This window comes from Tenrec ecaudatus, chromosome 7, assembly GCF_050624435.1.
Source record: "Tenrec ecaudatus isolate mTenEca1 chromosome 7, mTenEca1.hap1, whole genome shotgun sequence".
NCBI lineage: Eukaryota > Metazoa > Chordata > Mammalia > Afrosoricida > Tenrecidae > Tenrec > Tenrec ecaudatus.
In genome coordinates this window covers 67,735,114-67,879,292 of record NC_134536.1, presented here as the reverse complement: position 1 = coordinate 67,879,292, position 144,179 = coordinate 67,735,114, and the positions used below count along the sequence as shown (strand labels likewise).

General features: G+C 40.2%; 1 protein-coding gene across 4 annotated transcripts; it reads right to left on the bottom strand.

Moving 5' to 3' along the window:
* Window positions 1-28,749: 28,749 nt before the first annotated feature.
* HACE1 (HECT domain and ankyrin repeat containing E3 ubiquitin protein ligase 1) lies at window positions 28,750-141,455 on the bottom strand. Of its 4 annotated transcripts, none has more exons than XM_075554721.1 (24): window positions 141,190-141,455; window positions 133,427-133,481; window positions 132,474-132,563; window positions 131,306-131,410; window positions 124,530-124,605; window positions 115,607-115,738; window positions 103,290-103,372; window positions 91,021-91,117; window positions 90,765-90,866; window positions 89,858-89,964; window positions 83,256-83,502; window positions 75,287-75,624; window positions 74,707-74,775; window positions 74,403-74,490; window positions 67,808-67,919; window positions 67,615-67,712; window positions 67,354-67,441; window positions 63,999-64,148; window positions 63,271-63,467; window positions 47,243-47,374; window positions 38,604-38,702; window positions 38,248-38,318; window positions 30,056-30,169; window positions 28,750-29,574 (listed from the first exon to the last, which is right to left on the bottom strand). In XM_075554721.1, the coding sequence occupies exons 1-24, from the start codon at window positions 141,263-141,265 to the stop codon at window positions 29,472-29,474; spliced, it is 2,829 nt and encodes a 942-aa protein (XP_075410836.1). In that variant the 5' UTR covers window positions 141,266-141,455; the 3' UTR covers window positions 28,750-29,471. The 4 variants fall into 4 exon arrangements, with proteins under 4 accessions (XP_075410836.1, XP_075410838.1, XP_075410839.1 ...); XM_075554722.1 differs by having other exon boundaries at window positions 28,751-29,574; window positions 83,352-83,502; window positions 141,190-141,454; XM_075554723.1 differs by lacking the exon at window positions 115,607-115,738.
* Window positions 141,456-144,179: the final 2,724 nt, after the last annotated feature.

Genomic DNA, 144,179 nt, shown 5'->3' with positions numbered 1-144,179 from the left:
AAATATCAATAGGTCAAAATGATGTGATAGGAGCCAACTTCACTTACTAGAATTAAGTTTCCTTCATCATTCCTGAGAGAAACTTTCCACACGAAGGAAAGAGAGGGGCCAGGACACAAAAGACCCAATCACCTACAGAGAACTCAGAGTACTCTGATAACAAAAATCTGATCTGAGCTCTTCTTTCAAACAGAGAAATCCATTCCTGGGTTCATCCCAAATGAAAGGGAAAGAGATTGGGAGGAATTTTTCTACTTCCATTACATATAAAACATCACCTATGCTGAGTTTTTAAAATTTGAATCACTTCGGTCAGTTTTTAAGTCAAATATGGGAAGTTTTAAGTATGTTGGCAGCGTTTCTATGAGGAATAGAGCTGGATCCTCTGCACACATGTTTCCCGGATCATTCACCTCAAACACCAAATTATTCAGGATGCTTCTTGAAGAAGACATGACTTCCAGAATACCAATCCTTAAAACTTGATCTGAATGCTTGATGTTCACCTACTCAATTACCTGGGCAGGGCCAGGAAACCATTGCAAACATGAAGTGCCTTTGAAGGTCTAGCTTGATGACAGGCTGGTTAATGAAACATAAAATCATAAAGGAAATTCACTGATAAGGACCATTAATGCCCAGTGGGTTCAAAGAGCCAATATTTATATTAAAAGGCAAAAGCTAAATATTTTTCTCTTGCCCATCTCAGACTCTAGAAATTCATTACAAGTTCTTCAGATAAACTCTTCAGCAACCCTCCAGCAACATCTACCTATTCACAGCATGCTGATCAACAAGAGATTTGAATTGGCTGCTATCTAAAATTTGGTGACTCCCTATAAATATCTACAATAGGCTTTTTTTTTTTAATTGGGAGACCCACCAACACTGGACTTCTCATTCTTATCAGGTAACACTTGATTAGTAATGAGTGTCTACTATTCCTTCTCTAGAGGGCAGATGGTCTCCAAAGTCCTTCCAAGAACAAAATTCTGAGTGTCTAAAGAGCACTATAGCAAGTTGGCTAGACATGGAATTTAAACAACATTAGCACAAGAGAACTTGTAAAACTGAAGCTCAGAACATGTCATAGAAGTGAAGTGGCTACTGAAGGATGAGATGGGGCAAAAACCATAAGAAATGCCAGTAGAACCTGGCAGCACTGCACCAGCCGGACCCTTGGGTGTGATTTCCTAGAGGAAGGAAGAAGTTCTCCGTGGAGAGCTACAGGGAAAAGGAGGAGCAAACTGCGGGGGGGGGGGGGGGGATAAAAAGGGGGAAGAAACCATCCTTAAAGGGTCAGTAGAAAGAGAAAGGGGAAGGGCAAAGAATAAAGGGGAGAACATCTTCAGGAACTGAGTTTAATCCTTTCGTTTATGTAAGCTCTAGAGATAGAAGTCCAGTAGTTAAAATTCCTTTGTGACCAAAATGGGCCAAGAAAAAAAAATGGATGAAGATTCCAATTAGCATAATCAGAACAGAAAGGTGAGGAGGCATCACTACTGCTCTGACAGTAAAGCACAATTCAAGGGGATCTATGAACAGCTGCATTTCAGTGAATTAGATAACTTAGATGAGATGGGAATATTCCTAGAAAAATCACCGATTACGAAAATTGACTCAAGAATAATAGAAAATATGAATCGATCTACAGCAACAAAGGAGTTTGGATTTTTCACAAAGCAAAGCACAAGACAAAATGTATTCACTGAATTCTCCTGAACACATACAGAATTAATACGAACTATTCACAGACTTTTAGAAAAAAGAGACGAAAACACTTCCCAAGTCATGCCTGAGGCCAATATTACCCTAAGACCCAAACCAGAAGAAAACAAAACACAAGACCACAAAATCCCTTCGGAATATAATTGCAACACATCTCCGTGCACTGGGTAATGGGTGTGGGGCACGGAGGAGCTGGGAAGGGTACCAGGAGGCAGGCCCATTACGGAGTTTATAGCATTTCAACAGCTGCAGCTCTGCTTCCACTGTGGCCACAGCTCAGCAATGCCTGCAGGGAGACTCTGCTGTGGACACTCCGCTCTGCCCTCAGAGCCTTCCATTCTGAGGAGGCTCCCAGAAAGTACCATGCACCCAGGGGCAGCCAGTTACAGGGAAAAATTTACAAACTCTGCGTTACAGATACACATTTGCTAACAGAGAGCCAGAGCAGACTGCAGAGGGGTTACTGCCAGAGTTTATGTGTATTGAATATGTATAAATACATATACCATATATAATATTGTGTTCTCACAATATCCAAATCACATAATGTCCTATTTCACAGAACATATTGTGGACACTAAGCAATATATATCCGTGTAAGAAAACCAAATCCAGCATCATGTAAAATGGATTATCTTCCATGGACAAATAGAATTCATCCTAAAACAACATTAGCTTCATATATGAAGAGCCATCCATGCACACCATGTTAATAGAATAAAGGACAAAAACCACATGATCTTCTCCATTGGTATTGAAAAGTGCCATCTTTACCTTAAAAACATTCAACAAACTAAGAATAGGAGTGAATTTGAAACAAAAAACGGGCATCTATGAAAAATTCACAGCTAACATCATACACCCTGGTGAAAAATAGAATTATTTTCCTCAAAGATCAGAACAGGCAAAGAAAGTCTATTCTCTGCATTTCAATTCAGTCTTGTACAGGAGGGGTGGGCCAGGACAGCGAGGAGAGAGAGAGAGAGAGAGAAGAGAAAAGGCATCTCAAAGGGAACAAGTCAAGTTCTCTGTTCACAGATGACATCATCCTGTACATCGGAATCCAGTCAAAGTCATCAGAACCAACAAGTTCAGCAAGTTTCCTGGCTTCTACGTGAACAGCCAAGAATCAGTTTCATTTCTATCTAGAAGCCAAGAGCAATCTGAAAGTTAAATTAGGAAGAAAATACACTGAGAATAGCACCATAAAGAATTAGATAATTATGAGTACATTTATCAAGAGAAGTACAAGACTTCTACATTAAAACGTGTAAGTCATTGTTGGAAAAAAATTTAAGAGAATTAGATGGAAAGACATCCCATGTTCATGGATGGAAAGAGTTGGATGGCAATCCTCCTCAAACTCCTCTCCAGGTGCAATACAAGCTCTACCAAATTCCAGCTGAATTTTTGGCAAAATTTGAGATATTTTCCTAAAATTCATAGAGAAATACAAGCAACCCAAGATAGTAATAATAATTCTTTTTTAAAGTACTAAAGTTGTTAGACTTCTATTTTTCTAATTTTGAAACTTTACACAAGATTATAGTAATAAAGACAGTGTCATGTCAGCATAAGAGCAGACATATAGACCAAAGGGGTACAACTGAAATAAACCCATACACTTACGATCAGTCGGTTTTTAACAAGATTGTTAAATTGAATTTTTTCAACAAACGGTTCTGGATCGCTAGTTATGTACACACAGAGAAAGAATTTACAATTCTTCCTTTTTCTAGACCCAAAAATTAGCTCAAAATAAAAAATAGGCATAAATATAAGAGTCCAGTTTATAACATTCATTTAAGAAAACATGATGTCCACAACTTTGGATAAAGCCAGAGTTCTTAGAAATGACACCAAAAGCACAAGAAATAAAAGAAAAAGAGATACATTAAGATTAAGTGCTTGCTCTGCCATCGATACCATCAAAATATGAAAAGACAAAAATTAATAAACTCAATGAAAATCATGTATGTAATTATTAATTTCTATTTAAATCCTTAAAAATCAGTCATAAGAAAATAAACAACCAACTTTTTTAATGGGTAAAGGCTTTGAACAGGCATCTCTTCAATGAAGATATACAAATGGCCAATAGTGGCATGAAAAGAAAGCTCAACATCATGAGCCATCAGAGAAAGTCAAGTCAATACCAGCATAAGGTACCATTCACGCCGACTGAAGCCAAAACGAACCCATGATTTCTGAATAAAGCGAGAGAAAGAAACAACTCACTGCCATCAAGTCAATGCCCACTCACATCAGCCCCATAAGCCAGGGTAGAACTCCCCCTGTGAGTTTCAGAGGCAGCAACTTTATACAGGAGTAGAAAATCCCATCGTTCTCCTGGGGAGCACCTGGTGGTCTCCAACTGTGGATCTTGAGGCTAGCAGTGCAACAGGTAACCACTATACCCCCAGGGTTTGATAGTAATTCATGATGATCTTATAAGATGAAGTAGAACTGCTCCATAGGCAATCAGAAGACATTGCCTCTGGGGTCTTAAAGACTTGAAGGTAAACAAGCAGTCATCTAGCTCAGAAGCAACAAAGCCCACATGGAAGAACCATACCAGCCTGTGTGATTATGAGGTGCCGAATGGATCAGTTATCAGACATCAAAGAACAAAAAATCATACCATTGTGTGCTCACCTCCCCCAATACGATCACTGAAGACAAAGCAGGTGCATAAGCAAATGTGGTGAAGAAAGCTGATGGTGCCCAGCTATCAAAAGATATAGCACCTAGGGTCATAAAGGCTTGAAGGTAAACAAGCAGCCATCTAGCTCAGAAGCAACAAAGCCCACATGGAAGAAGCACACCAGCCTGTGCAATCACGAGGTGTTGATAGGATCAGGTATCAAGCATCAAAGAACAAAAAATCATATCATTGTGAATGAGGGGGAGTGCAGAGTGGGGATCCAAAGCCCGTCTGCAGGCAACTGGACACCCCCTTACTGAAAGGTTGAGGGGAGGAGACGAGTCAGGCTGCAGGGAATCAATGATGAAACATACAACTTTCTTCTATTTCCTAAATACTTTCTCCCCTCTCCCCAACTATCATGATCCCAATTCTGCCTTGCAAGTCTGGCTAGACCAGAGGATTTACACTGGTACAGATAGGAACTGGAAACACAGTGAATCCAGGACAAATGGTCCCTTCAGGATCAATGCTGAGAGTGGCAATACTGGGAGGGTGGAGGAAAGGTGGGGTAGAAAAGGGGAACCGGTTACAAGGATCTACATATAATCTCCTCCCTGGGGGATGGACAACAGAAAAGTGGGTGAAGGGAAACTTTGGAGAGTGTAAGATATGACAGAATAATAATTGATAAATTTTCAAGGGTTCATAAGGGAATGGGAGCAGGGAGGGAGGAGAAAAAATGAGGAGCTGATGCCAAGGGCTTAAGTGGAGAGCAAATGTTTTGAGAATGATGAGGGCAACAAATGTACAAATGTGCTTTATACAATTGATGTATGTATGGATTGTGGTAAGAGTTGTATGAGCCCTCAATAAAATTATTTTTAAAAAGAAAATGTGTTGAAAATGATGATGGCAACATATGTACAAATGTGCTTGATACAATTGATGTATGGACTGTTTTAGGAACTATAAGAGTCCCCAATAAAATGATTCATTAAAAATAAATAAATAATTTTAAAAGGAGTCAAGGCAATTTGCCTTCCAAATGAGGAAGGACATACATAAATAAATAATACAGCGGGCTGGGGGGAGTGTCCAAGGTTATGAATCTCTATGAAAACAGACACGTCCTCTTTCTCCCACGAGCAGAGGACGGGGTTGAACTTTGCTGTCAGCACCAACACTCTCACCCTAACTAGTACAGTGTGATCCAGTCTGTGCTGACCCGTAGCAATCCCATGTACAACAGAACACAATACTGCCCACTTCCAGGCCATCCTCAACGTTGTTAGGTCTGAGGCCGCTGCTGCAGCCACCGTGTCAATACATGTAGTTAAGGGCCTTCATTACTTTACCAAGCAAGGTGTCCTTTTCCAGGGACCAGCCTCTCCTGACATGTCCAAAGCCCCTGAGACAAAATCTGGCCACCCTCGCTTCTAAGAAGCATCCAGACTGTATTTCTTCCAAAACAGATGTGCTTGCACTTCTGGCAGTCCATTGTGCTTTCGTTATTCCCCACCAGCATCTAAATTCAAATGCATCACTTTTCCTTAATCACTGTCCAGGTTTTCCATGCATAGGGGGCCACTATAAGTGCCCTGGCTTGAGGTAGGCCCACCTTAATCCTCAACATTACCTCCTGGCTCATCAACATTTTAAATAAGTCTTGCACGGCAGATTCCTTCAATATAATATTTCATCTGATGTCTTGACCATTCCATCCTGTGGGTCCAACTAAAATGAAATCATTGGCAACTTCATCCTTTCCTCCATATGTGATGATGTCTACTGGTCCAGTTATGAGGCTTAGTTTTTTGGGTTGGTTTTACACTGGATTATAATCTATACCACAAGCTGTAGTCTTTGTTCTTCATCCATAAGAGCTTCAAGTTCCCTCCTGTTCAGCAAGTAAGGTGTGTCATCTGCATATCCCAGGTTATTAATGAGCTTTCCTCTGATCCTGATACCACATTCTTTTTCACATCGCCCAGCTTCTCCGATCTGCTCAGCATACCGATTGAATACACTTGCTGAACGGATACAACCTTGACACAGAGCTTTCCTGATTTTAAGCCATACAGTATTTCTGTTCTGTTCAAACACCTGCGTCTCAGCCCCTGTTCAGGTTTCACATGAGCACAAGAAATTCTGGAATTTCCATTCTTCACAATGTTATTGTGGCAGTTCCTTATCAACGCGCTGCAGCAAATGTTTTTGCATTGGCTTTAGCAAAATTTTACTTGCATGTAATATTAAGATATCATTCAACAATTTCTGCATTGCATTGGATCGCCTTTCACTGGAAGGGACACAGATACGGACTTCTTCCGGTCAATTGATATGAAATACCCTGAATATACATATGTACAGGGACAGAAGGCCGAGTAGTGTTAAGTCTGGGAGTTTGAGCCCTGGCAGTACAATAGTCTAAGAGGCAGACAACTGAACAAAACGCTGTTGACCAGAACCCGCTCAGTAGACCCATAGGAGAAAGACCAGTCATATACTGCACAAAGATTACAATCAAGAAACCTCCATGTGTCCATTCTACTCTGACACATAGGGTTTCCATGAGTCAAAAAAACTAGTCACTCAGTGGCACTCAACAACAAGGCTGAAGGAAGAGACATAAAGAATGATGGGTAATGGGTGCCCAGGTTTCCTTTGGGAATTAATAAAAATGTTTTGAATACAAATTCTCATGAAAGTTACACAATGTTGTGACTCTCCTAGTAGATGGCCTTAGTAACAATGTTCTTTGTTAAAAAGAATACTGCACATCAAATTCACAGTAATTCTAACTGAATGCAACCAGTGCTTTCTGGAGCACTGTAGAGGAATGCTTATTCTCCGAGAGAAGATGGGAGGGAGATCACCAAGTCCATGTTCCTCCCCTCCTTTCCTAAAGCATCCCAGTCAGCCTTCCGATGCAAGGAGCCCAAGGAGCCTAGTATCAAAGGAAGCTCAGACCACAGTGCGTGCCAGCACGGAGCTGGCCTCTTCCTCTCCTCATGTCAAAACTGTGTATTTGCTGATCCGCCCCATAGGGTGGTTGTAAGCTTAATGCCGTGTCATCTTCCATTGTATCTATAACTCAGGTAGGCTGGGAATATCATTTCAGGTGTTAGACTTAGATTTCATATAAGTGATATATTCTACTCTGATTGGTTTTTTGTCTTTGTTTCGATGAGATTTAAACGGTAGCAGACGGTCTCTTTTTTTGTGTGCGTCCTTGATGCTATTGTTTCTTCTGTTAAATGTCTGGGTCCATTCTGAAAAGGAGAAAATGAGAGTCAGATATCTCGACGTGCTTTTCATTTTTCAGCCCATAAGACAAATCTGTGCTAGCCAGTTCTACTTGCGGTCAGTGTTGTATTAATTCAGAACGGAGCAGCACCTCAAACATTGTTATAGTCTTACTAGTACATTGGACACAGATAAAGTTACTATTAAAACAACGTCCTCTTGCCTCCCTCACATATACCTGCGGCTACTTATTTTGGCATTTCTATTCCCTCAAGTTATTGCAAAACCACACCCCAGAGTCCTGCTAACTCCATTTTCTCTTCACTACATTGGATGTGATTTTCACATCAAGGTGTTTCTCTAGACTGGACAGAGTGAGAGTTTGGCTTCTTCGAGGAGCCAAAGTGTATAAATTTGACTAGACAGCAGCAATTGCTTTTTAATCTAAGCAAACTGACCTGTCAAAGACAATCAACTCAGGGAAGTTATTCCAGGAGGATCCTAATATTCCCAACGAATCACACTGTCCTATGTGAAACTCAGCCACTGAACTCTTGACATAGCATGTCACCAAGATTTAGAGAAATACATACATACGGCTGAACTCTGTGCTGACATACGAACTCTAGCCTCCTGTGCATAAGCTAATGATCACTGCATTTGGTCTGGTGCAGGGTCAAGCTGTTCCCGGGTGAGGTCTACTCATGTTTAATGACATTACAGCAGCCAGCTTCATGTTGCATAACTCATCAGTTTCATAAGCATTTGTGAGCAGTGTGCTTGACTCTGCTGGGTGTAAATAAAGTTGTTAGTTTTTTTAATCTTATTTAATCACTTTCCATTTTATAAAGGAACCCTGGTAGCATAATAGGTGATGTATTGGGCTGCTAATCATAAGGTCAGCCGTTCAAATCCACCAGTTGCTTAGGTGGAGAAAACAGGCTTTTGGCTCTCATAAAGATTTAGTCTTAGAAAGGCAAAAGAACAGTTCTACTCTGTCCTACAGGGTTGCAATGAGTTGGAAGGGGTACTCATTGGACTTCTAACCACAAGTTGAAAAGCACCAGCTGCTCCTCTAGAGAAAGACGAGGCTATCTGCTCCGATAAAGATTTACAGCCTTAGAAACTGTGAGAGGTAGGTCTATTATGCCAACCTGGCCAATAAGAACATGTGGGATTGATTAGGTCAGTTTGATTGGAGGGCAAAGAGATATATGGCTCTGCAAGGCCCACCTCCCTCTCTTTTGCTCTCTGGTGATCAGCTGTGCGGGAGCATGTGTGCTACTGCTTTAGCTAGATCTCTGCCTCAACCTGTAAGCTATATTACCCGGGCACCAGGCCAACATGTGGATCATGAGGTTGAGACTTGAGGCTCCTTTGAGACCTGATTTGCCATGCTGCTGGTGCATACTTCACTTGAGATTGAGGCTGGTAGGTCCTGTTGCCCTGCATTGCTAGTGTTCGATATCCCATCAGGGCCTGCTTCGCTAAGCTTCCGAGCTGCTGACTGTTGCTGACCCACCCTGCTGCTGGCTGCCTGTGGGCAGACTCTGCCTGCCTTGCCCCAGGGAGGACTCTGCTGTCTGTGTCCTTGACCTTGGACCCAGCAGCCCACATGAGTTGAAGGACTTCCAGTCTTTTAACTATTCTCTTTCTCTAGAGAAGCCTGCCTAACACAGAAACCCTTTACAACAGTAATATATGAATCAGATTTGATCTGATGGCAGAGATTTGCTGTCTCTTTTTCCCCATTTTTTAGAAGATGTACTTGAGTGGTGAGAAGTATTAATGCACTTGGCTGCTAACTGGGAGTTTGGGGGTTTGAGTACACCCAGGGGTGCCTTAAAATAAAGCCTTGGTGATCTGCTTTCCCAAAATCGACTAGTGAACTCCCATAGAGCACAGTTCTACTCGGACACATCCGGGACCTGCATGCTGCTGAATCGACTGAAGGCCAGTTGGGTTGGTCTGTGCACTTGTTTAGTATATTTTATATAAGAGTTCCTAATTCTAAATAAAACATGCACAAAGCTAGGACTTTACAGTTACCAAGTACTGTCAAATACTTAATCTTGTTTGATTATCAAAATAGCGAGATGTTCAGTCAAGATGTTCCATATATACTTGTGTATAAGTCTAGTTATTACAGCACATTTTTAAAAGCAGTTTTTGTGGTAAAATGAAGTGCCTCATCTGATATTTGGGCGGCTGATACTTGAGTATATATGAGGTAAATATCATTTCTATCACTCATAAGTGACAGAACGGAAACGCAAACTTAGATCTCAGGGTTACAGATTCTGAGGTTTCCCTAGGGCTCTAAACTTTGTTACTAGAGAGCTCTTATTTCCCCGTTAGGATTACGATAGTGGGCAGCGCAGGTGGTCCAAGGTGAGGTCGCGGAGGCAGGATAGCAGTGTGGAGACCCAGTCTCTGAGTGCGGCAGCCCCGCTTGGGATCCCTACAGAGAACTCTGCCAAACTTAGATACGAAAATGATGAGAGCAAGTGGGAAGACAGCCATAATGGGCGAGGTTGTGGGGTGTGGGGCAGGCTGAAAATGCTCCCTACGTGATGGGCTAGGAGTTCTTTGAGAATGAGCTTCCTATTAATAGTTGGAGGCCCGTTTTAAGAGAAATAATGGCCTGCATTCAATTCAAAAAGCTGATTTCATTTAATCTAGCAATGAAAGTAGATTCACTAGAATATGAACTTAAAAGAATAAGAATAGCAGTTTGTGATAGCTAACAAAAATATACCAAATGCTGAGTATCTTCCACTGTCCTAATGTATTATTGAGTGTTTTCAATGTACTGCCCAGTCCTGAGTGGCCTTCGCAACTGCTGCTATAGCTGAGCCCATTGGTGTAGCCTGTGTGTCAATTTCTCTTACCCAGTGTCTGCCACTTTGGGGCTGACCCATTAACAAAAATGAAGCTCTTTCTCCAGAGATTGATCACTTTGTTTTTAAATGAACTTGGATGTCACTGAAGATTCCAATAGACTTGCCACTTCCAATGACTTGTCCAAAGCGAAGTGTCTCGCAGGGGTCCTCAAACTTTTTAAACAGGGGGCCAGTTCACTGTCCCTCAGACCCGTTGGAAGGCCAGACTATAGTTAAAAAAAATATGAACAGATTCCTATGCACACTGCACATATCTTATTTTGAAGTAAAAAACAAAAGGGGCAAAAACACCCGGAGGGACAAATAAGTCTTCAGCGGGCTGCATGTGGTCCGCGGGCCATAGTTTGAGGACCCCAAATCTTGCCATTCTAACTTCTAAGGAGCATTCCGGCTGCAGTATTTCCAAGATGGGTTTGTTTGTTCTCCTGGCAGTCCTTGGTATAGTCAGGATTCTTCATCGACACCATAAATCCGAGGGGCAACGGAAAGTGCCCGTGCTTGCAAAAGGCCCACCTTAGTCCTCAAAATGACATAGCTGTTGTTTTAACACTTTAAAGACACCTGTTGCAGTAGATTTGTCTGGTGCAAAATGTCACTTAGTTCCCTGACGGCTATTTCCATAGGCATTGATTGTGGATCCACATAAAATGAAGCCATTGACAACTTAACTATTGCCTCCATGTATCTGGATGCTGCTTATTGATCCAGTTGTGAAGATTTTGTTTTGAGTTTCAATCCACGCTGAAGGCTGTAATCTGTTCTCCATCAGTACATGCTTCAAGTCCTCTTCATTTTCAGCAAAGTGTGTCCTCAGCATGTCATCGGTTGTTGATGAATCTTCCTCCAATTCTTCTTCACGGACGCTTTTTTGGATTGTTCGCTCAATATACAGATCAATGAAGCCTGGCAAAAAGATAAAAGCCTGACACACACTTTTCCTTATTATAAAACAAAGGATATGTGATGAAACTTGGTTCTATTTAATCAACTCTCACCTGGTCTATGGAGGTCAGCATGAGCACAAGAAGTACTCTGTAATTCCGATTGTTCACACTGTTGTCCATACTTTGCTATGTACATAATCAAATGCCTCAGTAAAACACATGTAAGCAGCTTTCTGGTACTTTCAGCAACTACAACTGTTTTTCTACATCCTCCCCTGACTCCGGCTGGATTTCTAGTTGCTCCCTGTGGATGTGCTCCTACAACCATATTTGAATTGTCTTCAACAAAACATTAGTTGCATAGCATTCATACCATGTATGTATTCATCTATTAAACTCCCTTCACAATTCTATAAAATATATGCTATTCTGACCGATAATTAACTTCCTTATAGTAAACCCTGCTAATAAATAACAGGACCAAGATTCTGTTATTGGAAAACTGACAGTCAAATAAATGCTTTGATTTTGGTATGATGGTCATGACATTTTGGGTAGCTCTTCCTGAATTTTAAATTTTTATTACTTTTCTGGCTTAAAAGCATTAGCAAATTTACCATACCAGCCAATATTAAGGTCCTGCTGTCCTGACTGTCCCTTCCATTGCAAACATCAAGATGGCTAGGTGAATTTAAAAGGAAAAGCATTTTAAGTATGTCAATAAATTGACAAGAAAGCAAGCAACACTGCGATGACAAAAGTTACATGGATGTGTGGATTAAGGCCTAGAGCTGACAGGGGGGGGCTAGGAAATCTCATTGTACAGCAGGATATCAAGTTCAATGTCCACCCCTTGTCGGTCAGTTTTTCCTACTCTGGTGGCTTGTGTGTTTTTGTGATGCTGGAAGCTAAGTCACTGAGATTTCAGCACGAGCACATTGAAGTGTCCCAAATTCCTTCTTTTTTTAGTTTTTAATAAATCATTTTATTGAGGGCTCTTACATACTATAACAATCCACACATCCATTATATCATGCGGACATGTTCAAATGTTGGCACCAACAATTTCAAAACATTAGCTTTCTTCTTGAGCCCTTTGGTCGCATCAGCACTTCTTTATTCCCTCCCTCTCGCCTTGCCACTCCCGTGACCCCTTTATATAGTATGCATTGTTATTACTACTTATACATATCTGATACCACCCATTCTATCCCTTCCCCTGTGGTAGCTGTACATTATGTTTTAAAATCAAAAAGTGTGAGTCTCACTTTGTTCTTCTCTTTCAGCATAGTTTTAACAGATAGGGCCTCTTGCCTTTTTATATAAATTTGAATTTAGGATCTTCTATTTCTGTAAAGGAGGTTGTTGGAAATTTGGTCAGGATAGCATTGACTCTGTAAATTTTGGGGGGTGGCATTAACATCTTAGCAATATTAAGTCTTTAAATCCAAAACATGGAACGTTTTTGTTCCATTCTTCTCAAGGTTATCCATAGTTTGTTATGGTCCACACAGCCCAACGCCTTGTATTCATTGGGCTCGTGCTGACCTGTACGTGGACCAAGAGGCAATTGTGGAACAGAACAAGGGACTACTGCATAGTTTAAAATCAGGAAAGGTATGCATCTGGGTGTGTCCTCTCACATATTTATTCAATCTGTAGGCTGAAAAATCCTCAGAGAATCTGGCTTCTTATATGAAGAAGAATGTGGCACCGGGATTGGAGGAAGGCCTGTTAGCAGCCTGAGAGATGCAGATGACACAACCTTGCTTGTTGAAAGTAAGGAGGACTTGGAGCACTTACTGATGCAGAGCAAGGATTGTAGCCTTTGGTATGGATTACAACTCAATGTAAAAAGACCAAAATCCTCACAACTGGATCAATAACTGGATGAGTAACATCAGGATAAATGGAGAAAAGGTTGAAGTTTTCCAGGATTTTGTATTGCTTAGATCCACAATCAAAGCTCAAAGAAGCAATAGTCAAGAGATGAATAAACATGTTGCACTAATTAAATGTGCTGCACAAGATCTCTCACGAGGATATTAAAAAGGAAGTTGTTACTTTGAGGACTAAGGTGCTCCTGATCCAAGCTGTGGTGTTTTCTATTGCCTCATATGCATGTGAAAGTTGGATATTGAACAAATAAGACTGAAGAAGAATCTATGCATTTGAATTGTGACGGAGAAGAAAATTAAATGCGCCACGGACCACTAAAAGACAAACCGATCTATGTTGGAAGAAGTATGGCCAAAGTGTCCCCGGAGGTAAGGATGGTATGATTTCATCTTACATACTTTGAACATGTTGTAAGGGACAGGCCCTGGAGAGGGAAATTATGTTTGGTAAAGGAGAGGGTCAGCGAAAGAGAAGACTCTCACAGAGATGGGTGACACAGTGACTGCAGCAATGCACTCAAACATAGGATGAGCAGGACCGGGCAGTGATGAGGATTGAGCAGGGCCGGACAGTGTTTCACTCCCTTGTGCATGAGATCACTGTGGGTCCGAATCAACCAGATAGCACCTAACAATAACAACAACAGAAAAGTTTAATGTAACCGAACCTTTCAAAGACTGCTAGTGAGAGTATTAATTGGCATTATTGCTCTGGAAAACAATTGAAATTTTCTATGAAAGTTGAGGGGGATGGAATGAGGAGCTGATACCAAGGGCTTAAGTAGAAAGCAAATGTTTTGAGAATGATGATGGCAACAGATGTAAAAATATGCTTGACACAATGGATGGATGGATGGATGGATTGTGATAAGAGTTGTACGAGCCCCCAATAAAACAATTAAAAATTCAACAAAAAAAGTAAAATTGGAGATGTTAATTCCTTATGACCAAGCAATGACACTGGAGAAACTCTGGTACGTATGAAAACATACAAGAATATTCATCATAATATTTTTTTCCATTTTAAAAAATAAGAAGCAATTCAAATGTCTATCATAAGCAAGTAACAGTGTTTTCCAATGGGCATGTGTCTCAGTGAGTTGGTGCTATAACAAGACATAGCACAAGTAGGTAGCTTTAAAGAACAGAACTTACAACTCAAGAGGCTGGAAGAGCAAATGATGACTGTGACTCGAGAAGGGAGGTTCTTTGCTTCAATTCAAGAGGCTGGAAGAGCAAATGATGACTGTGACTCGAGAAGGGAGGTTCTTTGCTTCAAATTCTAGTAGTCACCAGAAATCCTGGAAATTCCTGGGCTTTTATATGTTCCTGCCCAGGGTGTGTCTTCAGCCTGATTGTGTGTGTCTCTGTCTTCTCTTTTATAAGACACCATTCAGAAATGATTAGGTTTAGAACCCACCCTATTCTGAAAAGACCTCATTTAATCCATAAAAAGAAAAGTCCTATTTCCAAACAGGTCACATCTGTACGAGGATTAGGACTTCAAATAATTTTTGGAGGAACATCTTCAATCCATAGGAAGAGATGTAAACATTTCCCAGCAAATCACAAAGCAGATGAGTAGTTCATAGATACAAGCACATTTCATTTCATTAAACGTCTTCAAATTTCTTTTCCAGAATGGCCACATCAGTTAATACCCTCCCATCAGAGCTTGACATAATGAAAGTTTACTGTGCCAACCTGGCCAATAAACACATGTGGGGTTAACTGAAGGGCAGAGGGATAAATGGCTCCGTGAGCCTTGCCTTTCGAGTTCTCAAGTCACCTGCTTTCTGATGGTCGGACCGGGGTACACCTGCTTTAGTTGGCAAGGTCACTTCCCGCAAGACATCTCTGAGGAGAAGCTGCATGGACCTACCCCGATGTAGCCCTGGGTGCTGGAGCAGCCACGTGAGACCCCTGCCAGTGTTGAGATGCTTACACGTTCACTGATTCGGCTTTCCTCCTGCAGTCAGCTTCATTGTGTCTGTTTTGTGAGATGGAGGAGGACTTTGTGGATTAGCATTGGACATATGGGTTAATGTTGGACTTGTGGGCTTGAGCAACACTGGGTTGGGATGTTTTCTTAATGTGCACTTACCCTTTATATAAAACTCTCTCATACATGAGTTTCTGTGGATTTGTTTCTCTAAGATACCCAGACTCACACAGAGCTCAAGAATTCTCATTGTGCCACATCCTCACTGAAATGTAATAATCACAGACTAATCAGTGATTATTCTGATAAATATAAAGTGGAATGTAACTTTTATTTTAAAATTTCCCTGTTTTGATTGTCATCTCTTCAAGTACTTGTTAGACAGTCAGGCGTCTCCTTCTATAAACTGCCTCATTATTTCCTTTGTGCATTGTCCTATCGATTTGTTCTTATTGACTTACAGGATTCTTTATATTTTCTATGTGTTCATTCCTTGTTGGACTTAATCCTCTTTCCCACTTGGTTGTCACTATGTTAACTTTAGTTCTGGTGCCCTAATTAGCCTGCAATTTCTTTATTAAAAGATATAAACCTAGTGCTCTCCTCTGTTTCCTTTTACTTTCCTCTTGTCCCACTATCATGCTCAGCCTTCATTTGGGTTTCAGTAATTTCTCTTGGTTACATTACTCTTGCTGAATCCCTACCAGGCCTCTCACACCCTCCTTGCCACTCATTTTGCACCACTTGTTGCTCCCTTGTCCCTGGGTAGGTCAACACAACCTCCTTTCCCCCACCTCCTCCTCTCCCATGTCCCTCCGGAACCATCAGTCCCATTGTTTTCTCCTCCAGACTGTTCATCCAGCTTATCTTATCTAGATAGATCTACATAGATAATGATATATACCAAAAAACAAGGCATAGCAAGACAAAGCAACAAAAGAGAACACAACGATGACAACAACAAAAAAAGAAAACCAATGGCCCAGAGAAGAATAAATTAATTTTTAAAAGAGAAAAAAAAATTGTTTAATTTTAGAAAGAAAAACCTGTAAATAGATGAAGGTCTGATTTTTGACCTCTAGGCATGTCCTCCTGTCAAGTCTGATGGGGTGCCACGCTCTGGCCCGAGTCTGTCCTTTGCACTCCCCGGGGAGCTCCCTGCTCTGCCTGCCTGTTGCTCTGCTGCACGCCCTCACTGTTTAGTAATCCAATCTGAGATCCTCTCTTTTGAACAGGCACGTTAACAAATTTACATTTTTCAATTTGTAAACTATAATATCCAAATTTATAATTAGCATAAACAGGCTCGTTATGCCATCTCTGTAACAGTGCACAGAATTTTAAGTCAACTTTGCAAAAATTTCCATTTTCTTACTTTTGTATTTTACTTTATTACTTTTCCATTTTTCTTTGGTCAGGTTTTCTATTAAAGCAATTTTTTGTTGGTTTTCCTGATGGTTAGCTCTAGCTTATTAGATTCAATCATTGTGTTTAATTTCTTAAACATATAAACACATCTCTCTTACCCCTAACACCCAACTCTAAACAGGACAAGAACAGGAAACAGTACATATCCCATTCTCTAACTCACAGTAGTAGGAAATATTTATGACCAAACAGATCATCAGAAAACTGAGTGTTACAGGAATGTTCAAGATCAAATGAGAGCCCCTGAGGAGAGGCAGATGAATCCTATTAGAGGTCAAAAAAAGGATCCGGGAGGATATCATTCAAGCTGAACTAACTAGTTGGAAAACATCAGGGGAAAGTTGGCAAAGTGTGTGTGTGTGTGTGTGTGTGTGTGTGTGTGTGTGTGTGTGTGTGTAGATGAGTGCATGTGAGGATAAGGAGGAAAAGGCATGAAACAAGGCTGGAGAAATAAGGAAAACTGTAAAGAACTTTATATGGCATGCTAACAAATTTTGATCTGTCCTAAAAATGATGAGTAATTCAAGGAATTAAAATAGAAAAATTAATTATCCAAATTTCTAATTTCGAAAATGTCACACAAGTATGTTTGGCGAATGCAGTGAGAGCCAACAAGCCTAGGTATGCCAATTAGGAGACAGTGGCCTCTGCTCATATAATATGGTCTTGAACTCCTCTGCAGACTCGCATTCGAGATGGTATGTGGAAGAGAGCAGATTAAGGATATATGATATAAAGTGACAAAAACCTGGAGATTATTCATGCATGGTTTTAAGAAAAATAGGAGGCAAACTCTCACAAGTGTTCGACATGGGCAGGTGACTGAATGGTGAGATAACCATCGAGAGAATTCAGGAAGAGAAGCCGTGCGGGGATAGGCAATAATCGGCAGGAGACTGCCATGGAGTTTATTGGGATGTGGTAAGTTTGAAGTTAATGCAGGACTCACAGACACTAGCACATAGTGCCTCACCTCACATAGGAGGTGAGGCCACAGCTCAGAGGAGAGGCTTGGGCTGGAGCCATAGCTTGTTGATGACCTCACCAACAAAGAGTGCCTAAGTATGAAAGATGTACCAAGACGGGAGCCCAAAACAATGGGCACTAAAGGACACACCCAAAAAGCATTCTTCACCAAAACACAGTATGATGAATAACTTAAATCACCAACGTGTGTAAGGAAGATAGGATTTTTGTGTTCGAGTATAAAGGAAAATTCAAAGTGCAGCAAATAACCTGGTAGATATCGAGCCTACATTACACCTCTTCTGAGAGAAGTGGAGAGTCATCTTCAGGAGTGGCTGCTATACAGACATATTGCAACATGTTACATGTGTTTAATAAGTCCCCAAACCATGAAAACCACCAAATCAGACTTCTGAAGGAATGACCAGGACCTAGAAGTGAACAATCAATAAATCAATACCAAAATATTTGAGAACTCAATAACGACATTACCCTATTCATTGTATATTTATGGGTTTAAAAATCATTTTATTGGGGCTCATACAACTCTTATTACAATCCATACATACATTAATTGTGTAACGCACATTATACATTTGTTGCCCTCATCATTCTCAAAATTCGCTTTCCGCTTGGGTTCCTGGAATCAGCTCTTCATTTTCCTTTGCCTCCTCTCCCTCCCTAACCGCTCCCCCCCCCGCCCTATGAACCCTTAATAATTTATAAATTATTTTATCTTATCTTACACTGCCAAGCGTCTCTCTTCACCCACTTTCCTGTTGCCCATCCCCCAGAGAGGAGGTTATATGTAGATCCCCCAAATTGGCTTCCCCTTTCTACCCCCACTTCCCTCCTAGTATCGCCACTCTCACCCTTGGTCCTGAAGGGTTCATCTGTCCTAGATTCCCTGTGTTTCCAAATCCCACCTGTACCACTGTGCATCCTCTGGTCTAACCGTTTTCAAGGTAGAATTGGAATCATGATATTGGGGAGAGGAAGCGTTCAAGAACTAGAGGAAGGTTGTGAGTTTCATTGTTGCTACACTGAACCCTGAGTGACTCATCTCCTCCCCACTGCCCCTCTGCAAGGCATGTCCAACTGTCTACAGATGGGCATTGGGTCCCCATCATGCACTCCCCTCATTCACAATAATATGATCTGCCTGTGGTGCTGGAAACCTGGCCCCTTGGCCCTTCATGATCACACATGTTGGTGTGCTGCTCCCATGTGAGCTTTGTTGCTTCTGGACGAGATGGTCGCTTATTTACTTTCAAGCCTTTAAGTCCCCAGATGCTATATCTCTCAATAGCCAGGCACCATCAACCTTCCTCACACTTTCTTATGCACACCTTTGTCTTCAGCATTTACGTGGGGAAGGTAATCACATTAATGGTTTTTGTTCTTTTGTATCTGCTACCTGATCCCTTCAACACCTCGTGTTCACTTGGGTTTGTGTGCTTCTTCTCTGTGGGCTTTGTTGCTTCCGAGCTAGATGGCCGCTTGTTTGTCTTCAAGCCTTTAAGACCCCAGACGCTATATCTTTTGATAGCCGGGCACCATCAGCTTTCTTCACCATGTTTGCTTATGCACATGTCTGTCTTCAGCGATCGTGTCGGGAAGGTGGGTATCATGAAATGACCATTTAGCTGAGCAAGGTACTCATATTGAGGGAATTCGCGCAAGGAGGCCCAGTGTCCACCTGCTACCCTACTACTAAACCTACAAATATATGCACATGGGTCTATTTCCCCATAATCATAAATATACTTACATATGTACATGTCTGTATTTAGGCTTCTCTGTATGCCCTTTGCCTCCTACTCCTTTCCTCTATTTCCTTACGCGTTCTTCCTGTCCCACTACCATGTGCAGCCTTCAATCTGGTTTCAGTAATTCCTCTGTTACCTTGCCTTTGGTCACTCCCTACCAGTCCTCCCATCCTCTTCCTTCCACTGGTTTTTAACCAGTGTTCCCTTGTCTCTGGGTTTTAAATCGTTGTTCCCTTGTTCCTGGGTTGGCCAACACCTCCTCCCTTCCTCTACTTACCACACTCTCATGTCCCTCCGGGACCGTTGGTCCCGTTTTTTTTCTTCTCACATTGTTTATCCAGCCTATCTTATCTAGGTGGACCTGTAGATATAGTAATATGTGCATAAAATTGGGGATGGCTTTGACAGCACCAAAGTGGTACATAAGAACATGGCAACGACGGCAACACCAACAAATGAAAAAGCCACTGACATACAAAATTTACGAGAAAAAAAGAAAAGAGCCTGTTAGTAGTTCAAGGTCTGTTTATTGACCTTTAGGAGCGTTTTCTGGACGAGTCTTATGGGGTGCCACATCCTGGCCCCAAAGTCCATCCTTTATACTCTCTCGGGACATCCTTGCTCTGCTTCCCCCACCACTACATTGCACACCCCAGTGTTTTGCCTCAGTGTGGTGGCTCAGTCACACATCCCACACTGTTGTCTCAGGTGCTGTCCCGTGTAGGGCCATGGGACAGTGCAGGATGTCACATCTCGCCGTGGGGCTGGCTGTATTGACCCTTCGAGCCAGGCTATCGTCCTCTGAGCTTGTTGGGCATAGGTGTGCTCCACTCCGTTCTTCCTCCTTCTTTGCTTCAGCTTCCTTCTGTGTGTGGTGTGTTAGGTCAGTTCCTTTCCCACACCAGATGATCTATTTTCATTTTCTGTGGTACTCCCTACGATGGTGTAGGTCAGGCTAATTCTGGTTAGTGCTGGCATATGGTCCAGTCTCCTTGTGGATTCCTCCGTGCATTACGTTTCCCTCCTAGTTTGGCATGTCATGGTGGGGTACGTATGCATGTTCCAGTTCTGTGGGGACACAACCAATACTCCCCACTGGGTGGGTTAGTGCCCTGCTACCCACGTGCCATCTACTCGGTTTCTTCCCACCCCGCTTCTCCCCCCACCTGCCCCCCTTCCCCTTCTTTATGCTGGACTCTCATGTACCTCCCTAGGTGTGGCCTGCCCTCCATCCAACTATCTATGCTTCCACCTGTTTATTGTTAGATAGGTGTTTATTCTTCTATTTCTGGCGTGCTGATTGTACTTACCTCAGGGGACTCATGTTATATCTGTCCTTTTGAGTTTGGCTTACCTCACTTAACATGATTCCTTCCCACTCTTCCCACGAAATGTGTTTCATGTGATCTTCCACGCTTTTCGGTGCTGCATAGTACTCCATTGTGTGTATGTGCCAGAGTTTACTAATCCACTCATCTATCGATGGAAACTTAGACTGTTTCCAAGTCTTTGCAATTGTGAATTGTGCCACAATAAACATTGGAGCGCAGATGACTGGTCGTGTTTTATTTGTTGCTTCCACCGGGTATATGTCCAGTAGAGGGATGACTGGGTCATAAGGTAGATCAATTTCCATTTTCTGTAAGTATCTGTAGATTGCTTTCTACAGTGGCTGTACAAACCTACACGACCACCAGCAGTGGAGGAGGGTTCCTACTTCACCACAGCCCCTCCAACACTTGTTGCTCTCTGATTTGCTGACTTGGGCTAGCCTCTGGGGTGTTAGGTGGTATCTCATGGTTGTTTTGTATCTCATGGTTGCATTTCTCTTATGACTAATGACCGGGAGCACTTTCTCCTATACTTATTGGCCATATGGGTCTCCTCCCTAGTGAAAGTTCTTTTGCCCACTTCCTTAGGGGGTTAACTGTTTTTGCAGGTCACGATGGTGTTGTAGATTTTAGTAATGAGCCCTTTGTACAATGTGTCATTACTAAAAGTCCTCTCCCAGTCTGTGGGTTGTCTTGTCACCCTCTTGGTGAAGTCTTTCGAGGTGCACAGGTGCTTTATTCTTATTAAATCCCATTTGTCAATTTCCAATAAATCAATACCAAAATATTTGAGAACTCAATAATGACATTATCCTATTCATTGTTTATTTATGGTTTTTTAAATCATTTTTAAGTTATCTGATGGTCAGGAGGCTGCTTAGTTTCTTTGTCTCCAAATCCAGAGGGTACTTTGATAATTCAGCTCGGCCGGGTACTCGAAGCTGTCCTGGGTACTCAAAGTACACCAGGCTCCACCTTTCCTGATGTAGCAGGGCCCGCTGATCTTTACACTCTACCGCATGCAGCACTATTCCGTCTCAAAACCTGTTTCCAATATGCCTTCCATCCGCCCAGCTGAACTTCGTTTCCTTTGGGCATAAGGATTGGCTCCCAGGGCTGAGGACATCGGAGGGGCTAAATGGAATTTGTTGAATTGATTTGAAAAGTTTTCTCCACTGACTGTATATTCAGCACCCACGCAGGACCACTTCTCCACCCTCTCAGTCTCTAGACTCAATTCACTCACACAAATAACACAGGAAGCGTCATTAGACTCTCTCCGTTTATGGTTTTAATGGTTTGCAACATTAGAGGCACAATATATTTCCAAGCACCAAGTATGCTTGAAATTGAACATTTTTATAAAGATAATAAAAGTTAATGACTACCCATGATCTATGATGTGACAATACATCTGTTCTTTTTCATTTTGAGATGATAAAATACTCACCCTAGCTTGTGGTGACACAGTGGGAGAGAACAAATATAGTCCTATTAATCACTCTTAACTATCAGCTTATTAACTTATAGTTTCTCAACAGGCTTGTCCTACAAGACTGTTAAAAGACCTAAGGTGGGGTTTGTTTTTGTTGTTGTTTTAAGAGTCTTTAACGCAGCTATGTCAATAAAGAGACTGATGGTGTAATAGAAAACCTGTCATATTGAGAATCAGAGATCCGAGGGGCTGTAGTTCAAATAACAAGTAGCCCTGAAACCTGCCTCTCTGTTCTCCAATTCTCTCGTGTGAAGTGAAAGCACTGGTTATTAATTAAATAAATGCACGACAATTTGCACCACACTCATACGCAGGGAACAATGACCCCGTACCACGTATTTTACAATGAGCATTCTAACAGAAATCTGTTCTCATTAAGATAGCTTAAATTGAATCTAAATTGGGATGTCATTATTGGTCCCTTTAAAGGTGGATTGCATTGCCCAACACCTGCAAAATGCATAGAAACAGACCTCATGGGTTACGTGGGGAAAAACATATTGATAACACATTGGTATGCCTGAAATTGGGGTAAAATAATGCAAAATTTGATTATTAGCTGAATACCACAATTATAAAGGGTTATGCTCCAAAAGTTTTAAAGTCTGGTTGAGGTTTCTAGGTTAGCTCACAAGAATGTAAATGGCCTTTGATGTAATTCAACTATGCAAACTTAATAGTCAGTGTTTAACTTTGACTGCGTTCTGAGATTTAGACATGTGCTCTATAGAGGAAATAGGGTGAGTTTCCACCCCCATTCTTAGGGAAATGACTGGACGTGGAAATTGTCAAAAATTTTAGACATGATTAGGTAAATTATGATAAAATGTTAAGTACTGTCAAATCAGTTCCAACTCATAGCTGCCCTATGAGCTTTCACGGAACACAGCCCCGCCCTCAGAAAAGTTATGTTTGACCCCATTGCTGCAGCCACCATATCAGTCCATCTCCATGAGGGTCTCCCTCTTTTTCACTGACCTTCTACTTACCCAAGCAAAATGATGTCCTTTTCCAGGTGGTCCAAAGAGTGAGAGATGAAGTCTCATTGCTAAACAGCATGCTGGCTGTACGTATTTTATCATACTACAATTTAATATCTGTCTAGATACTAGATTATTATGCCAGCATTAAAATATGCATATTTACAAGTGAATTTGAATGATAATAGGAAATGATGTTTAGTGCTAAATCGAGATTTAAATGCTATATACTTTATAATCTCAACTACTTTTAAAAATGCATTGAGAAAGACTAGGAGGAAACAAAATACAGTTATTCTGTGGTAAAATTATAATTTTGTTGGGGATTTCCCCCCCCCACCAATTTGTCACTATAATCCATGGTTTCCAGATTTCCCTCATAATAAAAAAGTATCATTTTTTTTAATTTAAAAAAGAATTTAGGAAAAGAAATGTTAATTCAAACGAATTTCTATTTAGTAGAATTCTTTGGACCTAAAAACAGGTAATATAGATAAAATTTGCAACCAATTAATTAATGTTAACTACATTATAAAATCAGATTTTGATTATAAAAATATATCTCATTATAACTGACATCTTATAGATTCAATTATGCCTTTTACTTATATTCATGTTTCCCTGAATTAAGGATATTAAGTATTATATTTAATATGTGTAAGTATATACATGACTTAAATGTGTGTATATACATATATAACAAAGCATATGATTTAGAAAGGCTATACAATAAAAAAGTGTTCACTTTGTGGTAGGCTTACTGTGCCAACTAGGCCTCCATAGGAACATGTGGGTGGAGTTTAATCAGGTTGAAGCTTGATTGGAGGGTGACCAAGATAAATGCTTTCCAAGGCAGGCATCCTGTCTCTGTTTCTCCATGGGGTTCATAACAGAGTGCTACTGCTTGAGCTAGTTCTTTGTTCAACTGTGTGCTGCACTACCTGTTGGGGAAGCCAACCCGTGGATCATGTAGCCTTGCTGTGCAAGAGCTAGATGATTGAGGGTCCTTTAAGACCCGTGTCACCTAGCTGCTGGTGAATCATGCTGCCGTGATTAGAGCTCAAGACACCATCAAAGCCTGCTTCACTATGCTCCTGAGCTACAACTGTTGCTGCCCCACTCTGCTGTCTGCTGCCTGTGCCGACTCTGCCTGTCTTGCCTGAGGGCAGACTCTGTCTGCTTCCTTGACCTTCGTCAGGCAGCCCTCACGAGTTGAAGGACCTTCAGTATATTAACTGTTCCATGAAAGTGAGTTGAACTGAGCCCTCTGTATTGCTGTTATATTCCGTGTGTGTGTGTGTGTGTATGTGTGTGTATTCATAAGGGTTCTGATTTTGTTTCTCTAGAGAACCCTGCCTCAATACAATCTTATTTCAGAACTTTAAGATATTACAATAATGTCTTGTAATTTCCCTTGCACATACCTGCACATATATTAATATACTGTTTTACACACTCATCATTTTTCTATACCACCTCATTATTTCACTTACCATATCAGTATGCATGGGTCCATCTCATTCCTTATAAATACTAATCAGAGGGATCTTCAAAACATTCATGGAAAATTGGAATTAAAAGATAAAATTTAAAATATAAACTTTCTCAACAAATGATCGATCAAGGTCAACATACTCTTGTAAGTACAATCAGCCATTTGGTCCCTCCTTAAAGAACTGAGGGTCCTGGGAATTTATCCACATCAATAGTCTTTTTTATATATTACTAACTGAAGATAAAGAATTATTAAGATTAGGTATCAAAAAGATGTCAGAAATGAGGACGGTAAGGCAAATGTCTCATGTTTACCCAGCTAAACTCTCATGAAATTATCCTTGTTTGATGAAAGCAAAACCACTGGCATGATGGAGAAGTTCTTTTCAGGATGTTTTTCTACTGAAACTTTGACTACCTTTCTCAAAACATTCTCCTAAGAAGCAGATACTATGGTTCTTTTGGAGGAGCCTTCGATGTATTGTTACAAGTTGGACTGCTAACCACAAGGTCGGCAGTTCGAAACCATCAGCTGCTCCACCAGAGAAAGATGAGGTTTTCTACTACCATAAAGAGTTACAGTCTCTTCTGAGACCCACCGGGACAGTTTGACCCTGTCCTTATAGGACCGCTGAGTTTGAAAAGACTCGATGCCAGTGAGTTGTTTATTGAGTTTATTGTTATTTCAGAAGCACAGTCAATGGATTATGCTGCTGGCAGTGTGAATACACCAGCCACTCTGCAGGAGACAGATGAGTCAACTTGCCACAATAAGGGCTTAAAGTCTCAAAATGCTAGGGAGCAGCCCAGCACTGATCTATAGGGTCACAATGAGTTTCAATCGAGTCAGTGGCCGTGGGGTTTATCATACTTTGACCTTCCAGAAAGTCAACCAGCAAAATGCCGTGAGCATCCCATAGAAACAGCATGACCTTGGTTTTGACTGAGACTTCTAACCCTGGGAGCCATTGTTTTGACTACACTTTGTTTGGGGGATCACTAATAAAGCCAAGTTTCATCTCCTGTTACAATTCTTCCAAGAAATGCTTCAAGATCTTGATCTCAGGGGTTTAAAATATCCATTGAAATCCATTTCTTGCCTGAGGCTGCACTGGCTGCAACAGTGTCCCTCCAAGTGGAAGTTTGCACAACTTTAATTTTTAAGTCAGAATTGTGTAAAGCTGAACCAACTGTGATGTCTATTGTTTCTCCTGTTGTCAACCCTCTTAAATTAGGACATGAACATGATAGTTTCCTCACAAGTTCATGTGCATGTCCTGCTCCTGTCCTCTTCTTAAAACAAGTTATCTATTCATAAACTGCTGAATTCTTTGTGGTATTGTCCCCATAATCTTTTCATAATGAATCAATGATTTCACCATTCTTCCACCAAGCCTCACCACAAAGTTGATGTTTGCTCTCACTTCAATTTTAGCAGAATTCGTGTTGCTCTGAAAGAGGCTCTTCTCAAACTGTTTTCTGATCTTTCTTAGTGCTTCAAACTAGGTCCAGTCAGACACGCTATAACAATTGCTTTTTGACTGCCCAAAACCCCCCTTGAAATTCATGCATAACTTGGGTAATATGAATTTTCCATGAACTTTTTGAAGTTTCCTCATATTCTATTTTATGGATGTAGCACAATTTATTTAACTAGTCCTTTGTTAAGAGACAAATTGTTTTGTTTTTCCTCTGTTACAAGGCTTTAATAAACATTCTGGTGCAAATATCTTTATGTTCCTGAACAAGCATTTTTATAAGATAAATTGCAAAAATATGAAAAAAAATTTTAATCTACTACTGCCAAATTACCTTCCAATTAAGTTGTACCAATTTACACTCAAAGAGAACTTTTCTGATCTATATAGATTCTTCAAAACGGGATTTGCAAAGTCTAATCCTCTCTAAAGCCAGGCAAGTAATACAAAATGTATTGTACAATTATAAATATCTATATCTATATATTTATAAATCTCAAAATTATACTCCCTGCCACCGAGTCCATGCTGACTCATAGCGACATAGGACAGGGAAGAACTGCCCTGTGGGTTCCCAAGGTTGGATAACTCATTATAGGAGTAGAAGGCCGTGTCTTTCTCCCTTGGAGGGGCTGGTGGTTTCAAACTGCTGACCTAGCACTTAGCAGCCCAACACACAACTAGTACAGCACCAGGACTCCTTCAAAATGATAGCAATGTAGTATTTAAAGTCAGCAAACTATCTGAAAACACAGAAGGCAATGACCCTCTTATAATTAAACTTTAAATATTATTTTTTATGTTTCATTTTTTGGTAAATAATTTGAACCTTAACTTAGAATTAAAATTCATTAAAAATTTTTAAGAATTCTTCATTTTTTCATAACAAGCACACAAAAAAGGGGAGATCAAAGTAGTATTAGCAATCTTCAAATGTGTCAGCAGTGATTTCTCAGTAAACATGAGCAGTGTGGAATCATATTAAAAAAAAACAACCCAAAAGCCAATTTGGCTGTTGGGTCCTGCTTCCTGAGCCCTACCAGGTGGAGCCTTACCTTGTTTGGCCAGGGAATCCTGTCCAGATGGACCTTATCTGGTCTGGATGGGCAACCTCCCCCAGTAATTGACCTTTACCTGGATTAGCTGGGGCTCACTGCGAATCTACAAAAACCCTAGCACAGAGAAACTGAGGGGTTTCATGAATGGCAAGCTGAGAGAGGAACGTGGCTTTTGGAGAGGAGGGCTCTGCGCTCCCTTCCCAGACTGAGTAAAACTGCACTGGGGTCAGAGACAACACAACGGCACTGATGATACCAGAAGACACAAGATGTGCAGACCTAGAGAACAAGAGTGGAAAAGACAAACCGTGGCCAAGAACTGTTAACTTGCTAGCAGCTGGGACACCCAAGAAGGGACTGACTGTCCACAGAGCAGGGGCTGTGTGGAAGATGTGCTATACCAGGAAGGACTGGGAAGCAGCTGAGAGAAGCTGTAGATAGCTGAGTCTCACCCCTCAACCCCCTCCAAGTGAATCACTGGGCTTCCTGTTTGAAAATTTCCTGATGGGTGAGGAGGAAGATGTCTGCTGGAAGAGTAAGCAGATCTCTTCAATAAGCTGAGGGCCCAAGCTGGAATCTTCCGGAACCTCACTGCGAATATCTTCATTTCTATTAATATTCTGCTCAGCTTCTTCTGTTATATTCGAGTTGTAGATTGGGTATTCTCCTATAACTGTTGCAATGAATTACCTAGCCCAGGGGATGGCAAACATTTTAGATAGAAGAGTCAATCCTGTCCTACACAACATTTAAAAAATTATTCAAGAGTCATAAATACATTTTTACAAATGAAATAACGTGGGGTGGGGATCTCACTACCAGCAAGACCAAGCAGCAGCACATGTCCTTGGACCTCAAAATCCCGGCACAGTGGCCCTCCTTGGTCCAGAGACAGCTGTGACATCGGAGGAGCAGCCACAGAACCAGGAGCCAGAGCCTGGAATAAAAGTGGTGAGTGGCCTTCCACCCCACAGAGTAAGTAAAGATGAGGGCTTTAGGGCAGGAGACCGCCTGTGGAATGGGGTGCCTCTGGGCATTAATTGGGGGAGCTGGGCTTGCTGACCCAAGGAGGTAGAGCTGAGTGCCTTAAGGCTGTGGTTCACCTTAGTGCGGTGCCTCTGGCCACTTAATTTGGGGAGCTGGAGCTACTAACCAGGGAGCTGAACTGAGTATCCTCAGGTTGGGGCTTTCAGAATTGCTGAAAGAACTCCGTAACATGTCCTGATAAACAACTCTATCCTGAGCATTTCTCCCTTGCACCGCAGCCTGTTAACTGTTTTAATAAGTCCCTTAATCGTGAATAATGTTTCCCAGTCCTGAGTGACCACTGCAATAGATTCCAGAGCTCAGCAGCGGGAAAAGCAAAGAGTGTTGTGAAGGGCGGAGCGTGAGTGTTTAACTGTAACCAAATTCATTCTTCAAATGTGTAGACGATCTCACAAGCAAAAAAATACTAATGAAAAAAAGTATGGTAAAATATTTTCTTTTAATTTTACCTTAAATATAAATTAAAATAAGGCATAAGAAACATTTTGTGACCACAATATATACATCTGGAAAACAGTCTATTAAAGGATGCAAACAATTCAGACAATATAGTGTAAGCTTTAATATATAAATTAGATGTCATTTCCTCAGCTGTTAGTCACTCACAGTGGCCTCAACTTTATATATTAAAATATTAAAATGCTAAAAAACATTGCCATATAGATACAATGTGGGAAAATACATCATGTGTGACTTTATTCACACCCTAAATCAATCCATTCTATACAATAGTTTTCCAAAATAGAACTGGTACTTTACATGCACTAGAAGGTGGGATGCTTTCTTACAATAGAACACACAGGAAAGTAAGGAGGAGACATCCTGTTAGCGAAGCAACACCTAGAAGCAGTGGAATGTAGAGTGAGATTTTGCCATAACACAATCTCAAGACAAAAGTATGAAAATATGAAAATGGACCATTTCAACTACTTTCAATAACATCTTTATAAAAATGAAGTCTGTGATTATGTTTTTTCTAATTGTATCACAAAATGAGTAAACATAAAAGGAAAAAGGGAGACAAGAAAAAAAAAAAAGAAACACCCTGATCCTTATGAATTTCAAACACCAGCCCTGCCTATGGGCTGCACTGAGGCCAATTTCCATTGACAGTTCCCTAAATCACTTCTGCCACTCTGAATTGGGCACCGGCAGTGAGAAGAGCCTCCAGGCTTCCTTATGCCATGGTATAGCCATAGCTGCCGCAATGCAGTGCCACAAGAAGTCTGTCCTGGAGTACTTCTTTACTTGGATATTCAGGTAACTTCAGCATGTTGATACTTTAAAAAAAAACACACCATTAAATAGGGAATTTCTGAATTGTCTGATCGTTTTGTGTAGCAATGAAAATAAAAATCAATAATGAACCTAAACCACCGTGTCAAATTTACATTCAAATCAGAGAATTTTGCATCGGGTTAAAAAGAAGAGAACAAAACCTTGGGCGGGCGATGCCGTCTCCTTTATCATGCAAATTTATGCAAATTTAGCCCGAGGGAGTCCACTGCCTAAATAAACAAACAACAAGGTCCTTTGGAAACTTTCCTAATGTTTGACTTATATTCCAATCAATTACATGTATGTAGGGTTTCCCCACAATATCTCCCATATACAATATATAGGAGAAAGAAACAACATAGCTACCTATGAATCAGTGACCCTAAAATCCTACACAAGAGCTGACTTGAAGTTTCCTTTGAATGAAGTAGTACAGAAATCAGGCCACTGACCATGCAAATTCAAAAAAAGAACTGAACTTACCACGTACTGGAAGTTGGCAGAAGATTGGGAGTATATGGCACCGCGGCAATTGTAAAGTTCTGCAAACCACTTCCACCCATGATATTGGCAAACCCACCATGCGGAACCCTGGAACTGATTTCAGATCTGAGTAAGTGGTAATCAGGAAAGTACAATCTTTGTGCTACGTGTTTCAGTTCCATGGATAAAACGCTATTCAACTCTGCAACACTGACAAGGAGTATTTTTTATTTTTAAAACTAATTACCAAAAGTTAGGAAAAGGTGCTTTGTAGTGAGCCAGCAAGCTTCAGGAGAACATGAGTAATACCATGCTTTCACATACAGACCTCTCGCTGCATTTTCTTGTTGTGTTTACAATTCATTGCTTTTATGTAACGCTGCTAAAACAGGACGAACTGCCATTCACCAGGCCCCATGGTCTGCCTCGAAACGGTCACATCCACGGAAACGCTGGGGCTACCATGAGTTGGAGTCACTTGAAAGCAAAGACCATTTGCTTTGTTGTTTTCTGGGGTTTTTGTGAGGGTGTGTATGTGTGTGTTATGTGTAAATCTAACATTTATGTATCTTATGATTAAACAGACTGATCTTCAAAAAAATAACTGCTCTTCAAATGACTGGCTGTGATTTTCTGATAAATCAGGATGACAAAGGAAGCTTTAATATACAAGTAAATAAATACATGCTCAAAGCCAGCACTCTGATTATTAAAAATATCTCCTAAAATTTATGGTTCAAAGTACATTCAGAAAATTTTTAATGTGCTAGTAAATGCAAAAAGGGTTTTGATTGAAACATATATAGATGATATGTATATTAACGGGGGGGATTAACAATCCAATAGAAATAAATTTCTAAAGAGCAGTTTTTCCTTGAGCTGAGAAGTAACTTGATTGCTATATAATGCTTTCGTAAGAAGTTACTAAGTTTACTTTAGTAATCCAAATAAATAATAAGAATATACCTAAATCTGGCTAATAAAACATGAATAATTTCTATTTAGAGCAATTTATATGAAAGAAATACTGGATAGATCTGTTTATAAAGAGAATAAAAATAAACATTAGCTATTCTATGTATAGAAACTTGCACCTAAAAACCTACACATTGTTGCTGGTGCCTTTGAGTCCATCCCGGGCCACAGCAGCAACCCTAGTGCACGGAAAAGCCGCTGCAGGCCTGGGCCGCCCTCAGGACTGTCCCCATGCCAAAGTTCATGGTTGCAGCCATAGCGTTAATCCAGCTCGCTGAGGGCCTTCCTCTTTTTCACCACCCCTCCACTTTACCAAGCATGAGGCCTTTCCCCGGGGACCAGTCTATCCTGGTAACACATCCAAAGTATGTAAGATGAATTCTTATCATCCTAGCCTCTGAGGAGCATTTTGGCCGTACTTCTTCCAAGACAGATCGGTTTGCTGTTTCTGCAGCCTGTGGTACTTTCAACTTTCTTCTCCATCACAATTCAATGCATTGATTCTTATTCAATCTTATTTATTCAATATCCAACTTCCTCACGCAGCTCAGGCAATGGAAACATCACTGCTTGGATCAGGAGCACCGCCGTCCTCAAAGGAACAACTTACTTTTTAATATTAAGAGGTTTTGTGCAGCAGATTTACCTAATGCAATGCATCTTTTGCTCTCTTGACTATTTCCACACGAGTGGATTATGGACTCAAATAAGACAAAATACTGGACAACTTCAATCTTTTCCCCATTTGTAGTGATGTTACCTTGTGAGAATTTTGGTCTTCTTTGCATTGAGTTATAATCAGTACTGAAGGCTGCAATCCTTGATCCGCAGCAGCAAGTGCTCCGTGTCTTCCTTACTTTCAGCAAGCGATCCTGATGCCACGTTCTTCTTTGTTAAAAGCCAGCTTCTCTGAGGATTTGCTCAGCATACAGAGTGAATAAAAATGGTGAGAAATACAACCCTTTCCTGATTTTAAGCTATGCAGTATTCCCTTGTTCGACTGGCACAATTGCCTCTTGATCCATGTACAAGTTCTTAATGAGCATGATTAACATAGGTGACCAAAATAACACACATGTTAACAAAGGTGGCCCCAAAATGATAAAACGCCAAGTTGTTCTCAATTTCCTGCAGGTATAGAACTTAACAAAAATAGCACTTCAGGACCTCGCCTCGCTCTGCTTTCCTGGGCCCATGCTGTGTGCGGACCTGGCTGGTAAGATCACTGCCCTCTACGAGCTGTGAGATTCTGGTTGTAAGAGAATGATATCCTGACCCACTATCACAGTGACTGAGGCATCACCTTTTATAATGTGGAATTCCAAGGTCACAAAGCAGTGCCTCCTCCACGAGACTCCTTGCACCTCTTCAGCTCAAAGGTGTTGGCATGACAAGAGGCAGAACTCCCCTCCAAACTGACTGGCAACGATTCCGACCCAGCAACCCAATGGACAGGGTAGAACTGCCTCTCAAAGGCCAACTTGACTTAAGCTCTCCTGAGTTGACCAAGCAGCCAGACTATGACCTAGAGACCATTGAGAACAAAGCAGAATCCACCCTCACCAAGCTTCCCAATGACTTCTCAGGCCTGCAAGGTTAAGGCCCTGCGCCTGGCCATGCAGGTAGAAGAGCAGGCCAGCAAACAAATCAGCAGCAAGAAATAGCCCCAGTGATGGCTGAAATTAAATTTTAAATAATGGAAGGTCCCCATGCATTCTTGAAGCCCCGGTATATCACACAACTTTTGCCTGTTTAGATCTTGTCAGTAATTACATCCGTTTGCAAGCATGTAGTTCATCCATCACCACTAATCTCCACCACCCACTTTCTCTATACCGACCCTAATAGCCACTAATAAACTTTGATATCTTTTTAAAAAATAGCACTTCATCAGGACAAGATGAGAAAATAAGCTGTGAAAGTGATACTTATACCTAAATTAAAATGCAGTAATTGCAATATCAATCAAAACAATTTCAAGCTTTTCTTAAACTTAAATTTAAAAAAAACTTTATTCAGAAGATCCCTCTGCTTTAAAATCATTTTTTTAATTTTAAAATCTTAATGGAAATTATTCTGTATGCTATTATTCACCAAAAAAATCCATAGTATTTTCAATATTGTGACCTTTTTTGAAATTAGATCACCAAACCTTTTTTATGAGGTACCTGTAAGGGTATGAACTTCCAATTTTTTAGTTTGGAACTGAGTATAGGACTATTTATAATTGTACCTTCTCAGGACTCTGCTGGCATTAATCGAACATCCTTGAAACCTTATTCCTCTTTGAAACTAGGAACTGAGGTGCCGCCTTAAAAATCTGTTACCTTATGCTAACATCATTACATAAATGGCATGAATGAGAAAAATAAGATGGTCTTTGCTTGAATATTATGGTACTTTTAAATTATACAGTGTAAAATTAGCTAATGAAAACTGACATACTAATTTATATACAAAATCATCATTCCTTATTTTCCTTATTAAGGGATACGGAAATAAATGAATTTTCTTATAAAGCAATAAAATATTAATGATACCAGTAGAAAAACCATCAAAAATCACTTTCTGTGATAATTCTGGGTTCAGCAGTTTCAACACATTTGATTTTTCAGTAAGGTTACACTACACGATACTATAAAACATAAAGATGTTTTAGTATCTAAATATAAGTAACTGAATAATAAGACATTTCAAAACACTGCTAATGACTTTAGAAGTGGGGCTTAAAGAGTCTAGAAGCAAACACAAAAGTTCAAAGGAACTTGAGTCTTACTCAGTTTGAAGTGAAACAGGACTATAGCTGGACAAGTATTAAAGATGGATTTTTTGGCCTGCTTCCTTTCAGCTTCTACGCAGAGTTTTCCTTTCAAATGGATTCATGAGTCAGACTTCATGACTACTTACATAATAGATGGGACAGTACTTTTCAGCATGACCAACGTTCTTCTGTACGGATAGGAGCCCTGGTAGCTTAGTGGGTAACAAATTAGGCTGCTAACCTCAAGGTCAGCAGTTCGTGACCACCAGCCACTCACTCTACAGGAGAAAGATGAGGCTTCCTACACTCATAAAGAGTCACCGTCTTAGAAAACCACAGGGGCAGCGCTAGTCTGTCCTCTAAGGTCGCTATGAGTCAGTCACTAGTGAGCGAACATGGCTACACTAGTTGCATGGGTGGGGGAATACTTAGTCATACTCAGGAAGCCAAATGTATTTTCACTCTACAAAAGCAGCAGTGTAACAGGCATTTTTACTATCAAAGATCTTCAATAATTATTTTCTATAGGAGGGTAAATAAAAAAGCATTGCCATAAAATCACAGATACCTTTCTTCAAAAAGTATCACACTGTGGGCTATGTTTCCCAACATCTCTTCTATCTACAGCTATGCATTTTAAAGACCGTCTCTCCATCACTCGAGCCCAGGCCTACAGTCTGCACTCTTCACCTTGGCAAGTCAAAATGGCAGGTTTGAGACCCTCACAGGGCTCAAATACTTTTCCTTCCAAAAGTTCTTTGAATGTGGGAAACAAAAGAAGTCTGAAGCAGGAAGAGTAGGATATAGGGTTGGAGTGAATGAAGGGGGAAGTACAGAGTAGAGACCCAAAGCCCATTTGTGGGCCACTGGACATCCCCTCGCAGAGAGGTCTAGGGGAGGAGATGTGTCAGTCAGGGTGAGATGCAACACCGATGAAGAATACAGCTTTCCTCTACTTCCTAAATGCTTCCTCTCCGCCGCCCCCCACCCTCCCCCACCCCCACCCTGCCGCCTTGCCACTATCATGATCTAAATTCTACCTTATAAGTCTGGATAGAGCAGAGGATGTACACTGGTGTAGATAGGAGCTGGAGGCACAGGGAATCCAGGGGGGAGATATCTTCAGGACCAGGCATGTCAGTGGCGATACTGGGAGGGTAGAGGGAGAGGGTTTGAAAGAGGGAACCGATTACAAGGATCTACATGTGACCTCCTCCCTGAGGGACAGACAACAGAAAAGGGGGTGACGGGAGATGTCGGACAGGGAGAGATATGACAAAATAATAATTTATAATTGTCAAGGGTTCATGAGGGAGGGGGGAGTAGGGAGGGAGGGGGAAAAAAGAGGACCTGGTGCCAGGAACTTAAGTGGAGAGCAAATGTTTTGAGAATGATGAGGGCAATGAATCTACAGATGTGCTTTACACAATTGATGTATGTATGGATTGTGGTAAGAGTTGTATGAGGCCCTAATAAAATGTTTAAACAAAAAAAAAAGGATATAGGGTGGGTGGGGCAAGGCTTCCCCATGAAATTCTCACAGGACAGCCTTGTAGCCCTTAAAGAGTGAACAGAGGTGCACTTCGTGGTAGGAGGAAAATTCCCCAGTGCAACTTCCCTGCCCTTTTGCTCACCAATGCAGTTTGAAATTTTCTTAAAACTTCCTAACAAGCTCCTGGGAACATTCTATGTCCTTTGAGAAAATCTATCAAAACTGTCCCTTATAAGTCCCCCCAAAATAGTCGCCATAGCCGTACGGGCTGACCTCTCTGCTTGACATCTAAATGGCCGAGAAGATCCCTAGGAAACGCTGCTTTAATGGGGCCTTTTTTGTTTTTTGAAGGTGCACTGATGAGACTAAAACAAGTGTAATTCTGAGAGAAGCTGTCTGCAGCCATTCACGGATAGCACCGACATGCTTCTACATTTTTCTTTAGGCAACGTTTGTCACGTATGTATGAACTGGACCCTTAGTAGTAGGGTACTTTTACTTATATGCTAAAGACTCACACTGGCTAAATCATGGGGGCAGGGAGCTCACTATAATAATTCATTAAATGTACGGAGGCATAAACCATTTAAAAGTGTAATAGTGAAAGTTCTAGCTGTCACATAATAAACCAAAATAAAGTCCAGATGGCTTAAAACTTAGAATGTGAAAAGAGAAACTATAAAAAGTTACAGCAAAATAAGATGATAAACATGCACATAAAACCTTGGGAATAGGAAAGGATTTATAGAAACCAAAGGGAAACACTGACAAACTCATCTGGCAAGGTAACAACTTTAACATTTCATGGTCTAATTTAAATTACATGAAAATTTGTATATTTAACTTAAAAGGCAAATGATAAACAGGAAAAATATTGGCAGAGGTAAATGTTAACTCTTTTAAGTTAAAAAATACAGGAATTGGATTTTTAAAAATGAATGCAAAATAATGTGCAATGAGAAAAAGGCAAGTAATTCAGAAACAAAAATTACATGTGTGATAGCAAAACAAGTGAAAAATTAAGTAATTACCTTTTATATTGATAGAATTAAGAGAATGGGCCCCCTCTAAATCCCCGCTGATACTACATATTGCTATCACTCTGGAGTAAATTAACCATGTTACGTCAGGTTGTAAAAATGCTCATTCTCATGTTAAATTTTTTTCATGTTTAGAATCACTGTATATAAATAATGTCAGTGGAAAATTAGGATAGTGTATAAGAATTCCACCTTGGTGTAACACTATTCACAAACAAGAAAACCCACAAGATTAGATCGACTTAGACAAAAAGTCCAAATGCACTGCGACTGCATTGATTCCTACTCAGGGAGACCTCAAGCATAGTTCAGAATACAACTGCAGTCTTTTGAGCTACAATCTCTACAGAAGCTTACGGCCAGTACCACTGGGTGGCTTTGAACTATCAACCTTGCGGCTACAGGTTTCACTAAGATTGTGAAACCTTGGGATTTCTAATTTGGGGATCAGTCAGTTTAGCTATCCTGATAGGTATAAAATAAGCCACCACAGAAAAAGGAATGGGGGAGGGAAGGATCCCACTACCATCAAGAAAAAAAGGCTAGGCCTCAAGCACCTCTTTTAGACCCTGAGATTCCTCCTGCATCAAACTGCCCAGACCCAGGAGCACAGAGCTATGATAGCAAAGAAGAGTCAAACAAAGCAGCACCTTGAACGAGAAGTTGCAGCAGTAAAACCAGGTGCCATAGCAATGGGCTCCCTGGTCCCCAGGGCAATGAAAGCTAAGCATCTTTGGGCAGGAAGCTTGCTTGTGGAGCCTCCAGACCCCTACCTGGGTAAGTGGGCTGTCTCAGGTACATTTTGTTTTCTCGCTGAGGTTTCTGGCATGCTCTTTGGGTATGGCAGCAATGTAAGAGCTTTGTCACAGTGCTTGAACAGGTTGGAGGTCAAAGGCCAGTGGGCGGGCTGCCTGAGAGGCATGGCTGGGCATACGATGTCCTGACTAAAGAACTGGGCCCGAATATTTCTGATCCTGAACTGTAACCTGTTATGCTGAGGGCCTTCCTCTTCTCTTGCTGCCCTTCTACTTTACCAACACATGGTCCTTCTCCAGGGACTGGTGTCTCGTGACAATATGTAAAAAGTATGTGAGGCGAAGTCCTTGCTTCTAAGGAGTACTCTCGCCGCACTTCTAAGGCAGATCTATTGTCCTCTCAGCAATCCCTGGGACTTTCACTATTCTTCTCCAGCACCATACTTCACGTGCATCTCATCTTCTTCAGTCTTCCTTATTCAATGTCCAACCTTCGCATGCATATGAAGTCATGGAAAATACCACGGCTTGGGTCAAGTGCACCTTACTTCTCAAGGTAACACACTTGTCTTCTAGTACTCTAAAGAGGTCTTGTGCAGCATATTTACCCAATGCAACATGTCATTTGATCTCCCGATGGCTCCTTCCATGAGCTTTGATTATGGATCCAAGCAAAATGAAATTCTTTGCAACTTCAACCTTTTCTCCATTTGTTAGGCTGTTACTCTTGGTTCAGTTGTGAGAATTTTGGTCTTTATGAATTATCATCAATACTGAAGACTGGAATCCTTGATCTTCATCAGCAAGTGCTTCAGTTCCCCCTCACTTTTAGCAAACAAGATGAACATCCTTAATAAAGCCTATAATGATGAAAATGGCCTATGAATTCTGTTCCGCTAATGCAATGTGTTATCAACCCAGGTAGGAAGTAGGAGGTGCTGTGGGAGGGACAGTTGGTGTCAGAATTGCTAAGAAGGCTGAAAGGTGAAGACATGCATGATTTTCCTGCCCTCTGGTGAGATCAGAGGAGGTCAGGTCCCACCCTGTGCTGTGCTTAAACAGGAATAAAGACAAGTCATACTAGCAACTCTTCATTTGGGTATTTATCGCTAAGCCATTAAGATAGACTATATTAAATTTTTTCATATCAGCATAAAAATGCTTCTTACCTGCCAGTAACAAACTGCAGGAGAAGAACTCTCTCCTCCTGAGTAATATCTTCCACAACTTCCCAGAACCACTAACCAAAACAAAACAAAAACTCTTAGCTCATATTTCAAAGCAATTGTAGATTCCTTAATACTAGAGAAGTATGCAATATTCATAAAGCATATTTTATTCTATGAAACTCATTTATCAAAAATGATTTTATACCAAGCTTTCATCTGCAGTATTCCCATAAGAAGAATTTAGGGAAAATACTTTACTTGGTTAATTAATGTAGGTTTTCATCCAATAGTGCTGCAAAGCTTACAAAATTAAATAGCAAACCCTAACTTCATTCTAAGCTCTAGAGAGATTTTACCTGAATAACTGGATCTTCTCTTTCATAGCCACTTGTGTATTCTGTATTTTTTATCCAATCACTCACATCAATTTCTGGCATGCCGGAAAGCAGCAACTCCTTTGGGGAAGAAACACATTTCATTAGTCTTTGGGGTGGGGGTGGGGGGGAGAGTTATTACATTTAAATAGTAGATTTGTCTTAATTAGAAACTAATCCCATGTAAAACTGATTTATTTTTGTGACAGTTTCTGCATGTCATCAAGGACAAGCACAACATGGTACAGAATCCTTGATACTAATGATCTCAAGCACTGTGATGTATCTCCATATTGACATAATAAAATTGAAATATAAGAATAAATGGAGTATGTGCAATAACTTACATTTTCATCGAATGTATGAATAATGTTATGCTTGGTTTACTTTGTCCTTAAAACTCTTCTATAAAGTTCACCTAGAACCTCTTACAAAGTAGGCAATAATAATATTTTGTGACCTTGTTTTTTCCAGGAAGATCATCAAACAAGCAAAAAGCTCATTCAAATAATTAGAAATGAAATTAAAATGGCAAAAGTTTCTACCATCATGTTTTCCACAGGAACCGAGTATATGAAAAGAACCTGTTGTCATTTCTGAACTCAGGCTGTATTTCACTGTTGGATGTGCTTCCATGGTCAGGTGAGGCAATTACTGGCCTGCACTTACTAACCCCACTGACACCTGGAAGAATGTGATTTATGACAAGGGTGCAGAAACAATGTGATTCAAACCAATGTCACAGCAGTATCTGCTAGCAATATATGCTGGCTTAGTAGAGTATGCTTTGAACAAGATTCATAAGGCAGTGTCTAAGAACCCCTGAGAGCTTTCACAGTTCTGTTAGGGTCTCCTCTTCCATCTTTATCTGTAGGAAGTTGGATTTTCTTCATACACTCCATCCAAAACAACAGAGCAAGAAACAAAAAACCAAACTCTCTACTATTGAGTCGACACCAACCAATAGAGATCCTATAGGGCAGGGTAGAACTGCCCTGGGAGTTTCTGACTGTAGCTGCTTATGGGAACAGAAAGCCTCGTCTCTCTCTCTCCAGGAGTGGTTGGTGGTTGCGAACTTCAGACCTTGACAATTGCAGTCACTATGCCACCAGAGCTACTAAACAACATGATCACAAAGGGCTTTATGTAATACAAGCCAGCTGTCTTTTATTATGTCACACAGTAAAGAGATTTGCCTCGACATAAAAAACACCACTCTTTCACTATAGTTTTATCATTTTATTCACTAAGATTCACATTTTGTGAATTTTATAAGTATTTATTTTATATGAATAAGATGTTTTAAATGTCTTAATTTATATGGAACAAATGTCAATTTGCATAACCCACATAAATGAAAAGTGTGTTGATAAACCAAAACCAAAGCAAACTCCCTGCCGTAGAGTTGGCTCTGATTCACAGGGATCCTGTGGAGGGTTTCCAGACGGCAAACTCTTACAGAAGCAGACAAGCTTGTCTTAAAGAACGCCTCTTGGGTTTGAACTGCTGACCTTGTGTGGCTCAGCAGGCCAACATGCACAGCACTAGAGCATCGGGGCTCCTTTCATCGACTCGAAGCATTTGACAATGCTGTGATGAAGCCCTAGACCAGTTGTCCATCTTTTGGGTTTTAGAGCCCCTTTGATGAAAACGTTCTGGTTGGTCTCCAGAGACCAACCTCAAATGCATTCTGTACCTGCCTTTGCCCTGTTTGACGCCCTAAGAAAATGGCCCCTCAGGGTAGACTTGCTTTGCTGCTACCTTCAGGTTGGGTTCTGTCACTGGGAAATGCAGGTAAGATCTTGGAGGTCAAGGTACACTTGGCTCCCTCCTTGCTCCTAAGCTTTGTGGCCCTTTTGATAGTTCTTTATTTGAGCCCCCTGGGGCGACTTCTGTTGCCTGGTAAGACCCTGATAAAGATCTGCAAAAGGGAAGGGGGCTGGATTTGCTCATTTCTTAAATACATGAACACACACACACACACACACTCACACTCCGCCCCCCCTCTACCCAAGGCTCCAATTGCATCTGTCTTTTTATCTATAAGTTTTCTCATTGCAGATCGCACCCTTCTTGAACCCATTAGTAATGTAAGATAAGAGCTAGTCTCTACGTTATCTTACAAATTCACAATGTTGATCTTCCCAAACAAATAATGCCACCATTTTAGTGAAGCCAGTGTCCAAGACAAATAGGACTCCTGGCCTAACGTCTTATATACTAACCACACTCCAAAGCTGATCAGCAGTATACCTAATGTGAATCCCAAAGGCTTCGACTTTTGCACAAAACACAGGAAAATACCTTCATGCCCCTAAAGTAAGAAGTGGGTTCTTAAATACACAGAAAACAATAACCAAAAAGAAAAATTGAAAAACAAACCTATGTAAAACTAAAAACTTGTATTAACTAAGATACACCACAGAATAGAAGGCATCTGCAATATACATCTCTGACAAGAGTCGCATCAGAATATATATGTAACACAGTGTGTATTTTTGTTGTTAGGCGCCATCCTGTAGGCTCCCTCTCATAGTGACCACATGCACAACAAAACCAAACCATGACCAGTCCTGTACTGCCCACGCTTGTTGCCATCACGTCAATCCATCCCATTATGGTTCGTCCTGCCTTTCACTGGCCCTCTAATTTACCTAGCATGCTGCCCTTCTCCTGACAACATATCCAAAGTCCGTGAAATGAAGTCTCACCATCCTCACTTCTAGAGAAGAGTCTGACTTTACTTCTTCCAAGACAGAGTTCTTTCTCTTTCTGGTAGTCCACGGTATTTGTAATATTCTCCCCCAACTCCAAACCAAACCAAACTCCCTGCTAACAAGTCAGTTCTGACTCATAGTGACCCTCCAGGACAGGGCAGACCTTCCCCCAGGGCTCCAGGACTGTCACTCTTCTCAGTGTAAAAAGCTTCGTCTTTCTTCCATGGTGTGGCTGGTGCTTTCAAAGCTAACCTTGTGTTAGCAGCTCCACATGTAACACACTCCGCTACCAGGACGCCCTTCCTCCCCAGCATCATAATTCAAAGCATCGATTCCTTAGCAGCCTTCTTTACTCCTTGCCCAACATTCACATGCATCCGAGGCGATCGAAAATACCATGGTCGGGCACACCTTAGTCCTCAAAGTAACATCCTTACTTTTTAACACTTCAAAGAAGTCTTATGCAGAAATTTTGCTCAAGGTAATACATCATTTGATTTCTTAACTGCTGCTCCCATGAACACCGACTATGGATCCAAGCAAGATAAAGCCCTTGACAATCTATCTTTTCTCTATTTATTATGACACTGCCTACTGGTCCTGTTGTGAGGTTTGGGATTCCTTTCCACAGACTTGCAATCCACACTGAAGGCTGTAGTCTTTGATCTTCATCAGCAAGTGCTTCAAATCCTCCTCACTTCTAGCAAGCACAGTCGTGTCATCTGAACATCAAAGGTTATGGATCAGCCTTCTTCCAATCCTTATGCCCCCATCTTCTTTAGAGAGTACAGCGTCTCAGCTATTTGCTCAGCATAGAGTTTGAATAAGTAAAGTGGGCAGGCACAACCCTGACCCACACACCTTTCCTGATAATGACTGACTCTTGGTCTCTGTACAGGTTCCACTTAAGCACAATGAAGTATTCTAGAATTCCCACTCTTCTGAAAATGGCTCACAGTTTGTTATGACCCACACAAATTCCTTTTCATGGTCAATAAAACACAAGTAAACATCTTTCTGCTTTCATGCAAAATCCATCTGACATTAGCAATGATAACGCTGAATCCAGCTGAATTTCTGGCAGCTCCCAGCTAATGTATCCTTTCTTTAAAAGTACCGTACATACTCTTGTATAAGCCGACTTTTTAGCACATTTTTAATGCAGGTTTTGTGGTAAAATTAGATGCCTCAGCTGATATTCGGGTCGGCTTAGACTCGAGTATTTACAGTATCTTCAGGAGATTATCTTCAGGCTGAACTTCTTCCAAGACAAATTTGTCTTTTCTTCCGGCAGTCCACAGACCTTTCAACACCTCCCCCACTCCCTAATTCGAAGGCACAAGTCTTCCGCAGTCTTCCTTGCTCACTGTCCAGCTTTCACATGCAGACGAAGCGACTGAAAATATGGCTCGGTTCAGGCACACTTTAGCTCTCAAGTGGCATCTTTAACACTTTAAAGAGGTCATGTACAGCAGTGTACCCAAGGCATTGTTGTTTGATTTGTTATTAAACTCTTTATTGTGATTTAGGAGAAGGCTTACAGAAATCATCAATTTCACGTTCAACAATTTATACAAATTTTGTTTCAACACATCCATTCCAAGTCCCTCGATGTGCCATCAACACTTCCTCCTGGTGTTCTTGATTCCATTGCTCGTCCTTTCCTAAACCTATATCCCTAGGTAAATGCTGCCTTTTGATCTTAAACTGTTGACTATTCTAACAAGGGGGTGAATTCAGATCCCCTTATGACAGTGGCTCTCAACCTTCCTAATGCCACACCCTTTAATACAGTTCCTCATGTTGTGGTGACACAGACACCTCGGGACAACCATAAAATTATTTTTGTTGCTACTTCATAACTGTAATTTTGCTACTGTTATTAATCGGGGGACTCCTGTGAAAGGATCATTCAACCCACAAAGGGGTAGCGGCCCACAGGTTGAGAACCGCTGCCTATGAGGACCTGACATCCATAACCTTAGGTCCTCACCACTGTATTTAACCTGTAAGCCTGGTCTCTTTCTTCATTGGATTCTTGACAGCTGTTGACTCTGGATCCAACAAAATAAAATCCTTGACAACTTCAATCTTTTCTCTGTAATTGTTATTTTGGTTATTGGTCCAATTGTGAGGATTTATGTTTTCTTTACTATTGAGTTGTAATCCAAACTGAAGGCTATAGTCACTGATTTCATTAACAAGCCAGATTATGTCCAGTGCAGTGGAAAGCACAGGTTGTTAATAAGCCTCCTTCCAATCCTGATGCTGCAGTCTTCATTAAGTAGCCCAGCTTCCTAGCTTATTGGCTCAGCATACAGACTGAGTAACTATGGTGAAAGGACACAGGCCTGGCACATACCTTTCCTGATCTTAAATAATGCACTATCCGCTTGTTCTTTGTCAACTACTGCCTCTTGATCTACATACAGGTTCCACATGAGCATAGTTAGGTGTTCTGAATTCCGATTCTTTGCAATGCTATCTATCCACAGTTTATCATAATCCACACAGTTGAATGGCTTTGCATAGTCAATAAGCACAAGGAAATATCTTTATAGCATTGTTTACTTTCAGTTGAGTATAATGACATAAAGTTTAAAACGAAGAATGTCTGATCTATACAATTAGAAATGTGGAGAGCAGTCACCCTGCAGGGGTGATAGTGACTGTCGGTGGACATAAGGAACATTTCTGAGGTACCATGCTCACCCTGTTTCTTGACATGGGGTCTGATTCTATGGGGATGTCCAGTTTGCAGAAATCCATCAAGTGAAAAAATTTTAAATGTGTACCTTTGTGGATATAAATTATCCTTCAGCAAAATTATTTTTTTCATTTTTCTTTTTCTTTTCTTCTTCTTCTTTCATTTCTTAATACCACTCTGGATTACAGGTTGCTATGATGTTGGGAGGTTTCCCACTGGTATTTTACATACAGCAGGGTCAGCCACTTGTGAAGGGCCGGTTTCAGTGGAAATTACAGACTAAGATAGACTATGAAGAAGGAAGAAGCAGTCCAGTTCTAACAAGAATTGGCCTATGAAAACTTTATGAATAGCCACTGACTAATGTCAGATCTAAAGCTAGAAGAGGATACCCTCAGGCGAGATGGCATTCAAAATGGGAACAGAGAAGCGTTGTCTCCTCAAAGCAGAGTCAATGTTAATAATCTGATGGAGTAAAGTTTTGCTGATGAGGCAGGCCTGAAAATGAGAAGAGCTCCCAACATCCATTAATAATCTGAACATGGAATGTACAAAGCATGACTCTAGGAAATTGGAAGTTGTCAAAAATGTAATGACATGCAAAAAGATCAATAGCTGAGGCATCACTGAACTGGAATGAAACGGTTTGGGCCATTGTGAATCCGATCATTCTCTGGCCTACTATGTTAGGAAAGAGAAACTGAAGAAGCGTGGTGTCACAGTCACCATCAAATGCACGATCTCTTCAGCAGCACAAGGCTGTATGTGACTGAATACCATCTGCCCACCTGCAAGTACCACCAACTGGGGCTTGTGCTTAGACTGACACGCCAAGCACTAATGAAAAGCTGAAAAACAGAAGATTTCTACCAGGGTTTTCTGTCTAAAATTGATCAAACATGCAACCAAGATATATTGACAATTGCTGGTGATTGCAATGCAAAAATTGAAGACAAGAAGGATCAGTAGTTGGAAAAAATGGAATCTATGCCAATAAGCAACATCGTGATAAACAGAGAAAAGACGGAAGTTGTCAAGGATTTCATTTTAGCTGGATCCACAAACAACAGTCCAGAAAGCAAAAGACATATGGCTCTGGGCACGTCCGCCACAAGAGTCTTCTTCCAAGTGCTCGAAAGTAACACTGTCCCTTGGCAAACGAAGGGCAGTCTGACCCGAGACGTGGCATTTTTAACCACCCGGTACCGTGTGCAAGCCTGGCAATGAACAAAGCAGACCAAAGTGGGACGATGCCTGTTCGTTGGGGATGGGGAAAGCATGTTTAATATGCTGCAGACTGCCAGACAAACAGCACGTCTGTGTTGGAAGAAGTCTAGTCGCAATGCTTCTTGGAAGGAAGGGGAGATTCTGTCTCAGAAGCCTTGGACACGTTATCAAGAGACACCGGTCGGTCCCTGGAGGAGGCCATCATGTTCAGTATAGTAGAGGGTCAGCCAAAGAAGAACCCCTCCACGAAGGGCTGAGCTACGCGGAGGGGGCGGCACCGTGCTCTGTTCGACTTCCCATTAGTGTCTGTGCCTCAAAACCAACTCCAGGCACCTGACAAGAAGGCAAAGTTTGGGTCACGTGTTTTGGTTATAGCTATTTGGTTTTTTATTCACATGTCCAGGAAGTAACATACTTCTCTGTTTGCAACTGAAGTCAGACCTCAGTCATGCCTCACTCGTTCTCAAGTATTCCTTCATTTAAAAATGCTAAAAATAATGTTATATCATGCTAATATATGCCATATATTTAATAATAATCTTAACTATGCAAATATTATGAATCCCCACAAAACCAAACCAGTCATCTTAAAGTTAAAACCACAATAGGAGAAAGCTATAATACATGACATCCAATGAAATTACACCTCAATACACTTTTAATATTAACTTTTGAATTTTGTTCACTACTATACTAAACTGTGGGTGTTGAGAGTCAGCTCCCCCTCCTGGGGATCCCATGCATAACAGACCAACACAATGCCAGACCGGAGCCATCTTGAAGGTGGTTGGTATGCCCAGTCGCATGGGCACCCCTTCCAGCACTAGATCAGACGACATTCTATTGTGATTCAAACGGATTTATTGGCCCATTTTCAGAAACAGATCCACCAAGGCTTGTTATGCTCTGTCTTACCTGGATGCTCCCTTGAAGCCTGTCCACCATGGGTGATACTGCTAGGACATGAAATCCTAAAGGCATAGCTTCCAGAATCATAGCAACATGCAAGCAACATCATATGACAAACTGACGAACAAATGTATACTAGTAAACTAAGATATACATGACAAAATGAAAATACTGCTCAATATAAAAATTGAAGGTATGTATTAGTGCACTTATTCACATATTAAAACGAAAAATGGTCAAATTAATTTTTGTGAGACAGGAGAAAACAAATAGAATATTTTTCTAAGAATCTAGAACTTCCAAATAATGATAGCAACAAATGTACAAATGTGCTTGACACAATGGATGTTATGGATTGTGATGGGAGCAAGAATCTAGAATTTCCTACAAATTCTTTTTAGCAGCACTGCCATCCAGCCGACGTCAACTGGTCAGGGCGAAGTGACCCTGCGGGTCTCAGAGAGTCAAAGGCTTTGTGAGAGTGCTGCAGTCTTTCTCAAAACAGTGTCTGAAGAGAGTGGATAAAGAGAAAAGCAAGAAGGGAAGTGGGGAATAATGTATATGTAATGAGAGAAAATTAGAAATGCTTTTACATATTTAACAAAAGGGAGACATGCATTCCTTGGGGGACTAAAAGGTCAAAAGCAAAAGTAAATAGATGGTAAAGTAAAGTAACGAGGAAACACAAGAAACACCTTCTTAATTGGTTCTTCTTTCTAGAAATACAAGAAGTTAGTATCAGCATTTCTTACCTCATATGACCAGATAAGAAATTCAAAAGTAATATGAATATTGCTTATGGGAAAGTTGGTCTTCCACACATGGAGACATTAGAAATACATTTGCTTACCCTCATTTCACATTAAGGAACTGCTGATCTGGTCATTAAGCGTAAGAGAAGCAGAACAACTCTCAAAACAAGCCTTTCAACATAAGTGTTAACTCATGATGTCTCCTTATACATTATTCCATTCATCGTAGTAGTCTAAAATTATTTCTAAATTATACCAACTGGAGTTCTGTGTGTAGTTAGCAACAGAAGAACTAATAGTTTTCCTTACCAATTCATATTCATCAAAAAGTTGTATAAGGGAAGGCGGGATGAACATGTGAAACCCCTGTAAGAAAGCATTGATCTGAGGCTGAATGGCTCGTGTCATTCGAAGTTCAGTAACAAGCTGGACATATTCTGCCTATAAAGAAAAACAAATAATTCTGGTGATTTTTAAGAAACATTTTTGCAGATTTTTGTAATAAAACTTAATTTCTCATTTAAAGACCAATGCCTACAATCTTGCTCCCAATCTTGCCTTTGCACTACTTCTCCATCATCTAAAGTGATCTTTTAACTAAGGTGACCAGACGTCCTGCTTTTTGGCAGGACAGTCCTGATTTTGAACAATTTGTCCCGCATCCCGCAGCGTTTTAAAAAAGTCCCGGTTTTTGGAAAGAATGCACAAGCTAGGGAACGGCGGGAGAACGGAAAGGGAATATACACAATACATAACGCCATTCAAACAGTTCCTGATTTGTTGCCCGTAGATGTGGAAAATATTGCTATTAAAATAGATTCTTATTTCTATATATACACTGTGTGCGTTGAAATGGTTAAAAAATTTTGTGAAACTGCGGAAGTCGAATATCAGAAAATATTTGGATACAATAAAACTCGCTGGTTAGCTCTTCTGCCAGCTGTTGAAAGAATTGTGAAAATATACAATCCTTTGAAATCTTACTTTCTATCACAGAATTTAAATATCCTAGAATTTTAGAACAGTTTTTTAAAAAAGAATCTTCAAAAATTTGGCTAGTTTGTACACAATCAAGCAGCTCTTTTTCAAAATGCTATAAAACTTATCAAAGGTGACAAAATTTCGGTAATCGAAGTAGTAAAATGAAGTTAATAATTTAAAATTTCAGTGTCACGAGCGGTTAGAAAATAATTTTCTTCCGTTAACTATCCATAATAGTATAAGCCAGCTAGAAGAACAAGGTACAATAAATCGTGGAGATATCATGAATCACGTTAAAAAGTTCAATAGTAACTACATAGATTATTTAGAAGAGTGGATGGTACATTACAATGATATTGAACATTTTCATTGGGTTACATTAAAACAAGAACATAATTGGAATGATGTGCAAAAATCATTCAATGATATTACTCCAAATTTTCCAAATAGTAATATTTCCAAAAAAGATCTTTCTAGTGAGATATCATTATTAAAAATATATATTGATAAGGAAAAAGTTAAATCTTGGGCAACAGCAAAAATCACAATAGAGAACAAATGGTTAGAAATATTTCATCATTTTGAAACAAACCATGTTCCATACAATAATGCACTAAAAATTGTGGAATATGAGCTGTCCTTACCAGGAACTAAGCTGTGACTAAACATGTTTTTCCTACAGTAAATAAAGTGTGGGCATCAGAAAAATCACAATTAAGTGTTGAGACTTTGAAAGCCATTTTATGTGTAAAATATAATTTAACAAATTCTTGTGAAAAATTTGATGACCTTTTAAATGACAGCAATCTACTAAAAAAATCACTCAAATGAGAAATATGCCAAAGAATAAAATACGATACATAATTTTAATGTATTATATTTGTAAATTGTACTTATGTTGAAATTTTTGAAATATATTACAATACTATTTTTGCATTCTATGAAAATTTTTGTTGCTCCATATAGACCACATTTTTAATCAAGAACAATGGTGCTCCGCTTTACCAATGTTAAAATCTGGTCACCTTAATTTTTTTTGTTGTTGTTGTTAGCAAAAATGTATTATATCCAGAAGAAACTGAAAATTACATAAGTATATCCAATTAATGATTCCTTAACGCAACTTCCTCTTAGCTCTCACAGACATCTAATTCCAAGCTCCATATGCAGAAGGGTAAGTCAAAATTTTTAAAAAGCATAATAGGCATTACTAAGGGAAAACGGGGAGCTAATAACAATGAGTACAAGAATGAAGAAAGTGTTCTAGAACTGATTGCTTACACGGCCAAATGGTCACCTTAGTTTTAACACAATATAATTCACACCTCTTCAAAAAACTCACCATGGCTCCCTATGACACCTTACATCAAAGTCAAAGTCCTCGCCTAGTCTATATGGACCTAGACGGTCGTCTTTCTCCTGACCTCATTCTCTTCCACTCCCTCCTCCCTAATTCAGCTCGAGCTTCACTGGCTGCGTTGCAAGTCGTTCAGGCTTCAAGCTCGCAGTCTTTATTCCTCCTGGTCTCTCTTTCTGAAATGACTCGTTACAATGTAGTCTCCCTACAGGGAATGGCTTTATTTGTTTATGAGCATGTAACCCACCCCCTTACAAAATGACTATCTTAAAATTATTTAACAAAAAGACGATGAATGAACACACGCATTCATCAAACTCATCTAATACATGCATACATAGAATTTGCTGAAATGGCTCCTTTAAACAAAACCAATTCTATTCTAAGTTAGATAAGCTTTTTACAAACAGGCATTTTATTTTAAAAAATATATCCTCCTCATCATAAAATCTTTTAAAATTCAACTGGTAATAAAAGATATATTTTGGCTCAGATGAGAATCAATTATCAAAGATATTTATCAGTCTTGTTATCTCTATCCTTTTTAAAATAACTTCTAAGCAAGACTTCATGTGTTACAGCAATATGCTGCATAAAGTTCTCACCTCCGAAGAATGAATATACACAGAGGAGAAAAAACAACAACCCAGTTTTAGCCCCTTCCCTTTATTCTTTCTTGGCACTAATCTGATGCAGTGTTCAAAAAAAGAAAAGAAAAGAAAGCAGGCACTGAGCCAGCAAGTTATCTATGACTGCTGACTGACTCGCAGTGAATTCCTCACGGCCCTCACCCAGCCTCCTGTGGCTGCTTGTGCAACTTGGCACCGACAAAGCAGCCATCTTCGCTATTCTTCCTTCCCACGTGCCCAAACCCCACTGCTACCACCCAACAGGTTTCCTCCAGTAAATAGGAATCAATCAATTACAAGTTACATACAGATCGTTACTGTAGAAATGCATGTCAATCAAATCAAAGCATGCACTAGCTTTTCAGCGTCCAACTAGCGAGACAATAATATGTACTTAACACGCTTCCAGATATGATCAGCAGCGATGTCAGCATTAGCCCATCTTTTCGTTTCTTTGGCTTTAACTAAAATCGTCGCTGGAGTATGCTGTGTTTTTCTACCCTACTCACTCATCATTCATCCTCTACCTACATGTTTATGGTGCGATTTGGAGGTTGTTGGGCGCCCTCAATTTGATTCTGACGCATAGTGGTCCCAAAGTGAAAGGGCTTTCTAGGCTGGAATCATTACAGGTTTCTCCCCTGCCACGCTGCACGGGAGATTCGAACTACCGCCCTTACACTGAGAGGCCAGGAACTACTGCGGCGCGCCGCCCGGGCTCTGGAAGAGCTCACTTTCCTTAAACGAGAATGGCTTTCCCCTAAAGTTTTAGTTTTATAATCTGTTTCAAGACCTGTACAAACTATGAAGTAAGAAAATGAAAGATCTGCAATTTGTTCAAGTCCTCTGTTTGCCATCGCATGCCATCTCTACATGCATGCGGCACATCATCAGGAACCGAACCCAGGTCTTGCACATGGAGGGAGGGACTCTACCACTGGACCGCTGCTGCGTTCATCAATTAATTCCTAAAAGTTCCCTATTCTTTTTTTAAATTAATTTTTATAAGTATATTAATCTTTCTTTTGTAATCCTCTTCTGTTTCTTTCAATATTACTTATTTTCTACATCTATTATAATAAGTCTGGTCTATAGTTATTGCATTATCGATTTATGAAAACCAGCACCTTCAGGTCCCAGTCTCTGTATTAATTAAGCAATTGTTTTAAATCATTTTTCAATATAAAATCCAACTTATCACAAACTTTCCAGTTTCCCAGATTGATGAAAGATAATCGCATCCATGTAATAAAACAATCTGAATCTGAGTTTTTGTAAGATATTAAGTCACATACACAATATGCAAAATGCATATGTATCCCTGGCTTCTTATAGAGTACGTAAACAGAGTAACACAAAGTAAGGATCACTACTATGGACATTTGCCAGTCTTAAAGGCTATCAACATCCATTATTATTATGAGCTAGTGTTTCCATTGTTCCCATTGTGTAGAAATACACTTGTTTCACTTCTGTTATCTATGACAGTGCCCAAGTGACTCACCTTAGACACTTGCATACTATGTCTAATACTTTACATGTTTTCAGGAAACTGTGCGGACAAGTATGACAATGGGTGCTCAGAACTCTACGAACTCACAAAATTCAACTTTTTAAAAAAATCCTACCACAATCCATACCAACAGTATGTATGGATTGTGGTAAGAGCTGTTGGAGTCCCTAATAAAATGTAAAAGAAGAAAAGAGAAAAAAAATGATTAGGCCAAAGACTGTACAGATGTGCTTTATACAATTGATGTATGTATATGTATGAACTGTGAAAAGAATTGTATCAGCCCCAATAAATTGTTAAAAAAAAAATTATGTTAAAAGAAATATACTATCTATATGGATGTGCTTTATACAATTGATGTATGTATATGTATGGATTGTAATAAGAGTTGTATGAGTCCCTAATAAAATGTAAAAAAAGAAAAGAGGAGAAAAAAATGATTAGGGCAAAGACTGTACAGATGTGTTTTATACAATTGATGTATGTATATGTATGAACTGTGATAAGAGTTGTATGAGCCCCAATAAATTGTTTAAAAAAGAACAAAAAAAAAATCCTAAGATCTCACTTTATTCAAAAGTGGTATAACTTGAAGTAGAAAGGGCTGTCTTTCATCGCTCAAGGTGACATCTATGAGAGTCATTTCTGCTACCAAATGAGTTTGTTGTCAATTGTTAGGTGTAACATAATACCTAATAATACAGATTTAAACTGGAGAACCAATTAAGGAATTCATGCTTTACATTGGCAAAACAGCTCTGATGATATATAGAACGTGTTCAACGTAGGATTCCTCAGCATAAAGGCAAGGCAGGTGGGGGGGGGGGGGCGGGAGGAAATAAGGCCCTGACAACTTTGTTCCAGTTTGACTTCTGGCCCCAAAAGCTGATACAGGAGAGGCAAGCAAATGTAACTGCAGAGGGGAAACTAAAAGTATTAAGCCCAAGAAGACTCGACTTTCAAAAATCATGCTCCAGTTAAATGTCCAGCTACAGAAAAACTGTTTCAAAATCTTCTAAACTAAGTGTACATCAGATAACATCCCAATACTTCTCAAAGACCTTCCCTATATATTTTTTAAGTTTAAAAGCTTTATTGGCATATACTTCAGATTTAATACTATTTAATCCTCGGTCGTATTAAGAAGAGTTGTGCGATCGTCACCACACTCGGGCGTCTTCTCGTGCTCATTGCTAGCTCCTCGTTTCACCCGAAAACCCCCTTGCCGTGCCCGTAGGTAACTGCTGATCCAGTTACGGGATTTATCTACCTTGGATTTCACTGACAGAAAATCATTCAAACAGGAAGCAAGCAAACAAAACAGAGAAAAACCTCCATCAAAACAAAGATGACAATATTAAACAGAAGCAACTCTAAAGTGGTTCAAAAGGTAAATGGAGTGATACAGTGTCACATTTTAGCCTAACTATGTTTGCCGAGATGGACTTTGCAATGCACTCTGTCTGACGGTGAAGTTATTCACATCTCGGGACTGTGGTCAAAATTCCCTGAAGGCTTCATCCATGTGGGGACCCTGCCCATCGATGCTGGGCTTCCACTGTCATCCACAGCCTTCTACCGACCATGTGTTCAAATTTTAAGCTCTGATACAATTCCCTCCTTTGGAACTGGACTTTACTACTTACAATGCATGCATCGCATAGGTTGGTGTGCTTCTTCGTGTGAACTTAGTTGGCGGCTCACTGAGCCGGCTGCTTGTTTAAAGACAAACCTGTAAGGGCCCAGATGCTACTCTTACTGGTAGCCGGGTACCATCTGCTTTCTTCACCATTCTTTGCTACAGCACTCATATCTTCAGTCATCTATTTATGAGGAAGGGTATCAAGCAGGGTCATGGTATAAGAGCTAATTGTTCTTAAATTGGGACTAGAACTAAGTAACGGCCCCAAGTTGATTCATATATCTATAGTTTATATCTACTCTGGTTCACTATACAGATATCGTTTCCTTTTTGTGGTTGAGAACTTTATCCCCCCGGGATATGAGGTACTTCTACTGATGTTGTAGTTAGGTGCCACTGAGTCAGTTAAGCCCCACAGTGGCCCTCCGCCATCGTCACAATTTCTTCCGTGGCTGAGTCCATTGTAGGAGCCATCCTTTTTCACCGCCCCTCCACTTCACCAAGCATGATGTTCTTCTCCAGGGACCAGTCTCTCCTGATAATACGCACAAAGTAGCTAAGGCAGTCTCATTATGCTGGCCATACTTCTTCCAAGACAGACTGGTTTGTCCTTTTAGCAGTCCATAGTTCTTTCAACAGTTTTCTCCAGCACAATTCAAATGCAAATGCACCAGTTCCTCTTCAGCCTTCCTCATTCCGAGATTGCATGTCCAACTGTCACATGGGTAATGCTGCAGTGGAGAATGCCATGGCTGGGGTCAGGCAAGCAGCCTTGCTTTTCCAAACGCGAAAGAAGAGGTCTTGGGCAGCAGATGCACCTAATGGAACTTTTTATCCATTTTTGGAAAATCTCTTTTCTCCGTTTGTCTTTTGATTTCTTGCCTGCTGCTTCTGCGAGCACTGATGGAATCCATGAAAACTTCACCCTTTTCTCCATCGATCACAATGCTACCTACTGGTCCTGTAGAGAGGATTTGGGTTTTCTTTGCATGGAGTTGTAATCCATTGTGAAGGCAGCAATCCTTGATTTTCATACACCAGTGCTTTAAGTCTTCCCTTTCAGCAAGTAAGGCTGTGTCCTCTGCACAGTGCAAATTGTCATAAGCCTTCCTCCCATCCCGATGCCACACACTTCGTCACAAAGTCCAGCTTCTCTGATGATTTCTCTCAGCATGCAGACTGAACAAGTGTGGAGAGAGAGGTTACCGCCCTTAAGCACACTTTACTGATTTTAAACCATTCCGTGTTTCCTCAGGATCCATGTCTATGTTATTCATGAGCACAATGAGTGTTCTGCAACTTCTATTCTTTTCAAGGCTATCCACAGTGACTAAAACACAAGTAAGCCTTCTTCTGGTATGCTTGCTTCAGCAATGACCATCTGACATCAGCAATGGTAGCCCTGCTGTTCCCTGTCCTCTTCTGAACCCAGCTTGAACTTCTGCATCCGTTGTTGGATGATACTCAGCAAAATTTTACTTACATGCTTTATCAATGATATTGTTCTATAGTTTGAGCATTCTGTTGGGCCATTTCCTTTGGAATGGACACAAATATGGAGCTCTTCCAGTCAGCTGGCCCAGTAGCTGCCTTCCAAATTTCCTGGCATAGATGAGAGTGCTTCCAGTGCTTCACGAACTTGCTGAAACATTTCCATTAGTATTCTATCAGTTCTTGGAGCCTTGTTCTTGGCTAACAGATTCAGTGCAGCTTGAACTTCTTCCTTTGTCACCAGTTCTTACTCCTGAAATGATGGAATGTCCACTAGTTATTTTGGGTGCAGTGACCTTGTGTATTCTTTCCATCTTCTTTTGATGCGTCCTGCATCATTCACTATTTTGACCATAGTATCTTTCAAGACTGCAACTCAAGGCTTGAATTTTATTCTTGAGTTCTTTCAGTCAGATATACTGAACGTGTTCTCTAGCCTTTTGGTTTTCTAATTCTACATCTTTGCACATCCCTTTATAGTGTTTGGCTTTGCCTTCTTGAGCTTGTCCTTCGGAATGTTCTATTCGGGTCTTTGACTTCACCATTTCTTCAGCTACCCTACACCATTCTTCACCATTTCTTCAGCTACTCTACACCATTCTTCACCAGTAGCTTCAGCTACTCTACACCATTCTTCACCATTAGCTTCAGCTACTCTACACCATTCGTCACCATTTCTTCAGCTACTCTACACCATTCTTCACCATTAGCTTCAGCTACTCTACACCATTCTTCACCATTTCTTCAGCTACCCTACACCATTCTTCACCATTAGCTTCAGCTACCCTACACCATTCTTCACCATTTCTTCAGCTACCCTACACCATTCTTCACCATTAGCTTCAGCTACCCTACACCATTCTTCACCAGTAGCTTCAGCTACTCTACACCATTCTTCACCATTTCTTCAGCTACTCTACACCATTCTTCACCATTTCTTCAGCTACTCTACACCATTCTTCACCATTAGCTTCAGCTACTCTACAAGTAACAGCAAGGTTCCGTCTCCTCTGACATCCACTTTGATCTTTTCTTTCGTTCCTGTCTTTTTAATGGCCTCTGTTTTCTTTAAGTATGATGTTTTTGATGTCCTCCCACACCCTCAGCGGGTCTTCTGTCATTAGTGTTCAACGTGTCAAATCTGTCCTATTGATAGTGCCATTAATTTACCCAATGGCACTGAATTTAAAACAGTGTCGAGAACTGGAAATCATACAAGTTTGGATCAACTTTTCACACTTGATCCAAAATCTATTCAGATTCATTGTTCACTTGTATAGATCAAACTCTTAAGTGACTGGACATTATTTACAAGAACAATCGAAGTTAGGGATAGAGCAAAACTTGCAAAACACTCATTCACCAAGGCAGAACCATGCTTACCAGACTAATGCATGTCTTAAATTTAATGTTTTCACGCTTGAAACTATTATGTCTTTAAAGGGTTGGGTCAAGAGAGCAAACAGCATTGAAAATGGACACATTTCTTGAAAGCAGTTTCTCTTACTAAAAACCTTTTTTGTGCTCCCTTCGATAGGTCAGCTGGTAGAGCAGAGGACTATACAATTAATCTCAAAATCTTTTTCACTATTCCATAAGAGATTTCTTCAATAGATTACATTTATTGGAATAATAGTTACAGCTTTCAAAAGGTAATAGAACAAGACGTTTCGTTCCTCAGGAGCCTGATGTACTTGGCCACCTGTAAAACTGCCGGGGGCAGGTGTCTTTAGGTTTGTTTGCTTTCCCCTCACAAGTAACAATTTTAATGGCATAGTCTTTGGCTGTTCGCTACTATTTGGTAATAAAATCTTCTGAGTTTAGCTTCTTTATTATTGCTCTGCTATATAGAATTCTCATTGAGAATCTCTACCAAAAACTCAAAAGAGACACCATGGTTCTTTGATAAAATAAGTAGTTCTGCTGTTCTCTGAGGGACGGGGGGGGGGAGACGGACACGCATTTTATTCATTTTTTTCCAAATGCACAAATACATCCCCTTACATAATATTTTCATTAATGTGCTAGGTTAATTTTTCTACAAGCTGCTGATTTGAATTAATACTAATTAAACTACAAAATAAGAAGACCTAACAGCTTAATGGTTTTTGCAATGAACTGTTGAGGTAATGTGCTACATAATTATCCTCTTAATAAAGAAACGTGCCACTCTGATTGGTTGTTTTCCGATTGCCAAAGGGATTGCCTAACTTAAGCCCTGGTGGCATAGTGTGTTAAGCTACTAACCACAAGGTTAGCAGTTTGAAACCACCAGCAGCTCTATGGGATAAAGACGAGGCTTTCCACTCTTATAAAGGTGTACTGTCTTGGAAACCTACGGGGCAACTATATAAGTCAGAGTCGACTCGATGGCAGTGAGTTACCTAACTGGATACATGACTTCTTGACCATGACTGTATAATTATACCATACTTGTATTACATAATTATGATCAAAAGTAACATACTGGACTATTTTTATACATATAACTAAAAGCAAAACAAAATGCACTGCCACTGAGCCAATTTCAACTCACATAGAACCAATATCGGGTTTCTGAGACTACTGGAGCAGCCAAACTCTCCTGTGTAGTGGCTGGTGGATTTGAACTGCCAACTTTGTGGTTAGCAGCCCAACATTTAAACCACAATGCTGCCAAGAATCCTTATACAAAGCATGAAAGAAATTAAACAGGAGGAAAGAAAATAAACAGAATGGTAAGACTTAACTGTAATATGGAAGGACAGGTGAATAAGGCCAAATTTTCTCACTAAAAATGTCGACATGCATACAAAGTATATCCATGGTTGCTCTAGTCCCCAACAGTTTTATTTAACTTCATCATTTCACACGTTATATGAGTTTGTGCATTATTTATGAAGGAATGCTATTTCCAAAAAATATAGTAACCAAAAGGAGTGTATTTCATAATGTAGTATTTTTCAATAATTTACTATTTACCAATGTACTCTTATTTTTAAGTCACAAAGCAGTCACTGGGATTGATAGTCTGCTAAAAATCCTATTACTTCAGGTTCCTTGGAACAAATTTAATCATTGAAAATAGTGATCCTTCATGTTATCATTTTATAGATTTGGTGATCTTTAAAGTGAGTTTTTTGGACCTATTAATTAAAGCTCAAGGAAAACGATGTTCTCCTCGCTTACAGGAAAAGAGTGAAGATAATTTTAAAACTGCCTAGTAACATATACATACACTCAATATATTAGACTTGAATTATTTTTAAAGTTTTCAAGGTTAAAAAAAAAGTCTACCACAGTATACTTTCCTGAAGATATTAATAAAAATTCACTTTAAATCAATAATCTCTATGCACAAGGCTATATTTTGTGCTTTTATGATGAAGGCTTCAAAAAGTTCGTGGAAAGTGAAATTAAAAGATGATGGTTTTCGCACAAACTTTTTGAAGTATGCGCATTCAAACATGTTTGTATGTGAAATAAATCAAGCAATAAAGCATATTAACTACATAAAAAGGAAACGGGGAGAACATAGTGAATGTGTATTTGCTACCTCAATCACATTTACTACTTCAGTCACACAGACTTTGATTTAAACTGAGAGTTAACCTGCTACCACTTTTGAGACCTGAGGCATTTATATATCTTCTAAAGAAACAGAGTAGTACAGTCAAGAATCAGGCTTAAAATTTATAGATTGCCTGGGTCACATCTCAGTTGCACCAGTTAGTTAGCCATGTACTTCTGGAGGAAGCCACTTAACCCCTCTCTCTATACCCTCAATCTGCACTTGATAGTGCACTAAAGTATTACGTCAATATACATAAAGCACTTCAAACAATGCCAGTCCCATTAAAAGCAACCAATAAACATCAGATAGTTTTAATATTAAAGCTGTTTCCACAACTAATAGAGATAACAGTCCCAAAAGGTTGTCATGTTAAATGAGAAATGGACAAAGAACACAGTCCAAGTGCATAAAACATATCCAGTGTTTACTACATAAACTCACTGGCATCAAGTCTATTCCAACTCAAAATGGCCCAGTAGGAAAGAGAAGAACTCTCCATAGGACCGACAAGACCGAAAATCTGTACAGGAGTGCTAACAACTGCACCTTCCTCCCACGGAGGGTAGCAGCTAGTGGGTATGAACTGCCAACCCTAGAGGTAGGAACCCAAGGCTAAGTCACCAACTGGTGCCACTAGATCTGCTAGAGAAAAGTTACTATTTTCCATAGCAATGAACACTGAGGATAATACAGTTGGTGCAGATGTAGGTTGGCAACAACACCAGCCATTCAAGAGCCCAACCCATAAAATGGTAGTTATCCTGAGGCCTGCCTGTCTCACCTTCCCACTCAGTTACCAAGTTTTAGAAGATATAGACAGATAGATATATAGATATCCTCAAAAGCTTAAAATGAACCCATTTGCCCCATTCTCATTTCCAAAGCCTTATTTTATCCCTTATGCAGCAGGCTTTCCTCAGAACAAAGTCCCAGGCTTCTACTTCAGCCCATTCTTCACATGCCAAGCTGCGTTTGATTTAAAACAAAGCAAAACAAAATCCTATCCTATCATTTCTTTCTTGATCATATGCAATTATCCCCACAGCCTTCAGAAGTTGTTTTGTCAGAATTGCAGTCTCTCAGGATTTGGTCCCGTTCCACCCCTCCCACTTCATCATTTTCCACTTGGTTACTTTTCAATTTGAGTCAAGCGCCACAGTTCTGAGCAACTTGTGTCGTGCTCCGTCACCTGTGCAGGGACTTTCCTTCTCGCCTTACTTACTTACTTACCCCTGAGTGACTACTTCACATTTCTCCTCTGTACTTTCAACTTCCTGTTGAATCCCCGTGCATTCTCTGATGTTCTGTCCCACTCAACTCCCCTTGCTCTCTCCTCCCAGCCTGGATGGATTTTACGGTTAGAATGGTCTGAATTTCATGGTAAAAGATGTCAATATTTGAAACTCATTACATTTTCAACATGAAAGTGTCAGCATGAGCAACAGAAGACTGGCTGCAAAGACCTAAGCACAAATGTCCATGATCTCAGTTTTGGCTTCCCAGGAGACTACGGTTCTGCTGGGTTCAATCATTCGTTGCAGTGTCACACAGACATCACAGACAAAGCTCACGATATGGGGGCTGAGAGAGCAGTCACTGCTCTGTAGCACTGCCTCTCTTCAACAAGAACCAAGCCACTCTCTCTAGTCCTAAGCCCCTCAGTTGAGTGGTCTCCTGATTTGGCCTCTGTGAGCCTGAAAGCCCACTTGCCACTCCACCTCGCTTACAGTCTCAGGTCTCAAGGGCACTGGCCCTCTGCTCTCTTCTCAGAGTGGCTCCTCTGCTCGGTCCCGTAGTCTCTAAGTCATGATCACTGGTGCCGCACTGGTCTTGGCCTCCACCATTGTATGCAGGGATCCTGAACTTGCTCCACAGGTGGCTCTTCCTCCTTGATGGTCCTGAGATTCTCTCTATTCTTGCTTCTGAGGTAGGTCTCGTAGAGTCAAGGGAATGGCAACCAAAACTGGCCAATGCCCTCTATTGGTAATTCACACAATCTATTTGCATAGTCCCACCCAGTCATGTGGTGGGAGTTACAGACACACGGTGAGAAGTGTCATATTAAGAAAGTCACTGCACCACAGATATAAGTACGCTTCTAAGATGTTTTAATCTGTGGACAAATCAGATCACTTATTTAATAAGCATTAAATATTTAAGCAGCAACAGGGATACTAGACTCTTCCTGGTAATATTACAAAGTGAAGAGGCTCAATTTATTGAGAAATATATTTATGAAAGAAAACTGAAAGCTGAGTCTATGTAGTACTGATTAGTTAATGAGGTCCTGTTGCTACCTCCATTATCAGAATATTTAAAACTCAGGTTAGCTATAATTAAATAATTAATTTGGTGAAGACTAAACTTAAAAACAAAAGTTTCAAACTCATTAATGTGCTTAAAGTACTCTAACCACAGACTAGACTGACAAATAAAGAACATACTCTCTGAGTTAATAAACTTTTAAAAAGTCTACACAAACCCCATGCCATTTCTTAGTAGGAACTGTCAGTATTATTCCAGCTCTGTATCACACCACTGCGAACATGGGTTTGCGCTCTGTCCTTTAAAGTACGCAGGGGCTTCCCAAAAGTCCGTGGGAAACAGAATTAAAAGATGATGGAACTTTTCTCACAGTACTTAGAAGCCCCCGTATTATATCTGAAAGAATGACCCACTTGTTAGATATCGTAAATTCACAGACAGGAGTCCTGTTTAAAGTCCTCTGGTGTAAAGCAATCATGTACTTAATAAAGAGTGTAGGATTTCATTACCCTTAATTGAAGGCAGGTCTCCAGTGTAAGATAAAATCATAAATGCACCACAAGGTGAACAATCTAACAATTAGAAGATTGTAGGCATATTTCCAGTCCCTGGAACGCTTCTTTGGATTAGTTGGTATTACTGTATGCGCCGCTCCTGTGTTAGGAGTCCCTGGGAGGCACCAGAGGGGACAAGCCGCTCACTGCAAGATCAGCGGTTTGGAACCACCTGCCGCTCTGTGGGGAAGAGATGAGGCTCTCCACTCCTGTAAAGACTGACAGTCTTGCAAACCCACAGGGACAGTTCCACCCTGTCCTAGCGGGTTGCTGTGAGTCAGAGTCGACTCGATGGCTCGTTAGGTTTGGGGTAGCACTAAGGAAGCCCTGGTCGCAAAGTGGGCTAACATGTTGACTACGAACCTCAGGGTCAGTGCATCACACCCATCAGTTGCTCCAAGAGAGAGGAGGCTGTCTGCTCTCATGGAGATTTCCAGGCCCAGAAACCCGAGAATCGTTCTACTCTGTCCTATAGGGTCACTACGAGTGGAAAACGGCTCAAAGGTATTGGGTGGTTTGGGTTTTGCTTGGGTGGCACGAACTGTTAGACGTTCACTTACTCGCCCAAAGGCTCGACCTACCCAGAGGAGCGCCTCGAAAGGCTGGCCTGGCGACCTGGGGTCATCATGGCTCGGTGGATCCAGAGGCAACTAACAACAGCAACAACGTACTATTTGAATCTTCTACAGCCAACATGGCTCATTCAATTAAAACTAAACTAACATTTGTCTTGACATGATCAATTTTATACTCTCCAATATGATCAACATCAGACATGAAATTAGGAGGCCTGGTTTTAACCATAGCTTTTCCACTAATGCATTAACCATTAACTTTCTTCATATATAAAATGAGAGACTAGACTAAAACATTTTTAATATAAGTCTTTAAAAAACTCAGTTCTTGGATGTTCTTGCTAAGAAACGTCACCTTTTTTGAAATCTGTGGTATCTATGAACACCTGAAGTTACCGTGACATTCACGTTCAGACAGTAAACCTGCATAACTTACTCCAATGTCCCAGTTTCCTCAATATACCCCTTTATAACAAAAAAACAAAAAACCTCACTGTCATCAAGTTAATGTAGACTCACGGTGACCCTCTAGCACAGACTAGTACTGCCTCTGAGTTTCTAAGACTATAACTCTTTATGGGAATAGAAAGCCCCGTCTTTTTCCCAAGGAGTGCCTGGTGGCTACTCTCCAATAAAAAAATATTTCTATTGTATTTTTCAATTTGAAAAATGTTAATAACAATTTTAGTGGAAGTAATGTTATCCCAATTTTACAGAACACAAAACTGAGGCTGAAGGGATTTAAAACACACCCAAATCTTTCAGTTGCAAAAAAGAATACTTTTTAATTGGTAGTTTACTAAGTAGTATAATCAACAAAACAGTTTACTGGACATCGTTTTAAATAATGAGTTGACTGCGAAGCTCTCTGAGAATTATAATCCAACTGCAGGAAGGGAAAAAGTCTTCCTCATGTTTCACGGAAAATTACTACTGGTGATCAAACAGATCTGTAACTCAAGCCCAGATCTTTTTATTCCAAATATCCTATAGCATGTATCAAATATATGGGAAGCATGAGGTTACCATGAGTTAAAGCCGACTCAACTGCATCTCTCCTCGCTATCATAGTACATTTAAGTCACGCTCTGACCTTCAACAGTGAACTGCAAGGCATAGGCCAAGATACAAAAGTCATATGCACAAACAGGAAAAAAACGAAATAATGCTTGAAAGTAGTAAATACAAATTTTAAAAATCCAATAATAAAATACAGAAGTCTGTCAAATTGACTGGACCTCACATGAACAGTGATTATTACAAATATTATCTTGATTTGGGTTCATCATTTCTTATCAAGTTTGCATCTGTCCAGTTTATACAATGATGGCATCTACTAAACAGTGCCCTAGGCTGAGTCAAGAACCACCCAGCATGGCAGCGTGGTAATAAAGTGATCCCAGTGTAATGCTGGAGAAAGTGGCCTACAGGATGGCTTTAGTCATTTAAGCAAGAAAAAGGTGAGGCTGTCTACTCTACTCCCATGAAGAGTGAGTGGCAGTCTGGGGCACGCACAGGGGCAGTTCTATGCTGTCCAATAGGGCTACACGGGTCCTCTGTGTTGGAATTGATCCGAGGGTAGTGAGTTTGGGTTTGTTTTGATGTTGTTGTTGATTTAAAGGTTTTATTTGTCTTAAAACCATACAGTATAACTCTTTTGAATAAGTATCAGGAGAGTTCAAAGTAGCTATAACATGATCAGAAGAGTTCAAAGTAGTTAGAAAATTATCTGGGCCAAGTTACAAACAATGGCCAAAATAAAACTTCAAATACCTACTTTGTTATCTTGTGTCACGAGAATACTTCCACCCCCAGGTTTCAAAGGCACCTCTTCCATGGCACCAAACACATCAGTCTCAACAGAGAAAGTTAGTTCTAGCCCCAGATCACTGATATCATTGTCCAAGATCCACTGCAAATTTTTGGCATATTCTGGATCAATGGATGCCACATCTTGGTAATTTACAGGAATACCTTAAAAAGAAAAAGCAAGCATATAATAGTTATGTAACTTTTTTTTTTGCCCTTTCCTTGTCTGTATAATGGTTAAACACTGCCCTCTACAGATAATCTTTAAAACTACAAAATATAATCCAATTCACAGCAAGGTTGAAATGGATGACAATTCCTGCATTTGAAAATCTGTTCAACTAAACTTTTAGGCCACGCTTCCGCATTTCTCACAATATAATTGTTCTACAAAGATGTCATTATGAAATCATTATGAAAATCAAAGCTGAAAATTATCTTAAGTACCTTCCTATGACATAAAACACACACTCTTTAAAGAGAGGGACAACTTGCAGTGGAAATGTCAAAAGTACAGGTCTTTTTGGTTTTCTGTTCCAGGCCCCTACGTGCCTCGTGCACATAAAGGGGGTCTCAAGTCAAAATAAAAGTGTTATCCAAACGCTGTTAGCTTAGCCAAAATGTTATCACCAACCTACGTCGTTTTCCCCTGAAAATTCTAAGAAGAGTACTTTAAAAGGAACAAGAAAAACATACCAAGAATGTGCTTGTAGAATGATCTTGTAAAGTAAATATTGACCAACTGTCTATGATTCAGAGCTAACCCCAAAATTTGTCCAGCGAACCGGAAGTAATTCAGATGATCAGGATTTACAAAGGAGTTGCTGTTGGGCTGGAAGGTTGTTCCTATCAACATAAACACAAAGCGGTTTATCCTTACTCTCCGTGCAGGGAGGAAGGGTAATGTAATGTAGGTAAACTAATTCTCATACAATTTCAGCAAAGACAAGGTTATCAAATGTATAAACTTACAAAGGAATGCCCTTTGTGCAATAATACATGAGCAAGTAGTGGAAGTGGAGGCACAGAACTTATCTGGATCCTTGTGCAGAGAGAAAATTTTAGAAAACTGAAAGCTGGGAGATAAGTCAGGGAGACTCTGGAAATGATCTATAAACATATCAGTCGCACACACACATTTTCCTGGGCAGTGTAGCAGTAGAGTAGCCACGACTCATTCACCTTTACAGACAGTAGGTACAAGTGTTAGGTTCTTAAGGAATAGAGCATGATTAGAAAAAAAGGTTTCTGAAGGTACAACTGCTATAAGGTTTTAGTCAATGAATGTATAAGAAAATTCACACAAAAAATTGCCTTAATCCATGAAATAACCAATTGCTTTTTGTGAACAAAAAAAGGGGACCCCACACCCAGGTCAAAGTCAAAATGACAACAGTAACAAACAGTTACCATATTGTCAATATCTAGGGCAATGGAAAAACCCAAAGTCAACAACTCCACATCTCTCATTTTCTGTGATGGCCGTTAGTTAAATTACAAGTTCATTCATTCATTCATCCAACAAGTATTTATTAAATTTATAGTATATATCAGATTGGAGGTATTTGGGCTAAGAGAAAAAAATAAATTATAAATATTTAGTGAAATAGCATCAAAGAAAAATAAAACAGAAGGAAGTATTGAAATATAAAATGTGTGACCATTCAATATATTCATTTTGGTAGCAATCTACTCTGTATTTCATTAACCTTTGATTTGTTAGTTATTACTGGACTGGACTGAACTGCCATGGCCAGCTTATGTAGCTATAAAGTGAAAATCTAGACGCTTACAGCCGAATAATTTAAATGGTCCACATGAAACGTGTCACTCACTAGTAAAGACCTTTTCAGAATCACTCTCAGTTACAAGGAAAAACTGATATTAACAATCAAAGCAAAGTTTTGTTAGATGAAGGAAAGTATTCACTAAGTAAGATACAACTATTGATCTCTTCCCATCTGGAACAAAAAAGAGTGAGGAAACAATTCATCCAAAGGACGAGTTGACTACATGAACTCCACTAGCCTGAGAAAGAAGCACTGAACAGTGGCCAGCTACCACTACAGAGGTTCTGGCTGGGATCAAGTAGAAGGTTCTGGACAGAGTGAGGAGCAATGCAAGGCCAAGTTCAGAATCATACAAAGACCAGACTTACTGGTCCAATGGAGACCAGGAGAACCCGAGACTGTGGCCCTCGGACACAGACCTTCAAAACCCTCTACCTGAACCAACTCTCACAGATCCTACTTCAGCCAACAACAGATCCGCAAAGTGAACCATTCACACCCACTTCCATAGCTCACGGCTAATCCATAAATATTAATTTTCATATCTAATAAGCAAAGAACATGACATTATTTTATCTATAGTTCAATTTACTAATAAGTATGAACCCAAATAGAACATTGAAATAAATCACAATATTCATAGTCTAAGTGTTTTAATATATGTTGCTATAGATTGCTAGCATGAGGAAATACTTGTAATGATTCTACACCAAACTGTTTTTGAAGTATGAAACTAAATAAATGGACTCAAATTAAGAAACTATTTTAAATATAAAAGAAACAAATATAAAATATAATGTCCTAATATTAAGCCTACCTTCAAAAATTAGGCCTAAATAACTAAACTTGGTACCTCATAGAACTTGTAACAAATTACAGACATCAAATTCACTTCAGGGTAAGTAATCAAAGCTTACAGAGATTCAGTGGCAAGTCCCACATTTTTAAGCCATCTCAGAGACTCATGTGTGCCTGAGGGTCCCTAAGAACCTCCGGCACTCTGGCACCACTGCGGCCCACCTCCTGGCCTTTCCGAGACTCGTTCTTCCTCTAGTGGGAGACGTTCTCTTTATGAGACAACTTAAGATGGAGGAGAGGGTGGTGTGCATAATTTTCAGAGGGGGGGGATTGTGTAAGCACTTCAAAACTATAACCTTAACCTTTACTTAGACTATTAGTAAAAGCGCTCTTAAATATATCTCGCACAAATGAGAAGCAACTATTTCCATCTAGTCTACAGTATCAGACCACAACTCTAGAGGTTGTAGGCACCATTAAAAGAATCTGTCGACAGTTTCGTGTCTGTACTATTGTATTAGACAGTTAAATAAGAGCTTTTGGGACGCCAGCCCTTGATCTCTTAGAAAGAACGATCTACATAATTCACTCTACATAATTCCATGGAGCCCTGATGGTACTGTTGGGTAAGCACTGGATCTAAGTCCGAACCCACAAGCTGATTGGTAGGGAAACGACACTCCCGCAAAGATTGACAGCCTTGGAGACCCCACAGAGGGTCACTATGAGTCAGAACCTGCTGGATGCCGATGGGCTTTGGGCTACGGAATTATACCTACACGTCACTCACTGACATGGTTAGGGTCCAAAGACCAGGTCCTTGTGCAGAACATGCCATTATGTGAAAACAGAGAATGACTACAGGAGATCACAAAATAGAGGATGACTAATGTAACTTCCAAATTATGTCAGTACACAAATGCCAAAACAAGTAAGAACCATGACGCAGGCAAATGGGCAGAGGTTGCCATTTGTTACTGCCAGACCTATATCGTTGTTGTGCAAAATACTCAGATAAACTATCAAAAATGGGAAATGTCATATAATGGGAAAGTCCATAAGGGAGCTATTGATGTGGGAGTCAAGATCCAACACCATAAGTTCTAAAATTTGGCTTTTAGGATTAATAAAAAAATTCCCATCTACTGACATTATTCTATAAAAGACAACGTTAACAAAATATTTTACTTAAATAAATAAAGACAAATGGAAACTCCTTCAAGACTAGCTCCCAGTTGGAATTAACATGAGAACTGAATGATCAAATAAAAGAATACGCTAAACAGAATCAGGCTCCACTGATTTTCTCTCTTGGTAACTGTATGACTGCAGACACTCTGAATTTCACTTTCTTCTACTATGCAGTGGGAACACTCTAATTCCCAAGGCTACTGTTGAAACCAAAGGGTAAAAAGTAGTTTTAAAAAATCACAGAGAAAAGTCATCTAGACCATCCAACTTACCATCAGCTGACTGGGTAAACAATGCATAATCAGGATTGACTATCTCATTAGATAGAATATCAAACCACTCACGCACCACACCTTGACCCTGAGTTCAAAAAAATAAAATTAAGCATCAAGACAAATATACGGGAAATTTTTTCTATGTAATAACAAAATTAAATTACATTAAGTTCCTTTCATATAAATATTCAGCTTTATTCAATGACATTTCAACATGTATATACAGTGATCTCTAGACAGCTTATTTTTTGTACCCACCATGCCTTCTTCTCCATGGAATCGTACAGCGAGCCCTTGCTTTAGTTTTGCACAATTTGCTTTCGACACAACTTCACAGCTACTCCTAAAAATAGAATCTAAATATGTAGCGCTGATTAATTTTACATAATAAGTGTTGTAATAAAAAATACTTTCTGCCTCACATGTATAGTCATTTCTTTGTTAAGCATACCTCTATGAACCAGCAAGATATCGTTTTCATTCACTGGCCTGTGTACCATGTCTGAATCTGGTTGTCCTGAGTGCAAATGTTCATAGAACCATTCACAGCGATCTTTAAATGGCTGTTACCCCACCACCCAAAAAAAAAACAAAAGAAACAGAGAAAGAAACTATGTTAGTAGTGTTTCAGTTACCTGATTATCAGATTTACTTACCTATTGCATTAAGTACACTTCCTACAAATTTTCAACCTTATATTTTTATTTTTAAGTAACACTAGATAATGTTCTAACATTTCAGCTATTTACCAAAAAAAAAAAAAAAGGCAGCTCCTTGGCTAAAAAGTTTTAAAAGTGAAAGTGTTTTTCTAAAATTTCATAGTATTTTCAACAGAGAAGACTTGATAAATTAGATTTATCCAACAACTTAATACCAGATATGTAATTGAACACAATTACTCTCAATTTCCTTTAAGCCCAACAAGGCTTATAAGAACAAATTGTCACAATCATAAAAAAATTGTATTATCCCATTCCATTTAATTTTTCATCAAAATAGTTTTCATATCTTCTGGGGGAGTGAGCAGCCTGACCTGGCCTCTTGAACTGCTAAAGTCTCTACTTTTTGTGGATCTGTCAGATAAGCCAAGTGCAAGTGATTTGTAATTTTTATGATTAATCAGAAAGTACTACTGAGGATCTAGTAGGGTTAGACTCAATTAATATGGCACTCCCACCCTAATCCCTTATACTATGTAATTTTGGATTTCACACTCCTATGGCTATATAGCACCATGTTGGAAGGCATTCACTACCTGCTAATAAGTGAGGGGCCCAGTGATATAAGGGTTACAAGCCGTGCCGCTAACCGCAAGGTCCGCAGTTAGAAATCACCAGCCGCTCAGCGGGAAAAAGACGAGGCCGCTGTCTACTCTCATGTGAGGTACAGTCTAGGAAACTCACCCAGAGGGCCGCTATGAGTCAAAACTGCTTCAGTGGTGGTGAGTTTGGTTTTTAATCTGATGAGATTTAGTTCTGACCTTAGTAGAGGATATGAACCTAAATGTGAGGAATTATATGCTCCGGCTGACAGAAGACAGAAAACTCTCTAGAGTGGCCTGGGGAAAGCCTGCCTGACGAAGATTAGTTGCAGGTTGATGACTACTGGAAACGGCTAGCCCAACGGTTCTCAGCCTGTGGGTTGCGACCCTTTTTGGTGTCAAATGACCGTTTCACAGAGGTCTCCCGATTCATAACAGTAGCAAAATGACAGTGATGAAGTAGCAATGAAAATAATGTTATGGTTGGGGGTCACCACCACATGAGGAACTGTATGAAAGGGTGGCGGCATTAGGAAGGTTGAGAAGCGCTGTTCTAGCTATACCCCCAGGTTGCATATGTATAGTTAAGATACAGTTCATGGGTGGGGATTGGATGATTACACTTGGGTCAAATGTGATTGCACCATGGAACACCCACCAAACAACCTTTCCCTGCCTGCATCTGGTAAGAAGGCGGGGAAGAGACTGTGAGCAACTGTAAGCTGGTGACCCTTAATGCCATCCTACTGCGTAGAAAATGAGCCCAATGAGACGCAGGGGGTGTGAGCTCATCGGCAGCAAGAGTCAGGAGGGAAGCATGTCCTCCAGCCCCAGCATCTGCCTTTATCCCTCCCTGAATTTTGGGTTTGGGCTTTGGACTGAACAGAGATATTCTCGGATGGGAGTGGGGAAGATGGGGGATGAAGCAGACGAGCAATCTTACAAGAGTTGGACTTTGGGGACTTTTTAGATCTTCAGCTCCTTGGGACTAGTTTGGTATTAAATCTTACAAAATAAATGTGCGTGCAGTGTGTGCAGTGTACTACGGGTAATACAAGAACAGTAATAATTTTAAAAATCTCAATTCCTTTGCTATAAACTGTTTAAATATATTTGAGATCAGGCTAACATATAATAGAAAAGCATATAACCAAGAGATACACTAAGATTTTTAGAAACAGTGCAAATGAGTGGAATGCAAATGCTTCATGGGATCATGGTTGGAAGTAGTATTTAAGAGCTGGGCAGGGAAGAGGGTGCACTGAGCTAAGGCAAACACTGTATCTCCTGGTGAAATGTGGTGAAAACACAGCCTAAAGGACTCCTAGACACACAGGCTGAAGGAAACTGTATAATAAAAGTAAGCATGTAATTATGGATCCCGAAAATTAAGTCAACTATGCTGGGCCACTGTACATATTTGGCCAGATGAAAAATACCATGACTGCAGTGGTCAGAATGGGTTTAGTACCAGTATGAAGGGAGACTAGCCAGGTAGCACTTACAACGATGCCTGAGAAACTAGAAATAGAACCTTACAGAGAGCCGAAGTTAAAGACAAGGTAAGGTCCCTTGTTCAGGAAATTACCGATTCAGGGAAACAAATAACAAAGATGAGTAAGTTTTTGATAATAGGTCAGGGACGACAATCACCTTAACAAATGGTGGAGAGAGCTCACAAAGTCAAAGGGAACCAATCAGACCAAACCCAAACCAGCTGCCATCTACATGATTCTGACTCAGTGATTCCACACAGGGGTCCCAAGGCTGTAGATCTTTACAGCGGTCTCCTCTTTCTCCCTCAGAGCACCTGCTGGATTTGAACTGCCAACCATATGGTTCACAGTCCAATGTTGACCTGACAGTCCCACCAAGGCTCCTTCAATGAGAACCAGGGTGGTGCAGTATTTAAACCAAAAGTTTAAATACATAGCTATCAATATCACAAAAAAATTCTTTTTTAGAAAAGTATTTGGACACTAGTATATTAGTAAAAGCTAAAATAACATTACTCCAAAACTCAGCTATTCAGTAGATGTTGACTGATGGTAGAATTGCCCCCTGTGAATTTCTGAGACTATAACTCTTTACAGGAGTAGAAAGACCTGTCTTTATCCCGAGAAGCAGCTGGTGGTTTCAAACTACAGACCCTGCAGTTAAAAGCTCAATGAGTAACTGAAGGACTTTGAAGTTTAAAACATTTTAATCTGTAATAAAGATACTATTATTATCAAGACAACTGAACAACTTCTGAATTAAATATTGACTTTGTTAGAAAAGCAAATGATTCTCTTTTTTTTCTTCACTTTTCTTTTTGTAAAAAAATCATTTTATTGGGGCTCGTACAACTCTTATCACAATCCATCCATCCATCCATTGTGTCAGGCACATTTGTATATGTGTTGCCATCATCATTCTCAAAACATTTCCTTTCTACTTGAGCCCTTGGTATCAGCTCATTTTTCCCTCCCTCCCTGCCCCTTGAACCCTTGATAATTTATAAATCATTATTATAAATGTTTCTTTTTAAAAGTTAAATGTGCAATTTTGTCCAAATTTTATTCCATGTTAATGAAACACTCATTGCTATTGTACAGTGCTTACAAATTGAATATTGTACAAGTGCTAAAATGTAAAGTTCTCAAAACTTCAATGCTGACTTTTTCTAAAACTCTAGTGCATGGAGATAGAAAAAGACTATCTAAAAGTAATATATTTATGTACAGGTTTTAAAGTTCGATCAGCCATCTGACTGAAGCCAAACACAAACAGACATTTATAGGGCTTGTATCTTAGGGGAATTTCTATTCCTCTCCTAATTTTAGTTTTCTCACTTGTAAACATGAATAATCTTACAAGTCAGAATCGACTACAGGGTAATGAGTTTGAAGTTGAGACATCAATTTTAATGATTCGGTAAAATAAACCAAAAACAGAACTTCAGAGCAGACAAACTAGGCAGTATCCAGCTACCACTACCAAGTGCTCTGAAAGGGATCATATTAGAAAGTCCTCCACAGAGTGGAGGAGAAATGTAGACCAGAACTCAAATTCATAAACGAGACCATGCTTACTGGTTTCAATGGAACTGGTGGAACACCAAAACTATACTATGGCCTTCAGTCACCCTGCAAGTCTTGAATGAGCTCATCCCTGTGGCTCAATTTTTCGGAAAAGCAATACACAGGTCTATTAAAGAAACAAGCACACTAGTGAGTTGCACACCTTAGAACACTCAAGCATTTGAGATCAAGGGGACAGCATCCCAAACACAAAGCTGAGAAGAGTTACAGGAGGAGGAGGGATAGAAATAGCAGCAGGAAGTAAGAGGGATACGTCATGTTACATTGTAAGAACTTGTCGCAATGAGATGAATATATATATGTGAATTGCTAAACAGCAAAACAGGAATTGTTCTTTAAGCCTTCACTCAAATCACACTAAAAAAATTTTTAAAGAAAAATCTACTCTATGGATCAGTCTCCTTAAAGACACTTAAAAAAACCTATGGCATTTATTATCTTATGATTACTAACCGGACTATAGCTTTCAGCCTAGTCTACATTTCTAACAAATTATCTTCCTAAAACTTTTCCAGGATCACATCGTTCTCTGGCAGCAAATTTATAGGTGGCTCCTAACAGCCTAGCAGTCTTAGAGTTTTAAAAACTCTTAAGACAACATGACCCATTCTGTCTTTCCAGAATTACAAGAGGGTACCCCCCACCAAACAAACAAAAAAACAAAGCTCTGCTGGGCAGCGCTTTTGTAGTACACACTTTTCCCCACTAGGTGAGTATCTAGCAACTTGCTCTGAGTTAGCACACCCACTGGTGTCGCCTGGGAAGGTTCTCTGTGGTCACTGAATTTTTTCATGAAAGCAGTTTCGCTCCAACCTCGTTTTTTTTTTTGTGATGGCTGATTTAAGAGAATAGCATGTGGCTGTGAAATTTAGTTTCTTGCTCAGGAAAATGCCACAGAAACTGTTGTGATGTTGAACACAACTTACAAGGACAGCGCTATAAGAAAAACTCAAGTACACAAGTGGTTTTCTCATTTCAAAAAAGGTGAAATGTCAATTAATGGCAAACCTTGTTCTGGACGTCTGTCAACTTCCTGACTGGGCAAAAGTGTTGACAAAATTCACGCACTTGTGCTCAAAGACTGCTGACGGACTACTGAATAGATGGGGGAGTTACCTGGACTCTCTTGGATCTCGGTTTAACAAATTTTAAAGGAAGCTTTGGGAATGAGAAGCTTCAAAATTTGTCGCTGCATAATTTGTGCCTCGAATTCTACTGAAAGGACAGCTTCGAAGCAACTCATATTTTTTCTCCAAAGTCATTACTGGTGACAAAGGGTGCTGTTCTTACGACCCCGAAAGCAAAGCACTGGGAGACGTCATCATCACCTCACCTAAAGAAAGCTCGTCAAGTGAAATCAGAGCCCAAGATAATGCTCATTTCGGGGCTTTTATGTGAGGAACATAGTGAATTTGGAGTTCGTTCTACCAACTCAGACTATTACTCAAGCTTTCTATTTAGAGGTCCTGAAAAGAGAGTGTAACAGTGTGCAACATAAAGGCCTGGTTTGTGGCAGACGGAGGACTGGTTTTGCCGCCGAGACAATGCACGTACTAATGCAGCCATCTCAGTGTGCCAGGTCTGGACGAAACCAGCATGCCTCGCATGTCCCTCACACTGTGCTCACCTGACCTTGCTCTGTGCAACTTCTTTTTGTTTCTGAGAATGAAGAGGGAATGAAAGAGGAACAAAGAAGAAGTGAAGAAAAAATCAAGGGAGGTGCTCCAGCCATCCAAACAGATGAGTTTAAAAAAATGTTTCCAGAATGGAATCACAGATACATAGCTTTGAGAAAAGATTCCATTTTTCGGAGGGTACCCCCTTGTAGATCTCATTTCTCACCTATACAGAAGCTCTGCTTCAATCACTGTAGTCTTTTTGTACCTAAATGCCCTGGCCTTAAGCTTAGCTAATGTCCATCTTCTCCATTTACTCAAAGTAAATTTGCATATTTCTGAATGTCCATTCTCTAAAACCTTCCTTGGCGCTAACAGACAGAATGACCCTTTCTCTGTAAAGACCCAGCTCATACTGTAATCACTACGTTATAGCTACATTATCTTCCTTGCTCGAGGTCATTAACATCCTCTTGGATCAGGGAAACATGCTTTCTATTTCCCAAACAGCTGCCTTTCACTAAGCAACAACGACAGACAAGTCACTCTTCACAGCTTATCTTTACAGCGTTCTGAAGATGGTGGTATCGTTATTCTACAGATGAAGAACCCAAGGCTCCAAGGCGTTAAGAAAGGTGGCCAAAGTCACCGAGCTAGCAAGCAGACAGCCAGGTTTTTGTGAAACACGTTTCCAGAAACACAAGCTGTGTGGAATGAGTGAGGACAGCACTGGGGAAGGAAGACCTCAAGGCAAAGAAGTCTAAGAATCAGGATTCGTACCAGAAAGCCTACGAAAGGCTTATAAATCTTCAACAGGGCACAGGCTCTATTTTTCAAATGTATTTCGGTAAAAAAATATTTCTCTTAGACTAATGTTCAGGAAATATGTCAAATATGTCTTTATACAGGATTCTGCAAATAGTAAGCGTTCAATAAACATTTCTTTAAAAAGAAAATTTATGCTTTACACTATAGTAAGAGATCTCAAATATAATAATTAGCTCAGCTAAACAAGATTAAAATAAAAAAATAATTCAAATTTATTTTGATTTATTGCCCAAAAACAAAATTAGGAGAAATTTCTACCTGTGCTTTAATGATATGCATGAACCTTGACATCAACTCTGGACATTCAAGGAGGAAATGGAAGTGGTCAAATATAATTTTGGGATTTCTGGAAGACAAAAAAAATGTGTTTAAGTGCACAGGAATGAAAATTCAGAGATACCGTTGTTGAAGCAAAAGAAAAACACTTATGCAGATCTGTGCTTACTACACTGTCACTTATTATTGAAATAACAATTTCTGAGTAGTACTAAATGTGACTTTTTTCTGTTGAGAAGTAACTGTAAGTAAAGAAAGAGCACTTTAGGAATCCAGAAATTGCTACCTGTTAACAAAGCACTTGAGAACTTCATCGTGTTTGCAGACAAATTCAATGAACCGGGGGGAGGTCATTCTGTGAAGGATAAAAAGCTTAATTAGACTACAAAGATAAAATATGATGATATAATATTTCAAATCTGACTGATGTCTAAACAAAACAAAAGCAAAATCAATGATTTTTGTATCTTCTTTCTACATTTATGAAACTAAACTAAGTATTGTCTACTCAATTTATAAAGTGAAATAAAACAAGCACTAATAGCATCTCATCAGTAGGTGTTATATAAACAAGTAACTTTGTAAATCTTGAAATGTTAAGCACCACTGGCTCTATACATTTCAAGCACATAATTAAGACATCCTGCAGAAAGTGACATTTAACTATTCTACATGGTAATAACTTTCATATCATTTGCTGGAAAATCAAATACTTTTAGGTAGGATTCTGGAGTAATACAATTGGCATCTTAAAACATGATCAGAATAAAACGCAAATCAATAGAGTTTATTATTTGTTGCTACTCAAATAAAAACATCTTAATTTTTCTTCCCACATCAGAGAATAGTAGGCACAGCCTTCTTACCCTGGAGGCATCTGACAAGAGCAGCACATGTAAAAGGCTTGAATGACAGCACTTAGCCGGTTTGCTGTCATGGAAATAACATCCTGACAATCTGCATTGGCTTCCTGTGTCCCTGCAAGAGCATCTGGTTGAGATTTCCTTGTGTCAGTGGGTAGACTGTCAGAGCTCTCAGGTCCTGGAGGTTCAAATGGAGGAATGGAAGTAGCATCTTGATGATCTTGGCCTTTTTGTTTCAGTAAAATCGAAGTAATATCTGCTGAGTCCTTCTTGTTTTTCATTAATTCTGTAGCTATTAAAACTAGCCACTCATCTAAAGAGTGCCAAAGCAATTCCAAAGGCTAAGGAAAAAGGGAAAAAAACAAAGGTTTTGGGGGTTTTTTTCTATCACCATTATTTCAAATCCAGAATATATAAACCCAGAGTCAAAAAAAGATATTGATAACGAACGAATTTGCTCAAGATACTTGTATTTTCTCAAGTAAAGTGACAGTGGTGTCAAAAGATAAGTAGCAAAACTATATGAATGCCATAAAAACGATTTCCTCACTCACAGCAAAAATTTCATTTGCATTTATTTATTCCTTGGAATAAAGGGTGAAAAACTAAAATCTACGAAGAATGGAACTCATACGCAATCTTACTTCTTTTACTCTTCAAATACTAGATAATTAAAAAAAGAGCGCCCAAAGTATCTAAAAGCCACTCAACGTGCTGTGTCCCCGGCCTTATATCAGGGCTCTGGTGGCACAATGGGTCACGAGTTGCGATGTCAGCCACGAGGTCAGCAGTTTGAAACCACTAGCCATCCAAGAGCAGAATGGCAAGGCAAGTGTGCGCCTGTAAGATCTGCAGCCTTCTAAACCCGACGGGAGCAGTTCTACTCTGTGCTGTAGGCTCTCTCTAAGCACAGGTCTCATCAGTCACCGTGAGTTTGGTTTGCGTTGGCTGCCTTATATGTAATATGTCTAGATTTTGACAATTTACAACAAACAAAAACAAAAAAGGACTCACTGCCATTGATTTGACTCTGATTCAAAGCAACACTATAGTACAGAATAAAGCTGACCCTGAGGGTTTCTGAGAATGTAACGCTGTAACGGGAGTAAAAAGCCTCATCTTCTCCCTCTGAACAGCTGGTGGTTTTGAACTGCTGGCCTTGCGGTTAGCAGACCAACATGTAATCCAGTAGGTCACCAGTATACCTAGTTTCTGACAAGTGTATCCACACACATGAAAATGCTTCCACACACGCACATATGCACCACCAATCCCTAATAACCAGTCATTTCAAAAACAAGTAATACATTTCCCAAACTGCAAGTAAATCATTAGATAGAGCAGTGGTCGTCAACCTTCCTAAGACCACGGCCCTTTCATACAGTTCCTCATGTTGTGGTGACCGCCCAACCATAAATGTATTTTCATTGCTACTTCATCACTGTCATTTTGCTACTGTTATGAATCGGGCGACCCCTGTGAAAGCATCGTTCGAGCCCCAAAGGGGTCGAGACCCACAAGTTGAGAACTGCTGAGCCAGAAGCTTCTTACTATAAAGTTCTATCCTAAATGATTTACCAAAAAATGGTGGGATAAGGAGAGTGAGTTCTCTTACTTCTAGACTCTTAAAATACTGCTTTGAAAATTAAAAACAAATAAAAATTTTATTCTTAAAATACTGTGATTACAGTGCTACGAAAGGGAGATGAAATGAGGATGTGCTAAAGGGCATTGCTTCAAAACCACAGGAAATCTTTACTAAACAGAAACACCATAAAAAACAAAACGACTGTTTCTCAAGGTTTCCTCTTTCTACATTTCTATACTTCTGAAGACAGTATTTCCATCCCTCACCCTTCCTCCAAGAATGTTGCACTATTCAATCTACATCAAAAAGCAGTGCTGACATCTTCAGGGGACTCGATTTGTGTTTCCGTCTAATGTCCTTGGAGTCTGGAGTGCAAACGCGGCCTGCCGGGGCAAGGGCAGGGCTGCAGGATAAGGGTTCCCGGTGAGAGTAGCAGAGGGCTCACCTGGCTGCTCTCAAAGAGTAAGCCAGTGCGGTGTCCTGATGGTAAGAAATTCCTCGCAGCAACTCTCCTGGCCTTTTCCTCACTGCGGCAGCTTAACGTTTCTTAAAACTTCTTCAGAATAAACCCTCGTGACCATTCTTTGAGAAATAGCTACCAAGGTCACACCTTTAGATTCCTAAAATCAGTTACCAGAACCTTCTGAGTTGACGTGTTGGCCTGGAATTCATCTTTGAGGTCTTTCCCTGACCTTCCTTCTAAAAACTTTTGTTTTATGTGTGGCAGCATTCATGTATAGTTATTGAAAAGCTTCAATGATTTGAGAAAGGGTCAACTTTAGTTTTGTTTAAAATTTACTATTATCCCTGACATCAAAATGGGTTTTTTGCATGGTACAAAAAAGTATCTGTCTCATTTTTTGGAAGGTACTCTAACAACTTTAAAACAAGTGTATCATTGAGAGAACTTGTCTGCAGTCATCCACTACTTGCAGAAAAAAATGTTTAAGTAAGCATATTTTGTCTGGAATAAACCCACGCATGTATGGAATGGAACCCTAATGACTAAATCTTTTCACTTAGCTTCATATATAACACAGCATCTATAGTCATTGTTGTTTTAACAAGAAACACAGTTCTTAGAAGACCTGCAAAATTTTTAAAGTGGAAATTAACAGTTAAAAAGGGGGTGGGGGGTGGGGGAAGGGCCTTCATTCAAATCTACACTGTTTTAGAATTTCCTACTGAGAATGGTAAACCCATTCTGCCAATGAATAAAAAAAGAAACCTTACTTTTTAAATTTTATGTGACCACAACTACATACTAAACATGATGTCATGTACTACAGAAAGACCCATTCTTACAATATTCCAACAAATAATCTTAAAAGAGATTACACAACTCCACTTGGGACCTTTAAAAATGTTTACATAACCTGTCCTGTCAGGAAATTCTTATTACCTGGCAAATCCTTTCTTCAGTTTTCTAGAACGTTCTCTGAAAGCTTTTTACTTGCATTTGCAAACAAGCTATTGCTCCTAGATTATCACTTAAACATTAACCCAAAAAAGCACTCAAAAGGGAACAACCACCACCATCAAAAACCATTATTCATTAACAACAAAAAATGGCTCATAAAAATAAAGCCTATCAGCCTGTGTCCTAAGTTTTTAAAAAATCATTTATATAAGGATAGTCAACATTTGCCCTCCAGCAAAGGTCAAGGAAACTAATTTAATGAAAAAGGAACCACCACAGTGGAAACAGGGAGACTGTGAAGTAACCAATGCCCCTGACAATATGTACAGAAATTATTAAGTGGGAACCTATTTTGCTTTATAAATTTCCACCCAAAGCCCAATGAAAATGTTTTGTTAAAGATGTAATTCACTAAAGTCAACAATACTTAGCAAGGAATACGAAGTAGATGGGTGTGCTTTTTAAAACAAACCGAATATATGCTTTCTTGTATTGAAATGAGCACACAAGCCCACTACTCCACCCTTCCCAGGGAGTTGGTGAAGTCAGGGTTCCTAAGCTAATTAAAAGGGCAGGGAGCACCATCTGCCACAGCACTGCCGTGACACCCTCGCTGAAAACGTCTCAACTTTCTGTGACCCAAGTGTGAGCCTCAGTTGTCTCTTTCTGAGGAAAACATTAAACTGGATGTAGGAAAAGAAAAGGCACGTTTTACATCATCAAAACAATTTAGTTTTACATGAGAAAATACACCTCCAAAGTGGAAAGCACGGTGGCAATATGACACAGCTTGGAACAAAAGATGAAAGGAATGATCTGCTGCTCCATGAGAAGGAGTGAGACCTAGACAAGCAGCACAGTGGAGGGGGAGGAAGCCTCCGGCAGGAACGATTCATGCTGATCCAGGTGAGCTGAGGCCTGAGCACAGAGCGACCCTATTTCAAGTACTGACGATGTGCAAACAGTAAAGATAGATGTAGAATCATCCAAAAGTGGTATCAAAAATTAAGGATCTGTGTGACAGTGATGATGGGAATAGAGACATAAAAAAGCTAAAAAACTGTTTTTAATTTGGGAGCACAGCAAAGAAATTAGAATAAGTGGGGGGGAAATAGTAGTAAATTATCCTGGGCCCTTGTTCTTCTCTTTTTTCCCTTTTGCTTATATCAGTAACATATGCACTAAATCTAAGTCTCCACCATCTTGTCCCTATAAAAATCTAATAAAAAAATGCATTCCTCAATCATTAATAATAAATGTGAAAAATGACTTTAATTTCCAACTGTGGCTGCAGCTATAGATAAAATGAATTAAAATATATTTTACAATTTTCAAATAACTCATTAGATACTATATTTATGATGGTTTCTATACTGACAAAGAAGATACATTAAATACGATAATGAACTCTGTACATATTGTTACCATACAGTGTCAAATACTTTGGGAAAAAATTTGCAAGTTTCTTGGCCCTTTGACAATACAGCTGTATTGTAGTTCATATTATTGAGTCGTCCTCCTTACAGAATTAATTATATGCTATCTATAATCATGAGAATCCTTAGGTTTAAATATACTTTGTTACATTTCAAACTACTATATAATCCCAAACTTATTAGGCAAAAAATAAAAAGAAGTTGAAGGCTTGTGTGCTGAGGTGTGATACAATTTAACAGGAAAGTATTGCCAAATTAGGTTCATTAATAGAATTCTGAAATCCTGTTAGTCTAATCATTTTCAATTTAATGTCAAAAGTAGTAATGCAAGGGATAAGATATTAAAGTTAAAAGTTCTCCATCTTTCTTGGCTCCAAATTTTCCAAAATACAATTCAGTTAAGTTACCAATAGTCACAATTTGCTAGTTGTGAAAAAGAACACATCATGACTCAGGAAGCCTAACTTGTCTTGTCCACACGCATATCGCTTCAATAACAAAAAGTACCTCTCCTTCACATGCGCCAAACCTCCCAAGGCACTAGATAAAAATCTCATAACACTGAAAGAATGGCTGGTCAAGTGTTAAAGAACCCTGGAAATAAATCAAAACACTAGTAACAGGATGTTAAGCCATTTCACATACAAAGAAACATATGGCCTACAAGCCCATTCATTCTTAAGAAAACCCATTAGCTAATCCAACAATAAAATGACACCTAGGGTACCCAGTTAATACAACGGCTGCAATCTTGGACAAAATGTGGTAAAAATTAAAACAGCATTTCCAGCCTAGCATTGCAGCAACTCAGCAGAAGCTCACAGAGGCTCACAAGTCAAATCACCACACAGTGAACGGGGATCTTATATACGGAATGACAGTGTGGAACGTCTGCCTTTATCACTAGGAGTAGGAGGCTGATGACCTCTGTCACCCTACAGATTCCTCATTTTATCTATAAAATTCAAGGGAAAGGACTAATACTTTCCTTCAGGGAAACACTCGTCAATGTTTTTAAAAATTAGCTGAATTTTAGAATAAAAAATGCTCTACCAAAATGAATGTTCAAAATCTATGAGAAAATAGTGGTCAATGGCAAAAGTATATGCAGGATGAAAAAACAATACTAAGGAAAATATTAAATAAGAGGCACTAACAAACATGAAAAAAAGACTTTATGTATTAGAAACAGATGATATCAAAATACAAACTCTAGATTTCATAAAACAAAAGCTAATGGGGAAAAACAGTGATACACTACTTTTCTACCCTATTATACCTGTGGGGCCCTGATGGCACAGTGGTTATGCATTGGGCTGCTAACAACAAGGGCAGCAGTTCAAACCCACCAGCTCCTCTACAGGAGAAACACAAAGATTCTCTACGTCCTAAAGAGTTACAGTCTCCGAAACCCAGAGGCAATTCTCTTGTCCTATAGAGTCAGTATGAGTCAGAATCAAATCGATAGCAGTAAGTTTGGATACCTGCATTGAGACTAGATAGAAAACTAACAAGTCAAATATTAAATGCATACAAGGAGGAGGGGAGTGAGATATCATTAGCAAATAAAGGTGGCTGATTCAAGCTTTAACCCCTCCAAAAAAGAAAAATCATGTAATAGTGACCATAATCTATACCCAATTTTGACCACTCTAGATTAGATTCAATTCTACATTCATCACCATAGAGAAATAAAAAGGATGAGCTGATATTAAAACCAAGGATAGATTCAATCCCTAACAGACTAGACCTAACCCAAAAAAGCACATTAAGAACAACTTTCTGTGATGTGAATTTTACATGATACTCACTGCCATCAAGTCGATTCCAATTCATAACACCCCTATAGGGCAGGGTAGAATGTCACCCTTTGTGTTTCTGAGACTTTAAATGTAAACATGAGTACACAGTCTCATCGTTTTTTCCACGGAGAGGCTAGTGGGTTTGAATGACTGACCGGCCTTGTGATTAGCAGAGCAGGACGTACCCCACTACGCCACCAGGACTCCTTACAAATGTAGTCTTCACTTTAGAAATATATAATAATAAAATAGTAATAATGTCGTCATTAAAGATGGTTAACTGTTCACTCATACCTAGGATAGGACAGACAGAGTGTACATGAAAAGCCAAAGTCTGAATTCCAAGAAGATGCATAAATTCCTTCTTCCAGGAGGTGGCAGAATAGGACCAAAAAACAGAATAAAATAGGGAGGGGGATTACACATAAACAGACACAAATTAAGAGCAAGCTTCACAGTGTTTACATAAAAATTCCATATTTAAGTCCATTTTTCCACAAACCTTGAAGCCTCATCCACTTGAAGCTCAAAATTTTCTTTCTTCCAATGAATGGAAAAAGCAAACACGCCTTCCAAGAAGGCTCTCATACTTACTCCAGATATTAAGGAACTTTTCTACTAGTATAAAAATGTTTAAAAAGCATTTGTTCAGAAGTCTGCCGAGCGTTTTCATGTAAGAACACAATCCTAACAGCAGAGATCATTCATTTTACTTCACACTTTGCAGACTCTGATTTTTGACCAACACCAAACTGAGTTCTGTGGAGTTCATGACATCTCACAGCATCCCCGCCTTCCTTCGGCTGCATGGCCGGTGGTTCAGACCGCTCTGCTAACCCGCACACTGCAGCCCAATGCATCGCTACTACGCCACCAGGAACCCCAAGTTCTGAGGGAGCAGTATATTTATAAAAAACACTTTGATCATTCTTTGAATAAGTACACTATACTTAAAAAACTGTTTTAAAAAAATTCAAGTCTTCATCAATCCCAAAACACAATTTGAAGCAAAAATCTCTGATTTAAAAATAAGAATGTTCAAGAATTACACTTTATGCCAAAATGAATTATTTTCAAATATAATACTGCTATAATATTTTGTTTCCTTCCTAAAATTATAATTAAAGGTGGGTATAAAACTAGTAACACTGCCTTAGGATTTTTTTCTGGAAATTCCAGTCATGCGTGTGATTATTACATAGAACACAATTCAAATAATAAAGAATGTTGTAAGAAATAATTTCAATGATTCTTCCTTCATGGGATTCCAAGAATCCATGATAAAGCAACCCAGTAGATGAATATAAACATGAAAATAGACACCAAAAACAATTTAAATGACGTTTTTTTAATTCCTATTAAGAAACAGGGGGGAAAGACGAGTCTTTCTAATTCTGTAAAGATTTAGTCTGTGAAACCCCTGGGGAAGTTCTATCACCCCCTATAGAGTATTTGTGAGTCAGAATTGACTCTCAGTATTGAGGTTGTTGTTGTTTTATCTTTTAAATGCATGGACAATGGTGACTTCATTTTACCAAAACGTTTAAAATCTAACGAAATTAAACTGACACACTAAATATCTCTTAGAGTAAAACACTCATGAAGTTAAAATTTTATTTGTAAGAAAAATAGAGAAATCTCACCAATTAAGACTTGTTGATTAGAGAGAGATGAAAGGAGAAAGGTGTTCCTAACTTTAAAAAGATACAATATGAACCAAACTTACGTCCTGTTCGTGATGTTTCTGATTAATGAATGTGTGCTTTGTCAAATTCATCTCTCTTACGTCTATCTTCCTAATAACGTCATATACTTTTCTGACCTTGAACACCTGGCTTCTTGGAGTTTTATTCCCATTGTAGCCCATATCGATTCCATTACTGGGGGAGGACGGACCAATGCGGAAGACGTGACAAAACATCCTCACAATCCTTAAAAGGCTCTTCATTTGAGCATCATAATTGCTAGAGAGGCTGGAAATAAAGCACATAAACATATTAAAGAAATTGGAAGCTAAAATACTTATTTGAAAATATTTGCATCCCACTGACCACCTGATTCATAATATAACTCCTATCAAGATAGGACATAGAATAGTTTAACAAGGGAGTACCACATTACTTGGATTTCATAAGAACGAATCACTAATTTTTAAGCAACCAGAATAAAACCAATGATCAAAATATAAACTAGGACACCCCCCCCAAAAAAATACCCTATCAAATAGCTAGTTTACTGAGACACAAATTTCAGGCCAATTCCTAATTTTTCTTTCACACTAATTATCTGCACCACCAAGGAACTCCTTCAAAAATACACTTGTAAATTAAACTGATTCTTCCACCTCGGAGTACGTTTTTCACAGGGAAATACTGGTGTCAAGTGTGGATTCTGTTCACAGAGTACTACAAATCGTACTTGTTTAATTAAAACTTCAATCCCACCGTTCCACCCATAACTCTTCCCTCCTTACACCACAAGAGTAACCAAATGTGTACACATAGAATATTCATAAAGCAAATCTTAGTCACAATCTGTATCAATGTAAATGTCTCTCTCTCTGACGGCTTGTCATGTAACTCTCCATAAACACAGGCAGTTTTTCTTCACCCTACGACAGGAAGAGTGCATTTCCATAACGCTGCATCATTCAGAAGGTAACATAGCTCTGGGCAAATCAGGAGGCCCTTCGGAATCCACAGCACCTTGGGATTGCTCATTGTCATGAATATCCATCATTATTCCAGGAGTTACACCACATTTGTTTTGAATCTAATACACAACTTTTCAAATGTTTTTATTTTCTGGAGGGTTTATGTTGAAATTTCTAACATGTTATCTGTACAAAAAGAATTATGAGGAATTGCATAAACTGTGGAATAGTATGAATTGTATTTGTATAGATTTCATTATCAAAAGCTATCCTATTTTCCCCCTTCACCAATTGATTATGAATCAATGATTTTCCCCAAAGCCACCATGTCTCAATATGAAACTTTTTAAATATCAAAAACTTACCTCTTTATATAACCTCTGGTTTATATGAGTGCATGTGTATATAGTGTCTTAGTATAAATGCCTGTGATTTCTCTTGTTATCTGCAGGTCAATCACGACATTTATTTTCAATCATATGTAGAAAGCAAAACATGCAACAATTTCAATGTAAACACAGTACAGAAGGGTCCTTGGTAAATACTTACTATCATTATCATGTCCAATCTGTACTGACATCTCAATTGACAGTAATATATCCAATTGTTATGCAAATAGCAGGCACGTCTTCTGGGGATTTGGGCCAACTCTGCAGCCCCTCTTGGATTAGTTTTCTTTGTGTGTCATGTGCATTCTATGTGTGCATGGTATATAAGTGGCCATGTTATTTGTGAAAGCTATTCAATTAGTTATTTTCCTTATAGAAATTTTTATGAAAATAAACAGCCAAAAACATTTCAGACTACAGGTTAAGGAACATAAAGTGAACAAAGTGGAAATAATCTCCAAAACTATCATAAATTTAAATTGAGAGGGGAAATTATTTGCATTTGAGAGTCACTTAATACTCTATCTAGGTATAAGAAATTCTAACAAAATATTGATAACTAATAAATCAAAAACCCAAATTTGTTGCTGTCAATTCAATTCTGAATCAAATGGACCCTATGGGACAGAGTAGAAATGCCGCAGCCTAGGGTTCCCTAGACTGTAAATCTTTCTGGAAGCAGACAGTTACATTGTTTCCCATACTGTAGCTGGTGGGCATCAATCTTCAACTTTCAGTTAACAGTCAAGTATTTAACCACTGCATCACTCGGTGACAGAGCAAAACTACTCCAGGAGTGTGAGCCTTGTCTAAGGCCGACAACCTCACCTTCCTCCCTGGGAGGCGGCAGCACAACTCCAACAGGTGCCAGGCACTATGCTAAGATGTTACAAAAATGGTATCAGTTCATTCCTACACTTGAAAGGAAATTACTATTTTTCAGAGAGGGAATATACAGTCCTTACTAGACTACATAATCAACATGGGACGAGATCCTGTTAGTTATATTCCTGATCACTGTGGTAGTTACATAATTTCATGACAATTTGAAGATAAATAAAAGTGTAGGGGCAGTATCAAACCTGTCAATCAGGTCACGGCCTCCTGGTGGGTGTGTCGTTCTCATAAGAAGGGCCTGGGGAACCTCCCACTCCTCTGCTTGCTGGTGGCCACCCTGAGAACTGCCCAAGCCCTGCCATGTTTCCACCAACCTTGGATCCATATGACTTTGCACCCACCAGCCTGTGATATTCCTGCATGTTGCATCATTGCAGGTGACTGCGTGAATCTGAACAGGGACTTACGGGATAACTCAGGACATGTGTATTTGAGATCGACTGGGCTGGGATGTTTTCTTGATATATAATTACTTAATAAAAAGCTCTTTCTTACCGTATATGGTGTCTCTGGATTTGGTTGTCTAGTTAAATGGATGTGTAGATTGTGGAGGGGAATTGCCGAAAGTCACTTGCTGAGGTTACACAGTAAGTGGTATTGGCTAGATTTAGGCCTGGGTCACAATTATTCCAGCACCTGTGCTCTTAATTAGTTTGTCTGAGTCTTAAGACCAACAAATAAATGAATTAACGGACATAACTAACTTAAAAGGAGAGCGTTGTGTAAAGCCAAGGCTCTTTATAAAAAGCTGAACTTAGAGACAGTCTAAAAAGTCTCAAAGGTAGAAGTAGGGTAACACAATGAGCAAACACTACATGCAACTACTAAAGAAAGACTATGGCTAGAGGAGCGCACCGAGGGACTGAAGACCGGCAAAGAGCCTTTGCCAGAGTACAGAGCATGAGTGGCCACAAATACAGGTGGCCCCTGATTTAGGGCACATTACAATGGGTAACACATCTGGGTTACAGCAAACAGCACTTATAACTCTGTGTGTGTGTGTGACTACCTTTTGTTAGCAATATGTTGTTGCACAAAATTTACTAAGGCTATCATTTTTAGATATTCATTCCCAGATGCTCAGATTTATAATTCACTGTTCAATATACTACTGGGTTTATAAAAAGACTAATAATTAGAAAAAATAATCATGAAAAGTGAAAAACACACCAAAAAAGGGTCAGAGTCAACATATATCAGAATAGACATGATTGGGACAGCATTGAATCTGCAGCTCCAGGAGAGGGACATATCTGATCAGAGCACACAGGTGCAGATGAAGGGGGAGGAGGAGAGTGGAGCACATCCTGGCCCACCAGGCTGTGAGGACTAAGTTCCCAATTAGAGCACGCATTCCAGAGAGGACCACATGGCCGGCCCCACTATGAGACACGATGCCCCTCACTGACCAATAGCCCTACAGGGGACAACACCGGAGATACAGTGTGGGAATTGCACCCAAACTAATCCTGCCATACCGAGGCAAAACACTAAGAGGGTGCAACAGAACAGCAAGGGAATGGAGCGATGAGGTCCCCAAAGAATGCTGAAGGTGGACTTTGGGGCCAGGGCATGGTGTCCCAACAGACTGGTCTGGAAAACACACCTAAATGCCAACAAACAGTCCGTGAACTAACTACAAGCTTTTCTTTCTTGTTATCTCTTGTTTTGGTTTTTTTTTTTTTCATTTTTTGGTTGTTGTTGTTTTGTTGTATATTGTTGCTTGGTTGTGCTCTGTCTTGTTTTTGTGCATGTTATTATCTCCATAGGTCTGTGTAAATAAGATAGGCTGGATGAACAATCTGGAGGAGAAAACAATGGGCCGACAGTTCCGGGGGAACATGGGAGAGGGGGAGGTGGGGGGAAAGGAAGTGGTGTTAACAAACTCAGGGACAAGGGAACAACAAGTGATCCAAATCGGTGGTGAGGAGGGTATTGGTGACCTGGCAGGGTGTGATCAAGGGTAATGTAACCAAGAGGAATTGCTGAAGCCCTGGTGGGGACTGAGCATGATAGTGGGACAGGAGGAAAGTCAAAGGAAATAGAGGAAAGAGCTGGGAGGCAGAGGGCATTTATAGAGGTCTGGATAAAGACATGTACATATATAAATATATTTATATATGAGGATGGGGAAATAGATCTATGTGCATATATTTATAGGTTTAGTATTAGGGTAGCAGAAGGACATTGGGCCTCCACTCAAGTACTCCCTCGATGCAAGAATACTTTCTTCTATTAAATTGGCATTCTATGATGCTCACCTTCCCAACACAACCGCTGAAGACAAATGGGTGCATAAGCAAATGTGGCGAGGAAAGCTGATGGTGCCCAGCTATCAAAAGATATAGTGTCTGGGGTCTTAAAGGCTTGAAGGCAAACAAGTGGCCATCTAGCTCAGAACCAACAAAGCCCACATGGAAGAAGCACATCAGCTGGTGAGATCACCAGGTGTCAAAGGGATCAGGGATCAGTCATCATCAGAACAAAAAATCTTAACATGGTGAATGAGGTGCAGAGTGCGGAGTGGAAACCCAAAGCCCATTTGTAGGCCACTGGACATTCCCTGGCATGGGGATTTCGGGGAAAGAGATGAGCCAGTCAGGGTGCAATGTAGCAAAGATGAAAAATACAGCTTGCCTCTAGTTCCTAAATGCTTCCTCCACCATCCCACCCCTCACCCCCACCCCCACTATCATGATCCGAATTCTACCTTGCAAGTACACTGGTACAGATAAGAACTGGAAACATGGGGAATCAGTGGTGTGAGTAGCAATACTGGGAGAGTAGAGGGAGAGTAGGTTGGAAAGAGGAAACCGATGTCAAGGATCTACATGTGACCTCCTCCCTGGGGGACATACAACAGAAAAGTGTGTGAAGGGAAATGTGGGACAGGGCAAGATATGACAAAATAATAATTTATAAATTAACAAGGGTTCATGAGGGAGGGAGAAGTGGGGAGGGAGGAGGATAAATGAGGACCTGATGCCAGGGGCTTGGGTGGAAAGCAAATGTTTTGAGAATGATGAGGGCTGCGAATGTACAAAGGTGCTTTACACAATTGATCTATGTATGGATTGTGATAGGAGTTGTATGCACCCCTAATAAAACAATTTTAAAATTTTTAATAAATAAATAAAGACTTGTAAAGTTATAATAATAAAAAAAGAAAGAATAACAATCATTTCTCAAGGGCTGCTTACTCCTAAGTGGGGTAGCTAACCACATACAAAGTACAGCAGCAGAAAAACACCACCTGTATTCTGGTGTTTCCCCAAAGGGACAGTACTATCCCCTAGAGCAGCGGTTCTCAACCTGTGGGTCGCGACCCCTTTGAGGGTCGAATGACCCTTTCTCAGGGGTCGCCCAATTCCTAACAGTAGCAAAATGACAGTTATGAAGTAGTAATGAAAATAATTTTATGGTTAGAGGTCACCACAACATGAGGAACTATATATAGTAAAGTGTCGCGGCAATAGGAAGGTTGAGAACCACTGCCCTAGAGGGTGCTGGAAGGATTCAGGGGGGCTGAATAAACCTATTATCTCACTTTATCCTTGTAATGGCTATAGTACAACAGTTTTTCATTTCAGGAAACTGCTGAGTAATTCCCACACCCCACTCCCAGAAAAGAGGATGAGGCAGGCCAAGTAAGTCTGAGAATCTCTGGCCTATATAGATGTCAGTAATGACTCCATGGACTTATCATGGAAGAATTTAAACCAAGGAATCTTTTGAAAACAAATAATCAACAGAACTAAGGGGCATAATTCTGGGGAAAACTTTACAGGGAATCATGGGGGTAAAATGAATATTAAGTTGTAGTCTGTTCCTCATTTTACAAGTTACTGATCTAGATTCCTATCTGTTTTATTAATTCATCTTCATGGACCTTAAACTTATATGAGGAGTCTAAGCAATCATTTTATAAAATTCTAGATACATCTGCCCAAATTAATTCAAACACAGTAAGATTTTTAATAGTCTTGTTATAGATGTTAAAGCGATAGTAATGCATGATTATCGTAGTCCTTTTAAATGAACAACAACAAATCAAAAATGTTTGGCAGTTGATCACTGGAATAAAAGAGCTTAGTGGTTACGCATTAGGCTGCTAACCACAAGGTCAGCAGTTCAAAAACACGAACTACTCCATGGGAGAAAGATGAAGCTTTCTGCTCACAAAAAGAGGTACAATTTCAGAAATGCAAGGGGGCAGGTGTACTCTGTCCTGTAGAGTCATTATGAGTCGGCATCAGTTCAATTGGCATGAGTTTGATTTTATCCCTGACAAAGTGTCCAACAGAATAATGTATTCCCAGAAAAGCCCAAAAGGAAATGCAGCCAAGAGACACTGCTCCTGTTGACTTGCCTTCATATTCAAGCACTTACCTAAGCAATTTATGACCATTGGTTGTAGCAACTTCAGCCAGGCTTGTCAGAATCTTCAGGTGCTGATGTTCACTTTGCTGAGACAGATGCTCCAGGACCTGTCGTAACTAGTTTAAAAACAACAAAAACTGATTAGATGATAACCCATTCCATTCTCCCCAAAACATATTTTAATTTAATAAGTGTCCCGATGTCAAATAACTGAATCAATTCCATGACAGTTACTTTGTCTTAAAGTTAAAAACTAATGTAAGGATAAAATGATATAAAATCTTTGTTTAAAATCACCCAGTCAAAACCAATAAAAAATAGAAATGCAGGGCTCTGCAAATTTTCAAAGAGTAGAATTATTATAAACATCAAAAAAAATACTGCCATTGAGCAATTGCTGTCTCATAATGACCCGCTGTGGGCTTCTGAGACTGTAACTGTTTACAGGAGTAGAAGGGCCCATCTTTCTCCCACGGAGCTGCTGGTGGTTTTGAACGGCCCACCATGTGGATCACAGACCAACACGTTACCACTACACCACCAAGGCTCACGAAAATGAGGATTATTAATCGGCACATAAAATGCCTCCTCAGATTCTTTTCCCCTGCCTGCTAGAAATACGAGAAGACTTCAAAAGGTTCATAGGAAAAGGTCATTATTTTTCACTTTCTCTTTTCCATGAACTTTCTGAAGCCCCCTTGTACATATTCTAGTCATGTTTAAGTATAGATCAAAGACATGGGACATAACTAATTATTGTATAGTTCATACCTATTCAATGCCGATAATCACATTCAAATTATTAAAGTTTATGTTATGAAATAAATTAAATAAATATATGAAATTATATAATGATGTACACTTTAAGCACGAATAAAGCATGTGCATTTAAAAGCTACTAGCAGCGGCACCTTACCATGTTTTCTCGGAGGTCTTCATTCTGTGTCATTTGAATAATTGTCTGGAAAAGTCTTGGGTGGTACTGAATTAATACTTCACAAGTCTCTCCATATCCACCCTAAAAGTAAGATTTAAAATGAAGATTAAAAACAAATCTCTTTGAAGATCAAGTTCTTCGTACACTAAAAACATTTATAACCACCCTTGCATTTTTAAAAAATTATTTTACTAGTTTCTGTTATAAAGTAGGACCTCATTAATTAAAACCATACCTGTACACATAAATCCAGAGGGGTGACCCCATTCTTATCTGGCAGGTATTTGGCGCCCCGTAACAGAAGAATCTGCGCCGTGTCTCTTTGACCATGACTGCATAGACACAGAGGCAGGTGAAAAATATAATCTGTTTAACTTACAAGTCTTTGCCTGTAGAATTACACACTTTCAAATTAGTCTGCCTAAGATGAACAGAAAATAAAAATAATAACACATATAGGAAGTTCTGAATCACATTCTCAGAAGAACTTGGAAAATTGTTCTCTGTGTTCGGTTAAACATCCATCACTGCGTAGAAACCAAAGATTACAAAAGTAATCTATTAAATCTTAGAATGAACATGGGGCACGTTGCCTAAAATAAATCATGATAGTGGGGCTAAGTAGCTGCTATTCAAGTTAATGCTTTTTTTCCCCCTTCTACTCACTTCCTGTCCTTTTTCAACTCTACTCTGACTTTCTTACCATACACATCAAATACCTGGACTTCACTGTCCAAAAGAATATCAACTCAAAACAGTTTATAGCACTTAAGTAATTTTTTAAAAGAGGAAAAAATATATCAAAAGTAGATTACCATCTTTATGCTTAATAAAGATTTATATTTTTTAAACTTGATAAGTTAACCCCGTTCATAGTCTCCTCTATAATCCTAAGAGAGAAGACAGGTGAATTTGCCAAAAGCACCATCGAGCATCCAATGCTCACTTGCTTACCCTTCTTTATCAACCCCCACTCAATTTGACTTTCGCTGACAGGTAGTGTATCCAGTGCTGAAGGGACAAGTCTCTTATTTCCCTTCCTCCCTGTCTCTGGGTGCGCTCTTCCTAGAAGTAAACCAGAGAGGGACTGTCTCTCTCTCCGCTAGGAAGGATCCAATTACATAGGGCATGAGTTGATCACTCTAAGTCTGGTCATTAAATAAACTAATCTTAATTCCAGATACATGCAATATAAAAATAAATTTACAATCCAGGAACATTAAAGTTAAAAGTTAATTTTAAGGGATACTAATAGAAGTCCTATAATCTGAAAGTACAATAAATTCAAAATTCAATTCTGTAGATGAGAAAAAACAACTCCCGGCACAGGTAGAATTTAAACGAATATCCTATGCTTTGACAGCAATATTCTGTCCACAATGCCATTAGCACAAAAGGCATGTCATTTCACACACAAAGAATTAAAAAATTAAAACACAAAGCAAAAAAAAACCCTACTACTTTTCTCTTTCACAAAATGTCACATATAACGTTTAATTTAAAACTAATCAATCCTATTATAAAATTAGTGCCAGATAATCTTGTGGCAGTTATTATACAGAAATCACTCTCAATATTTTATTATAATACCAATTACCTCCTTTAACCAAAATATCAGTAGGACAGAAGTTAAGCATCTACATTATTCCCGAAAAAGCAGACTAAAAAGCCGTATTAGTCAGCAATCCTTCCCAAAGGAACAGTAACTCGCTTTACTTGTTTTCCTAATCAGCATTCTCTGCTTGATCTCCTGGTTCTACTATCCACTGCCATGGACATTGCAGTGGCTACGCAGAACTCACAGACAAAATCCGTAACTGCCCCTGCGGATTTCTGAGACTGCAACTCTTTACTGGAATACAAGGCTGCATCTTTCTCCCATGCAGCAGCTGGTGGTTTCAAACCACTGACCTTGAATCTAACAGTCCAACTCGTAAACCACTGCTCCACCAGAGCTCCTTTCTTACTCTGGAACTGCATAATCCCTTCACTGGTTTCATTTACTATACTTATATAACCCAACATAGGCTTGCATTTCCTAAGAGAAGAAAAGCTAAGTACAGATTAAATAAGCCCATCATCACATATCTGGAAGAACCCAGCTGAGGAAATGGGGAGCACTACAACTGCAGATAAAACCAGTCTAACCCTTTATGGACGTCACATATCTGTAGAAGTCTCATTTAAAACTGGATCTGAAAACAGGTGCCTCCAGAGGGCAGTGGATCATAATCAACTATATATAGCCTTGAGAAGAATGGGAATTCCAGGACACTGCATTGTGCTCATGTGGAACCTGTCCATGGACCATCAGGCCGTTATGAGAACAGAATGCTGCGTGGCTTCAAGTCAGGAAAGGTGGGTATCAGGCATGTACCCTTTCACCATACTGAATTCAATCTGTATGCTGATCGGATCATCGCAAAACCTGCTTTATGATGAAGAATGCAGCATCAGGATTAGAGGAAGGCTTATTAACAACCTGAAATAATAACGCAACTTTGCAGAAAGCAAAAAGGACTTGAAGCACTTGCTGATGAAGATCAATGACAGAAACCTTCAGTAGGCATTGTAACTCAATGCAAAGCAAATCAAAATCCTCACAATTGGATCAAAAGACACCATCATAATAAATGGAGACAAGACTGATTGGACTCACAATCAAGGACTTCGCCCTGCTTGCACTCACCCTGCTCATGGAAGTCACAACCAAGAAAGCGAGCAGGGCATTGCACCAGGCAAGTTGTCAAGCTCTTTAGAGTACTGAGCAGCAAGGATGCCATTTGGATGACTAAGGGGCACCTAAGCCAAGTCACGGTACTGCCAACTGCCTCATCAGCATGGCCGCATTGGGCACTGAAGAAGGAACTGAAGAAAAATCAATGCATTTGAATTTTGGTGCCGGTCAAGAATATTTACTGAAAGTACCTGAAGTGCCGGAAGATCAGGCAAATCTGCCTAGGAAAAGTATAGCTCCTTAAAAACAAGGATGGTGAGACTCTGTCTCACACACTTTAGAAAGGACCTCGTGATTGATTGGCAAAGAAAAGAATGACCGAAACAGACGACGACCCTGGCCATCCGGAACTAAGCGGCCACAGCGACGGGCTCAAACACAGCAGTTAGTAAGAGGCAGGACCAGGGGTGTTTCGTTCTGTTGTACATAGGGGTCACTGTGAGTCAGAACCAACTTTACAGTGCCTAACAACTCATGGTGGGAGGGGGGGGGGAATCAAAGTATGTCTGAGAATACAGGGTAAGAACCCATTCGCTATAATGCCTCGGGCAAGTGAAACAGTGGGCAATGACAAGATCAATGGTAGACTAAGCAATGACCCACATCTAGTCTCTCAGACTAATCTAATCTCTAAAACTGAAGCAACAGACCAGGTAGATGACTGTGAAGCATAGAATTACTTAGGAAGATTTCTGATGCTGTACTGGCAGCATATTAATGTAGAATCTGAGAAACGATGATTTAGACCACAAAACAAAATGTAGATGAGCTGCCTTATCAGTGAAACAGAAAGTGACACTATTCAAAAAACAAAGGTGACACTTTGCCAGACTATTTATTGAACACAGCAATGAGAAATTTAAAAACTGATTTGAAAATAATTTAAAGTGTCTAAAGAAGAAAAGAGGCTGGGAAAAACTGTCATAATTTTAAGACAAAATTAGATTGAAAAGGACTCGCTTAGAGAAGAATTACATTATTAAAGAGCATTCAGAATTAGATCACAAGTGACACGAAGGCAAAAAAAGGAAATGCCTACACAGTGGGAGAATCATATTTCTGAGAAAATGCTTACCAGTCACGAAGTGCAATGAGGGCAATACAACACTTTGCGCTTACTAGAGAAAGGCGAAGTTTGGGGTCACGGCATGAGCAGTAGCTAAGTGCACAATGCTATGTCTGCATGAGCCTCTCCATAAGTCATTTAACTTTTATTACACTCCCACAAAGATTTCCATTTCACATAGAAGCAACGGTTCAGAGGTCAAGAAACTACAGTTGCAGAGCTTTGAAGCTGACATTTGAATCTTGCCTCTAAAACTTAGGCTCTTTCCATTATATCTCACGAGCTTATAAACTGTGAACTCCAAAATAAAAAGAAATTAAAGAGTATGATGACATATAATAATATGGTGTATTCTTTCATCATACTTAACCAATCTATATGTTGAGCAAATAATAGAGAAGTTGGTCTCTATGTGGAAGAACATAACATCAGTATTGGAGAAAAACACATTAATAACCTTGCATAACACAGCCTTGCTTCCTAAAGGGAAGAGGACCTCAAACACTTACTACTGAAGATCACAGCCAACAGCCTTCAGTATGAATTACACTTGACCAAAAAGAAAGCAAATCCTCACAACTTGGCCAATGAATAGCATAAAGATAAACAGAAAGTTAAATTGTCAGAGATTTCATTTTCCTTGGATCCACAATCAACACCCATGTAAGAAGCAGTCAAGAAATCAAACAAGGTATTAACGTGGACAAATCTGCTGCCAACAACCTCTTTAAAGTATGAAAAAAAAAAGATACCACTTAAAAGACTAAGTTATACCTATTTACGGTTCTTTACAATCATCTCAAAAGCACATAAAAACTAGACAATAAGAAGGGAAGACTAAAGAATTTATATATTTCAATTATGGTGAAAACGAAAATTAAACATACCACGGAGTAAAAAGACAAAGAACAAAATTGTGTTGGAAGAAATACATCCCACACCAGACGATCTATTTTCATTTTCTGTGGTAGTCCCCATCCCAGTTCTCCCTTCCTCTGCCCCACTTCCTCTTCTTTATGCTTGACTCTCATGTAGCTCCCTAGGTTTGGCCTGCCCTCCCTCCAACTATCTATGCTTCCACCCATTTATTGCAAAATAGATGTTTATTCTTCTATTCCTGGCATGCTGATTGTACTTACCTCAGGGGACTCATGTTATACCTGTCCCTTTGAGTCTGGCTTGCCTCGCTTAACATAATTCCTTCCAGCTCTTCCCATGAAATAACGTGTTTCATGTGCTCATCCATGCTTTTCAGTGCTGCATAGTACTCCATTGTGTGTATGTGCCAAAGTTTACTAATCCACTCGTCTATTGATGGAAACTTAGGCTGTTTGCAAGTCTTTGCGATTGTGAATTGTGCCGCAATAAACATTGGAGCGCATATGACTGGTCGTGTTTTATTTGCTGCTTCCACCGGGTATATGCCCAGTAGAGGGATGGCTGGGTCATAAGGTAGATCAATTTCCATTTTCTTTAAGTATCGCCAGATTGCTTTTCACAGTGGCTGTACAAATCCACACCACCACCAGCAGTGGAGGAGGGTTCCTACTTCACCACAGTCCCTCCAACACTTGTTGCTCTCTGATTTGCTGATTTAGGCTAGCCTCAGGGGGGTATCTCATAGTTGTTTTGATTTGCATTTCTCTGATGGCTAGGGACTTTGAGCACTTTCTCATATGCTTATTGGCCATATGGGTCTCCTCCCTAGTGAAAGTTCTTTTCAGTTCTTTTGCCCACTTCCTTAGGGAGTTAACTGTTTTCCTCTTTTTGCAGGTCACGATGGTGGTGTAGATTTTAGTAATGAGCCCTTTGTCCGATGTGTCATTACTAAAAATCTTCTCCCAGTCTGTGGGTTGTCTTGTCACCCTCTTGGTGAAATCTTTCAAGTTGCACAGGTGCTTTATTCTTATTAGATCCCATTTGTTGGTTTCCAGTTCACCTGTGTGTGTACCCTTATCTATTGCACTGAGCCTATGAGCTCCCTGGGCCAGTGCTCTGAGGTTAGTCCCGATTCCCTCCTTAATGGTCCTGATGGTTTGGGGTTTAACTTCTAGGTCTGTGGTCCACCTTGAGTGTATTCTTGTGCATGGGGTGGGGTAAACGTCTTGTTTCATCTTTCTACATGTGGATATCCATTGTTTCCAGCACCACTTGTTAAAGAGGGCATCTGCTTCCCACTTGATGTTTTTGGGACCCTTGTCGAAGATCAGTTGTCTATATGCTGATGATTTTACTCCTGGGCTTTCTATTCTTTTCCACTGGTCTGAGTGTCTGTCGTTGTGCCAGTACCACGCTGTTTTGACCACTGTAGCTGTGTAATAGGCATTAAAATCGGGTAGGGCGAGTCCTCCAACTGTGTCCTTCTTGAGGAGTTCTCTGCTGATTCTGGGTTTCTTCCCTCTCCATAAGAAATTGGTGGTCAGTTTTTCCAATTCTTTGAAGAAGGTTGATGGTATTTGAATTGGGATAGCACTGAACCTGTAAAGTGCTTTAGGTAGGATTGTCATCTTTACTATGTTTAACCTACCAATCCATAAGCAGGGGAAGGTCATCCATTTGTGGAGGTCGCTTTTGGTTTCCTATAATAGGGTTTTATAATTATGCTTATATAGGTCTTTAGTATTTTTTGTTAAATATATTCCTAGGTATTTCAGTTTGTTTTTAGCTACTGTGAAGGGTACTTCCCTCTTAATCCCTTCTTCCATGGCCCTGTCCGATGTGTATAGAAAACCTACCAACTTAGGGAACCAGGTCTCAAACAACAAAGACAGGGGGAGAAAAATCACATCACCGTGAATGAGAGGGTGGTAGTACGTGATGGGGACCCAACGCACATCTGTAGACAGCCGGACATCCCTTGCAGAGGGGTAGTGGGAAGGAGATGAGTCACTCAGGGTTCAGTGTAGCAACAATGAAACTCAAAACCTTACTCTAGTTCTTGAAGGCTTCCTCCCCTCCCAATTCTACCAATTCTACCCAATTCATGATCCCAATTCTACCTTGCGGACCTGGTTAAACCAGAGGATGCACAGCGGTGCAGTAGGGATCTGGAAACACAGGGAATCTAGGACGGATGAACCCCTCAGGACCAGCGGTGAGAGTGGCGACACCAGGAGGGAAGGGGGTGTAGAAAGGGAGAACCGATCTTGGGGATCTATGGGCAATGGGAAGGTGGGTGAGAGGAGATGGGCAATGGGAAGGTGGGTGAGGGGAGATGCCGGGAAGTGTAAGATAAGATAAAATAATTATTTATAAACTATCAAGGGTACAGGGGGAAGGGGGGAGCAGGGAGGGAGGGGGAGGGAAAAAAGGAAAATGAGCTGATTCCAGGAACCCAAGTGGAAGGTGAATTTTGAGAATGACGAGGGTAATGAATGTATAAGGGTGCTTTATTCAATTGATGTATTATGGATTGTGATAAGAGTTGTATGAGCCCCAATAAAAAGATTTATGAAATTTAAAAAATGATTTTTAAAAATCTAAAATAATAATAATAATAATGAGGATTGTAAGAAACTTCTTCTCCTATGCTTTGAACATGTAACCAAGAGGGACCAATCCCGGAGAAAAAAACCATCAACCTTGGTAACACAGAGGGTCAGCAAAAAGAGAGAGGCAGACCCTCTATGATATGGATGGACACAGTGGCTGCAACAAGGGGCTCAAACACAGCAACTGTGAGGATGGTGCAGGAACAGGAGGTGCTCCATTCTGAAACAGAACAAACTTGACGGCATTGGACAAAAAGACCACACTTCCAACGGTCCTCTCAATCGATCACCCACATTCGGTTCAGCTTTTGATCTCAGAGCTCTACAACTCACCTGCAGGTTACTTGCTCTGTTTCTCACATTTCTTCCCCTCCTCAGAGATAATACATCGGGATTAATCCATATTTTAAATTGCATATACATAGCTGGTTATCACAGATATAATTAACAGTCAGCAGGCAAGGAAAACTATTTTCCATTTCTCTCATTCTTCTATAATGAGGAAATTTTATTTCTGACTTCAAGTCTAATCACATTGTATTCAAAGAGATTTAGTGTTTATGAGATTAAAGTTTAATAACAGGAGGAAAAAAATTAATGATGTAAATAAAAAACTAGCAGAATACCTCTAAAAATCCTTTTACCATAATCCTACACTTTGACTAATTTCAAGAACATCCTAGTTCTGCACAACAAAAATACACCTACATCTAATTAATGATTATGAACAGCATTGCTTTGCACGAGGCTTCCATCAAGCATGTAGTTGTAGTGGTTCATGCATTCAGAACAACTATTAAGCAGCGGGCTGCAAAGCACAGAACAAGTCTTGCTTTCCCTGAGCTTTCGGTCCAGTCGATAAGACAGACTATAAACAAGTGAATAAACAAAGAATTATAAAACAATACAAGGAAATACTCAATGCTGAGAGGACTTTGAGGATAAGCCTACTCAGACTGGCCAGGAAACCTAACAGTTAAGCTGAGATATGCGAAGACAGAAGCATCAGCCCTTTGGAGATCTCAAAAGGAATACATGGGGAGCTAATCCAGGGTCAGAAAAGGCAAGCAAGTCTCAAAGACTAAGGAGGAGTCTGCGTTTTATTTGAAATGTAACGGGCAGGCACTGACACATTTTCAACAGAGTTTAAACACAAAGTGGTAAAAGTCGATTTATTTCCTTAAAAGACCACTTTGGTGCTGAGGAAAAAATTGGTTAGATGGAGGCAGACAATAGAGGAATCAGGGAACCTAGACTCAGTACTACTGACAAGCGTAAGTAAGGCAGCTCAGCGAACTGGAGGAAGTAGAGAGATTAAGAATATATTCTGAAGATCAATTTTCCAAGTTGACTGTCAGAGAAAGAGGAAAATAAAAATAATTCCCTGATTTTTGAAATGAGGGGAAGTGGTTTAAAGATTTGAAGATGAAAATCGTCCATTTTATTTTGGACATGTTAACATCTGTGATGAAGTGAAATTACTTGGTATGGCTCTTCTACCCAGAGTCTCCACGACTCATACTAACTGACTGGCGGACGCATGCAAATCCAGTGCAGAGAACGCCCAACTCACGGACTGGTAACTTATGCCATTCCACGGAGTACAAAAGTGAGCCATCTCCGAAGCAGGAACAGAGGACTACTGTGACTACCAAGAGAAAAGAGCCACAGAGAGCACATAGGAAAACCCTGCCCGAGTGGGAGAAGAGCAGAGGCCCGGAGACGACGAGAAGGTGGAGAGGAGCTGTGAGAACACCATGAGCAGAGCCGAGCAGCACCAGACCCGGAAGCAGAGTAATAGGCTCCCTGCCCTGCGGACTGCGGGAAGCTGAGGGCCGCCAAGCAGGAGGCTGGCTTACAGAGCAGGGGGCCCTTGGTCATTTATTATCACTAAGGAGCTTTGTAATACTTGCCCAAGCAGGCCAGGCGGCCAAGAGGTCACAGGGCTGAGAGGCTGAGGGCCAGAGACAGACTTGACATCTGGCATGACTGAGAAGAGGCAGTGCTGTCGACAAAAGGATGGTATCTTTAGTGTTTTCCCATCCTGAGGCGTGGCAAAGTCTCAAAACTATGTGGGCTTTACGTGGCCACTGGCACCGATTGTCAAAGCCAGCAGAGAAATGAAGCGTTATGCGAGGAATGGTTGGTGTCAAAGCAGGACAGGGGACAATGGAGGGTGGGAGGCATGGTGACCTCTGCCTTGTGACAATCTGCCTTTGGCCAGGGTGGAACTGGATTCTGCTTCTCCCTGCTGGAGTCACGGGTCAAACGTGTGACCCCTGTGCTATTTCTTCATTAGCCCGTTTAAGTCAAAACCTGGTATATGGAATTTCTAAGTAGATATTCAGATCTGTGGCTTCAAGGGAAGACATACTCTACAGCCCTCAGCACCGCATTTCAGGTAATCAAACAGAGAGGGATATTACTCATAACTCAGGATACTGTGGAAGAAATTTGATCAATACTATAATGTAGGAAAATGATTAACTTTCAGTCTAGGACATCTACAAATCATGAATAATAATACATGGTTATTTACCAGATGATCTAAATCAGTCTGAGCAACGTCAATTCAGAAAACACAAAGAGAAGCTAAATAAGCACATGAGCAGATCTGCTGGTCTAAAACAGGGGTCCTCAAACTCCTGAAACGGGGCCGGTTCACTGTCCCTCAGACCCGTTGAAGGACTATGTTTTAAAAAAGAACTATGAACAAATTCCTATGCACACTGCACATATCTTATTTTGAAGTAAAAAAACAAAAGGGGCAAAAACACCCTGTGGGCTGGATAAATGTCCTCGGCGGGCCACAGGTGGCCCGCAGGCCAGTTTGAGGATGCCTGAGACTCTAAAACAAACCTCCATTAAAATGATATAAAACAGAAGGGGAAAAAAAAAAACAGGGAAAAGGATACCAAAAATGTGAGTTAGGTAAAGAACAGTATATCTTAATTTAAAGGCCTAAGTAATGTTATAATCCATATATTGTAATATAGCCCAAAGAATCAAAATAAGAAATTATTAGGTACTGGTCCTCACTACACTTACCCAAAAGCCACTCCCATCGGGTCAATGCAACTCATGACAACCCTGCAGGGTTTCTGCGGCTAGCAGTCTTTTGGGGTCCACATGGTCTCCTCTCTCTCTGGCAGAGAAGCTGTCGGCTTGCAGTTAGCAGTCCAACCCTTAGCTGGCAGTGCCACCAGGACCACACTTACAGAATATAAATCTGCCAAAACAGGCCTAGAAACATATGTGGCATTGTGGTAGTTACATAATCTGGTGTCAACTCCGGACTTGAGAAGACTAAGAGTGAAGGGGTGGAGTCTAGTGTGCCCATCAGGCCATAGTCAGTGAGGCCTCTGTGTGGGCAAGGTCTTTTGAAAATCTGGGAACACCTGTATTTCTCCCTTTGGAGGTGAGAGACCCACTCTCTCTCAGCTTACATCCTTGGAGACTCTCCACTGACAAGACTCACTCACTGAGACCCTCTACTGACAAGACACGTGGCGCTGCACCCTAGGAGCTGGAGAAGCCACATGGACCTCTCCTGATGCAACCAGACCTCTGGAGCTGGAGAAGCCACATAAAGACCCCTGTCAGCACTGAGATGCTTATAACGCCACTGGATCCACAAGACTTCTAACCCACTGGCCTGTGATCCTCCTGCACTAGGCATCATTACATGTATTTCCTGAGTCTGAAAAGGGCTTAATAAATTGGTATCAGACATATGGGCTAATATTGGACTTATGGATTTGATCTGCACTGAGTTGGGGTGTTTTTTTCAACATTCAATTGCTCTTGTATATAAACTTCTTTCTTATATATATACATATATACATATACATATACACATACATATATCTTGTGTGTGTGTGTGTGTGTGTGTATACATGAGTGTCTATAGATTTCTTTCTCTCGTCTACCTGGACTGACACAGGCTTGTGTATAATCATCGCTATTAGCACCTTGGGAACTGGGGTTTATACTGCATTAAAATGCCCATCGTGGCACCTGGTACACAGTGAGTGCCAACTAGTTGCTGCCTTCATAAATATATAAATGAGGGGGGGAAATATGTTTAAGAAAATTAGTACATGGGCAAAAACCTTCATTTACATATCAATATCTAACTGTAGCAGTTACATAATTTCCTGTCAACCTGAGTGAAGGGGTGGAGCCTATTCTGTGAATCAGGTTGCAGCTTGATGACTTAATTTGGAGGTGTGACAGAGATAAATAGCTCACTGGGGTCCAGAACCACTCTCTCTGCCTTCCCTTTCCTGCTACTGAGACACTCAGAGAGTTGGAGGAGACCCATGCCAGTATTGAGATGCTTCTACTGTCACTGGATCCATAAGACATTCTACCCATTGGCCTGTGATCGTCCTCCATTTGGGATCACTGCATGTGCTTCACGAGTCTAAAGAGGAATTTATGGACTAGCATCAGATATATGGGCTAATGCCAGACTTATGGACTTGATCTGGGCTGGGGTTGGGGTGTTACCTTAATATACAATTAATCTTTGATATAAAGTTCTCTCTTATACCTAGATGAGTGCCAATGGAATTGTTTCTATAGTCCACCCAGAGTAACACACTATCAAAACTGATTCTTTAAAAAAAATTTTTTTTAAACTATAGGTCCAGAGAAAGCAAAGACATGGATCTGGATTAAGACATACTTCAATAGGTTAATCCACTGAAACTTACCTGGTTACATTATGGAGTGTACATTATGAGAAATAGTGTGTTATATCTTTTTTAAGTAACTGGACAAAAATGAGATAATCAAGTAAACTAAAGATTTCCATCTATAAGGAGCTGAGTTTCCATACATAGTAATGGACAACTAGCAATAATTATTGGTGAGCTTTCCAGAATATGATTAATGTGATTGATATCATTAAACTGTATACATGAAAAACACTGAACTGGAAAATGTTGTGTAACATAAATAGTTTGCAGTAATTGTTTTAAAAGGCTCCTTCCTACAACAAATAAAAGTATTGACAATTAAATATAAAATAAGAAACTTTCTTCATGCAATTAAGTAATAAAATATTGCTATACTCCATCTTTGAAAGAAGCACAGTATTTGCTGGGAAACAAGAGGGTTTTAGAAAAGATAGAAAATGTCTGCACACCTAGAAATACAGTAGAGACACACTACACACAGCAAGTGAAAATAGGAAAATGCCATACCTGCATGCAAAGTACAATGGAGTGGCTCCTGACACATTTGGCCTGTTAATATCAGCACCGCTGTCTAGCAAGCACTGCACTGTCTGGGGGGAAAAAGAAGCAATTAAAAACAATGTCAAACTAAAGGCATAATCATTACAATTTTAACTCATGCAGCTATGTGAGAGCAGGAGGCGCCCTCGAGGCACAGGAGCCCCTCAGTGCACAGCTACTAAATCACTCCAAGATCGGTAGTTCAAACCTACCACTTGCTCTGCAGAAGCAAGAGCTGGCAATCTGCTTCCATGAAGATGACAGCCTTGGGAACCCTGCAGAGCAGCTCAACCCTGTCCTATAGGGTCATACTAGGAGTCAGAACTAACTCAGAGGCAATGGCTTATTTAAGGGGGCTTCAAAAAGTTGTGACAAATGGAATTGAAAGAAAAAGGAATTTTTCTATGAATTTTTTGAAGTCCCGTCATATATGCACACCTATGTTCATTGCAACATTATGCACAAGAGGAAAACAACCTAAATGCCCATCGGTGAAAGAATACCTTAATTATGGAACATGCGCAACAAAACACAATGCAACAGTAGGGAACAGCGATGAATCCACAAAACATCTCACCACTTGGATGAACCAGGAGGACATTATGTCGAATGCAGTCAGTCAATCACATAAGGACAAATACTGTAAGACACCACTATTGCAAAGAGCCAAGACATGGTTTACACACAGAGAGAAACATTCTTTGACGGCTCCCAGGGATGAAGGGAAAATGATAAACTACTAAGTAGATAGCACACAGCATAGAGGTGAGGGAAAAGGCAATAAACAAGTACAAAATACACCTAGGTTTGGCAGAAGGTAGTCCTACACACGTCATCTGTATGTACAATAAATATATTCACGAACAGTATACACCATGGGTTGGCAAACTGTGGCTCACAAGTCATAGGGGGCTCTTTCGGCATGCACATGGGGCTCTGAAGTAAGACTGAACATTTTTAAAGGATATTATACAGATAATGGTGATTTCATTTGTTTGTAAAAATATATTTATGGCTCTCGAATAATTTTTAAATTGCTGTAGTGGATAGGATTGGCTCTTCCATCTCAAAAGTTTCTGCTCCCTGTTATACAGCATTCAGGGGCAAAGTCCTGAAAACAACTTAGCCATAACTAAACACCTTGAGAAAGTGAATCACGGAGCTTCAGGGCTTAAGGCTACAGTCTCCAGGCACATCTGGGTCACCCGGCATAGCCAAGTCCACAAGGAAATATTGATGGATCTGAATGACGGTGCTGAAGAGAAGTATTGAATGTTCCACAAACAGCGAAAAGGACTGACTGAGCCGACTTGGAAGAGTATGGCCAGAGGGCTCCTTAGAAACAAGCAGGATGGCAACACTTCATCTTACATACTTTGTACATATTGTCAGGAGAGTCTTCTAGTCCCGGGAAAAGGGCATCGTGTCTGGTAGAGGGGCCCTGCTCGAAGTGGTGACGGCAGCAGAGGCACCAAAGGCCACAGCACCAAGATCAAGGGACAGAACAGCAGGGAAGCAGTAAGACCATGAGTCAGAGCAGAGGGGCCGCATCCAGACCTTAAGACAAAATAGGTGGGTTTCTGAGCCCACAGAATGAGCATAGGTGAGTGCCTCTGGGTAGAAGGCTGCCCGTAGAATCGGGTGCCCTTGAGGCATTTATCAGTACTAAACGAGCTTTGCTAACCCTTGCTGGAGCAGGACCGAGGCCACTGAGCCATGTGGCTGAGACACAGAGAACAATGTACTTGCAAGCTTGACTGAGAAAAGGCACCGCTATGGTCAATGGCCTGTATCCTTAATGGTTTCTGATATTGACCTGCAGTAACCTGTTAACTTCCCTAATAAGTGCCCTTAATCCTGAATATTGTCTGTGAGATCTGTGAGACCATGCAACTGATCATTGGCTCTAGCAGAGAAGTCGAGTGCCATGAGAGGGATTGTGAGTATAAGAATAGGGAGGATGGAGTCATGTCTAATCTGTCCCATAGGAATCATCCTTGGGCAGATGCAGAATGGGTTGGATGCTTCTTCCTCCCCTAGTGAAGCCAGAGAAGGTCACACATAGCCCCACACCACCCCCCACACCAGATCACATATGCATATCACATATGACCACCCCCAACATACAAATAGGCAATAGAAAGAAACGGAAACCTAAGTCATAACCACCATGTTCTTTACCAAAAAGGTAGTTGTGACTGCTGTCGTGTTGAACTCCAACTCATGAAGACACGTGTATAATAGAGTGGAATGCAGAAGGAGTATTCTAACATCCTTTTGGTTGGTTAGGGATGGGACAACTGTGCCTGACAGGGTTTTCTTTTTTCTGATTATAAAAAAAAAGTCTAATTTCTCTTAATCCAGATTAATAAACAGTATCATAAAATGACTGGCAAGTCAAGGACTGTAGGGCTGGTCCCACCATGAGACACGACGTCCCTCACTGACCCACAGCGCTATGGGGGACAGCACTGGAGACAACATGCAGGAATTGTAACACACAAACACACACACACACACACACACACACACACAAGCAAAACACGAAGGGAGTGCAACAGAGGAGCAAAGGGAGCAAAGCAACGAAGTCCCTGAATAATCCCAAAAATAGACTTCTAACTCAGGGGGCAAGGTTTGGCACCTCATCAGACCCAATCAGAAAACATTCATAAGGGTCAACAGACAGACCTGGAACTATTTATAGGATTACCCTTACCCCCACCTCTACTCCATGTGTATATAAAATAAGCAGGATTGTTTACAATCCCAAGGAAAAAACAGGATGAATGGCCTAGGGGGACATGGAAGAAAAAGAGGCAGGAGAAAGGGAGGGAGGAGCCAACCTACCCAGGGACAAGGAAACAATAAGCGATCTAAAACCTATGGTGCAGAGGGCACAGAATGCCTGGTGAGGATGGATGAAGTGCACTGTAGCTAAGAGGAATTACTGAGAGCTGAATGAAGGTAAAAAACGACAGTGAGACGGGAAGAAAGTGAAAGGAAATAAGAGGAAATAGGAGGCAAAAAACATTTATAGAGGTATAAATATAGACAGGCAGATATGTAAATATATAGCAATAATATACAGCAATATAGATATAGATCTGTATACATATATTTATATGTTAAGTATTAAGGTAGCAGACAGACATTGGGCCTTCATTCAAGTCCTCCCTTAGTGTAAGAACACTCTAATAACCTGACGCACTGCGGTGCTCACCTTCCCCACACAATCACTGAAGACAAAAAGGGTACATAGCAAATGTGGTGAAAAAAGTTGACAGTACCCAGCTATTACCATAATAGCGTTGTGGGCACCTTAGCGGATTTAAGTTAAACAAGTAGCCATTTGGCAGAGAAGCAACAAAGCCCACATGGAAGAAGCACAATAACCTGTGTGATCATGAGGTGTCAACAGGATCAGGTACAGGCATCAAAAACCCCAAAACAATCATACTGATGCGCACGAGGGAAGTCAGAGTGGAGACCCAAAGCCCATCTGTAGACCATTGGACATCCCCTCACAGAAGGGTCATAAGGAAGGGACGAGTCAGCCAGAGTGCAGTATTGCACCAAGAAAACACACAACATTCCTCTAGTTCTATAATGCTTCCTCCTCCCCCCACTATCATGACCCCAGTTCTGCCTTACAAGTCTGGCTAGACCTGAGCGTGTACACTGGTACAGATAAGAGCTCTCCACACACGAAATCCAAGACAGATAACCCTGTAGGAACAGTAATGGCATGAGGGTAGGGGAAAGGTGGAGGGAGAAAGGGGGAACCAATGACTGACATTTAACATACACCCCGCTCCAGATCCCACTCCAGGGGCACAAACAACAGAAACATGGATAACGAAAGACAGCGGACAGTGTAAGACATTTAAAATAATAATAATTTAAAATTCATCAAGGGTTCTCGAAAGTGGGAGGGTTGGGGAGAGAGGGGGGAAAAAGGAGCTGATACCAAGGTCTCAAGTAAAAAGAAAATGTTTGGAAATGATGGCAACATATTTACAAATATGCCTGATGCAATTGATGAATGGATTGTTAGTGTTAGAAGAGCTGTAAGAGCCTCCAATAAAATGATCTATAAAAAAATAAAAGGAAAAAAGATTGGCAAGTTCATTTCCTTCAAAACAGCTACTTAATCTGAGTTAAATTCACATGCCTCGACAGCTATGTGTGGTTAGTTTGAAAAATAGTGCCAATTCTACAATGTTTGCACAATAGTTTTACACATCTGGGGAGGAAGACAGGACTTCCTACTCCTGTAAAGAGCTACTGCCACAGAAATCCACAGGGGCAGTTCTACCCTGTCCTACAGGGTCGCTATGGGTCAGCATCCACTCGATGGCAGTGAGTTTGATGCATCTATTCTGACTCTCGAGCCTGTGAAATGCAATCAAATGTGCCATCAGGCTGACTAGCCCTCGACCGTGCTCAACAAAGGAATGGAGCAAACTGGTCAAATCATGCTTTACAACATGAGCTTTCAGAGGCTCCTAATAGAGTTTTGTCTTTCTTTTACAAGAGAGAAAATTGTGTTGACAATGAAATAGTTCATTCCAGCATTTTCTATTTCATTAAGAAAAACTCTTTTCTGCTTTTCTGTTTTATAAATCTACCCCAATTAAGATCCTCAAAACAGCCAACTAGTGAAAGAATCGGTTTTTTATGAAAAAGCTCTCAGTAACTTCACTTGTGACTAAAGATGAAGAGGGTAGGTAAGAAACACTTCCCTGAGAGGATAAAAAAAATAGAGGAATTTGAATGTGATAAATAAAACGTGTCTTGTATCACTTGTAATAAGAAGTCAAAATCTTTCTTTTGACAAAGATACTTGCTTTCTAGTACCTTTTTTTTTTTTAAGCTCTGAAACAGAAGGGGGAGGATAATGCAGGATTCAGTCAATTATTCATTAAATGGTATAATAGGAGGAGCAGCAAGAAAATCACAGAGAACCTAAATTACAGTTTAAAAAAATGTCCTGCTAGTTCTCCGAGGGGGGAGAGTAATGATAATGCAAGTAAAGCAGGGGGCTCAGATGAATGGCCCTCAGTCATTAGCAGAGCGCGGGCAGCAGCTGGCGAGGACGTAAGCAAGTCTACCTGGAGCCGCACGAGGAGAACAGGCACTGACAGCAAGCCCTATTAGTGCTCCGCAGTCCCCACTGAGCCCTGTTGGAAAGGTGAGCTCTCCAGGGTCCCTGACTACACCTTAATTGGACAGACTTTAATGTACAAATTGGATTTTCATTCTTAGATAATCCAAAGTGATAATATTTCCATAGTAAAGCAAAAAGTCTAGCCAGAATGACAAAGTAATTTTTGCTGACTGACAATACATGCAAATGCTCTCAGCATAAAAGATCCAGATAGATAACTGCCCTAATACTTATTGCCTGAACTTAACGACTTGAACATTTTATAGATTTGTATATATCCTTCAAAAGTGCTGTAAAATAACATGCTTTTGACTGTGTAAGAGTCATCAATATTTGTACAAAGAGCAAAACAATACACTACTAAGACTTAGGTGGAGAACTAATATGTCCTGAGCACTTACTAAATAAACACTTCAGCTCTTGAAGAAACTACTACTTGAGAATTTTAAACTATCCAGAAGCCTAAAGCACAACACAATTAAAGAGAATGACTTTTTTAATCCAGCAATGGATACAAAACAAATCAGGGGAGACCTTTTATGAAAATCAACACCACTAAAATGCACTGCACTTAAAAGTACAAAAGAATAGATAAAATCTGGATATAATGTTTAAAATACTGCATTGGATTAACTCAATCGATCTTTCAATGGAAATCTCAATGTCTGCTATATGGCCAGGCCTACTCAAGATAGTGGAGTTACAACAATGAGCAAAATGAAGAAAAAGTCCTACCTTCATAAAGAATACAACCTAGTGGAAAACATAAATAAGCAAAATATCTAAGGTGCGAGATGGCCATGGGTGCCCCCTAGAAAAATGAACGAGAATTCCCCCCGACTCGTTCGCATTCCATTGATTTTACCAAGTCTCTTATTCTTCAACCTCCCTACACACAAATACCTCAGTGACAACTACACAGCATGTCTGCCTAGCAGACCACACACCACGAAGTCCAAGAAAGTTAACAATTATGATTCACAAGGATGGGCACAATTTCTTCTGTCGAGCTTTTATGGTTTCTCACTGACTTATAAAAAGCATGCTCAGTACTTAACAATGTATTAAGTATAAACATATAGAAGTATACCAACATCTGTGGCTGATAGCTGGTTACCTATATCCTTCAAATTAGGTAAATGTGCATAATTTTATACACTATGGTAAACCAAAACCATTATATGCTAAATAAATTAAATAAGCAAAATGTGCTTTTTCAAAAGTTCAAAATTTTCCATTTCTTTCAACACCCCTCCAAATCAAAACCCATCCTCCTACACGTCTTTTAAATAAGAAATGCATGCTGGAGAAGAATCTAGAAAGAAAAACATAAAAAGACGATTCCACATGACCTTCAAGAGAACCCTACAACAAAAACACACTTTCAAGAGACACTATGATTAGTGAAACGTCAATGTACAAAGCTAATGTTTGGCTCAATTTGTTTTCATTTTCATTGTAAAAGCCATTTAATTGAATGCATTGACTAACCAAGACCACCTGTGCCCAATATGCAGACAAATTACAAAGAAACCCAAGGCTACTCAATTTTATCAATGTCAATTCTCAAAACACCACAATCCCTGTAAAAAGGGGTATTGAATACTAAAACCACAAGTAAATATCTGAATTACTTTGGTCCTGTATGATAAAGTACCAGCAATAACAACAAAAAGTTATTTTTTATTAAGAATAATTCTGATTACATGATGCATGGCTACACACAAATAACTTAGGCACTAAGAAAAGTGGCAGACTCACTAATTAGTGACCGGCCCACAGTCCTGCCTGTGAGCCTATCGAATTAAACTTACTGAAACTAAATAGTAGTAGAAATTGCAGTAATCAATATTACTGCTGGTAAATGTCTCCCATTACTTCCAACCTCTGCTCTTAAATGGCAACAGAATGCATCTTATAAGGTAGAAAACAAAAAGAAAAGATTCAACTGAATAACTGAACCCTGAAATGATTTTTAAAGTCAGTCCAAAGATGTGCCATAAACAGGACTGTACAGCTGACAATGCAATACAGTAGCTGATCTAAAGAAAGTCGTATAAAAGTAATTACGGCATGACCACTTATTTCACCTGATCATTTTTAAACAGGGGGAGTACTGTAAAACCCTCCTTCTATTATGTGGAGAGAACAGTTACCCTGCACTCAACAGTCCAGACCACTTCTCCCAACAAGAATGAGGACCTTCACCATCCTTACCCGTAACGAAACAGACAGACCTTACGGGAAACCATGGCAAAGGTCCCTGGTTTCTTAGTTAGGATAAACAAGAGTTGCTCTTCCAAATCTTTCCTCTTTTCAAAAGATCTACTTCTAAAAGACAAATGTCATTCGGAAAAAACATTTCTTGTTGTGATAGCAAGAATACAGTATTCAGTAGAGAATGCTACAAAACGTGTGGGAACTTAGTTGTTCAAATTCTTTTCAGTGCACTGTTGAAAAATGGTCTAAAATGAGATTAGTTTCATAAAATTTCTTTATCATCTGCTGTCTCTTTAAAAAGTCAGTATGCACATTTAATACTTGTAACTAGAGTTTCTTTTCTACTATAAAGTTTTACATTTAATTCTGCTACACACACACACACATTTGTATGTGTGTATCGGAAATTTCAAAATGTCACTACTTGATAAGTGGAATTAATAAAGGAAATTCCCCATGAATTTGTGTGTGTGTGTGTGTGTATGTAAAATCATTATCCAAGCTTTGCTTAAGGTTTAGAAATAAAATCCTGAAACCTATGTACTCTGATAGATGTTTACCTGGACATATTGAGACAATGAAAATTTGACTAGCCACTTAAATAAGTTATTTATGAGAAAGCATTTCTATAGTCAGCATTCAACTATAGAAAGGCAAAACCACATTTTAAAATCAATAATTGTTACCCTGAAGTAACTTATCATATCTCATAGCTAAATAAATTATATTTAACGTACTAGGAGATGCTTGTCCACTGAGATGTGAACATACCCTACAAATTCAGGAATAGCTAGGAATAGCCTACGATGTGTTCAGGGCACATGGAAACAGACTGAATTTTCAAGGTTTCTTCTTTCCCAGATTAAAGCGGCACCAAAGATTCTACAGAAAACTGTGCCAATTAGTGTTCCCTTTATCTGTAGATGATTATTGCAGTGATTATAAATGACCAATTAGCATAATGGAATCTCACCAATCCAATCAACCAATCAAAAGACAACATAGTCTTTCTCCTTTTTATTTGCAAATATCATCTTGTGAAACTCATTGCCACAGTGCAATCAGGACCCCTATAAATCTTCTGATAATACAGTTCTTCAAAGGCAGTACATCTTGACTACAAGGAATTTTTCATTACTTAACCAAAGCTGGCTTGGAATATAAACCATATGGAGTATATTACTCTTATGCTAGCTAATCTTCAACAGCTTCAGAAGGCAATTTTTAATTTCGAGGGGAACCAGTAGTGCCGACATTTTGCACCACTAATTCCAGGCAGCTAAACTGTGGCATCAATTCTAATCTGAATTTAGATTCCAGTTTTGTTTATTTCTATACATATTCCTGTGCAACAGGGTAGGCTTTGTAAATCTTAGATTATGTCATTCAATTCATCTGTTCTGACAGCGTGTTTGCATTTAAAGTAGGAGCTTTTCTGTCCTCTTAAAAGTTGCCAGGGAGCCCTGGTGGAATAGTGCTGAGCTGCTAACCACAAGGTCAGCAGTTTGAAGCCACCAGCAGGTCCATATCCCATAAAGAGGCACAGGCTCAGAAACCGACAAGGGCAGTTCTACCTTACCTTGTAGGGTCACTATGAGTCAGAATCAACTTGATGGCAGTGAGGTGGGGTGTTGTTTGTTTGTTTTTCAGAATTCTGAGCAGAATTCATTCTCTAACAAGCAATAGCTATTTAAGATCCTGCGTATTCAAGATTGCAACATTTCAGATTTACCCACATCAAGCTTTTGAGTTTCCTCTAACTTAAAAAAGATGACTCTGAGAAAGTAAGAACAAGTGAAAAGGTACAGTGCTTGTGAACACGGAATTATTTTCCACATGATAAAACACAAAGTATACCAATGAACACCGGTGTTCAGGAGAGAAATAATGCTAATCCTTCCTTATTCCAAACCCTATTAAACATTAGAGAACACCAATTTATGCCTCTCTCTGAAGAAGCCCAGTATTCTGTGAGGTGAAGTGGTAGTGGTTAGATTTGTGTGTGTGTACGGGGAGTTCAAGCTGTCAATCAGGTCATAGCCCACTGGTGCCTCCTGTGGGCATAGCCTTTTTATAAGAGAGACACTGGGGGCGGAGGGGGGCGGGGAATCCACCCTCCCTGTCTCTGCCCCTTAGCTTTCCTCCTTCCTGGAACTGTGCTGGGACTGTGTCTGCCTCCAGGAGCAGCCCCCTGTGGGCCGCCAACCCTGCGAGTTTCGGCGCCCTGCCATGTTTCCACAGACCTTGGAGCCAGGGGACTGCACACACAGGCCTGTGAGTGCTCTGCTTCCTGCCTCTTTCTTCACCATGGGCCTGCAGCCACTTGAGTCTAGCTAGCAAGGGACTCGTGGACTTAAGGTGGACTTAAGGTGGACTGGCTAAGATGCCTCTTGATATGATTACTTCTTGATACACAGCTCTTTCCTATACTTATATGAGAGTCCCTGGTTTTGTTTCTCTGGACAACCCAGCCTGACACATTTAAACATCCGGGACCCATCTCCTGAAACCAAGTTAGAGAAACCGGTGGTGAAAAAAAAAAAGATGAATAAAAGATCCCATTAGGGATTCTCCCAACAAAAATACTCCATGAATTTGTACAAACCAACCAAAAGAAAAACATGCACATGCAACAAAAATTGGTTGGCACTGTTTCTGTCATTGCTGTAGTTTGCTAGTAAATAAATAACACTGTGTCATCAATAAATATCTACTTAGCATACTCGGTAGACACAATACTGAATGTTGAAAGCTGGAGTTGGGAGAAATTTAATATAACCAGAGGAGAAACTATTGTATGGCATAAATCCAATCTAATATTATAAAACAACAATTTTTATATAAGCAGCAAAACATCTTAAATGAGAGAGAAAACTATTAGCAATTTCAAAAGGCAAATATGTGTATGTAAGACTAAAAGGAAAGTTATACCATAAAAAATTGTGATTTTACAAATCTAACCAGGAAAGAAAATCACCCCCACTGCTGTATTTGCAACATATATCACAAAAGCGGGGAATTATTATAGCCCAACTTGAACTATTTAATCAATATAATGATTACCTGCAATATGTAATCCCAGTAATTAAGATTTAATAGTGAACATTATGAAAAATGTATTTGATGAAACAGAATATTTTAACTGTCAAAATGTCATATAAACATGCCACCTTTACATAAAGTTAATGTACAATCCTGTACCGCATAATGTCTAAACGGGCAATGTCCACCTCCTATACATCCACAGTCCTGTAACGTTACAATAGAATGCAGAAATCCCAAACGGAGAACTCAAACTCAAATTACTGCTATCAAGTGGATTCCAACTCACCGTGACCCTACAGGGCACGATAAAACTGCCCTTGTGGGTTTCCAAGACAGCAACTCTTTCCAAGAGTAGAGAGCCTCGTCTTCCCTCCAGAGTGGGCAGTGGTTTCAAGCTGCTGACTGTGAAGTCAGCAGTCCAACACACGACAACTATGCCACCAAGAAAGGGCAAACTCAACAGTTCTCCACATACATGTGGACTTCAAGACCCTTGCACACAAAGCAATTGTGCTGCCAGGTGACTAATGATGCAGAACACATGTACTCTGTAGTACATAAGGCCTCCAAACGTTCATGGAAACAATCAGTTCTCTTTTAATTCCATTTTCCCATAAATTTGTGAAGCCCTCTCATACATAGGTCCTAACAGTCATAATAATTGCCTATGTTACTTATTGGCTTATAAATGTACTGCATTTTCTAACTAAAAAGTTTACCTTGTAACAGCATAAGCTTTGATTCTTCAGCAGTGGCCAACCTTACCTGTTATGCATCTCTTAATTGTGGTAGCACTGGGTTTAACTTTCCTTGGGAAAATACTGCAGTACATCAAAGCTTCCAATTGCAACAAAACCAGTGCTAGTAGTAGCAAAGGAACTGTCAATTTGGAAGTGAAACAAAGATTACTCAACACCTCCCTAGCGGCCAACAAGCCCATTAGACTCATCGTGACCCTACCGGACAGGGGAGAGCTGCCCCTGTGGGTTTCCATGACTGTACAGGAGCAGAGGCCCCGTTTTTGCCCTTGGAGCGGCTGCTGCTTTCAAACGACTAACCTTCCGGTTACAGTCCAACAGTCACCACTGCGCCACCAGGTGGTTGGTTACAGGAAGGTGGAGAAACAGTGAATGCTACTGCCACCAACTTAGGCATGGTGCATTAGACAATCATAAGAACATCAAAACCAAAGAAAAAACTACCCAAGCAGCTAAAGGGTCAGCTCGACTGAAAGCTACCAGGCTAAGGAAAATGCAAGAGGGACCTTTCCAGATCTGGAGAAATGGCTAAACACATGGATTGAGGACCAAACACAAAAGTGAACACTTCTCAGCACACCTGACGATCACTGCTTAGGCACTGAGCTCATTTAAGAGGCGAAAGAAAAAGCAGGTCCCGACAACACGGTGTAATCCAGATTACAAAGTGTTCTACGTCACAGAGTATCATGGGCATTAAAAGGCGCCCCGGTGGTGCTGTGAGGCAAGTACTGGACTTACCACAAGGTCAAGATTCAAATTCACTATAGCTATCTGCTCTCAGGTATTTGGGGTCACTCTAAGTCTGAAGAGATTCTATGGCACTGGGCTTTGTTAGTATGGACATAAAGTGACACATGTACTCAGTGTTCTGCTACGAAATAAATGACCAAGAAAAACTTGAAATCCAAATTAGAAGCATTTTTAAGAATATCAAAAAAAAATTTCTAATCCCAAATACAAAAAATGTTCTAAGATTGTGCTGTGATGCTGTGTGTCCCCAAATCAACACAGTGAAAATGGTTCCATGAAGTCAAGGTTTTCCTAAATAAACACATGCAACTTAATTCAAAGGCCCTCAAGGCAGAATTTACCGTCTTGTGACCATTCTGGCAGGCCACATGCAGCGCTGTCTGCCCCATCGCATCTTCAACATCGACGTCACTGACATGCTGCACAAGGTCATGAAGTAGTTCTGTCCGGCCATTCACAGCCAACCAGTGTATCTGTGCAGCCATTGAATTACTTAATATTTGTGCAAGAGTGTTTCATACAAAAGCAGCAAATAAATAATGCGATTAATTATTTCTCAATTATAAACATGGCATACAAAGTAAAGATATTCTGAGCCCAAATTTTTTTCCCAGTTTTTATTCTGGCAAAATGAACATGAAGGTATAAGTTAACACCACCAGGTAATTCAAAGTCAAGCGTGTTGTAGGTTTAATATCACCAAATATTCTGCCACTTAGATAACTCTAGAAACCCTGCGCACAGCTGGCCTTGAGAGAAACCAACCAAACACCACACTCAGTGCCATCGAGTGGATTCAGTGTCAACCCACAGGACAGAGTAGAACTGCCCTGATGGGTTTCCCAAAACTGTACATCTTTCCAGGAGTAGAAAGCCTCATCTTTCTCCTGTAGAGTGGCTGGTGGTATCAAACTGCTAACCAACTCAATTGGTAATGCAATACACCATATCTGCACTTCCCTGGAAGGAAGCATAGGTAAAAAGGTAATTAATTCAGCAAGTGCCATATTCTTACCTCTAAGTATAACATATCTTGCATATATCATATTAAGAAACTTTAAATAAATGTGAAACACCTATAATCCTACCACTCAAAGATAATCACTGTTAAAACTTTGGGTTATACTATTTTTCATTTCATTTTCTTTCGTTTAAAAGATATAGCATTAAAAATGTATACAGTCATGCATTTATGTGATTTGTTTAAAATTCCAGGTTTAATATATACATGGCTCCTACATCTGCCGAATGCCCGCTGCAATTATAGTGAATTACTTTTCCTGAAAGGACAGACATTGCAGAGATAAAGAACAGGAGAGAAGACAATAGCAACATATTCTGGAAACCAGAAAGGAGAAAGTATCAGACTTGTCAGAACAAAAAGCTGAATCCTAAACCAGTAGTACAAATGATTCAAGTGATCGAATTCCTGAAGGGTCAATAATTGGTGAAAGTTTATTTAATAAGACTCACGCTCTTAGATCCCAGCCCTTCCCCACTCTGCAATGACACAAGGCGTGCTGAAGCAAACGCACCACACTGAAAATGTGAGAATAGTGCCAATTTACATGCAGAGCACTGAAGTCCAAAAACTTTCTGCACTACTCAGCATGCAGAACGCTAATGTCTTCCTGGCATTTGCAAGGGCTTTCTCTGAGGAATCTGGCAAAACCAACTGTAATTGACTAAATAAGTTGACAAAAGGTGCTTTATACAACTGATGTATGTATGAATTGTGATAAGAGTTGTATGAGCCCCCAATAAAATGATTAAAAAAAGGAAAGATCCTACAAAGAAAATGCCCCAGCAGACCACCATACTCTGAAGCCTATATTTGACAAATCTCACTTCAAGTAGCCTTCTGGTGATCTGCAAAATTAGAAAGACAACTAATTTAAAGACAAAATGTAAATGTAACACAAACAGACAAAAATTTAGGGGGAAAACAGAAGCCATAAAAAAAGCTTCAAAAGAAAAACTGTATTTAATAACTTCAGAGATAAGACAGATAGCGTCCTTGAAACAAGAACAAGTTGATTTTTATATTTTAAAAAGAGCTCTTGAGGAAGGAAAAAAAAAGAGCTCTTGAAAATCTTGATAATCAATACTCTGTGGGAGAGGGAGGGGCAAAAATGAGGAGTTGATACCAAGGGCTCAAGTGGAAAGAAAATGTTTTGAGAATGATGACAGCAACAAATATACAAATGTGCTTGGCACAATATATTTATATGTATGTATTGATAAGAGCTGTATGAGTCCCCAATAAAACAACTAATAAAAAAAAGAAAATCAATACTCTGATAACCCAGTTGATAACAAGTTGATTCCAACTAAAAGCAACCCTATTACAGGGTTCCAGAGACTGAATCTTCACCAGAGCAAACAGTCTCATCGTCCTCCAGTGGAGCATCTCTTGGGTTTGAATCGCAGCCCTTTCAGTTAGCAGTCCAATACTGAACCCACAACACCATGAAGAGGAAGATAAAGCATTTAAAGCCATTACAACAGGTGAACGCACAGTAGGAGTAGATGCAGACAGCTAGATGCAAGGGTTTATAGGGAGGTAGGAGCGCTGGCTGGCAGGTAGGGAGAGTGAGGGGGTTGGAGGGAGTGGACAATGTATGTGGGAAGGGAGCACTAGAATTGTGTTTACACAACTCATTTTAAAAGCAATTTAGCCATGGGGGGAAAAAATAAGAAAATGTTCTAAAATTGATTGGGGTAATAATTGTACACTTCTTATGGATATGAATAAACTATTAAATTGTATGATATGCGGATCGTGTGCCAATAAAACAATAAAAATTTTAGGAAAACAATAAAAAAATTTTAAATAAAAATATATATACACAACAAAACATTGGCCAACTTCTACCTGTATAATTCAGTGCCCCTGATTATATTCTTTGTGTTGTATAGCCATTACTGATATTCTTTTCCAAATTACTGCACCATCATTAGCATAAACTCCATGTCCCCTCAGTAACAACTCTCTCCCCTTCACCCACGGTAGCCATCAGTCAAGTTTGGTTTCTTTTTTTAATAGAGTATTAACATATTATACGTTTCCATGGTTAAATCGCTTTTAAAATGTGTTGTAGATACGTCATCACAATCAGTTCTGGTGCCCCATCTCCCCCACCCCCACATTCACTGTTTGCTTCCCAAAGACAACACATTTTTTACATCTATCTTTTGTGGACCCTAAGTAGACATTAAAATAAATATAGATCTTACCTTTGATTAAGTGATTTCCTAATATGTAAAATAAAGTTAAATTCTCTTTAGAAAAAACAAGCAGTTGACAAGGGTTGCCTTGAGAAGGTAGTGGGCACAGAGAGCAGATCCAGTAATTGTTTTCTAAAACAAACCTTATAGAAATATTTACCTTTCTGAACACTCTGGGTGAATTAGTGTTAAATACAAATACAAATCTGATTATTTAGTACTCAATGTGGGTAAAGCTTAAACACGACAAATAATGTCACTAAGAAGTAAACAGGACAAAAAGACATTTTTGGTAAAAGAAATTGGACAAGTAGAATTTCCTACCACCACCAAGATTGCATACAAGGTCACATATACATGTATATGCACATAGACATGCATCTCTACCTAAGTACTGTAAATTCAGATATATAGTAAACCACATAGGGCATACAGTTATGGATATTTTTTAGGCACATCACACAATTTGTGTGACTGGTATTCTGGGTCTGAAGGATTAGGACTACAGTCTCTTGGGATAACTCATTCGACTGGCATAATATTAATAATTCATAAACATTCTATACCCTAGTTTGTTGAGCAGATTCTGAGATCTTAACAGCTTGTGAACAACCATAAAAGATACAACTACTGATCTCTACTCATCCAGAGCAAAAGAATAAATTAAAACCCAGAGACTCAGAGAAGAAACTAGTCTACAGGACTACTGTTGGGTTCCTTCAGATCGGTTCCAGAAACACTGCTGGGTCCCGCTTCATGCTGACACTCTCATGCTTGAGAACGTTGTTACAGTTACTGTGTTGGTCCACCTTAGTGAGGGCCTCTTTTTCACTGCCTCGCTACCAAATGTGAGGTCCTCCTCCAGGGCTCTCCTGATAAAATGTCCAGAGCACGTAAGATGAAGTCTTGCCGTCCTTGCCTCTAACGAGCATTCTGCCCTTATTTCTTCAAAGACATTGTTTATTTTCCCCCTAGCAGTCCATGGTATTTTCAATTCTAATGCATAAATCCTTCTTTGTCTTCCTTATTCAATGTTCAATTTTCACATCATATGAGGCCATGGAAAATGCCATGGCTTGGGTCAAGTGCAACTTAAGTCTTCAAAGGGACATACTTGCTTTTCAACACTTTAAAGAGGTTTTGTGCAGCACACTGACCCGGCACAGCACATCTATTGATCTCTGCTGCTTCCACGAGCAAATGATTGTGGCTCCAAGCAAGACAAATTCCGTGACAACTTCAGCCTTTTCCCCAATTATCATGTTACCTACTGGTTCAGTGGTAAGCATTTTATTCTTCTTTACATTAAGTTGTAATCCATGCTGAAAGTTGCAATCTTTGATCTGCATCAGCATGTGCTTCACGTCACACTTACTTTCTGGAAGCAGGGGTGTGTCCTCTGCATATCTCAGGTTGTTAATAAGCCTTCCTCCAATTCTGATGCTGCATATTTTTTATATAAGCCATTCCCTCTGATTATTGGCTCAGGAAACGGGCTGAATAAGACTGAATAAATATGGTGAGAGGTATGAAGCCCTGATGCACATCTTTCCTTATTTTAAACTATGCAGTCTTCCCTTGATGTTCGCACAACTGCTCTGTACAGAAACGGTGGAGGAAATAAGAGCAGAAGAAATAGATGGAGTTCAGGTACCACTAACAGCCATTCAGATCAGCTGGCCTACCACTGACGGATCCTGAGGGAATGGGAAAAAATAGGGAACAAACCTAAGATTCTTTAAAAATCCACCTACTGGACTATTTAAGACTAAAGGGAACCCCAAGATACTGCCCTGAAACATAGCCTTTAAACTTTGAAACAAGACGATTGAGTGAAGTCACTCTTTAGCTAAGTAACACAGTGGCTGTAGCTAAAACAGACTGGCTCATAAACCAGGCTGTTACCTGTACGTAGAGCACTCCGAAAAAATCACCTAAATGGTCAACAATTAAAGCAAAAAAGAAAAGGGCAAGAAAAGTCGATTACTGGAAACTGAACAACCATAAGTGAGTGAAGATGTAGAAACATTGTGAAGAAAGCAACCAGTCACTGAACAATTTTATACAAACTGTTAAATAGGAACAATTTGCTATGTAAGCTCTCGCCAAAAAAAAAATCAAAATGTACTTTTCAGTTCTTCGATTTTTAAATTTTCTTCCCCACCTCCCTTGAAATTCAAGAGTAAAGAATTCACTGAGGAAAACCTAAACAGATTATGCCAACATTGGACATCTTATCTTGCCTACACTAAATAAGACGGTCTTCAAAAAGTCCATGGGAAAATGGAATCAAAAGATAACGGATGTGTTGGCGTGTCTATCAAATGCTTATCCTCCATTTATCAATTCCTATATTTGCACACATTAAACTCCACGTCTTCACTGGAAGCATCACCTCAGCTGGGGTCAGTTCTCATATAGGGGGAAAGTGACAGGACCAACTAGTTCCTGCCCTTCAGCCTTGTCCCACGGTTACCCCAAATTAACAGACCTCCTATAATGGTGATCAATGCATGTATATGGGAATTCATAAGCAGAGGAGGTGGGGGTGTGAAGGTGATTTCACGTCTGGTGGTGGATGAACCAGAGAGGCAGCCTGCTCTTGGGGAAAACACAGCATTACTTATGTAGACTCCCAATAGGAGAATCCACCCAGGGGTATGTTGCTAACCATGCATTTTTCCACTGAGCTTCTCTTCAGCATAGCGTGACTCAAGCCACATGTTACATAGGCTACCTGGATTTTAGATTTTGTCATTTTGAAGTGTACATCATTCTTCACAGACATCAGAACTAAGGGATTTTAAATTCCATAAGGAACCCGATTTTGCCTTGCAGATTAAAGGAATTGAACACTTCTTTTTACTTAAAACTGAAATACTCCAGTGTGAAAAGAAGCAGGGGACTGGTGTCCTAAGGTCGATTTGGAAACCAGTGGACTTTGCTTCAAATCTCTTGCTTTTGAGGATGCCCAATAACTGGCAACTGAAGACTACCATGTATTTACTTTCTCCACACTTTGTTCTTTGTGCCATGTCTCAGTCCTGCAGGCATAGTTTTATCTTAGTGACTGGGCACTACTGAAATGCTTGCCTTGTGTCTCTAACCGTTAGCACGGTCTTAAAACAGTGTTGTTATTTAAGTTTTTAACCTGTACAAGTAAACATCCTGTGTATTTTAGCCTAAAAGACTTTCCTATACATGTATCCTTTTATCAACACTACTTTAAATTTTATAGCATTCACTCTGTTAATGGTATTATTACTAGAATTACCAAATGTGTTATGCAGCTTAAATTATTTCTCATAAAGCTGATCATGCTGCCTCTAAAGTTAACCAGGGATGGATAGATAGATAGATAGATAGATAGATAGATAGATAGATAGATAGATAGATAGATAGATAGATAGAGATTGACTTTAGATATATGTATGTATATATGGAAACCCTAATCTAAGAACAATTAAAGAAAAGAGATGCGTGCTACAGCAAAGTGTGCTGAAGAAATCAGATGGTTTCCAGCTACCAGAGGGAATAGGGTGTGAGGTCTTGAAGGCTTATCTCAAACAGCAATCTAAGTGAGATGGTCAGCTAAGGTGACACGGGGGGGGGGGGGGGGGGGGGAGCACATCAGCCTGGATGATCCAAGACTTACAAACAAACTCTAAGAACAGAGAAGGGAATTGTATTAGAGGGTAAATTCTGAGCTCCTGGTTTGCAGAAGGCTAAGGATGACAGGAAAACCCAAAATCCACTTACAGAGTCCCCACACAGATTAACCCTTTATTGAACTCTCTCGGGCCACTGACAAGGGATGTGAAGTGCTGGCCTCATACGAACTGCAAAGGTGGGGTACTGCAGATACAGTAAGGTTACAATTTAACATCTTACCCTTTGTTTTCCTTTTTGACGTATTTTTATTAGTTCTAGTTTCTATTATCTTCTGCTTTTTTCTCACCTGAGGTCTTCCTGTGTTTCACATTGGTGTCATTGTTGGGGTTTTTGTATGATATTCTTTATATGAAATTTAGGATAGGTAAGCCATAGACACAGTAGCTAGATTAACAGTTCCTTCAGGTTATGGCAGTGGAGGTTGGGGGAAAATAGCAAGCTAATAATAAATGGATATAAGAATGAAGAACCCCCCTCAAGGGGAACCACAGAAACTGTGGGGGAAAGGAGACAGCGATCGGTGTAAGATGAAAATAATAATTTATCATTTATCAAGGGATCACAAAGATGGGAAGGGGAAGAGTGAAAAAGGAGGATACCAAGGGTCCAAATATAAAGTAAATGTTTAGAAAGTAATGATAGCGACATATGTACAAATATGCTTGGTATAACTGATGTATGGATGGTTATAAGAGCTGTAAGAGCCCTCAATAAAAAGATAGTTTAATAAAAACTTTTAAAAATGAAACAGTAACTTCATCTTTGATATTTTTGTTTCACAAAAGTTTCTGTGCTTATAAAGCAATGCTCGTTGTCTTACTCTGTATAAGGTAACCATTTGGGGTCCGCTTTTGACTAGGACTAGTCAAATAAACTGAAAAGAGTCAAAAAATAATAAATAAATGTTCTAGAACTGATTATGGAGTAAATGTTCTAGAATTGATTCTGGGGATGATGAACACAACTCTTTTTAGTATATTAAACAATTGAACTGTTTATATCTTATGGTATGTGGTATGGTCATATATAAGATGGTTTGTGAATATAAAAAGCACACACCCATAGGATGATACACCACAAAAGTGAATGCTAATGCAAGTCGTAAGCTATCGTTAATATACCAATATTGTTTTATGAATTATAAGAAATATATCACACTAGTAAGTTGTTAATAACAGAAACTGTGCAGGGATAGCAAATACATGGGACCTTTTGTAAAACTTTTCTGCAAACTTAAAACTTTACTAAATTCTATTATTAAAAAATGACAATAATGGAATTTTTCCACCAACGTTTGGAAGCCTCATCATTTCCTAAAGATAGATCTATGTCATTTCCATGGTGTTATGACCCTCTATAGCACCCCCACATCACCGAGAATCCTGGGGAGGTTCAGAATACGGGTATTAATTAAAGAGTTAATGATGTTATGCCATTAGTATGTAACAGACCAGGAATTCTCACAGGTATTGTGAATTTTATAATTACCACCCAACATACTGGCTCACTGAACAAGAAATAACTTCCAGGTCGCATGAGTTGAGTTTTAATAAGCCATTTTTGATAAGCCACTCGCCCAGTAATTCGAGTCATATGGAAGTTGTTCTATATCCCTAGGCCCCAAATATTTTTTCCATCAAAGCTAACATGGAAGTACCTTCCTTCTCCACAAACTGAAAATTCAAAACCTACAAACACCATCAAAAGAAAGTAAAATGTTATAAATAAAACTTAACATGTTCCACCATGACACTTCATTAACTCGATGTCTAAAACAAATATCTTCCATAAAATAATTATTTGGTTAACATTTTTTAATTTACATAATTCTTTCAAAAATATTTCCTATATGGACCAAAAATATATTACATTTGAAAAGTGGCAAGACAACATGGAAAGAAACACTAGTTTAAGTAAGGTAAAACTAGCCTGAAAGAATTTAAGCCAAAATGTTAACAGTGATTATCTTTGAGTGCAGGAAACACAAGTCATCATTCCTTCCATTGCCTTTTTCCTTTCTTGCAAGGCCTACTTTCAATTTTTCTAAAATGAAGACATTAAAGGTATTTAAAAGGACATAATAAAAAGTAGTGCCCTCTAAGGAACTCATGACACACCTTGGCTGGTAGGCAAAAGACCCTTGAAAGCCCACGACAAAAACCTGAGAAGTTCGACTTTCAAAGAACGACACAAACTGAAAGCTAACGCGAGTGTGTTTCAGAGAGGCCCCACCGCTCCTCCAACCGCGGAGCTGAACACTGCCTCACTCGCCCCGCATCTTCTTAATTACTACAAAGCAATCATTTCAGCCACGCATTTTCTAAACTGCACTATGAAAACTCAGACGAAAGCATTGGCACTTACTGCTGTGAGGCCTTCGTTATTGCAGATGTTGACATCAGCGCTGTATTCTAATAATCGACTCATGCACTTCTTCTGCCTGAAAGGAAAAAGAGACATCACAGATATAGTTTATGAACACTAAAAATATATTAGTCTCAGGGCGGCACAAACAATTAAGCACTCAAAAACTAGACAAGTGATTGGTGATTCGAACCCGCCCAGGGCCACCTTCAAAGCAGGCTCTGATCAGTTCTCTGAGGCTCAGTCATGGCCAATGACGGGAAATGGAAGAAACTCAAATGTGTAAAATGTGCGTGCACCGGGACTAGAACTACAATGGTAAATGTCTGTACATGGATATAAATAAGAAACTTAGATGCTAAACTTCTTCGTGCCATGGGCTTACGTGTGGGCTATACCGTTATTTCATTAATCAATTCATAGAAGTTGGGCTGCAATTCAAAAGGTCAGCAGTTCAAAACCACCAACTACCCTAAGGGGGAAAAGTCTGAGCCTTCTACTCCTATACAGTGTTCCAGCTCAGAAACACACAGGAGTAGTTCCACCCTATCCTACAGGGTCAACGTGAGTCAGCATCAACTTGATGGCAGTGCGTTTGGTTTAGCTGTGGTTAAACCCAGGAGTGGGGGTATGTGTGTGGGTGGGGGGAGTGTGGGTGTGGGTGTGTGCACACCATAAACAAAGGAGCATGCCTGCCATCAATTTGACCTCAACTCATGGCAACCTCACATGCATGAGGGTAGAACGGTGTGCCCCATATGATTTTGAATGGCTGCTGTCTTACATGTAGCTTGCCAGGCCTTCCTTCTCAAATGTCTCTGGGTAGGCGGAAAGCTCCGCCCTTCACCACAGCAGCCAGGTGTCTTAAACATGTTTACGGCCAGGGACACTTATACGCAATATATAAGAAACCAGTTCTAGACAAGTGGCTTCAACAAGTTGGTGGGAAAATTTCATTTTCTTTTCCTTCCAGTTTTCCATGGAAATATTTAAGCTTTCTCATCTGTACATTATTATGTGTGCACATAAACTATTTACTCAACTAGATCATAAACTTCTTTATGACATGGACTATAACTTCGAAAGACTCCAAACTCACTGCCATCAAGTCAATGTCACATCACAGCAACCCTGTAAGGCAGCGTTTAACTGCCGCTGGGGGTTCTGGGCCTGGGACTCTACAGCAGCAGAAAGCCCTGCCTTTCTCCCTAGATGGTAACATAGTTCCTTCATTCAACAGTCAGGCCTACAGCGACTCTCCGAGCTATGGGCCATTAATGTAGCCCTTCTAGCCCTGCTCCTACATATCATATACATGGCTCTAGACTCCACACTCCAGTGCCTATGGCCCCCCTTTTGGAGGATCTTCTCTACTATGCTGACAGACAGGAATGGCTGGGATTGAGCTCTGACTCTGGTGCAAGGTGTAGGCCAAGCCATGTCCTCTGTTTCCCTGAGGGCATCTTTAAGGCCCCATGTTAGTACTGGGTGTGAGCCAAGCCACACTCTTTGTTTTTCTTGGATACAGAATGGTGCTACCATATAGTTCTGTCACTTACAGCCAGCAATAAAATCAAGAGGGTAGAAGAAAATAAAGTTTGAGCAAACCTGTAAATTCAACCACTTAAAAAGTTCCCCCATATAACATTTTATGAAAACCTTAAGAAATAAATAGTCAATAATAACCCACATCTCTAAGTTACAGAAGAGGGACATGAAAAAGGAATCAGAAAAATAGAATCAAAAAAAGCGTCTAGGATCTAAGCTACAACCTTAGACCTCTTCCTGTCTGGAGTGAAGAAAGCCAGAACAAACGAACTAGATCACTGCCATCCAGTCATCTGACTCCCGTGACCCGATAGGACACGGGTAGAGCTGCCCCGTGGCTTTCTGAAACTGTCAATCTTTGGGGGAGTAGAAAGCCTCAGGTTTCTTCGAAGGAGTAGCAGGAGGTTTCCAACCCTGTCATCTGATTCTAAACCTGTAAACCACTACGCTACCATTGAATGTTCCACGGCCTCCAGGAAACAAGCGGTCTAAAGAACGAGGGACAATGTGGATGAAGCTCTGCAAGCCTTAGGTCAAAAGAACTAGAGGGTGCAAGGCTACAGCCCTGGGTGCTCTGACAGAGACCACACGAGAAGGTCCTGGGCAGGGTGGGTGAAAATGTAAAATAAAATTCAAAACCGTGGGGAAAAAAAACCTCTCATGGTCCAAGAGAAACCTAGTGGAAGTCCTGGACCATAACTCTTCAACACCGTTCAAACCTGCAACCAAGCCCACCAATAGGGATCGCCTTTCATCCAAACAACAGACAGGTCTACAAAATGAGTAATAACAACACTAAGAAATGTAACCATAGGATCAACCAACCCTAGAGACCAAAGGACAGCATGTTCCCCAAAGCAAAGAGCAGGCAAGAAGGGTGGACAAGGAGGGCTGATGGAATCTGGAAACCCAGAGGGGCAGTAGGAACTGCTGCTACATTTAAACTTTGAACTAATGCTGCAAAACAGAATGTGTACAGATTGTTCAACAGGAAACTAATTTGTTCTGTAAACTACCGCCTGAACCACAAAATAGCCAGACATAAGGCAGTGGTTCTCAACCTTCCTACTGCGGTCCTCATGGTGTGGTGACCCCCCAACCAGAACCTCATTTCTATTGCTCCTTCATAACTGTCATCTTTGCTAATGTTATGAATTGGGTGAGCCCTGTAAAAGGGTCGTTCGACCCCCCCCCCCATAAGGGCCGTGACCCACAGGTTGAGAACCGCTAGTCTGGGGTAGAAACACTGTTAAAGGAAAGCAGCAAGCCATCAAAGAAGGTGGAACTCTTTTTAAATTCTGTTTTCTACTCCTTACCAACCATTATTGCTACTACCTTCCATGGGGAGGCCAAACAGCCACTAAGTGAACACCTCTTTCATGAAGAGCTAGGGCTAAATTAACTAATACATGGGGTTCTTTGGGCTCACAATCTAGATTAAAAAAATTTTTTTAATTGTTTCAATTCTGACCGATGAGCAGCCCAAGTAGGCACAGCAACTCTTCCCTTTGAACACATTCTCACAGAGTCATAAGCAACACCCACACAGGCAGAAATCCCCTGTCCAAATACTGCGGCAATTACAGGAAGCTTAAGGTAACCAAGGTGAAATAGGGAGCAGTCATGCAGTGCTCCGTGGCAGTTCAATACAGACAGTCCAATACAGCAGTGATGTGTGAAGAGAGGAATAAAGCAGTTTGCGAGAAGTGTACTAACCACCCAACAGTCACAGGTGACGGGGCAGAGCAAAAAGCTAACCCGAAAAAATAGCAGACAAGCAAACAGGGCATCATTTCTTCAACTTCTGTCTAGACAAAGTTAAAACGTAAAGAAACTATTTTAAAATGCTATTTCTATAAACCTAGAAACTATCGAAAGGATCAATAGGTATTCAAAGTCATTCATTTATGAAGTATTCTAAGTTTACAAGACAGTCATTCAATAAATAATAAAACCCAAAATATTAAAGCAGTGAATGTCAAATATAATCTTTATAGAAATAAAGGGGAAGGGAGGAGAAAAATGAGGAGCTGATACCAAGGGCTCAAGCAGAAAGCAAATGTTTTGAGAATGATGAGGGCTACAAATGTACAAATGTGCTTGACACAATGGATGGGTGGATGGATTGTGATACGAGCTGTACAAGCCCCCAATAAAATGATTTTTTTTAAAGAAAGAAAAGGGGTATCCAAATTACAGGAAAGGTCATAAACAGGTTGTCACTCCATTTCTCTTCACTGATTTGTCATGTGAATCATGTACTGTCATATTCCTTCAGGTATAAAACACAATGGCCCCTTCAATTACTGTTGACACAAAGAGTGATTTAAAAACAAATAGAGAGGCAGTACTGGAAAAGCCTTTTTAGCAGACCAAGAACACCCTGCCCTTCGACTCTAATACCTGTCTCTACACCCTCAGGCTGCATCCAAGGGACGAAGTCTCCTATAAAACGACAGTAGATTTACGTTTATCCCTGTTATGGATCAATCTGTCCATTCATTTACAGTTGTTGTGACGAGTACTGAATATAATCATCTTCGATGTCACTTACTACTAATACTTGATATAATGAATCTGAACTTGAGATCAATCCTCCACAAGCAATGTGCAACTTAGTCTATGATGGGTGTGACATATCTAATGTGGTTATTATAAGCATGATAGTCTAATTAGCATATTGTTACCTATTAAAACAGTAAACAACTAAACTGGATAAATCAGGAAACGAGAAAGATCAGGTAGAGTAAAAGAACTATGCCTTCCTCCTCTCTCTCTAGACATTACGACAGGTGTCTCTTTGGACCCACTTTAATCCATGTACAAAAAACACAGTCCCAAATTGATACAGTGGCTAATTTTAGTCCTAGATTCACATCACTCCCACTGCCGCCTCACCTATCTAATATCCTTCAGGATAGGAAAGAAAAATATCTCCAGGAGAAACCAAGTAGAGACACAATAGGAACAAACTTGCATAAAGAAATTGCAGTGTTCTTAAAAGTTTCTAAATAAAAGTTCCTCAAATCCTGAAGAAAAACTATTGTTTCAACTGAAACATAATTCTAACTATTTCAGTCTAGTTTCTCAGTTCAATAAAATATTTCATTGTTTTATGAAGCAGACAGGAGTGGTAAAAGCAGGCACAAGGTATAACACCATCAGTTCCTGACAAATGGAGGGTAAAAATTACACACTGTAGTACAATTTAAAATAGCACATAACATAACGGTATGAATGATGGTAAGAGTTATTAGAAAAAGGCAAAAATACGTTGAATGTCATATTCAATGATATGGTTAAAGGCCAATGGGATAAAAATAATAATTTTTTAATTTTTTGAACTGCTTATTTTATCATTGAAAAAAGATATCTAATAAGAAATGTTAAAACAGTATCAAGGAAAATAAGTCAAAAAAGATGACACAAAATCAGGGAAACCTTTGTTGTTGTGGTTGCTGTTGTTGCTATTGTTGTTAGGTTCCAATGGATGGTAACCATTCGTGCAACAGAACAAAACACTGTCCAGCCCTGCACATCCCTACAATTGTTATGTCTGAGTCCACTGTAGCAGCCACTCTGTCACTCTATCCCACAGAGGGTCTTACTCTTTTTCATTGATCCTCTACTTAAGCAAGCCACGTCCTTTCCCAGGGACCAGTCTCTTCTGATAATATGTCCAAAAGTACATGAGACAGAGTCTCAGCATCCTCGCTTCCAAGGAGCAGATCTGCCTGTTCGATGGAAACCTTTACTTGTCAAAAATATCAAAATGGCATCATATGTACAAATGTGCTTGATACAATGAATGTATGGATTGTTATAAGAGCTGTAAGAGCCTCCGATAAAATGATTTATTAAAACTAATTTTAAAAATTAAAAGATAAAAGAAATCAAATAACAATCAAAAAATCCAAACGTGAAAAACTATTGTTTTTCACTATATCCTCCATCTAAGTCATATTCTCACCCTTCCCAGAAGAATTCTGTGCTCTTTGCTTACACCACACCAAAATGCAATCTGCATGCTTGAGGGCCTCAAGTCACGTTCTTTTTCAATGTCCTTTGAATTGGGGAACAAAAAGAAGTCTGAATGGGGCTCGATGAGGGCTAGGTGGCTGCTGGGAGGCTTCCTGGGGACATTCTCATAGGACAGCCCTGGCCATCCCTAAAGAATGAGCAAAGGCATCGTCAAGATAGGATGAAAATTCCTCAGTGCAACTTTCCTGGCCTTTTCTCAACAATGCAGTTTTCTATTTTCTCTAAATTTGTCTTGTGTCCTTCAGGAAAATCTATCAAGAGTAGCCCTTTTGGATCCCCCAAAAATCACCATAACCTCTGACCGGACATGTTTGTCTTGAATTTAACTGGTTCAGCAGATCTCAAAAGACAATGTTTCAATTGAATTTTTTTTAAGCATCCTAAGCGACTAAAGGGAGCGTATCACTGAGAGAATTTGGCTGCATTCATGTACTGGCAGCAGAGACATGGGAAACATGTTGTTGTTCAGGTTGGCTTGGCTTTCTTTAAAAGCCCATGCATGGTTGGACATGCTTTGACTTGCCCTTGTACACTGCTGAAGAAGACTAGTAAGCAAATTATTTATGTAAGAAAGGTGGTCAAACATAGTTTCAATGGAGGAATCTTCATCCTATCTTGACAAAGCATTTGCCAAGAAAAGCAGAAAAGCATCTAAAATTACCAAATTACTCTGATATAGGTCACTATCAAGTAATTAAAAAATAAAGGGATGCTACTAAATCCACTGTCTTTAATACAAATAATACAATTAACTAAAAAACCATTTGGAAAACAAGCCAATGAGTTAGGGGGTAACAAAACCTTAGCAAGAAAAAAGGTATCGAAAGCAGAAAGATGAAATTTATGCTTCTAAGAAAATAAGTCATTATAATACAAGTAGTAATGAACTTTCACAACTACATTTTCAGCAAAAAAATATTAGTCAACAATTTAATAAACTACTAAACAGTGACAACTTTAAATTTTGGTATAATAACTTCTTAAGACCCACTTTAAAGAAGAGATAACAGACTTAACAACAGTATCCTTGACACACACAAAAAAATATTACAGAAAACTAAAATATGCACATTTTATCGTTGTGCTTCATGGCAAACATTAAAAAAAAATCACCAAATCAAGGTGCCTTGACTACCGCTTAGCAACAACTGATGAGACAATTTAAGGTGCTAAAGTGAAATAGTTACCCATTTCTAGCTGCCAAATGAAGGGGCGTACAGCCTGAAATATCTTGATAGTTAGGATTTGCTCCTTTCTTTAATAGCAGGACCAAGCATTCCACTGATCCACAACTAAAGAATATTAAAAAAGACAATTCATTAAGACATTTTAAAGATATATTCAATAAGCAACCATAGTTCATATAGCTTAATTCAAATAAAATGTCAATGTCTAAAGTCCACATAAACCTATAATTATATTTAGCTTGTCACAAATAATAATTATCTTTTACTTTCTAAGACAGTACATTCTACTACAAAAGCTACTACGTAAGGGGTGGGGGGCAAGAAAAAAAAAAAAGCTACTACGTACCTGACTAGTTGAGCATTAGTATTTGTTTATAATCATACAGAACTCCAGATATTTGGAACCTTCCAGAAGCCAAATGTGGAAGGAACGACCAATTTCAATACTAGGCTGCTAACTCCAGGGTCAGGGGTCAGACCCCAGCAGGCTGCTCCCAAGAACAAGATGAGGCTTTCTGCTCCCCTAAAGACTTACAGCCCCATTCTGTCCCACAGAGTCTCTATGGATCACCATCCATTTGATGGCAATGAGTTTGGATTTGCTTTTTTGTTTTGGGGTTTTTTTTTCCCTTTGGGAGGGGGGGTTGATTGTTTTGTTAAGTCCTGAAAAGAGGCTAGATATCAACCAGTTGATTAATTATACATAAGTACTCTCTGTATAAAAATCATTCTATCTATGTAAAAATAAAACCAATGACTTCACAAGTAGTTATGACATTCCATCATATAGCTGATACCTGGAATTACCCTCATTGTACCATTTAAAACCTTATAGTTATAAATCTTCTAACAAGAAAATTTGGGTGAAATCCTCGGTTCAGTAAATCTAGAAATGACAATCACCATGCCTAACCTACTCTGATCTGATCCAAAACAATATTGGATATAAAACTTTCCTCTTTATCAATTCAGTCCCAACGGCCACAATTCATATAGCGTTAAGAATGCAAGTGTTACATACTAAGCTGAAAACCTGATCAAAGGAACCATCAGCTCTCTGTGTGCATCTCTTTCCCCCTCCCCAGAGCCACTCGGTAACAACGATGACTCAAGGCTTGCCGATCCTTACTCTAAACCAGAGTTTAACCCAAAATATCTTCAGTCTTACTTTGCCGCAATGTGAAGCAAGCTCCTCTTCACACGTCCAAATGCATAATTGACATCAAACTTTGAATTCGATAGTAGTTCAGAAACAGACCTACATCAAAAGAAAAGAGTCAATACACAAAGATCATTTGCAAGAACATAATAAATTGAGTTAACAGCTCATTAGCTACTCTGACCAATTCTTAAAAATGTTCCGTCTACTCTCAACCAGGATCTATTCTCTGGATACAGCATTTGTATCGACCACAAAAACAGCTACCTTGATCAATAAAGGGATTTTGAAGGGTTCAAGTTTCCTCCTTTGCATTGCTGGCAGTGCTGAGGAGAGATGGCAAGGTAAGTGAACTCGGCTCTCCAAATGCGAGAAGAACACACGGAGTAGGGGTGGCTACTCCACTTGCAGAACGCTGAGCCCACTTACACAATTAAACCATGGCCAAACGAGGAAAATGAAGCAAGCAAACTTGAATCATACGAAACAGGAAATGTAAAGCAAAAATAATTTCTACTTTAAACTTGCTTCAAACTGCATTTCCTGCTTACTGCGCTCTCAGTTTACCAGAGCAGAAACGTCTGCTCCGAGGATGAACATCCCATCTCAGAGCGTCAGCACTGTACCATGAAAAGAGCATCAGAGCCGTGATGTAGAAGGAAAAAATCCTACAGAGATGGCTGGTGATCTGTAATTCCTATAGAAAAATCTCCATCACAGAACTTTAAAATGTGGGAAATTTTGGTCCCTATTTCATATAGCAGAAAATTATGGGCAGCTGAATAACTTGTCCCAAGGCAACAGCAAAATTAAGGAAGAACTTCAGAATTTAAACCAACACACAGATAATGAATTTGCATGCAAACTGTGCATGAGGACGGGGTGGGGGGTGGAGAGACATCTTAACATTTAGATGAATTTATACATCTCATAAAGTATAAATATGCAAAACTGTCACTTACCTGTGTTGATCAGCCATAACCATTGGCATTAATGTATAAACAGCAGTTTCATTATCTGAGTAAAAACAGGGAAAAAAATCAATTTCTCTCCTCTAGAAATATATCGAATCACACACTCAAGACTATTTTTTCCACGGGAGTGATTAAAATAGAGACTGTTTTATAAGAATCAAGGAGGGGAGATAAGAAACCCAGTGATAATACAGATTTTGAGTAGGTGTGGGATTTTTTATCCCTCCTACTAAATCATCACAAAGTGTCCAGCTTCTGGGTTTGAAAGGAAAATTGTAGATCTGATTATTTTCTCAAACAATCAAAATCCCTCTCACTTTCAAAGACATGTTAACTGACTTCACGTTCTATTATACTTATATGCAGCTATGCATTTTAAGCATACCTGGACTGTAAAGAAATGTAGGATTGCTATAGGGTTGCTAAGAGTCAAAATTAACTCAATCCGTGAGTTCGGCTCTTGGTTATACTGAAATAGAAAGGAGCCCTGGTGATATAAACATGAAGTGCTCTCCTGCTAACTGAAAGGTTCAAGGGTCAAGCTAACCCAATGGGGTCCTACGGCAAAAAGGCCGGCAGTCTACTGCCATCAACCACTGCAGCCTTCGGAAGTTCCATGGGGCAGTTCCATCCTGTCATTTAGAGTCACTAGGCGTGGGTGATCAGCTCAATGTCACACAACCACAGCTAATGGAAAAAACATAAGGAAGCTGCAAAGAGTATGTGGAAAATTCCACTAACTCTTAAATCCATTTTTCCATGACCATCTTGAAGCATCAGTGAAATTATAATAATGTCTGAAGTTGGGTTAATAGTTGTGTATCACTATTATTTTTAGCATGATTTTACTAAAATTGCATAAGATGTTAACATTGGAATAAACTGGGTGAAGGGACCTCTTTTCATTATTTATGTAAATTTTAGTAAGTCTAAAATTAGTTTTAAACTATTCGAATTCAAACAAACCATCTTACAAGATGATCTTGCTTTTTCCTTTAGTTTTATTTTCACCATTTGACGTTGAAGTTCAGGAGCACTGCTATACAGTCATCATCACTCATCATTTTCAAGAGTTTCCATCACCCCAAATAGAAACTCAGAGTCCCTTAAGCGGTGATCTCCCACAGGCCCCTCAACCAGCCTCTGGTCTGATAAGTGGTGACAAACTTTTCTCTCTCTCGAGATTCACCCATTCTAGATATTTCATGTAAGTGGGATCACACATTATTTGTCCTGTCTGACCTCTTTAAGTCAACTAATGTTTCCAAGGTCAGTCCATGTCAAAGAATGTATCAGAACTTCTTTTCTCGCTGATGGTGCCTGGCTATTAATATATAGCATCTGGGGTCGTAAGGGCTTGAAGATAAAACAAGCAGCCATCTAGCAGAGAAGCAACAAAACCCACATAGAAGAACACCAGTCACGAGGTGTTGACAGGATCAAGTATCAGGAATCAGAAGACCCAAAACAATCAAGCATATAGATGAGAACCAGGAGGGCCAGAGTGGAGACCCAAAGCCCATCTGTTGACAATTGGACATCCCTCACAGCAGGGTCACAAGGAAGGGAGGAGTCAGCCAGGGTGCAGTACAGCACCAAGAAGACACACAACATTCCTCTAGTTCTGTAATGTTCTCTCCCTCCCCACTCTTATGACCCCAGTTCCACCTGACAAACCTGGCTAGCCCAGAGCATGTATACTGGTACCGACAAGAATTTCCAACACACGGAATCCAGGACAGATAAACCCCTCAGGAACAGAAATGGGAGTAGCAATCTCATGAGGGTAGGGGGAAGGCGGGGGGGGGGGGGGGGGGGGGGGAGAAAAGGGGAACCAATCGCAATGATCAACAATTTAACACCCTCCCCCACCCCAGGCGGAAAAAACAACAGAAACATGGGTGAAGGAAGACAATGGCTGGTGTAAGATATGAAAATAGTAATAATTTATAATCTATCAAGGGTTCACAAAGTGGGAAGGTGGGGAGAGGGAGGGGAAAAAAGAGGAGCTGATACCAAGGGCTCAAGTAGAAAGAAAATGTTTAAAAAAGGATGATGTCAACATATGTACAAATGTGCTTGATATAATGGATGTATGGATTGTTACAAGAGCTGTAAGAACCCCTAATAAAATGATTTAGTTAAATAAATAAATATAGATAATCTCTTTATGGCTGAGTAATATCTCATCTTACGTAGAGGGTACTTCAGAAAGTTCATAAAATATAACATGAAAGGATAACGGAAGTCCCTTCATATATACCACATTTTGCTTACCTATCCCTCTGCTAGTGGTGGCACAGGTGTTACATGTTGAGCTGCTAACCACAAGATCAGCAGTTCAAAGCCACTCTCCAGCAGAAAGATGAGACTTCCTATTAAGCGCTCTAGTTTCAGAAACTTGCAAGGACAGTTCTACTCTGTTCTGTATGGTCCCTCTCAGGTGGAATTACCTGGATGGCGCTGAGTTTGGGTTTGGGAGTCCTCTGGCAATGGATACTTGAGTTGTTTACAACCAAAATTATGTCTGCTCTGAATAGCACCACAGTGAACCCTGTGATGTGTAAGTATCTGGATTTGTCCCTACTTTCCAATGTTTGGGACATATTCCTAGGAGTGGAAAAGTTGTACTTGGGTGACTTCCATGTTTCTGCGGTGCTAGAATCAGCTCTTCAAACACCAGTAGGGTGACCCATGATGGACAGGTCTCACAGTAAAGCTGCCAGACTGACAGAGTACGAAGAAGGAAGAGGCAGACTACTTCTCAAAATTAGGTGCTGAAACTGGTATAAATGGCAGTGGAATAGCGCGCCCGAGATGAACCCCTCAGGGGGGAAGGAAGTCAAGAGAACTGGGGAAGAGCGGCTCCTCAAAGGAGTGCCTCTCAGAGAATTTTACAAGACCAGCAACCCACCCTGGTAGCCTTAAGGACATCAAGCTTTCAGGATCTTCACTTACTGGAGACATGACTCAAAATGATAAACTGCAAACATCCAGTGACAATTCAAACATTGTATGAATTTAGAAAGATTCGAAGTTTTCAAACATAAAATGGAACATATAAAGAGCCATGTGCTATGTGCTGCCATGCACTCGTATGGACCATATTGGATTCGTCGATCATAGGGTTTGCCATGCTGGGAATGACAGACTGAGGAGCAATGATGCCGCATTTATCACCATGACCTATTCTGAAGTGCAATGTTGTCAGAGATAGGGTAATATCCATACACCTACAATAAAGAGAAGTAAATGCGACTATTATTCAAATTTACAAAGCAACCACTAACACCAACGATAAAGAAAAATGATGAATTACAGCAACTTCTACAGTCTGAACATGGTCAACTACTCAACAGAATATGCAGGAATCAAACTGACTACATGTGTGGAAAAAGACACTGGAGAACTTAAATACCATCAGCTAAAACAAGGACACACCCACGAGTTTGAAGCAGATCCGAAGAATTCTGTGAGGAAAAAATACTGAATGACAGAGAAAGGATCAAAAAGAAGACTGAAAAATCCAAAAAGAATTTATACCATTTCGGAAAGTATATGATCAAGAACCAGTGGCATTGAAGGAAGAAGTCCAAGCTGCACAGAGGAAATGGCCAAAAACAAGACTCTGGGAATGGACAGACGCCAATGGAAACTGTCACCCAACACACACCGCACTACAGGCGTTCACTTTCCAAGTGCCGGGAAATTTGGAAGACGGCTACCTAGCCAACCAACTGGGAGAGAGCATTATTTTGCCCATTCCAAGAGATTGCGGAAGCATTATCATCAATTTCACACACAAGTAAGATTTTGCTGAATATACTTCAAAAGCAGCTGAAATGGTGCGCATCCTCGGTGACTACCTGCCAGAGAGGCAAGCCAGATTCAGAAGACCTAGAGTGGGGGCTACCAGACGGCTCTTAACTGAAAGCAGACAATACCAGAAAAATACTCGGTGCTTTACTGACTACACAAGGCACTCAACTCTTTAGATAATAACATTTCAATGACTAGGAATTCCAGAACACTTAATTGTGTTCATGTGGAACTTATACATAGCCAAAGCGGCAGTCTTCAAACAGAAAAAGGACATCACGCTTAAAGGAAGACGCCTTAACTGCCTTCAGTGTGTAGATGACAGACACACCTTGCTGGCTCAAAACGAGGAGGACTTGAAGCACTCGCTGATGAAGACCAAAGACAGCTGTCGTCAGTATGCATTACACCTCAATGTAGAGAAACCCAAAATCCTCACAACGGGGCAGTGTTTTCTTCTGGGGTTTTCATGAGCTGGAACCAACTCAATATCAAACAAGGTAACTCTGTGTAATACTTTGACAAACCACCCAACTGCTTTTGACAGCCCTGGTGGTGTAGTGGTTACACTCTGAGCTGTGATTTGCAGTTCGAAACCACCAGCAGCTCCATGGGAGAAAAACTGGGCTTTCTACTCCATTAAACAGCGACAGTTTCAGAAACCTATGGGTCAATATGAGTCAGCACTGACTTGATGGCAGTGAGTACCATTTACAAAGGAGCTCTGGTGATGTAGGGAGAGAAAATAGTTAAGCCTGCTGTTGATCACAATACTAGAAATAGAACAAAATTTAGGAAAATTGTTGAAAATCAAAAATCCAACAGTCCCCTCCCCTTACAGTAAAAATTCCTTTTAAGCTTAATCAATAAGGATGTCCAAACTCAGGAAAGCAGTAAGCAAGGCCATTAAGATAAGCATAAAACCTCCCCCATTCAGACCTCTCAGGGAATGATGCTCTATCTAGTAAGGAAGCACTAAAGCATCCCCTAATTTAGATACACAAAGGTGCTTGAGCCTTCAGGAAATGGGGGTCTAATGGCCCCTGGAGAAATGGTATCCTCATTGCTAAACTGCCTTCTTGAATATCAATTATGTCCTGTGATGACTGCAAACACCTGTTAATCTCTTCCTGTGATCATTGTGAAAACATGCTTCTGGCACATAGTAAGAGGTACACAGCTTGCTTGACATTCACTGGATTTCTGAAGCAGTGTCGAAGTGGCAAACCCGCTTATTTCCTTCTGTCTCATGTTTCTAAATAAATTTAGAGTTTCACAAATCAGCCTGGTCTGACGTGGTGATAGGCAATCCTGGGTCTTGTTTCCCAACCACAGTGCTATGGTGGGTATGTAAGGGCTGCTAACTGCAAGATCAGCGATTTGAAACCACCAGCCTCGGGAAAAGAAAGAAGCAGCTTCCTCCTCCCAGGAAGATGAATGGTTCCAGAAACCCACAGGGCAGCTCTACTCTGTGCTATCAGCTCTCCATGAGTTGGAACTGACTTCAAGGCAGTGAGAACGTAACCATTACGTTCTCACCAACAATGGATGAGGGCAGCAATTCTTCCACATCCTCACTAACATTTATTGTTTTCCATTTTTCTGGTTCTAGCCATCCTACAAAGACAACCTATTACCCTCCGGTTGATTATAGTTGTAATCAACTGGACAGCAGTGAGTCATTAGAACTATTGGTCTCTCCCATTTCAGAGGAAAGGGTAATGAACATCAAAGACATTGGGAACAGTTAGTCCAATGGATCACACAAATATCAATCTCTAAAGTCCTGAGACCAGAATTTGATGGCATCCAGCTACCATCATCGACTGCTCTGAAAGGGATCACATCAGAAGGTCCTGGAGATGTGACTGGGAGAAAAATATGGAACAAACTCAAAATCTTAAGACACTGCTTACTGGTCAACAGAGACTGGATGGTGGAACCCAAGAGACTATACTACGGCCCTTAGTCAGCCTTTACATCTGAAAACTAACTCACCAACATGACTCAATGTCCAGCCAGACAGGTCTATAAAGGAGCAATAACACAGTGAGGTGCACACACCTTAGAATAATCAACCACTTGGGATCAAAAGGGCAGCAATTAACCCTGCACACAGTTCCTAAGGGTTAGGGGAGAAGGAAACACAGGGAAGAGCGGACTAAGTGATGCTTCACTGGGAAGATGGCGATGTGTTTTTGGAAAACTGATCTACTCTGTAAACCTACATGCAATTCACAATAAAAAGTTAATAAAAACAACTATCATTACAACAAAAAAAAAGTTAGTCGTATGCCATTTTTGCTGAACAAAATCAAAAAAGTTCTATTCTTAACTGTAACAGAGTCACCCGTCACTCAGATTCTTGGTGGACCGTTTAAAGAGTAAATTGGAAAAATGATACCAAAGCTTGAATTTCAGGAACTAACCCTGAACTAACCCTAAAAAATAAAAAAAAAATACTGACAAAGACCAACAAGTCTCAAATACAAAGATGGCCCTCATAAACTCAGTTATAAAACAAAAGTTAGATTCAACATGCATCCTATAAAACTCCAGTCATCCAGTCTATTTCAGGATAGACAAAATATTTATATGTTTTTAAAAGCAAAATAAGACTATTTGATTCGGACTTACAGTGACCCTATAGGGCAGGGTAGGCTTGCCCTGTGAGTTTCCAAAGCTGTAACTCTATAGGAGTACAAAGTGCCGACTTCCTCTAGCACAAACTGGTGGTTTCAAACTGTTGAACTTGCAGTTCGCAGCCCAACACGTAACCACTACGTCCCCGGGGCTCATGTAAATATCGACTAGGTGTATATATTTTAATCATAAACCGTGGCCAAAGTCCCCAATTCCACATTTCATTGACAATCCCCTTCTCTTCCCAAGGCCTTTTCCCTAACCAACATCATCACCGCCAAAGCAGCGATTCAAAGTCTAGAAGGGAAAAGATAAGCTACTGTAATGAAAAAAAAAAATATCACCAGGCATGACCTCCTCCTAACCCTGGTAATGTGGTTAGTGGAGTTCACATTGGGGTGCTAACCTCGAAGTCAGCAGTTCAAAGTTACTAGTTACTCCAAGGAAGAAAAATGAGGTTTTCTTCTCCGGCAGAGATTGTTAGCCTAGGAAGCCCACATGGGCTGTTCTGCTCTGTCCTTGAAGAGTCTGGATTGACTTGATGGGAGGGAGGGAGGGAGGGAGAATAGGTTGGTGAGTGGATCTTTCTCTAGTGTGGACCTGAGGAGGCAAACTCTCTTTACAGCAGGACTGCCAACTCCCATTACCACTAAAACTGGAAACAAAACGGCTTTCTTTCTCAACTCTGTTATTATTAGTGTTTTCCAGGCCTGTGCTTGGCTGAACGAAAACTCCAGGACACAGACCATGCACTATTCCTCCTGGTCAAAGCGCCCCAGTCCCAGCCAATCCCATTCAGTGCAAATCGGGTAAATGAAGGAAGAAGTGAGAGAGAGAACTTTAAAAGTTCCTGTCTGACGCTGAAGAGGCCTTTGGTCCTTGTCAAAATATCCCAAAGTCCTACATTTTCGCAACAGCCTGTTTAACTCTCCACACACCACCTCCCAACTCCCCTGCGGCTTAAAAATAACTCTCATGTTGGGAGCATGTTTTCTATTCCCCATCCAGCAGTGACTGTAATGCTTTCTGTATCCGTGCTCCGCCATCTGGCTGATCTGTGACGACCCCCTGCGCCAAAAATCCCTAAATCCATGATCCGGAGACACCTCTGACCGGGTTCTCCCCAGGAAAGGACGCGAACCGACCCCGTGCGGGGAGGAGCCGCGGGTCTGGGCTCCTGCCAGCCCCGAAAAGTACGAGTGGGCGTCGGCGCAGCCTTGGGATGGCTTTCGCGGGGCGCCGGGCGCGGCCCGCCCCGGACCCGAGCCCCGGGCCCCGGGCCCGCTCACCCTCGGGCAGCTCCACAGTGCGCGCGCGGCGCAGCGAGCGCGTCAGGCGGTTGAGCTGCTCCATCGCTCTCTCCATCCTCGGCTCGCCCTCCGCACTCCGCCAGCCGCCCCGCGGCCCCCCTGCCCAGCGCGCTACATGCCGCCCCGGGCCCGTCGGCGGGCGGAGGCCAGGGGCTTCCTCCAGCCGCTGCCCGAAGCCGCGGGCACCGCTCGCAGGTCCGCGCTCCGTCCAAGACCGAGCGATTGGCCGACAGGCCGCCGGAGGAACAGTCGCCGCCCCAGCCGCTCGCGCTCTTCCTGCCGCCGCCGCCGCCGCTTCCCTCCGGGGCGCGCGCGGCCTTCTGGGAATGGTAGTTCCCGGCCGTCGGAGCCGCACGCCCGGACGGGGCGACGGCGGGGGGCCCCGGGATCTCCCAGACACTGGAGGGGGCTGGGGGAGCGGGGATCCGCGCCCTAGCTGGCGAGACCCCAGGAAACTTCGTGGCAGCGCCAAGCCTCGGACACTGGACAGAGGCAGCCGCCTCCACTGCCATCACTGAATTGGGGATTTGCACCGGTTACATTACCAGTTCTGCGGGAGAAAGAAGAGCTAGCGCCTTCGGAAACCCGCGGGGGCAGTTCTACCCTGTCTTCTAGGGGCGCTAGGGGCGGTGAAATGCCAGTTCCGCTACAATTGTTTTCCTGTAACATGAGCTGTGTACCTATCATTATTTTCATATTCAAATTTTAAAAGCAATAAACTTAAACAAATGGGGGAAAGCAAAACTTGTCGTTTCAACCAAAAACCTGGTGTCATTGCCGTAGAGCCTTTCCCGACAGGTGATGTCACCATGAATTAAAGAACACTACTTTTCCAATGAGCTTTCTTGACTGTTTTCTTTACTGAAGCAGTTACACAAGCCTTTGTTATCCCTTCCCAACGGATGAGTTTCAACTGCTAACCCGTAGGTTAATAGTTGCAGCAAACCAGTTGTAACACTGAAGACCTGCAAGTAACTGAACTATAGCTTATCTTTGGGGACGATGTGCGGCGACCCAAAAGACACTTATTTACTAGAAGACTGAAATGTCAAGGCGATGTCAGATCCCAGTGAGAAACCCAGAGTTTTTTACTTTGCCAGTCACAAAATACTGCATATTGTGTTTTTGTTGTTAGGTGCCATAGAGGCCCCATGTACAATAGAATGAAACACTGTGCCATCCTCACAATTGTTACGCTTGAGCCCATTATTGCAGCCGCTATGGCAATCCATCTTCTTGACAGTCTTGCGCTTTTCACTGACCCTCTACCAAGCATGATGTCATCTCCCAGGGAAATGGTCTTTCCTGATGACATGTCCGAAGTACATGAAACCAAGTCTCAGCATCCTCACTTCTGAGGACCATCCTGGCTGTATGTCTTCCTAACAGATTTTTTTTTGTTTTTGTGGCAGTCCACGGTACTTTCAATATTCTCTGGCATTACCATATTTCAAATGTATCCGTTCTTCTCTAGTCTTCCTGCTCGTTGTCAAAGTTATACCTGCAGATGAGGTGATCAAAAACACTATGACTGTGTCACTGTTGCATAAGCATTAGACTGTTAACTGCAAGGTACACCAGTCTTTCCACAAAAGAAAGCTGAATCTCTGCTCCTGTAAAGATTTGCCGCCTCAAAGCTTTGGCATAGGATTGCTATTTGTAGTAGGTTATGCATTAGACTGCTGGCCACAAATTCAGCAGTTTTAAACCACCAGTCACTCCACAAGAGAGATAACTTACAGTCTCCAAAACCACCAGGTAGAGTTCTACCCAGACATAGAGGGTCACTATGAGTCGTCGGCATTGACTTGATGGGAGTTACTGAATGAGCAAAAACAACTAGACGACAGTGGGTGGGTACTGTTGGATGGATCAAGGACACTTAAGTCCTGAAAGTGACATCCTTGGTTCTCAACACCTTAAAAAATCCGTGTCCACCACTTTGTCCAATGCAATGTCTTTTAGTTTCTTGACTGCTGTTTCGATGAGGATTGAATGTGAATCCAAGCAAAATTAACTCCCTGACAACTTCTAGCTTTTTTCCATTTATCATAGTGTCTATTACTCCAGTGGTGAAGGTTTCGGTTTTCTTTACATTGAGTTGCAATCCATACAGAAAGCTGTAGTCCTTGATCTTCATCAGCAAGTGCATCGTGCCCTCCTTGCTTCCATCAGGCAAGGTGTGTCATCTGCATATCAAAGGTTGTTAATAAACCTTCCTCCAGTCCTGGTGCCATAATTGTCTTCATATAATCCAGCTTCTCTGAAGATTTGCTCAGCATACAGATTGAAGAAATATGGTGAAAGGATGCAACCCTGATGTACACCTTTCCCAATTTTAACCATGCAGTATTTTCTTGTTCTGTTTGAATAATTGCCTCTTGGTCCATGTACATACGGGCTATGCATGAACACAATGAAGAATTCTGGAATTCCCATTCTTCTCAATGTTATCCATAGTTTGTTAAGATCCACACAGTCAAATGTTTTTCCATAATCAATAAAACACAAACACCTTTCTGATAGTCTCTTTTAGCCAAGATCCATCTGACATCAGAAATTGTATCCCTTGTATCATGTCCTCATCTGAATAAAGTATGGATTTCTGGCAGCTCCCTGCTGATGTGCTGTTTCGACTAGTTTTGAATTATCTTCAACAAAATTTTACTTGCATGTAATATTCATTACTATGTTTAATAAGTTCCACATTGTATAAGAAGAAATGTACTGCCATAAAGTTAATTGTAACCCATAGCAAACCTTTAGGACAGGGTAGAACTGTCTGAGATAGTTAAGGCTTATTGTGCCAATCTGACCTATAAACACATGTGGGGTTAATTGAACGGTAGAGGGATAAATGGCTTTGTGAGCCTCTCCTTTCTTGTTCTTGGGTCTCTTGCTCTCTGATGGTTGGACCAGGGTGCAGCTGCCTTAGCCAGTTCCCTGCTTTAGCTAGCAAGACTCACTTC

Excerpts from the sequence above, each read along its gene's own strand:
- HACE1 (XM_075554721.1), bottom strand. The coding sequence starts at position 141,265 with ATGGAGAGAGCGATGGAGCAGCTCAACCGCCTGACGCGCTCGCTGCGC. Across the intron at positions 74,491-74,706 it reads CTCAAGTGCTTTGTTAACAG|AAATCCCAAAATTATATTTG; the intron begins GTAGCAATTTCT and ends TTTGTCTTCCAG. Across the intron at positions 38,703-47,242 it reads TTTTTGATGAATATGAATTG|GAGTTGCTGCTTTCCGGCAT; the intron begins GTAAGGAAAACT and ends TCTTCCCCAAAG.